Genomic DNA, 144,179 nt, shown 5'->3' on the forward strand with positions numbered 1-144,179 from the left:
AGACCTTTCTTTTACTTGCTGCTCTAAGTTATATAGTTCAACTAGCCTTTTTGAGATTGAAATGATGAGATATTTTGCTTCAATTTTTGTTGTATATCCTTTTTCTTTTATATGTATACAGATTGCCCTGACTTAAATACTGGTATATCATTTTTACTCATAAGCCTACATGCGTTAATTGATGCTGTGCATACTAAAGCAACTTATATAATTATCAGTAGCTAATCTCTTTAACTATTCATACTAGTATCTGGGTATACCACTTCATATTGGAGTATCCCTCCTTTACATTTGAACTATATAGTGATGATCTCTTCTTATACAATAGACATGTACTATTTCTCTAAAAGCAGCATGAAATTATATGCATATCTCAATTAAATAACTATTAATGATCCTGTATGTGCTATAACTAAACCCAGTGTAATTTATCAGTTCTACATTCCATTATCTGCTAGCTCTACTATAAATATGTTGTTACGATATATCTCACTCCAACAGAGACCTCCCTTTTTCACTATTCACTATCCACTATCTCCCAACCAATGCCTTAATATATACTTACTAGTCCTAAAGCCTGTTCACACTGGCCATTTTTTGCAGTACAGCGGTCCCACCCCTTGCGCTCTCTCCCTTCCCCTCTCTTTTGCTCTCTCTCTCTCCCCCCTCTCTTTTGCTCTATCTCTCTCCCCCCTCTCTTTTGAGCTCTCCTTCTCTCCCCCTCTCTTTTGTGCTCTCTCTCCCCATCTCTTTTGCGCTCTCTCTCTCCCCCATCTCTTTTGCGCTCTCTCCCCCTCTCTTTTGCGCTCTCTCTCCCCCCTCTCTTTTGCGCTCTCTCTCCCCCTTTCTCTTTTGCGCTCTCTCTCCCCCTTTCTCTTTTGCGCTCTCTCTCCCCCTTTCTCTTTTGCGCTCTCTCTCCACCCTCTCTTTTGCGCTCTCTCTCTCTCCCCCCTCTTTTGCGCTCTCTCTTTCGCCCCTCTCTTTTGCTCTCTCTCTCCCCCCTCTCTTTTGCTCTCTCTCTCCCTCCCCCCTTTCTTCTGCGTGCTCTCTCTCTCCCCTCCCTCTTTTGCGCTCTCCCTCCCCCCTCTCTTTTGCTCTCTCTCCCCTCTCTTTTGCATTCTCTCTCTCCCCCATCTCTTTTGCGCTCTCTCTCCCCCATCTCTTTTGCGCTCTCCTCCCCCCATCTCTTTTGCGCTCTCTCTCCCCCTCTCTTTTGAGCTCTGTCTCCCCCATCTCTTTTGCGCTCTCTCTCCCCCTCTATCTCTCTCCCCCTCTCTTTTGAGCTCTCTCCCCCCTCTCTCTCCCCTCCTCTCTCTCTCTCTCCCCCTCTCTCTCTCTCACCTCTCTCTCCCCCCTCTCTTTTGTGCTCTCTCCCCCTCTTTTGCTCTCTCTCCCCCTTTCTTATGCGCTCTCTCTCTCCCCCTCTCTTTTGCGCTCTCCCCCCCTCTCTTTTGCTCTCTCTCTCACCCCTCTCTTTTGTGCTCACTCTCTCCCCCCTCTCTTTTGCGCTCTCTCCCCCTCTCTTTGCGCTTTCTCCCCCCTTTTTTTTTGCTCTCTCTCTCCCCCCTCTCTTTTGCGCTCTCTCCCCCCTCTCTTTTGAGCTTTCTCCCCCCTTTCTTTTGAGCTTTCTCCCCCTCTCTCTCTCCCCCATCTCTTTTGCGCTCTCTCTCCCCCTCTCTTTTGAGCTCTCTCTCCCCCCTCCTCTCTCTCCCCCCTCCTCTCTCTCTCTCTCCCCTCCTCTCTCTCTCCCCCCTCCTCTCTCTCTCCCCCATCCTCTCTCTCCCCCCCTCCTCTCTCTCTCCCCCCTCTCTCTCTCTCTCTCTCTCTCTCTCCCCCCTCCTCTCTCTCTCTCTCCCCTCCTCTCCCCTCTCTCTCTCTCCCCCCCCTCTATTTTGTGCTCTCTCTCTCCCCCTCTTTTGCTCTCTCTCTCCCCCCTATCTTTTGTGCTCTCTCTCTCCCCCTCTCTTTTGCACTCTCTCCCCCCTCTCTTTTCCTCTCTCTCTCTATCTCGTGACTGCGCAGGCCACGCCCCATTCACGCCTGGCCACGCCCCCTTAACGGACATTCACGCACCTTCATGCCAGCCACACCCACTTCTGCCGCAGTAGGACTCAAAGTCCAGGTGTGTTTGTTCTCGTGCTGTCTCTACTGCGCATGACAGCTTCGGACAAACACACTTGGCCTTTGATATAATAGGATAGTTAAGTAAGTAGCCTGTTCTTCAACAAAGTGAAAAAATACCAATTGACGAATTGGTAATAGCATGCGCCTAGTGCGTTTCTGGTGTAAAAATAAATGTGAAAAAAATGATATGAGGGATGTATGTGAAAAAATAATGGATGTGGTATGAAAATGAATTAAATACTCATATTAATTGTGAAAAAACATTATAAAGTGATGTAGATGAAGTTTGCTAGAACAATAATAATATGTGATGTGCAAAAGAATATAGGAGAAGATACCAATGTGATACGTGTATATTATTATTATTTTACCTGATGAAACGGCCAGGAGCTTGTGGCCGAGAAACGCGTCCTAAGCTCTCATAATAAAGTGTTTTTAACTTTATTCACTACAGCATTATTTGCTTTTTTATTTTGCCTGCCAAGTTTTACCTGTCATTTTTAGACGATTATTTGGAGGACTGCTCTTTCAAACACTCCTGTCTCCAGTGTTTATTATACGCAGAGACCAACCGCTTGCTGTTTGCCTATACAGCACAACATTAGAGGATCCTGCTTTCACTCACGAAGGGGAAGTCCACAGCGGCCCATCCAGGAAACTTGATTCCATTCGGCTCCAGCATACTGACTGCTGATTTAAATGTCAGTCTGTTTATTTGCACCTCTTTCAACAAAGGTGCCAATATCTTTGTGAGTATATTACCACTTGTTATTTTCTCACTGTGACCCATTACTGTTGGAACCCACTTGCACTATGAGGCGCTGTCTTTCTTTTTACTTGCTCTTCAACAAAATGGATAGTGCAAATAGAAAGTAAAATATAGGCATTGAAATACTCACACTCCATGTAAGACTACGCAACAACATTTTAATTGAACTCAACTAAATTATAGCATGTTAAACGTATATAATTTTAGGTATAACTAAAAAACCCTGAATTTCCCAGGTGTGGTTCTCCTGTTATTATTTTATCTCTTTTAACATTAAGCTACTATTCTACCTGAAACTTGTTCTTCTTAACGTTATCATAAGGCCCAAGAGTGGCCAACTATGAGACTACCATATGCATCCTATCTCCATAACTATAAGGCCCACAAGTGGCCGGCTCACTAGTTTCCCCAATAAGATAATGCTTACACAAAATAGAGGTTTCAGAAGCTCACGCCATGTTACTTACCATGTCACCCCCCAATGTTGATGTACTATTGTAAAATATCTTTATCTTATTGTTTGTGTAAGGCTGTTCTTCTTGTAACATGTCAGTTACTGCATGATATATTTTTGCAAATCCTCAATAAAAGATTATTAAACAAGACAAAAAAATTAAACTGTCATGATTCAGATAAATGATTATGGGGGGAAAAAAGGAAGACAGCAAAATATTGGCACCAAGCATGGGCTTACCTCAGTGGGTAAAGGGCTGTTTGATATATTCAAAAGTATTGATCTAGGCCCATTTTGGTATATTTCATGCCACCATTTCACCTCCAAGTGCGATCAAATACAAAAAAGTTTTTTCACAATCACTGAAATTATTTACAAACAGTTTGTGCAATTATGGCACAAATGGCTGTAAATGCTTCTCTGGGATCCCCTTTGTTCAGAAATAGCAGACATATATGGCTTTGGCGTTGCTTTTTGGTAATTAGAATGCCGCTAAATGCCGCTGCGCACCACACGTGTATTATGCCCAGCAGTGCAGGGGTTAATTAGGGAGCTTGTAGGGTTAATTTTAGCTTTAGTGTAGTGTAGTAGACAACCCAAAGTATTGATCTAGGCCCATTTTGGTATATTTAATGCCACCATTTCACCGCCAAATGTGATCAAATAAAAAATATTGTTCCCTTTTTCACAAACTTTAGGTTTCTCACTGAAATGATTTACAAACAGAAATAGCAGACATATATGGCTTTGGCGTTGCTTTTTGGTAATTAGAAGGCCGCTAAATTCCGCTGCGCATTACACGTGGCTAGCAGTGGAGGGGTTAATTAGGTAGCTTGTAGGGAGCTTGCAGGGTTAATTTTAGCTTTAGTGTAGAGATCAGCCTTCAACCTGAAACATCAGACCCCCTGATCCCTCCCAAACAGCTCTCTTCCCTCCCCCACATCACAATTGTCCCTGCTATCTTAATTACTGGCAGAAAGTCTGGCAGTACTCAAATAAATGGTATATTTGGGGTTTTTTGCTGCTGCTGTGTAAGATCCCCCCTCAGCCCCCAATCTCACTGATCCCCCACCAAACAGCTCTCTAACCCTCACCCTCTACCTTAATTGGCGCCAAATGCAATACCCAGTTTAGAAAAAAATTGTGCTTTTTTTTTATTTTTTTCCTTTTCTATAGTGTAGCTTCCTCCCAAAAAGACCAATCCCCCACCCTTCCAAGATCCCTTAGATTGTTTTTATATCATAAATACCCCCTTTCTCCCACTTATATTATTGTTTTTTTTCTGTAATGTAGCAGTTCCCACCTGCTCCAGCCCCGTGCACGCACGCAGCTCAGCATGCACGCCCACGCGCATCCGTGCTCGCCCCGTCGACTTCCAGCTGCTTTCCAGACCAACGATGTGCAAGGTACGTCCACGGTCGTTAACTGTATTTTTTTAGAGGATGTACCCTGCACGGGCCCCATCCGATATGCAGCGTCGCCCGCAAAAGCCGGCAACGCCGGTTTTTGCGCGTGTTTGGTATCCTATATAAAGTGGCGCATATAAATGCGGCACGTATATTTCACCTGTCGGACGTAGTTTTTTTTACCCATAGACTAACATATAAAAGACGCGCAATTTGGTATCCAATATCCAGCGCAAGGCCTTACGTGGCGAAAATGGAGAAATCTTACTCCATTTTCACCTCGCCATAAAATGCAGCCGTAGCAAGCCTTGCACTGAGTATGGGAGCACCTTAACTCCCTAAAATGCCTTTAAAAAAAAACTAACACCTAACGCATGCGCAATGTCTACCTGTCAACCGCAATTCCCCACTGCAATAACTAATAAAGTGTATTAACCCCTAAACCGCCGCTCCCGGAGCCCACCGCCACCTACATTATATGTATTAACCCCTAAACCGCCGCTCCCGGACCCCGCCTCACCTAAATAAAGTGTTTAACCCCTAAACCACTGCTCCCGGACCCCGCCACCACCTACATTAAATTTTTTAACCCCTAATCTGCCCCCCCTACACCGCCGCCACTTACATTAAATTTATTAACCCCTAATCTGACCCCCCTACACCGCCGCCACCTACATTAAATGTATTACCCCCTAAACCTAAGTCTAACCCTAACCCTAGCACCCCCTAACTTAATTATTATTTAAATAAATATAAATAATATTACTATTATTAACTAAATTATTCCTATTTAAAACTAAATACTTACCTTTATTTATCTTTATTTTACAGGCAACTTTGTATTTATTTTAACTAGGTACAATAGCTATTAAATAGTTAATAACTATTTAATAGCTACCTAGTTAAAATAATTACAAAATTACCTGTAAAATAAATCCTAACCTAAGTTACAAATACACCTAACACTACACTATCAATAAATTAATTAAATAAATTAACTACAATTATCTAAAATAAAATACAATTAAATAAACTAAATTACAAAAAATAAAAAAAATTACAAGAAGTTTAAACTAATTACACCTAATCTAAGCCCCCTAATAAAATAAAAAAGCCCCCAAAAATAATAAAATGCCCTACCCTAAACTAAATTACAAATAGCCCTTAAAAGGGCCTTTTGCGGGGCATTGCCCCAAAGTAATCAGCGCTTTTACCTGTAAAAAAAAGAACAATCCCCCCAACATTACAACCCACCACCCACACACCCCTACTCTAAAACCCACCCGATCTCCCCTTAAAAAAAACTAACACTACCCCATTGAAGATCACCCTACCTTGAGCCGTCTTCTCCATCTTGAAGATATCCGACGCGGAGCATACTTCCTGCACGACAACTACCCGACGAATGGCTGGTCCTTTAAATGACGTCATCCAAGATGGCATCCCTCGAATTCCGATTGGCTAATAGGATTCTATCAGCCAATCGGAATTAAGGTAGGAAAAATCCGATTGGTTGATTTAATCAGTCAATCAGATTGAAGTTCAATCCGATTGGCTGATTGGATCAGCCAATAGAATGCAAGGTCAATTCTATTGACTGATCCAATCAGCCAATCGGATTGAACTTCAATCCGATTGGCTGATTAAATCAACCAATCTGATTTTTCCTACCTTAATTCCGATTGGCTGATAGAATCCTATCAGCCAATCTGAATTCAAGGGACGCCACCTTGGATGACATCATTTAAAGGACCAGCCATTCGTCGGGAAGTCGACGTGCAGGAAGGATGCTCCGCGTCGGGTGTCTTCAAGATGGAGCCACTACTCGCCGGAAGGATGAAGATATAAGATGCCGCTTGGATGAAGATTTCTGCTGGATGGAGGACCTTTTCTGCCCCGATCAGATGGAGACTTCTGCCCGGCTGGAGGACCACTTGTGCCCAGATCGGATGAAGACTTCGGCCCGGCTGGGCTAAGACGGCTCAAGGTAGGGTGATCTTCAATGGGGTAGTGTTGTTTTTTTAAGGGGGAATCAGGTGGGTTTTAGAGTAGGGGTGTGTGGGTGGTGGGTTGTAATGTTGGGGGGGGATTGTTCTTTTTTTTTACAGGTAAAAGAGCTGATTACTTTGGGGCAATGCCCCGCAAAAGGCTCTTTTAAGAGCTATTTGTAATTTAGTTTAGGGTAGGGCATTTTATTATTTTGGAGGGCTTTTTTTATTTTATTAGGGGGCTTAGATTAGGTGTAATTAGTTTAAACTTCTTGTAATATTTTTGTAATTTAGTGTTTGTTTTTTTGTACTATAGTTTAGTTTATTTAATTGTATTTTATTTTAGATAATTGTAGTTAATTTATTTAATTAATTTATTGATAGTGTAGTGTTAGGTGTATTTGTAACTTAGGTTAGGATTTATCTTACAGGTAATTTTGTAATTATTTTAACTAGGTAGCTATTAAATAGTTATTAACTATTTAATAGCTATTGTACCTAGTTAAAATAAATACAAAGTTGCCTGTAAAATAAAGATAAATCCTAAAATAGCTACAATGTAATTATTAATTATATTGTAGCTATATTAGGGTTTATTTTATAGGTAAGTATTTAGTTTTAAATAGGAATAATTTAGTTAATAATAGTAATATTATTTATTTTTATTTAAATAATAATTAAGTTAGGGGGGTGTTAGGGTTACACTTAGGTTTAGGGGGTAATACATTTAATGTAGGTGGCGGCAGTGTAGGGGGGTCAGATTAGGGGTTAATAAATTTAATGTAAGTGGCGGCGGTGTAGGGGGGTCAGATTAGGGGTTAATAAATTTAATGTAGGTGGCGGTGGGGTCCAGGAGCGGCGGTTTAGGGGTTAAACACTTTATTTTGGTGCGGCAGGGTCTGGGAGCGGCAGTTTAGGGGTTAATACATATAATGTAGGTGGCGGTGGGCTCCGGGAGCGGCGGTTTAGGGGTTAATACTAGGATAGGTTTATTGCGGTGTGGGCTATGGTGGTTTAGGGGTTAATAATTAGGCTTATTGCATTGTGGGGGGTTGTCGATCTAGGGGTTAATACATTTATTATTAGGAGTGAGAGGGGGGATTGCGGATATACGTATCGGGCTTATTTTTGGGAGGCAGGTTAGACAGTTACGGGAGATTTAAACATTTTTTTTACTTTTCTTAGGCGCCGGCAGTTTCTAAAGTGCCGTAAGTCACTAGCGACCCCAGAAATTTGTACTTAGGCTCATTTCTGGACATCGCTAGTTTATCCGACTTACGGCACTTTAGGAACTGCCGGCGGGGTATATGTAATACCCTGATGTGCAAGGTGAAACTACCGGCAGCGCGGGTTCCCTTGCTTGCGCCGAAAACTACGCCGTATATCGGATCGCACTCCACGTCGTCGGTCATTAAGGGGTTAAATAACTCCTTGGGTGTGAGCGCAATGTTATCTATATGGCCCACATGAACTAGCAGTCTCCTGTTGTGAAAAGCAAATAAAAAAGCAGGGGATAAGAGGCTGACTTTTAGTGGCTTAGAAACAGGCAGAAATTTAGAGGTTTAAATGTTATAAAGTATATTAATATATCAATGTTGGTTGTGCAATGTTGGGGAATTGGTAGTAAAGGTGTTATCTATCTTTTAAAACAGTAACCATTTTAGAATATAAATGTCTATATATGTATAAATATACACATACACACACACATATATATATATATATATATATATATATATTTATATATATATATACACCCTGTTCCAAATTATTATGGCCTAGATTTGGAGTTTTGTCGGTAACGACCCGAAAAACTAACGCCGGCTTTTTTCTGGCCGCACCATAAAAATAACTCTGGTATTGAGAGTCCACATAAAGGCTGCGTTAGGCTCCAAAAAAGGAGCGTAGAGCATTTTTAACGCAGCTTCAACTCTCGATACCAGAGTTGCTTACGGACGCGGCCAGCCTCAAAAACGTGCTCATGCACGATTCCCCCATAGGAAACAATGGGGCTGTTTGAGCTGAAAAAAAAACCAAACACCTGCAAAAAAGCTGCGTTCAGCTCCTAACGCAGCCCCATTGTTTGCTATGCGGTAACCCTTCCTACGTCTGCACTTAACACTCTAACATGTACCCCGAGTCTAAACACCCCTAACCTTACACTTATTAACCCCTAATATGCCGCCCCGCTATCGCTGACCCCTGCATATTATTATTAACCCCTAATCTGCCGCTCCGTAAACCGCCGCTACTTACATTATCCCTATGTACCCCTAATCTGCTGCCCCTAACACCGCCGACCCCTATATTATATTTATTAACCCCTAATCTGCCCCCACAACGTCGCCTCCACCTGCCTACACTTATTAACCCCTAATCTGCCGACCGGACCTGAGCGCTACTATAATAAAGTTATTAACCCCTAACCCGCCTCACTAACCCTATCATAAATAGTATTAACCCCTAATCTGCCCTCCCTAATATCGCCGACACCTAACTTCAATTATTAACCCCTAATCTGCCGACCGAATCTCGCCGCTATTCTAATAAATGTATTAACCCCTAAAGCTAAGTCTAACCCTAATACTAACACCCCCCTAAGTTAAATATAATTTGAATCTAACGAAATTAATTAACTCTTATTAAATAAATTATTCCTATTTAAAGCTAAATACTTACCTGTAAAATAAATCCTAATATAGCTACAATATAAATTATAATTATATTAGAGCTATTTTAGGATTTATATTTATTTTACAGGTAACTTTGTATTTATTTTAACCAGGTACAATAGCTATTAAATAGTTAAGAACTATTTAATAGCTAAAATAGTTAAAATAATTACAAATTTACCTGTAAAAGAAATCCTAACCTAAGTTACAAATAAACCTAACACTAGACTATCAATAAATTAATTAAATAAACTACCTACAATTACCTACAATTAACCTAACACTACACTATCAATAAATTAATTAAATACAATTGCTACAAATAAATACAATTAAATAAACTAGCTAAAGTACAAAAAATAAAAAAGAACTAAGTTACAAAAAATAAAAAAATATTTACAAACATAAGAAAAATATTACAACAATTTTAAACTAATTACACCTACTCTAAGCCCCCTAATAAAATAATAAAGCCCCCCAAAATAAAAAAAATGCCCTACCCTATTCTAAATTACTAAAGTTCAAAGCTCTTTTACCTTACCAGCCCTGAACAGGGCCCTTTGCGGGGCATGCCCCAAGAAATTCAGCTCTTTTGCCTGTAAATAAAAACATACAATACCCCCCCCCCAACATTACAACCCACCACCCACATACCCCTAATCTAACCCAAACCCCCCTTAAATAAACCTAACACTAAGCCCCTGAAGATCATCCTACCTTGTCTTCACCATACCAGGTTCACCGATCGGTCCAGAAGAGCTCCTCCGATGTCCTGATCCAAGCCCAAGCGGGGGGCTGAAGAGGTCCATGATCCGGCTGAAGTCTTCATCCAAGCGGGCCAGAAGAGGTCTTCCATCCGATTGAAGTCTTCATCCAAGCGGCATCCATCCGGAGCGAAGCGGCAGCATTCTGAAGACCTCCACCGCGGAACATCCATCCTGGCCGACGACTGAACGACGAATGACGGTTCCTTTAAATGACGTCATCCAAGATGGCGTCCCTCGAATTCCGATTGGCTGATAGGATTCTATCAGCCAATCGGAATTAAGGTAGGAATATTCTGATTGGCTGATGGAATCAAGTTCAATCCGATTGGCTGATCCGATCAGCCAATCAGATTGAGCTCGCATTCTATTGGCTGTTCCGATCAGCCAATAGAATGCAAGCTCAATCTGATTGGCTGATTGGATCAGCCAATCGGATTGAACTTGATTCTGATTGGCTGATTCCATCAGCCAATCAGAATATTCCTACCTTAATTCCGATTGGCTGATAGAATCCTATCAGCCAATCGGAATTCGAGGGACGCCATCTTGGATGACGTCATTTAAAGGAACCGTCATTCGTCGTTCAGTCGTCGGCCAGGATGGATGTTCCGCGGTGGAGGTCTTCAGGATGCTGCCGCTTCGCTCCGAATGGATGCCGCTTGGATGAAGACTTCAATCGGATGGAAGACCTCTTCTGGCCTGCTTGGATGAAGACTTCAGCCGGATCATGGACCTCTTCAGCCCCCCGCTTGGGCTTGGATCAGGACATCGGAGGAGCTCTTCTGGACCGATCGGTGAACCTGGTATGGTGAAGACAAGGTAGGATGATCTTCAGGGGCTTAGTGTTAGGTTTATTTAAGGGGGTTTGGGTTAGATTAGGGGTATGTGGGTGGTGGGTTGTAATGTTGGGGGGGGTATTGTATGTTTTTTTTTACAGGCAAAAGAGCTGAATTTCTTGGGGCATGCCCCGCAAAGGGCCCTGTTCAGGGCTGGTAAGGTAAAAGAGCTTTGAACTTTAGTAATTTAGAATAGGGTAGGGCATTTTTTTATTTTGGGGGGCTTTGTTATTTTATTAGGGGGCTTAGAGTAGGTGTAATTAGTTTAAAATTGTTGTAATATTTTTCTTATGTTTGTAAATATTTTTTTATTTTTTGTAACTTAGTTCTTTTTTATTTTTTGTACTTTAGCTAGTTTATTTAATTGTATTTATTTGTAGCAATTGTATTTAATTAATTTATTGATAGTGTAGTGTTAGGTTAATTGTAGGTAATTGTAGGTAGTTTATTTAATTAATTTATTGATAGTCTAGTGTTAGGTTTATTTGTAACTTAGGTTAGGATTTCTTTTACAGGTAAATTTGTAATTATTTTAACTATTTTAGCTATTAAATAGTTCTTAACTATTTAATAGCTATTGTACCTGGTTAAAATAAATACAAAGTTACCTGTAAAATAAATATAAATCCTAAAATAGCTCTAATATAATTATAATTTATATTGTAGCTATATTAGGATTTATTTTACAGGTAAGTATTTAGCTTTAAATAGGAATAATTTATATAATAAGAGTTAATTAATTTCGTTAGATTTAAATTATATTTAACTTAGGGGGGTGTTAGTGTTAGGGTTAGACTTAGCTTTATGGGTTAATACATTTATTAGAATAGCGGCGAGATTCGGTCGGCAGATTAGGGGTTAATAATTGAAGTTAGGTGTCGGCGATATTAGGGAGGGCAGATTAGGGGTTAATACTATTTATTATAGGGTTAGTGAGGCGGATTAGGGGTTAATAACTTTATTATAGTAGCGCTCAGGTCTGGTTGGCAGATTAGGGGTTAATAAGTGTAGGCAGGTGGAGGCGACGTTGTGGGGGGCAGATTAGGGGTTAATAAATATAATATAGGGGTCGGCGGTGTTAGGGGCAGCAGATTAGGGGTACATAAGGATAACGTAGGTGGCGGCGCTTTGCGGTCGGCAGATTAGGGGTTAATAAGTGTAGGCAGGTGGAGGCGACGTTGAGGGGGGCAGATTAGGGGTTAATAAATATAATACAGGGGTCAGCGGTGTTAGGGGCAGCAGATTAGGGGTACATAAGGATAACGTAGGTGGCGGTCGGCAGATTAGGGGTTAAAAAATTTTTTTCGAGTGTCGGCGATGTGGGGGGACCTCGGTTTAGGGGTACATAGGTAGTTTATGGGTGTTAGTGTACTTTAGAGTACAGTAGTTAAGAGCTTTATAAACCGGCGTTAGCCCAGAAAGCTCTTAACTACTGACTTTTTTCCTGCGGCTGGAGTTTTGTCGTTAGATGTCTAACGCTCACTTCAGAAACGACTCTAAATACCGGAGTTAGAGAAATCCCATTGAAAAGATAGGATACGCAATTGACGTAATGGGATCTGCGGTATGGAAAAGTCGCGGCTGAAAAGTGAGCGTTAGACCCTATTTTGAGTGACTCCAATTACCAGCGGTAGCCTAAAACCAGCGTTAGGAGCCTCTAACGCTGGTTTTCACGGCTAACGCCAAACTCTAAATCTAGGCCTATGCAAATTCTATTTCAGTGTCACAAAGATTACATTTTTTTTTTTCAGTTTAATTCATGGATGGCATTGTGTCTCAGGGCTCTTTTGATCACTGAAAACAATAAAACAATCTCGGACACCTGTGATAATTAGATTGCCAGGTGAGCCCAATTAAAGGAAAAACTACTAAAGGATTATTAAGCAGAGCACCATTTTCAAGCAATATGGGGAAGAAAAAGGATCTCTCTGCTGCTGAAAAGAGTGAAATTGTTCAATGCCTTGGACGAGGTATGAAAACAACTTAAAGGGACACTAAACACAAATGTTTCCTTTTGTGATTCAGATAGAGCATGCAATTTTAAGCAACTTTCTCATTTACTCCTATTATCAAATTTTCTTCATTCTCTTGGTATCTTTATTTGAAATGCAAGAATGTAAGTTTAAAGGACCAGTCAACACAGTAGATTTGCATAATCAACAAATGCAAGATAACAAGACAATGCAATAGCACTTAGTCTGAACTTCAAATGAGCAGTAGATTTTTTTCTGACAATTTTAAAAGTTATGTCTTTTTCCACTCCCCCTGTACCATGTGACAGCCATCAGCCAATCACAAATCATACACACTTATTCTTGCACATGCTCAGTAGGAGCTGGGGACTGAAAAAGTTTAAATATATAAAGACTGTGAACATTTAGTTAATGGAAGTAAATTGGAAAGTTGTTTAAAATGGCATGCTCTATCTGAATAATGAAAGTTTAATTTTGATTGAGTGCCCCTTTTAGATGCCGGACCATTTTTGGTGAATAACCTGGATTATTCTCGCTGATTGGTGGATAAATTCATCCACCAATAAAAAGTGATGTCCAGAGTTCTGAACCAAAAAAGAAGCTTAGGTGCCCTTTTCAAATAAAGATAGCAAGTGAACGAAGAAAAATTGATAATAGGAGTAAATGAAAAAGTTGCATAAAATTGCATGCTCTATCTGAATCACGAAAGAAAAAATTTGGGTTCAGTGTCCCTTTAAGCGTAATCATCGCACTATTAAGAGATTTGTGACTGATTCAGAGCACAGACGGGTTCATGCAGATAAAGGCACATTGAGGAAGATTTCTACCAGATCCATGCATCGGATCAAGAGAGCAGCTGCTAAAATACCATTACATAGCAGCAAACAGATATTTGAAGCTGCTGTTGCCTCTGGAGTCCCACGGACATCAAGGTGTAGAGTCCTACAGAGTCTTGCAACTGTGCATAAACCTTCCATTCGGCCACCACTAACCAATACTTACAAGCAGAAACGGCTGCCTTTGGCAGAAAAATACATGAAGACTAATTTTCAGTCCTGTTCACTGATGAGTGCCGTGAAACCCTGGATGGTCCAGATGGATGGAGTAGTGGATGGTTGGTGGACGGCCACCCTGTTCCAACAAGGCTGTGATGTCAGCAAGGCGGTGGTGGAGTCATGTTTTGGGCCGGAATCATGGGAAGAGAGCTGGTCGGGCCCTTTAGGGTCCCCGAAGGTGTAAAGATGACCTCTGCAAAGTATGTGGAGTTCCTGACTGACCACTTCCTTCCCTGGTTCAGAAGGAAGAACTATGCTTTCCGTAATAAAATCATCTTCATGCATGACAATGCACCATCTCATGCAGCAAAGAATACATCTGCATCAATGGCTGCTATGGGAATAAAAGGAGAGAAAGTCATGGTGTGGCCTCCATCCTCCCCTGACCTCAATCCTATTGAGAACCTTTGGAGCATCCTCAAGCAAAAGATCTATGAGGGTGGGAGGCAGTTTACATCCAAACAGCATCTCTGTGAGGCTATTCTGACATCTTGCAAACAAATTCAAGCAGAAACTGTCCGAAAACTCACAAGTTCAATGGATGTAAGACTTGTGAAGCTGCTATCAAATAAGGGGTCCTATGTTAAAATGTAACGTGACCTGTTAAAATGTTTAAAAAGTTAAAATGTTGTTCAAAGTTTGATTGAAATAGCTTTTGATTTCAGTAAATATGCTGCAAACACAATGTCAGGGTACAGGTAAATCACATTTATATTATATATATATATATATATATATATATATATATATATATGTATGTGTGTACTAACATATATATATGAGGGGAATGTGTTTATGTATGAAACCATATTTTTATCAGATATTATTAAAATAGGGTTGCAATTCTGATGTCAGGATTTGATTCAAAACCCCCATGATTTGAATACACATCTCAAGACTTAAATACAGGCAGGATGTCTAAAGAAATTTCAAAAGGCAACATTTGCTCCTTAATTGGAAGTGCAAACTTCAGAACACTCTTTACCCCATACAGTGAGTGAAGACGAAGTGTCTGGGATATGTCTTTAAGACCTAATGAGATGGAAATTAGCATGCTGGAATCTCAAAGGTACATGCCCATATATGGGTTTCCTACCCAAAATGTAGCCGCTATGTCTAGGTAAAAGACTTGAAAACACAAACATTATCAGGGACTATAATCTTGACAGCCATGTGTAAATTATCTCCCATGGAGTTTCCCATGTACCAACAAAACAGCAGAAAGTATGTTGTATTGTAACTTTGAAATTCACTGAAAATATAACTGGTATAATTTTGTTTCTTATAGAACAATGATTTATCTGCTGTATTTGGTATGAATATTTATATATATTTACATACAGGGAGTGCAGAATTATTAGGCAAGTTGTATTTTTGAGGATTAATTTTATTATTGAACAACAACCATGTTCTCAATGAACCCAAAAAACTCATTAATATCAAAGCTGAATAGTTTTGGAAGTAGTTTTTAGTTTGTTTTTAGTTATAGCTATTTTAGGGGGATATCTGTGTGTGCAGGTGACTATTACTGTGCATAATTATTAGGCAACTTAACAAAAAACAAATATATACCCATTTCAATTATTTATTTTTACCAGTGAAACCAATATAACATCTCAACATTCACAAATATACATTTCTGACATTCAAAAACAAAACAAAAACAAATCAGTGACCAATATAGCCACCTTTCTTTGCAAGGACACTCAAAAGCCTGCCATCCATGGATTCTGTCAGTCTTTTGATCTGTTCACCATCAACATTGCGTGCAGCAGCAACCACAGCCTCCCAGACACTGTTCAGAGAGGTGTACTGTTTTCCCTCCTTGTAAATCTCACATTTGATGATGGACCACAGGTTCTCAATGGGGTTCAGATCAGGTGAACAAGGAGGCCATGTCATTAGATTTTCTTCTTTTATACCCTTTCTTGCCAGCCACGCTGTGGAGTACTTGGACGCGTGTGATGGAGCATTGTCCTGCATGAAAATCATGTTTTTCTTGAAGGATGCAGACTTCTTCCTGTACCACTGCTTGAAGAAGGTGTCTTCCAGAAACTGGCAGTAGGACTGAGAGTTGAGCTTGACTCCATCCTCAACCCGAAAAGGCCCCACAAGCTCATCTTTGATGATACCAGCCCAAACCAGTACTCCACCTCCACCTTGCTGGCGTCTGAGTCAGACTGGAGCTCTCTGCCCTTTACCAATCCAGCCACGGGCCCATCCATCTGGCCCATCAAGTCTCACTCTCATTTCATCAGTCCATAAAACCTTAGAAAATCAGTCTTGAGATATTTCTTGGCCCAGTCTTGACGTTTCAGCTTGTGTGTCTTGTTCAGTGGTGGTCGTCTTTCAGCCTTTCTTACCTTGGCCATGTCTCTGAGTATTGCACACCTTGTGCTTTTGGGCACTCCAGGGATGTTGCAGCTCTGAAATATGGCCAAACTGGTGGCAAGTGGCATCTTGGCAGCTGCACGCTTGACTTTTCTCAGTTCATGGGCAGTTATTTTGCGCCTTGGTTTTTCCACACGCTTCTTGCGACCCTGTTGACTATTTTGAATGAAACGCTTGATTGTTCGATGATCACACTTCAGAAGCTTTGCAATTTTAAGAGTGCTGCATCCCTCTGCAAGATATCTCACTATTTTTGACTTTTCTGAGCCTGTCAAGTCCTACTTTTGACCCATTTTGCCAAAGGAAAGGAAGTTGCCTAATAATTATGCACACCTGATATAGGGTGTTGATGTCATTAGACCACACCCTTCTCATTACAGAGATGCACATCACCTAATATGCTTAATTGGTAGTAGGCTTTTGAGCCTATACAGCTTGGAGTAAGACAACATGCATAAAGAGGATGATGTGGTCAAAATACTCATTTGCCTAATAATTCTGCACTCCCTGTATATTCAGACAACATATTAAATATGCCTCAGATTGTATTACATATACCTATGGACATTGGAAATACAATTCAGAATTGTAATAGATTAAATAACAATTTTAATAATCCTATGTATGAAATATATATATATAACATGTTTTTCTGTTTTTCCAGATGGAGCTAAAAGATGATACATACAGGATTGCCTACATGGGATGAACTAAGTCATATCATATGATTATGCACTAATAAAATTCTAAATACATCTCTTGATATATAGTGAGATGGATATATGGAAGTCACTTTGATGTGATATGACTATAAAATATTGATGTTTTATATCAAATTGTAAATTTTCTGTTATGCTAAATTAAATATAAATGCTAACAAGAGAAATGTATTAATGCAATAATTTAAAGTATGTTAAATAACCATTATTTAGGGAGATATTGGGATTAACAGTATAATTCTTTTTATATAAAATAATATTAAAAACATAAGGTATCTAGTATTGGAATAATCAGAAAATTGACATGAGGCTATACTGCTTGGAATTCGGATTGTAAGTAATTCATGTAAGAAATTATGATGATTCTAAATAATCAGTATAATGGATATTTAAAATTTAGCAAACATAAATGTTAGAAATGGTTGAGTAAATCTGTTTGTCTTGTCTGCTGCCCCCTGATGGCTGGAATCCAGTATTGCAGACAGGAGATTGGCTGTTAAGGGATGCATTTTCCCTAGCAACCATATATCCCAGGTTGTGCAATCAGAAGGGACAAGGGTCCGAAGGGCCACCCATATTTCTCACCTATGATTAAACAATATAAGTGGTAGGCAGGATAGGAGTTGCTAAGGATTTTTGCTAAACTGACTAAAAACTGTTGTGTGGGAGACAGTCAAACTATAAGCAAAGTGGGGCTCTCGGTGGGAGGGGGCTTCCGGTGGGAGGAGTTGGCTAGGAACAGAGCACGCCGAGCTTCGGCGTGGTGCATCGTCAACCGAGAACCATTCTGTCTCCCCTACTGTCTCTCTCCCGTTGCTGGTGCGGATCTGCATCCTAGGGAGGTGGGCGAACTACATCAAGTGCCCAAGTTGGAAGCCTGTGAGAGCTAAGTTCAGGCTCCGTTGCTAGAGCCGCAAGCGGCGCTGCCGCAAGAGACCATCCAGTATTGGGCCAGCCTTCTACACTAACTGACGGTGATAGAGGTCTGCATCTCTCCACCTTTTGCCGACTGGTCCCTAAACAGCGATTTACATCGTAACCCTGGAGTCCCGCATGTGTGGGAAAAGAAACATCTAAACGGCCTGGTACCGGATTCGCTGTGGGATGGGTACTGTCCCCTAGGGTCTGACACTCCTCCAGTCTACCTATTAGCAGAAGCGGCAGGTTGATCTACCTGGACCGATAAATCAGGGGCAGTACGACGTCAGAAGTTTCAATGCCCAGTTCAACTGATCTGGAAACGCTGTTTGGGTAAAGTCACTATTATCCTGCTACACTACCTTGATTCCTGCTATTGTAAGCCTGTAAGTGATAGCTGATCCAGTATCCGGTAAGGATTAGAGGCGATTTTATTTCTGCTGACACTCTGCTTGGGGCTGATTGAGCTCATATCGGCTGAGGTTCCTACAAGCCAGGAAAGTAAAAGCGCAAGTATAGTGCTCCCGCAAAGCAAGTATAGTGCTCCCGCAAAGGGACTGGTTATATGACTATCTGCAATCCTCCTCTTTCTATCTAAGAGAACTATATCTATATTATCAATGCCTGTCTGGTAATCTGAACTTAACCCACCTCGGAGCAATTGATACAATCTGTGGAATATGTATATAATATCTGCCCTTGTATTATTGTTTCATGCAGTCTAACTAGTATATTGTCTGTAAATAATCTATGTACTTGCTCAAAGTCTTAATGGAATAAGTTGTACAAACAGGGGCAAAAAGGGCAACTTAATATCAAGATAATCAGAGCTAAAAGGCTGGAAGGATTAACTGTTTGTGTTTGGTATGCAGTGAACTTAAATAAGCGCTGCTCAGGCAGTAAAGACTCAAAAGAACTGTCCTACTACTAGTCAGTTTACAAGCACAGTCATGTTGTTTTTTTCTGTGTGTTTTACCTGGTAACTAGTTAAGTCTGAGGGTATACTTCAAGCTGTGTGTATACTTCAAGCAAATCTAAACAAGAGCTGCTTAGGCAGTAAAAATTTAAAAGTTTTTACCTTATTACTAGCCAGTTTCTAAGCACAGTTATGTCGTTTTTTTTTTTTCTTTTTTCTTTTTTTTCTTCCTCATGCTTCTGCTGGTAACTAGTTAAACCTGTGTGTACACTTCAAGATAAGTTTATCTGATAACATTAAGTTGTGTGGGAACTATACACTGGGCTATAAACTATTTTAAAGAATTATGGAAATTATGATAATAACTTTACAGTAAATTCACTCTTACTTGAAGAAGTCTACTCTATAGGCCATCCTACATTTGTATTGCATAGTGGTCCTTGTCTCAGAATATAGATATCTGAAGCACTATTATCTTAAGTGCGGCGGTGCTGCATTATAGTTTTTGTAACACCATAGGTAACCTACACTCTAAAAAAGTGTATCTTTAAAAACTGTCTCCCCCCCCCCTTAATCACACTCATAATATCTCCACTGAATTAATTTGTTCACTTTCTTTGTATGTGTATGTATATATATATATATATATATATATATATATATATATATTTATATATATATATATATATATATATATATATATATATATATATATATGTATATATATATATATATATATATATATATATGTCTCCGTGTGTGTTGGCACAACACTTTAAGCATTGTTTAAGTCACACCCTTCATTTTTTTATTATGCCAATCTAGAAACTTAGCTGTATTAGCTAATCTCTCACTTATACACTTCACTACTTTAGTAAAAAAGGTTTTCCCTTTTTTTTTCTCACCTGGTAGTGCACTCTCTATTCAGTAGAGTAAACACTAATGGGGAAAAAGCCAGTGCGATATATGGACAGATATATTACGACCTCTAAGTTTACATCCCCAAACATGCCAGTCAAACAAAAAGATAGGAAGAACCGTATATCAGATATTTTACCTGAACCAGTAAAACAGACGTTAGCACCTAAAAATGACATTCAGCCACTAGTAAATCAATTGTCAGAAATTTTTCTACCTCAATTTGAGCTGTTACAGTCTCAGATGGCTGGTCTCACGGCCGAGATTAGGCAATTCTCAAACAGACTTAATGAGGTGGAAAATAGAGTGTCTGAAACAGAGGATGCTATAAATGACTAAGCAAGTCAACTATCTAGCCACACTAAAGATATTAAAACTATACAAGATCGCTTAACAGATCTTGAAGACCGGTCCCGTCACAATAATCTAAAGATAGTGGGACTACCAGAATCTAGTGAGTTTATTGATCTTCTACACTTTGCATCTATATCTCTCCCTCAAATACTAGACTTGCAACAACAAAATACACCTCTATTGGTTGAAAGAGCCCACAGAATAGGCCCTCAGAGGAGATCAACTAAGGGGACAATTCAAAATAGACCGGTTTTGATTAAATTCCAAAATTATCAAGACAAAATGACACTCTTACGACTCTACAGGAAAAATGGCCCAGTGCATATAGGGGATGCCAAAATCCTGATTTTTCAGGATTATTCCAGTGAAACCTCCCAGAGAAGGAAAGTTATGGCCCCCTACTGCACTAACCTAATTGACGCAGGACATAAGGCTAGGTTAATTTACCCAGCCAAAATAATAATAGAAGACAAGGATACTACGCATACCTTGACAAACGAACAAGAAGCAAGACAGTTCTGTAGTGACCTAAAAGTTAGGCTATAAATAAGAAACTGGCTAAAATTTGTAAATAGATTATGGGGTCTCTTGCGATGCCGTCACTTGACAGGTTATTCTTTTTAATTTTCCCTTTTTTTCCCCCTCTCCCTCCCCTCCTTTCCATCCCCTTCTTTCCCCCTTGCTCCCCCCCAGGTGTCTTCCCCCATCTGATCTGATAGAAAATAGGAGACATCCTTAAGTGTGTTTCATGGAACATTGGGGGAATAACTTCCCCTATTAAGAGGAAGTTGATTATCAAACAATTAGGTAAACACAAACCTGATCTTGCCTTCTTGCAAGAAACCCATCTTAAAGGTTCAGAAGTAAATAAGTTAAAATCCAAATGGGTTGGCCATTTAATTGCTTCACCATGTAATAAAAGGAAAAGAGGAGTGGCCATCCTGTTTAACAAGAATTTGACATATAAGGTGTTAAAACAAATTTTAAATAAAGAAGACAGATGGCTCGTGGCTGAGATTGAGATAGAACCAGGTCGATACGGATTTTTGAAACAAACTTACAATGCAATTATCTCAGTATATTGGGCAAAACCTGATTCTTGTAGGAGACTTTAATTTAATCCCAACTCCATTATTAGATAGATGTACTACAAATACGGCTCATTTTCCTAATGCAAAGGCTAAAATATTTTGTCAGATCTGCAGAAATCTAAAAGTTCATGATATTTGGCGTATTAAATATCCAGATACGCAAAGATTTTCTTGCGAATCTAAATCTTATAGAGCACTATCTAGAATAGATTTTTTTCTGATTTCAAGTCCAATGTTAGCAATGAATACAGATGCTCAAATAGCCAATATAGTTATTACAGATCATGCTATTATTTCTTTAAATATATATACTAATAACTTAATTGTTAATCCAGTAAACAATTTTTATTTTCCTAATTATTTATCCCAAGATAAGATGTTTGCTGACTGGCTTGCCCAAAAATGGCAAGAGTATCAAGGTTTCAATAAAGAATATCTTGAAAAAACTGAGATTTATTGGGAAGCTGCGAAAGCGTATCTGAAAGGCGTAATTAAGGCATATATGGTTAAAAAGAAAAAACAAGCTAATGCACGTGAAGTACAATTGGCTAATCAACTTAGTAACACCTACAAGAAATATATTAAGAATCCTGTTAGATCGCTCGGGAATAAATATCAGGTGGCCAAACAGGAACGGGATCTCTTTTTTAAAGAAAAAAATGATACGAGAAGATATAAGAATTAATGCAAAGTACAAGGGACAATTTGTTAGATCAGCCAAATTTTTGGCTAGATTGAACAAGACAAGGAAAAAAAATAATATAATCGAAGCTATCAGGCATGGTCAAGTAAATTATGCAGATCCATCAGACATCAAATAAGTTTTTTATAAGTACTATCAAAATATCTACGCAGCGGCTGAAATAAATACTGAAAATAAAAATAGCTTTTGGAGTAGAGTTAAAGTTCTCCAAATTACACCATCCTTTTTGGAGACTCTAAATAGCCCCATTACTACTAAAGAAGTGGCAGAGGCTATAGATCAGGCTAAGAACAACAAAGCACCTGGCCCAGACCAACTGCCAGCAGAATTTTATAAGATTATTCTAAACGATTTGCTCCCTACTTTAGTTAAATTGTTTAATGATTATTTTCTATTAGGGAATCTTATGTCTGAGTATTTCTCGGAGTCGGCTGTTACATTAATACTCAAGAAAGATAAAGACCCTCTTAACCCTGCCTCGTATAGACCTATATCACTTTTAAATGTAGACTATAAACTACTCACGTCTTTAATGGCTAATTGTCAGGGTTTTGTTAGGACTTAGTACTGTTCCTTTAAGTCTCAATTAATTTGCCCCTATTTAAGGCTCCTCCTCACTCTAATCTATGCTTAGTAATTTGTTGCACTTGTTCACCTCAAGAGCCTGTGAAGACACCTAGCCTATCCCTGCTGCTCTGCTCGGATCCTAGTTTACCTTACTCACTAGGTTGTGAGTTCTCCTGTCAAAAGTCCCTGTTCGCTCATCTAGGTATTTGGGAAATACCTTCTCTACCCTCCTTGAAAGATTGAAGCTGTTTCTTTTTGCCAGTTCCTCTGCTGATCCGTTCAGCGTGTGACGTCAGACCCGGCATCCGACCCTGCAGATTCAGCGTGTGCTCCTCTCTCATCGCAAGCTGTGTTTCCCTGTCGCAGCACCATAACTTACTCTGCTAAACTTACCTGGTATTTCTCCGGATCCTGGTCTGTATCTGTTACTTATTTACTATCAGAATTATACTTGCCTATGTACTTGTACTACGGACTGCTATATTCACATACTAAATACTGCCTACAGGTGATATCCAGACTTCCTCCCAAGAGACATGCTTATAGCGCTTAAGGCAAATATTCTCAATATTGATTTCTGAGTCACTCTCCAGCTCAATTCATCTGCTGCCAAACTGTTTAGTTGTGTATCACCAAATTGAGATATAAACCTCTCCTCATTGTTTGATCAGTATCATATTAAGCACTATTTTCATACGCTACCTAAGTTTACCAAGTATTCATATACATATCAAACCAGAGCATTGTGTCATTCATCCTGCAACATATATATCTATATCATGTGTGATTGCGGGTGTGTATGAATATTGTATATATTTTATCCTGTATGAGATGTGTGTATGAAATTCCTTATGCCAAAGGATTTAATACACTTCAAACTACAAACTACCTTTGCCTATTTGTGTACACTGCTTACATAACTTCTAAGTTGCGTGAAGGCTCTGTATCTCTCTGTATCCCTACAGAAGAGACCCTTAGTACGATGAGCATAACAGAATTCTAATAAGTTAAGTCTTACAGAATTCGAGGTATGGTGTGAGGCTGAGTGGTCCTCCTAGAATAAGGATACTAGATCACCCATTCAAAGTTATATCATTGCAGTGTTTCACATCCTGACATACTTCCTCACATATCTTGATATAATCTTGACATATTACCAAGCCTTAAAAAGATAGTGTACTGGTATTCAGCAATGACATATATGGATATAAGTGTGTTAGCAAACAGGGTTGGATCCCTAGCCCAGAGCATGAATAACATGATCCAGGGGTTGAGAGAGATACAACTGGAGAATCAAAATATCAGAAAGTTTATAAATGATCATCTTGCTAACAAACCACCTGTTGCTGAAAGTACATCAGAGCCTGTGGTCAGTCCTCCTGACAAATTCTATGGGGATAGATCTATGTACAGAGACTTCAGAAATTCATGCACTTTATTGTTTACTTTAAGGCCTAAATCCTACCCCACAGACAGAATTAGAGTCCTAACTGTCATCTCTTTTTTAAGAGGTGAGGCTAGATCTTGGGCTAATGCCTTTTATGAGAATGATGATCCTATCTTAAATTCTCTGGATACTTTTTTTAGTGCTATGTCCCTTTTGTATGAAGACCACAATAAACAGAGTACAGCAGAAACAAAGTTAAGATCCCTACGCCAAGGGAAAAGAATTGTTGAAGAATATATAACGGATTTTAAAAGATGGGCACCCGATACCTTGTGGAATAACCCAGCACTGAGGAACCAGTTCCGTCATGGCCTCTGTGATGCATTAAAAGATGAGTTAGCAAGAGGTATCATTCCTGATGACTTGGAAACCCTAATGACTCTCTGCATAGGAATTGATAGAAGACTTAGAGAAAGAAAGTCTGAAAAATCTACTGTCGACTCTAGTACTAAGAAGCATTCTACATACCATTTCTACCCTTCCACTTTTCCATCTAGGTCCACAGATGAACCCATGGATGTAGCTGTTATTCGAGGTCCATTAAAACCAGAAGAGAAAGCCAGACGTAAATTACTCAATTTGTGTCTCTACTGCGCAGAAAAAGACCACACTGTCAGGGACTGTCCTGCACTCCTTCGACAGAAAAAGGGTAAGACACCACTGAGTCAACATGCTCTCAATATGGTTAATAAAGTAACATCACACTTATCACTGCCTCTCTCTTTACAGTGGCATCACTTGAAGATAAACGTTCAGGCCGTAATTGACTCTGGAGCTTCTGGGAATTTCGTGGATACTGCTTTTGTCATAAATAATAATATCCCACTAATAAAAAAGAGTGTTGCACTGGCTATCCGTTTGGTTGATGGCTCTTTCTTTAGTTCCGGTCCTATTACACACCACACTATCCCCATTACTGTTATATCAGGTTCCGGTCATACAGAGTTGATTTCTTTTGATGTGCTCCCTACTTCGGTATACCCCATGATACTTGGTTTAAAATGGTTAATTAAACATAACCCTTCTATATCTTGGAAGGATGCTTCTGTTACCTTTACATCACAGTTTTGCAAGCAGTTTTGTTTTGCTTCACATACCCTCTGTCACATAACTGAGCAGACTCTACCTAAATGTTATGATGAGTATGCGGATGTATTCGACAAGGTTGAGGCACAGTCATTGCCGCCCCATAGACCTTATGACTGCCCTATAGATCTTATACCTGGTAGTACCATTCCATTTGGGCACATATACCCTTTGTCACAACCTGAGTTGGCTCATTTAAAAGAGTATTTGGATGAGAACCTGAAAAAAGGGTTTATTAGGCCCTCTACTTCTTCAGCAGGGGCAGCCATGTTTTTTGTAAAAAACAAAGATGGTAGTCTTCGCCCCATTATTGACTATAGACAGTTTAATAAATGTACAAAGAAGAACAGATACCCCCTGCCTCTCATTCCTGAACTAATTGAACGTTTACAGGGTGCCACCATCTATACCAAACTTGATCTTAGAGGTGCTTACAATTTGATCAGGATGAGGGCAGGGGATGAATGGTTAACAGCCTTCCGTACACGGTACAGACTTTATGAATACACGGTTATGCCGTTTGGCTTATGCAATGCCCCAGCGACATTTCAGTGTTTTATAAACAATGTTTTTCACGACCTATTAGATGTTTGCATTGTCATATATTTAGATGACATTCTTGTTTATTCTGACACTTTTGAGAACCATTTGTCACATGTAAAACAAGTTTTAGATCGTTTAAGGGCTCATCGTTTATATGCAAAGTTAGAAAAATGTATTTTTAACACTAACACTATTTCCTTCTTGGGTTATTGCATTTCCCCTAATGGCATCTCTATGGAGTCTAGTAAAGTTGAAGCCATCACCAACTGGCCTACTCCAACTAGTAAGAAGGAGATCCAAAGATTCCTTGGGTTTGCGAATTTTTATAGGAGATTTATTAAGAACTTCTCCCATATTGTTAAACCTCTAACTACTTTAACACGGAAAGATGTTAAATTTCTATGGAATCAGAAAGCTGAGGATTCCTTTACCACTCTCAAAAGCAAGTTCATTTCAGCCCCTATTCTACAATTCCCAGATGTCATTATACGCTTGAGGTTGACGCTTCAGAGTATGCTATAGGGGCTGTTCTCTCTCAGAGACCCTCTCAAAGCGAACCCATGCATCCGGTGTCATACTACTCCCGAGTCATGAGTTCCGCTGAAATCAATTATGGCCTCGGAGATAAAGAGCTTCTTGCCATTAAATCAGATCTGGAATTCTGGAGGCACCTTCTTGAAGGTACAACCCATCCCATCACCATATTTACAGACCATCATAACCTAGAGTATCTGAAGTCCAATAAAACTCTGACTTCACGACAGGTACGGTGGAGTCTGTTTCTTTCGCGTTTTGATTATGTGATTACCTACCGACCAGGGTCAAAAAATCTTAAGGCCGACTCCTTATCCAGAAAAGACCCTAGACCACCTAACTTGGAAGTTCCACAGTCTATTATACCTCAAGACAGATTCATATGTCTAACAAAGAACTTCAAATCTACTTTAAAAGAACAACAAAGTCTGGATCCTACTCTAAATCAACTTGATGTAAGTAAACATAATGATGATCTGTTTTATCATGGCAACCGATTATATATTCCACCAGCTCTCAGAGATGAGGTGATTGCCACTGCTCACGACTCACCCCTGGCAGGTCATCCTGGAGTCCACAGAACTGTGCATCTGCTTATGAGGACTTATTGGTGGCCTAAGATGACTGACACTGTAACTCAGTTTGTTCAAACCTGCCTAGTCTGTACTACTAGGAAACATCACCATATCCGTCCGTATGGATACCTTCTATCTTTACCTATACCTGAGAGACCATGGGTCGAGATTGCAATGGATTTTATTGTTGATCTACCACCATCCCAAAATTACAATACCATTTTAGTGGTGGTAGATCTATTCTCTAAAATGGCTCACTTTCTACCTCATAGAGGTCTTCCAACAGCTTCAGAAACTGCAGCATTATTCCTAAACAATATAGTAAAACTACATGGTCTACCTGATACAATCACCACGGATAGAGGTACACAGTTTACCTCTAGATTCTGGAATCAGCTATCTCGTTCTCTTAACATCACTAAAAGACTAAGCACTGCATACCATCCACAGACAAATGGGCAGACAGAAAGGACTAATCAATCATTAGAACAATATCTCCGCTGTTACTGCACATTAGAACAGGACAATTGGCATGCTTTGTTGGCAACAGCCGAGTTCGCCCATAATAATTCACTTAATTCATCTACCAAAACAACACCATTCTTTGTGAATTATGGTTTCCATCCAACATATAACCCTGTTTCCTTGAGTGACTCCCCTATGCCTGTTGTCACTGATTTCGTGAATACCATTGCTAAAGGATTTGCCTCTTTGAAATTGGTTTTACAGGAGGCTCAAGCTTCGCAGAAATACTATTACGATCTACGTCGTTCAAGACCCCCTGACTACAAAGTTGGTGATAAGGTTTGATTAAGCACAAAGAACCTCAGGTTACGAATTCCAACCAAGAAATTGGCTGCACTTTATTTGGGGCCCTATGAAATTACGAAAGTAATCAATGCTAATGCAGTGACTCTACTCTTGCCCACTTCTTTAAGGGTCCACCCAACGTTCCATGTCTCCCTCTTGAAACCTTATGGCATGGTCAGGGGTGAACAGCAGTTTTCATCGCCACCTCCGCAGGGGGGGGATGATATGGAGTATGAAATTGAATCCATCCTGGACTCCCGAATCCTTCGCAATCAACTTCAGTACCTGGTTAGTTGGAAGGGGTTTGGTCCTGAAGAGGACTCCTGGGAACCCTGTGCCAATGTGTCTGCTCCACGTCTTCTGTCGTTGTTTCACCGAAGGAACCCCGACCGTCCTGGTCCTTGATCCTCTGAGCGGCTCCTTGAGGGGGGTGTCCTGTCAGGGTTTTGTTAGGACTTAGTACTGTTCCTTTAAGTCTCAATTACTTTACCCCTATTTAAGGCTCCTCCTCACTCTAATCTATGCTTGGTAATTTGTTGCACTTGTTCACCTCAAGAGCCTGTGAAGACACCTAGCCTATCCCTGCTGCTCTGCTCGGATCCTAGTTTACCTTACTCACTAGGTTGTGAGTTCTCCTGTCAAAAGTCCCTGTTCGTTCATCTAGGTATTTGGGAAATACCTTCTCTACCCTCCTTGAAAGATTGAAGCTGTTTCTTTTTGCCGGTTCCTCTGCTGATCCGTTCAGCGTGTGACGTCAGACCTGGCATCCGGCCCTGCAGATTCAGCATGTGCTCCTCTCTCATCGCAAGCTGTGTTTCCCTGTCGCAGCACCATAACTTACTCTGCTAAACTTACCTGGTATTTCTCCGGATCCTGGTCTGTATCTGTTACTTATTTACTATCAGAATTATACTTGCCTATGTACTTGTACTACGGACTGCTATATTCACATACTAAATACTGCCTACAGGTGATATCCAGACTTCCTCCCAAGAGACATGCTTATAGCGCTTAAGGCAAATATTCTCAATATTGATTTCTGAGTCACTCTCCAGCTCAATTCATCTGCTGCCAAACTGTTTAGTTGTGTATCACCAAATTGAGATATAAACCTCTCCTCATTGTTTGATCAGTATCATATTAAGCACTATTTTCATACGCTACCTAAGTTTACCAAGTATTCATATACATATCAAACCAGAGCATTGTGTCATTCATCCTGCAACATATATATCTATATCATGTGTGATTGCGGGTGTGTATGAATATTGTATATATTTTATCCTGTATGAGATGTGTGTATGAAATTCCTTATGCCAAAGGATTTAATACACTTCAAACTACAAACTACCTTTGCCTATTTGTGTACACTGCTTACATAACTTCTAAGTTGCGTGAAGGCTCCGTATCTCTCTGTATCCCTACAGAAGAGACCCTCAGTACGATGAGCATAACAGAATTCTAATAAGTTAAGTCTTACAGAATTCGAGGTATGGTGTGAGGCTGAGTGGTCCTCCTAGAATAAGGATACTAGATCACCCATTCAAAGTTATATCATTGCAGTGTTTCACATCCTGACATACTTCCTCACATATCTTGATATAATCTTGACACTAATAGACTTAAGGCAGGAATAGATCAAATAATACATGAGGATCAATCTGGGTTTCTGGGAGATCTTCTATTAGAAATCTGTGACGTGTTACTACCATTATAGAATATTTCTGGGTTAATAACCCAAAAAAACCAGAGAACAAGATCAGGTAATATTAACAGCCGACACCGAGAAGGCTTTTGATTCAGTAATATGGGACCATCTATATACTGCCTTGGACAGGTTTGGCTTCAGGGGGGAATTTCTATCAGTGATTAAGTCTATCTACAATTCACCCACATACATCTTAGTTAATGGTACACCAACCACCAGATTTTAGATCCATAAAGGGACAAGACAGGGATGCCCCCTGTCGCCCCTTTTATTTAACATTGCCATAGAACCCCTTGCAATCTTACTAACAAATACCTTAGAGGGCATTGAAATTGGTGACCAAAGAATTATTTTATCGCTTTATGCGGATGATTTGTTATTATTTTTGCAAAATACTAAATTTAGTATTCCCTTGGTCCTTGAAATTTTTAGACAATTTAGTTCCTTCTCTGGTTATAAACTGAACCTTAGCAAATCTGAAATTTTATGGATAAATCAAAATACAGATAGCTATAAAGATCATCCATTTCAGGATGTAGAAACTATAAAATATTTGGGCATCAATTTAAATAGAAACCCTAACTATTGGTACAACAATAATTTCTCGATGTTTTTTGCCAATGCAGAGGAGAAATTAAGAAGGTGGACACTGTTCCCTATCTCGCTCTCAGCCAGAGTCATGCTGATAAAATCTGTTCTTCTTCCGCAATTAATATATCTTTTTCAAAATCTTCCTCTTTATGTATCAAACAAAGATCTAAGGCGCTTTAATAAAAACTGCGCTTCTTTCCTATGGAATAAAAAAAGACATTGTCTCTCTCGAGCTAAATTATATTACCTAACAAAATTTGGAGGATTTGCTCTTCCTGACATAAAATGGTATAATAACTGTATTCTGGCATGTTTTGCTTTAGATTGGATTACAGAAACTAGTTATTTTTTAAATCTCTTAATAGAAAGACAGCTGGTCGTTCCTCTCTCCCTTAAGGCTATAATTCATTGCCCAGTCACTCAATTACCAAAAGATATTAAAACATTGTTAGTAATACGTAATGTGATCTCAGCATGGCAAAAGCTTTGCGTTGCCCTCGATGTAGATTATCGAATATCTGCACATTTATTCCCCCCCTGGCTTGTCATCTGATATATTTATAAAGTGGGAAGAGAAAGGGCTAATCTATGTTTCACAACTATTAGACAATGACTCCAAAGTAAGAACATTTGAATCTATTTTTCATGAATATAATATACCGAACAAAATTTTTTATGCGTATTTACAACTTAGGCATTTTATAAATGGATCCCACAATATGAGACAAGGCTATAAAGATTTTGGTGTACTTAAAGATTATATCACCTTACATAAAAATAGTATCCATACCATTTCACTAACCTATAATATTCTGATGTCGAAACAAGGGCAGCTAGGTTTAGAAATATTAACTGATGTCTGGAGGCCTTATTTTCAAGAAATAACATTATAAAAGATTAAATCAAGTATTAAGCGAGTAAAAGAGGCCAAAATTCCTATATCTTGGAATGAATCCCATATAAAACTAATTAACAAGGTGTATATTACACCATTACAGGCAGTAATACAGGAGAGTGTTTTAAATGTAAGCAGGCTGATGCTGACCTCCTGCATTGTCTATGGCTCTGCCCTAAAATTAGGCAATTTTGGCTTAAGGTATTTTACTGGTGGTCCAAAATTTCCCAGGAGAATTTTGCAATAGATGTATTTCAAGTTTTCTTTTTAACTAAGGAAACTACAACAAAATTTTCTAAGACGATTGATACATTAATTTTATTAGGTCGTAATTTAATTTTTCGAAGTTGGAAAAATAAGAATGTCCCTTCATTTAATTTATTTAAACAAGAAGTTCATTCGCAAATCATGTTTGAACAATTAAACAGTGATTCTCTATCCTCAAATCAGATCCAATGTTTTTTTGATAAATGGCTTATTGTAATTCTGGACCAACCATATAATTTACAGTATTCATTAACAAAACGCTTCCATAAATCAGATTATTTCGGCACATTGATTCTCAGGAACATATTCCCAATAGACTGGTACTAATAAATTATCTATGTTTAGATATTTGATATGATGTGGAGATGGAGATTTAGGAGCTCCCTTCCCCTCTGCCTTTTTTTTTTTTTTTTTGTATGTTTGTTATTTTTATTGCTATTTTTATTTTTTAGGTAAATAAGAAATAATCGCACAACAGTATGACAATGGAAGTTCATGATTGGAGAATTTAATATTAAGTTGAGAATGTCATGATATTTTATGTAGTCACTATACAGTAATTATGATTAGAGCAGGATTTAATTATCATTTTTGTCTCCCCTAGTATGGAGAGGAGGTTTTGTTAAACATTACAAATAAGACATAAATGGAAAACATGTTTTTTGGTTTTGTGTTACCTGCGTTGTCCACAAAGAATTTTGTGTAATTGTGACAAATATTTGTTACTGAAATGTATTTTGTGCTTGAGGATAAATAAAAGATATAAAAAATAAAAATAAAAAAAAAATAAGCAAAGTGGGCCATACTTTTTCCTATCAATTGCAATTACACTTATTTTTATATGAGTTGAGATTATTCCTATTAAGAAATACTGGATATCGATTGGTGTTCATCTTGGTAATGTATTAAAAGATTGCTGTAGTAAATAAATTTAAAGAGCAGTTTATATTTTAGCTCATATTCATAGTCTATGTATTGTTAAACATATATCCTTAATGCTAAATGGTTTCATCTGTACAAATATAGAGTTATAATTCAGAGTTTGGCTATTGGCACAAATAATATATACAATTTCTGATGTTTTAATAGAAGTGTATATTGTACTATTGTTTAACTTAGCACTGTTAAATGTATTGCTGAATGTGAGTAGCTGCTATCTTAAGTCTCATTGTGATATTTTAAATACAACTGAATGAAATTCTATTGTGAGTAAGGCTAATTTTAGGTAAACTTTTATGAATTTTATATAGCATATTTTAATAGTTTTTAAACGCGTATAATATTGACTCATATTCTGGTTCCCATAAATATATTTCAATATGTTCATAGATATTAACTAATATTAACTAATAATAAAGAATTAAGGTATTTATATTAATTTTATTGTCTTAGTATATGCATATTTGATTGTGGGCTTAGTTTAAAGAAAGATTGTTAAATATATTAAGTTATAACCCTGCCATATACTCACATATTATTTGGAGAGTACTGCTAAGATTCTTATAAATATACTGACAACAACAAATTACAATTTTCAGTTCTTTACAACCTATAAAATGTTTTGAAACTTACTGTGCGTAATAATTTGGAACAGTGCATTGTAAGTTTTTTATTTTTTTTAAAAATACTCTTATCATTAGGAGGTTTGTTCAATAAAATTTGAATTGTACTCTTAATAGTTGATACCATGAGAATTATGCTGACTGTTGTTTACATCAATTATTTAGGTAAATGAGAAAGATATCATTGGCATAATAATCTGGAACAGGGTGTATATATATATATATATATATATATATATAAGGGGCTTATGGTCAAGCACTCCATCCTATTGAATACTTTTATGACCTGGGTGCAATCCTTGAAAAGTTTATAAACATATTATCGTAGTAGAAGGGCACTGACAGGATTTAAAATGAATAATTTTATTTTTATGAAGATAGAAATCAGAAGTCGATGTTTCGGCTCTACATTAAGACAACATGTTCTGCTACAAATATGAAAAGAACATTGTACGGCAGCATACAGGCCGCTCTCCTAGACAGTGGCGCCATAAAAATAAAGATTATTGATTTTAAATCCTGTGAGTGCCCTTCTACTACGATTATATATATATATATATATATATATATATATATATATATATATATATATATATATATATATATATATATATAAATAACAAAAGACAGTGGCTTGCACTCGCTGGTCTTTTAAAAAAAAAAACATGCCTTTAATGTAACGTTTCGTGGACCGTATCCCTAGTGTGAGGAAGGGGATACGGTCCCTGAAACGTTACATTAAGGGCACGTTTTTTTTTTTTTTTAAAAGACCAGCGAGTGCAAGCCATTGTCTTTTGTCTCCCGTTTGCACCCTGGCAAGTTGGTTTTGAAGTGAGAGTGCTCTCCATTTGCTAAACTATATATATATATATATATATATATATATATATATAAATAAAGGTAGCCCTCGGTTTACGACGGGCTTAGGTTCCAGAAGGAATGGTTGTAAATCGAAACCGTTGTAAATTGAAACCCAGTTTAAAATGTAAGTCAATGGGAAGTGAGGGGTTATGTCAATTTTGAGAGGGGCCTGGAACCTAAGTAACCTATAATACATTATTTTTAAAGCTTTGAAATGAAGACTATAAATGCTAAACAGCATTATAAACAGTATCAGATATTCACACAACACAGAATATATAATCAAACTAATTTTAATGAACAAAAACATTTTTTTCTACTTGCATTTTTCTGCAAACAAATCAGTAATGTCTCTGCATTGAAACTATAGTATACACTAGGCCAGATTACGAGTTTTGCGTTAGGAGCTATGCGGTGCTAACGAGCAGTTTTTTCTCACCGCTCAGTTACCTACAGAGCTGGTATTACGGGTTTTTACAAACCCGGCGTTCAATGGCAAGAAGTGAGCGTAGAGCAGTGTTAGTGTAGTGTTAGATGTTAGTGTAACTTAGGTTAGGTTTTTTTTACAGGTAAATTTGTATTTATTTCAGCTAGGTAGCTATTAAATAGTTAACAACTATTTAATAACTATTCTACCAAGTTAAAATAAATACAAACTTGCATGTAAAATAAAAATAAACCCTAAGCTAGCTACAATGTACCTATTAGTTATATTGTAGCTAGCTTAGGGTTTATTTTATAGGTAAGTATTTAGTTTTAAATAGGAATAATGTAGTTAATGATAGTAATGTTTTTTTAAGATTTATTTAAATTATATTTAAGTTAGGGGGTGTTAGGGTTAGGCTTAGGTTTAGGGGTTAATACATTTAATATAGTGATGGCGACTTTGGGGGCGGCAAATTAGGGGTTAATAAGTATAATGTAGGTGGCGGCGATGTCCCGAGCGGCAGATTAGGGGTCAAAAATTTTATTATAGTGTTTGCGATATGGGAGGGCCTCGGTTTAGGGGTTAATAGGTAGTTTATGGGTGTTAGTATACTTTTTAGAACTTTAGTTATGAGTTTTATGCTACGGCGTTGTACCATAAGACTCTTAACTACTGACTTTAGAATGCGTTAGGAATCTTGGAGGTAGAAGGTGTACCGCTCACTTTTTGGCCTCCCAGGACAGACTCGTAATACCGGCGCTATGGAAGTCCCATAGAAAAAAGACTTTACAAAATTTACGTAAGTCGGTTTGCGTTAAGGCCAAAAAAGTGTGCGGTGCCCCTAAACCTGCAAGACTCTTAATAGCAGCGGTAGTGAAAAAGCAGCGTTAGGACCTGTTAACGCTGCTTTTTCAGCTCACCGCAAAGCTCGTAATCTAGCCGAAAGTTAGCTAATATCCAGTCTGCAGATATTCTATGCATTCCATGGACTGGACTGATTATTTTAGGCACCCTGACCTTCAAGCAGCTGGGCAGGAAGATGTAAAGTTTCCCTCATGGCTGCTAGATCTTATTCCTTTGAGAGCTCGATAGGTCTGGTCTGGTCTGTGTACACTGATTCATTTTAGACCTGTTAAGTTTGCAAATCTTTGCTGTAACACAAGCGGACAGCTCCACCTACTGGCCTGTCCTTATTTTAATCAATGCACTCTGCTTCTCAGTGCTTTTCAATAGCAGTCACATGACTGTAAAAAATGGGGTTATTCTGAAACGGCGCAAATTGAACCGGTGCAAACTTAGGGCCACCTGTATATATATACAACACACAGAGAAAGTCCAGCACTCACTTACAAGCTCTCAGCTAAGATTTAAAAGCAAAAATGGAAAGGTTAGTTACCGCATCTGGCCAAATGGGACAAGCCCAGGTACCACTTATATATATATATATATACACACAGAGAAAAGTACACTCACAGGAATGAACAACTGGCTCAATAACATTGTTAGCCTGTTCTATGGCGATTTACCACCTGGGTGCAACTTTTTAGCCCATTAATGCTTTTCACAGAGTAGAACTTTCCTGTAGTATATCAGTCTGATCCTGCCTATTACGGTCAGTCCAGCGCCGAAATATCAGGCAATTCCTCTCTGAACAAGGAACACAGCAATCCCAGACGATCGTTTCGAAAGCATTACTGGGCTAAAAGAGGCTGCACCCAGGTGGTAAAATGCCATAGAACAGGCTAACAATAGTATTGAGCCAGTTGTTCATTCCTGTGAGTGTGCTTTTCTCTGTGTGTATATATATAAGTGGTACCTGGGCTTGTCCCATTTGGCCAGATGCGGTAACTAACCTTTCCATTTTTGCTTTTAAATCTTAGCTGAGAGCTTGTAAGTGAGTGCTGGACTTTCTCTGTGTGTTGTATTAATTTGTTTTGTAATTTTCCCTATGGTTCTTGCACCCAGACTTGTCTGTGGTTAACTGCCTGTGACTCTGGGGACAGCACAGCTTCCGTTGAGTGCCCGTGAGCACCCAGGGCTGAGCATGTTGCAGTGTTATGGGATGTGTACCCGGTCCGGTATGAGAGTGCAGTCCCCTTCCGTGTTTTGTATATATATATATATATATATATATATATATATATATATATATATATATATATATATATACATATCCATCTTTATACAAGTATATGTATGTTTTTCAATGTTAAAGCCCTTTGCCTGCCTTTTTTTTCTAACACGTGAGATCTCATATCTTTGAACCCTTATAACTTTTGTGTGCAATATTTTGTTTTTTAAATAATTTTTATTAGAAAGTGTTATTGAAAGTGTAACTGTACTTTTAAATGCATTTTTGATGTGTTTTGTGCTTTTTTTACTTGCGTAACAGTTGAACAGAGCTCTGAAGATGCGCTAGACTGATGTTCTTTAAATTGAATTCAAGAGAACGTGTTTACTTTCAACTAGTAATACGTGCGCTACTTCTGACATGCACAAAGAGCCACGATAAATCCTTTTCGCTCGCGCACAACAGTTAGTGAGCCAGTCATAATATAGCCTTATTGATTCAAAGCAAGTAATTAAAAAAATAACAACTTTTGTTTACTTCCATTTTTTTTAATCTATTTGACATCCGATGCTGAAAAGTATCTTACATATTTATATGAGTTAGTGTTTGGCTGATGGCTGTCACATGATAGAGGGGAAAGGGAAATTAAAGGAAAATAAATTTGTCAAAAAAATGTACTACTCATAAGAAAATCAAAGTAAGCAGTATTGCATATTCTTTTAATTATGCATTTGTTGATAATGCAATGCTGTTGGTCCTTTAATTAAAAAAGAATCTAACAGATTTGGGTGTATCAGCTCTTTAACACAGCATAGTATAGAAAGCACTATTTCAGTGAATAGGCTGTGCCAAATGTAGGAATCTATGCCAGTCAGTACAAGGTTGTGCCTGCCAAACAGCTCCTTGCACAAATTATTGGCACATAAGCAAATGTTAAACATAGTAAAATATGTGGCCTCATTTCCAACCTGAATTGTCACGTGAGAACATTTTATGGCAGCTCATGTTATCTGTAATAGGTTTTTTTTAAGCCATTTAAAAAAAAATGAAATAAAAACAAACACTTGAGTCAAAACAATTAGATAATAGTAAAACCTGTTAAACTGAAGGAAAAAGCAAACACAAAAAAATAAGATTAAGAAATGTATTGCAGGCATTTTCAAGGGATCTTTTCAAGGATTTGTACAGAGCTTTACAAAAGCAAAATATGTGACCAAAGCCAAAGTGAAATAATATCAATTAATTCAATAATGATGATAACGGCCTAATCTGTCTGCTTTAAATGAAAGATAGGACATTAATCGACTGGGCACAACTACAATACCCTGGTTACTACTCAACATGATATAGTTTTTCCTCCTGTGCCTACAGCTCATTTCAAAGCTGTTCTTATATTTTAAGCCCTTAGAAGATCCGGTTGGTAAAACTCTGCATCTTCACACTGGGTGCCGCCATTTTGAAGCACATTGAAGCAGAGTATTGTTGCTCCCAGTTGTTGTGCACATTCACAGATCAGTGATGTTGTTTTCTTGACAAGTCAAAATAACATGATTCACTTTACAGAATAGAGGGCAGGGGCTGTACATTTTTGCAGTGGCTAGAATGTTCCTTTGTACTTTTTATATTTGTTGTGTAACTAAGGTGACCACTAGGGACAGTCCCGCATTTTGGATGTCTGACCCGGGTCCTGGGCATTCTGGGACAATGTCCTGGGTCATTCTGGGACAATGCAGTGTCCCGGAATGGAAAACCGCCCACCAGTGCCATGCCATCTGTCTGACTCCGCTGGGGATGGACGCGGCAACGCCAGTATGGAGGGAAGCGGGCTGCGGCAGGATGACGTATGTCTGTACTGTCTGCCATCCCCTAGTAGGAGGGTTGACTACTGAATAGCTGATCGTGATTGGGAGGCCCATTCAGTGTTTTCTTGTATTTATGATTTCTGCACTGCTACTGATTCCCCTGCTGCCTATTACGCTTGTCTGTGAGTATAGATGGGACCACAGCATTGGATATGAGGGATCAAGATGACAAACTGCTGATGTATATAACGTTCAAAAGGGATGCTTAAAATAACTGTCTTTAAATATCTTATTATAGCTATAGTATATGCACTGCAAAGTATTAAACCAGAAGTATGTCTCTATTGCCAATTAGCCATACCTCATTGATGTCTGTCCTAAACCTTGTGTTATTGCTGTGCTGTTACCTGTATCTGTGTATAAGTCTTATTGATTAAAATATATTTAATGCTGCATAATTCATATTTTGTACAGCTGAATATAAAAGATTTACCTTATAAAAATGACTGCAGATTTTATGGTCTATATACTAATGTTTTTATAGCAATACACAGAGTGGTGTCAAATTATGGCACAATATGTCTCCATTACTATTTCTTTACTGTCAGCAGTAGGGTAGGGCACTATGCCCACTGTTGTATCTGTGGGTGAGGATTAGCAGATGCCTTCACTCTAGAGCTTGCCAGTAGCTGTGCATATGAATATAACAAAGCCTGTAGAAAATACAGTTGGTATTCACTATCATCCCAATTATTATTTTTTTTGAGGGGTGGTGTCTCTGAATGGCAGTTTGGAAATGTGGTCACCCTATATGTAACTTTTAAACTGTGTAAAATGAATATAAATCATCCACTTTCTATTGTGTGAACATAACTGAAGTGCAACATATAGCTGTCAACAAAAATCATACGGAGTATTAACCCAAATACATTGTGAAAAGTATACGTTTACATAGAGATGGAGCTGCAATTTGTCATGATGACTGCTTCATTGTAATATATTAGATCAAACAAATATTTCAGTTGTTTTAAACAGGAGACAATGCATTTTTTTAAAGAATGTAATATTATTACTTCCGATTTTCTTTATAAAACTGACAGGAAAAAAATGTAGCTGTTGATAATTTAGCCAGTATAGCTTCTATTGTTTGGAGAAGATTTGTTTTTCATCTTGAGATACAGTACTACCAGCCTACATGATTGTGGTCTAAATGTGGTTTTCAGGACATGTCATAGGTACATCCCTTTCCTGTAACCTGCAAAAGCTTTTGGAGCCAGAATGTTTACAGCCAATGGCAGAAATGCTCAGCTGACTCTGACAACCACTTCCTGCTTTAAATGAATTCAGTTTTAAACCTGTATTCTCATTTCCTTTTCTATTCATTCCCCTTAAAATATTTATTTTGTGTTTCTACGAAGTTTCATTAAAGTGAAAAAGCAATTTTACAAGCTATGTCTGGTTTTTTATCTCTTTTTATGTATGTATGAATGTAAGAAAGTGTTCTCTTTGATGCAATTGTGTTTTATCCCTTTGCACTAGACTTATGCAGCCATACTACTGTACTTACATTCTTGCATTTCAAATAAAGATACCAAGAGAATGAAGACAATTTGATAATAGGAGTAAATTAGAAAGTTGCTTAAAATTTCATGCTCAATCTGAATCACGAAAGAAAAATTTTGGGTACAGTGTCCCTTTAAACATACTGTAAATGTATAGATATATTCTATTGAGTATTTTAGAATATTTTACAGTTTGTTTAATAATTTTAATACATTTTTAAAATATTTATATGTAATATTTCAAGAACGCGCCTTAAGATTACTGTGTTTTCATGTGTGCTAACCCGACCTCATTAAAATCTAAATAGCGAAACACAATGCACAAAACACATATTTTACATTCATATGTTGTTCACATAGAAAAGAATGAAATTTTTATTATTAAATATATATATATATGATACTTTTCATGTAAAATATATATATATATATATATATATATATATATATATATTTATATTCTGCTATGTGAAAAACATTGGAATGTTGAACATTATTATTTCATACGTAAAAAAAGGTTTATTTGGACTGTGTAATCTCTACACCAGATCTAGCCACCCTTACTGATGGAGTCTCTCACAAATGACTCCAAAAAATCATAGACAATGAAATGGGGGTTGCGTAGGGGGCGCCACAGGCGGTCTGGTTGATTCGACAATAAGTCTGCAAATTGCTAATTAGGAGTTTTAATCAATATCACTATATCTTTTTATATTTAATCTATACAACTTTGTATTCCAATTTACGCTATTAGTGCATTCGTGAATTTTCTTCTCTTATATAACTGATTCTGTGTAGGTTAGATGTGATACTAGTTAAGTTGTGATTTATGTGAAACAACGGATAAAGAGGTGTTTAAAATAAATATAATAATAAACAAATTCGAGTGAACAAATGTAAGTTTAAGTAACCAAATACTTAAGTCCAAATAAAAAATAAAAAAATATATATATTGCTAGACTGTGGAAACAAAAGACAATCCCAAGCTGTGGCGACGTAGTTAAAATTATGAATTACTTTGAGCATATGGAGTGCCCTATCTTCACTCAGCTGAACAAGGTTACCTTGCATTTTCAAATCTGGGATACTTGGACACAAAATAAATAAAACTTTGAGGGAAGCCCCTGAGAGTAATGGGCGTAGGCATGAGTAGCGTGTAGCCCCACCATATCAGTGTGATAGTCCCTCTCTCTCCTGCCCTTTTTTTTTTTCTCTCTATTTATCCTACTTTCTCCTTTCCCCTCTTCTCCCTACCCATCCTCCTTTGCCTTCTATTCGTTATCGATTCACTCTTTTCCTCTCATGGGTCACCCGCACAGACGATTTATATACAATATAAAAATGCTCTATTCTCTAATCTGTCTATTTCTCACTACTGTACTGAGCTTTACTGTATTATTAGAAAAAACTGAGGTTGTTTGTTTAATCAATGTCAACAAGTTGTATGTTCATCCGTATACTGAAAATAATGTTATACTACCCACTATGAAAAATTTTGTTATATACAAGTACTGGTTTGGACCTGGATGTATAAGCATTACCTTGATATTATCTGTAATTCTCGACCTCAATAAAATATTTAATAAAAATATATATATATAATCAGTTGTATAGTGAATGTTTGATCTGTGTATTTGAGGAGGACAATCATGGTGGCAATTAAATATACAGGTGGTCCTCGATTTACGCCGATTCAATTTGCGCCGTTATAGGATAACAAGCTTTTTTTCAGTCATGTGACTGCTATTGAAAAGCATTGAGAAGCATTGCATTGATTAAAATAGCCAGTAGGTGGAGCTGTCCATTTGTGTTGCAGCAAATATATGCAAAGCCAAGCACAGAAACAGGCTGGAATTAATTAGTCTAGCTAGACATTAGCTATCGAGCAGCTTTCATAGGAACAAGATCTTCCTGTCTATAAATCAGTCCAGATTGGAATGCATAGAAAGAACTGTTTGCAGAAAAATGCAAGAAAAGTCTGTGTTGTGTGATTATTTCATAAGGTTTATAACGCAGTTTAGCAAATGTTTTTTTGTTAATTTAACTTAGTTTAATTATATATTCTGTGTTGTGTGATTATTTGATACTGTTTATAATGTTGTTTAGCATTTAAAGTCTTCATTTCAAAGCTTTAAAAATAATGTATTAGGTGTTACTTATGATATTTTTGAGAGGGGTTTGGAACTTAACTCCCTCACTTCCCATTGACTTACATTATAAACTGGGTTTCAATTTACAATGGTTTTGATTTACAACCATTCCTTCTGGAACCTAACCCCGGCGTAAACTGAGGGCTACCTGTATATCTGTATCTATTAGATACTATATAGTAAGACAATCTGTGGAGATTTTTAATAACTATATGTGAATTGGATAATAACCAGAGTGTGTGTATAAAAAAATATATATAAGATCAATGTCATAATCAATATTTAAGATGGACTGGCGTATTAGTAGTGATTCTATATATTTCTTAATAGATACTATACTTTTCTAATTTTCTTAGTGATGTTTATATGATTAAAAAACCTTCTGTATTAATTGGTGTGATCTTCCATAAGAAGAAACCTCTTCTGATTTTTTCTAAATGTGTGTTTTGTAAATTTCTGAACTTTCGACACATTCAATAGTAATATAACATTTATTGATGCAATAATAATAATGGAAAACAGGGATCGATATATTGTACGCATTATTAAAATGTAAAAACTTCTAAAAAATAAAATAAAATCAGATAGCCTGCAGATTATCATACATATTAAATGTTATAAGATTTTGGCCTGGCACAACATACAATAGTGGTACAATATATATGTATATATATTACTGTTCAATCTCTATGCACATATCATAAACCGTAATTTTGTAGACAGTATAATAAATCCAAACGCCAGATATGTTGCAAATATGAATGTCACGTTTGTAGCAACTTTAATCAATTTCATTCACTTCTATGGCAATTTAAAGGTTTCAGTGATTTTTCTTTCACTTTGTGTGATATCCTGTGTGACACTGTACCTTACTACATAGTAGGAGAAAAGTCCATGGAGGTTCTCTTTTTTGTTGTGGCGTCCTTAGCCGTTGAAACTTTGTGTCCAAAAACCAGGTTTTTGGTCATGTGGAAGTCCCGGACCAATAGGGCCTTAGCTGGTGGTGAGTTTGTGCACTTCTTGAAATTTGAAAAGTATTTATTTTGTTCTTTCGTGTTTTGCTCCTACTGCTATTCCACCAAAGTCCCTCCGTATATGCTATATAATACGGCAGGTGTTATGGTTGCAGCGGTCCTGGGAGCTAGACGTAATAGTCTTATAGTTGGAGCTATTAGGCTGTATCCACGCATATCGGCTCTTCAAAGCCTTTATAAATATATAGAATCACTACTAATACGCCAGTCCATCTTAAATATTGATTATGACATTCATCTTATATATATTTTAAGTATTTTATACACACACTCTGGTTATTATCCAATTCACATATAGTTATTAAAAATCTCCACAGATTGTCTTACTACTATATAGTATCTAATAGATACAGATATATATTTAATTGCCACCACGTTTGTCCTCCTCAAATACACAGATCAAACATTCACTATACAACTGATTATATATATATATTTTTTTTTATTTGTTATTTGGACTTAAGTATTTGGTCACTTAAACTTGAAGTCACAGTATTTTTTACAAACTTTTTACTTTCAACTTGTAATACGAGCGCAACCTGATGAAGCCTCTATCTAGCGCAGTTTACACTCGAGTGGCAGCATTAAATTGTGCTCCACTCGTAATGTAGCCCTAAATGTTTTATGGGAATTACTTTTTTGAGTTTAAAGTCTCTTTAAAGGGATATAGAAGACTCATCACCCTGACTCTCAGATAAATTGTGTCCCTATAGGACAATTTTTAAGATTAAAGAGATGTTGTTCCTCAATTGATTCTTTTGAGGAACAGGCTAAACAAATGGCTGAAAGATTTCAACTAAGGGGATATTCCAATAGACAAATAAAAAAGGCCTGGGTGAGAGCTTGTCAAACCCATAGAAATGACATTTTATGCAGTAAAAAAACAGTGTCTAATGGTGAAAACCATGCAAGACTAATTGCAAAATATAACTCGCACTGGAAGAAATTACGAGGGATACTTAACATACACTGGAACATTTTGACTAATGATGTTTCCCTCTCAGGGTGTATATCAAATTATCCGTTACTCACAGCCAAACGAGCACCTAGTATTAAAGATAAACTTGTGCATAGTGAATTCAAAAGGGAGCACAAATCCAATTGGTTGACCACTGCATGTAATCAAGTTGGCAGTGTACCATGTGGACATTGTGTATACTGTGTCTATATCAAAAGATCCACCACCTTCTATACACCGACTAGAAGCAGGCCACATTATGTTAAAGACAGGATATCATGTACCTCTGAAAATGTAATATACCTCCTAAATTGCCCATGCCCCAAATATTATGTTGGTAAAACGACGAGGGAACTGGAAAATAGAGTATGTGAGCATAGAGATGATATTAAAAATGAGGGCAAAGATAGTCCTGTAGCAAGACACTTTAAATCCTGCCACAATTCAGATCATAGCAAGCTTCAAATAATGGGCATTGAATTATTGAGACCCAGTAGATGTGGTGGAAACCTTGATAAAATAATATTGCAACATGAATCAAGATGGATCTATAGACTAAATACTTTGAGCCCCATTGGTTTAAATTAAAAAATAGAATACTCATGTTTCTATAAAGATAAAGAAAAAGTCATGTTAGATCATTAATGTATATTGATAAGTTTATATGGAGTTAATATGGTAATTTTTTCTTTCTCTATATAACTATATACATGTAACCTCTCTCTTGTATTGTGATTGAATTTGTATGTAAAGACATTTAAACTTAATATTTAATTGGTGAATGGAAATGTTTGACTCTTAGATCGCTACTTACCAATGTGTAATACACATTTTGTTTCCAATGTTTAATTACAACAGTTAAGATTTGTAACATTTGAGCAGTTAGTTTCATGTGAGAACCGTGTACATAGTAACTGAATTCTGGCATTAGTAGCTGTGATGTAAAGTGCTGATGATTCAGCAAAAGTAGGCGGAAAACTTTATTGGAGACTCCTTTAAATAGGAATTACGCCCATTACAGACACATCTGATGAAGCCCCGTGTTCAGCCCTATGTGGGAGGGGCGAAATGCGTCATTGTGGAATAATCAATGACAAACTAACAGCTACGTCAGACAACAGCTGTTTGCAGACTCATGCTACACTGGAGAAGTAGGGGTTCACTTGCAAGTGAAGACGCCGACAAAACCATGCTGATTATCCATAGGAATAACAAGGTACAAAAAGTACTTCCTATAGTGATGGCTATAGCGTGTTGAATGAATGAAAAAGGTTTTTGATGTGGCCAAGTCCAGTCTTGCAACCCCTAACAGTGTTTTGTATGGAGACTTTTGCGGGACTTTACTATACATTTGTGTAACAGAGTTTAAGAGAGCACAGAGTTTACGCCTTAAAGACCCGACAAGCTGATTTTCATGTGGGAATCCAAGTGGTTATTGCAATAGTAATCTAAACTGAGTCTATGAGCAATTACCATAGCGTGTTTTTTAACACTTGAGTGCCTGGTTTCAACAAAAATACTTGGACTCTGATATCGTCAGTCGATCTATACAATTTGCAAACATTTGGGGCCCCATTAGTACCTTGAGAAACACATGTATTTGCACCGGACTTTATATACACTAATTTCAATATACAGCTGTTCATCACAGTTTAATATTTTGTTTTAAGTGTATAGTTATATCTGGCGCTAGATATGTTTTATTTTCAGGGCTTATGTAAGATATTTCAGCATATTCACACAGCTTGTTGTTCTGTGTTTGTATTTTAATTATGTGTGGGTGTGTTCATCATGTGAAATATGGGTGGTGGACAGACGTCCTATTTGTGTTTATCTGACCCTACTAAGAATAGTAATGAATGCAGCTAAACTCCTGTGCAGCCTATGGTCCTTCTTTGACAGATTCCTATAATAGTCTATGTTCTTTTCTTCTATAAATTTATTTTCATAGTATTTTGGAACTACTAGCACTTTAGGTAGCGCTCTAGGTAGAACTTGCGCACCTCCATTTTTAGATTTTTATGTGGACATAAAAGTCTGTTTCATTGTTGTAATAAAAAAGCAGCACTAAGCAGTGGGTTATACCTAATAGAAATCATTTCAATGTGTATCATATATTTTATAGAGTAACATGAGCTGGCTTAGGGCTAGATTACAAGTGGAGCGCAAATGTGCCCAAGTGAAAAGGGCTTTATCACGAGGGTTTGTGCTCATCGGACTTACCTCTGGTATTATGAGTTGAAAGTAAACTTGATCACTTGAGCGCAAACACAATTTACGCTAGAATGATTACTGCAACTTCAGAGCTCTGGATAACTGTTTTGTGAAACATAAAAGTGTCACAATACACATCAAAAATACATTCAAAAGTACTGTTACACTCATAATAACACAATCTAATAAACATTATTCAATAATAATATTGCATAGAAAAGTTATAAAGGCTCAAAGATAGGAGGTCTCAGGTGGTAGGGAAAAAAAGATAGGCAAAGGGTTTTAATATAGAAATACATATATATATATATATATATATATATATATATACATGTCTAGGACTGACCTTACTTGGCGGGATCAGACTGATATACTTCAGGAAAGTTTTCCTCTGTGAAAAGCACACTGGTCTAAAAGAGGCTGCTCCTGGGTGGTGAATCACCATAGAACTAGCTGATGAGCTGTTGTTCGTTCCTGGTAGTGCGCTTCTCTCTTCGTATGCAAATTAATATGACCCTGGGGAAGTCTCCCTATGGGTGATGGGGAAACCAGACGTGGACTCCTTGCCCAGTGTTTTTAGAGGAATGTGGCTGCACCTTACTGACGAGGCCCATAGGAGGCCGAAACGATCGTCTGGGGTTGTCATGTTCCTTGTTCAGAGGAGAATTGCCTGGTATTTCGGGGCTGGACTGACCTTACTTGGCGGGATCAGACTGATATACTTCAGGAAAGTTTTCCTCTGTGAAAAGCACACTGGTCTAAAAGAGGCTGCTTCCGGGTGGTAAATCGCCATAGAAATAGCTGATGAGCTGTTGTTCGTTCCTTGTAGAGCGTTTCTCTCTTCGTATGCAAATTAATATGACCCTGGGGAAGTCTCCCTATGGGTGATGGGGGAAACCAGATGTGGACTCCTTGCCCAGTGTGTGTAGAGGAATGTGGCTGCACCTTACTGACGAGGCCCATAGGAGGCCGAAACGATCGTCTGGGGTTGTCATGTTCCTTGTTCAGAGGAGAATTGTCTGGTATTTTGGGTCTGGACTGACCTTACTTGGCGGAATCAGACTGATATACGTCAGGAAAGTTTTCCTCTGTGAAAAGCACACTGGTCTTAAAAAGGATGCTTCCGGGTGGTAAATCGCCATAGAACTAGCGGATGAGCTGTTGTTCGTTCCTGGTAGAGTGCTTCTCTCTTCGTATGCAAATGTATTTACAGACATATATATACACATATAAACACATAAATACATATGTAAACAAATATATGAGTCCATTGGATCCCTTTGCTGTAAAGTAGATGAAAACAGGTAAAAGCATATTTATGCAATATTCATATTTAATAAAGGTTTTAATTATGTTTGTACTGTAAATATTTCCCATTCCAGTTTTCTGCACATAGCGGAACATGTTCTATGTATTTTGTAAATAGATATCCTATATATAATCATGTATATGTGTGTGTGTATATATATATATATATATATATATTATCTATATATATATATACAAACAAAAAGGCAGTAGATAGCGCATTCCCACTCGCCAAATTCTTAAACACCAGGGTGCAAATGCAGTTTAATAGAAAGATTCAATATTTGCACTCTCTGGATTTACAACACAGCAATCTTTAATTTGTTGTGACGTTTCGGGGGAATTAACCCCTTCCTCAGAAAATCAAAAAGTGATACAAACACTGTTTAAATATGTGATAGGCCCCTCCCCAACACAATCTAACGAATCAAGTAGGAATACATCATTAGTAATCTCAGTTGTAAGTTGTCATAGCAACTCATTTCAAGATACAAACACAGTATAATATGCATTCAAACAAATGTTTATGGTTATCAGACAATATAAAAATGTGAAATCATATGTGAAATGTTAATAAATAGTGTCACCATCAAACATCTATGTGTTTCAAAATGTTAGATTATGGATACTCATATATACATCAGACACTATCTTAATGGATATTGAATCAGACTATGTTAGTATAGTCATCATAGTATAGTCATCATTATCACCAGGTAACACATATCCAGCTACCCCCCTTGGTTATAAAATTAGTGAAGGGATTTATTGTACATAGGTTTGATTTTTATAAACCCGGATAACTAATAGAGACCCTATGGATATATATGAGTATTGACAGATGAACAGGATCCTGTAACACAGGATGGTGATTTTTAAAAGATACTTCTTGATGACACCTGATGCCATGCCCTAGATATAGTTTTTTGTATATATAGCTATATTAGAGTAACTTTCTCTATCTCCCCCCCCCTTTTTTTTATTTAAAATACACAATGACTTTGGACCAACTAATAAACACCATAGGGGTATATAGTAATATAGATAGGTGAATATAATCCTTGATTATATGATGGTGGTTTAGATAGATATATCCAGTTGACAACACACATCCCAATTAATAGACAAGAAACATACGGCTAGATTTAGAGTTTTGTCGGTAAGGACCCGCGTAGCTAACGCTGGCTTTTTTCTGGCCGCACCTTTAAAATAACTCTGGTATTGAGAGTCCACAGAATGGCTGCGTTAGGCTCCAAAAAAGGAGCGTAGAGCATATTTAACGCCACTGCAACTCTCGATACCAGAGTTGCTTACGGACGCGGCCAGCCTCAAAAACGTGCTCGTGCACGATTCCCCCATAGGAAACAATGGGGCTGTTTGAGCTGAAAAAAAACCTAACACCTGCAAAAAAGCCGCGTTCAGCTCCTAACGCAGCCCCATTGTTTGCTATGGGGAAACACTTCCTACGTCTGCACCTAACACTCTAACATGAACCCCGAGTCTAAACACCCCTAACCTTACACTTATTAACCCCTAATCTGCTGCCCCCGATATCGCTGACCCTTGCATATTATTATTAACCCCTAATCTGCCGCTCCGTAAACCGCCGCTACTTACATTATCCCTATGTACCCCTAATCTGCTGCCCCCTAACACCGCCGACCCCTATATTATATTTATTAACCCCTAATCTGCCTCCACCTGCCTACACTTATTAACCCCTAATCTGCCGACTGGACCTGAGCGCTACTATAATAAAGTTATTAACCCCTAATCCGCCCTCCCTAACATCGCCGACACCTAACTTCAATTATTAACCCCTAATCTGCCGACTGGAGCTCACCGCTATTCTAATAAATGTATTAACCCCTAAAGCTAAGTCTAACCCTAACACTAACACCCCCCTAAGTTAAATATAATTTTAATCTAACGAAATTAATTATCTCTTATTAAATAAATTATTCCTATTTAAAGCTAAATACTTACCTGTAAAATAAATCCTAATATAGCTACACTATAAATTATAATTATATTATAGCTATTTTAGGATTAATATTTATTTTACAGGTAACTTTGTAATTATTTTAACCAGGTACAATAGCTATTAAATAGTTAATAACTATTTAATAGTTACCTAGTTAAAATAATAACAAAATTACCTGTAAAATAAATCCTAACCTAAGTTACAATTAAACCTAACACTACACTATCATTAAATTAATTAAATAAAATATCTACAATTACCTACAATTAAACCTAACACTACACTATCAATACATTAATTAAATACAATATCTACAAATAACTACAATGAAATAAACTAACTAAAGTACAAAAAATAAAAAAGAACTAAGTTACAAAAAATAAAAAAATATTTACAAACATAAGGAAAATCTTACAACAATTTTAAACTAATTACACCTACTCTAAGCCCCCTAATAAAATAACAAAGCCCCCCAAAATAAAAAATGCCCTACCCTATTCTAAATTACTAAAGTTCAAAGCTCTTTTACCTTACCAGCCCTGAACAGGGCCCTTTGCGGGGCATGCCCCAAAGAATTCAGCTCTTTTGCCTGTAAAAAAAAACATACAATACCCCCCCCCCAACATTACAACCCACCACCCACATACCCCTAATCTAACCCAAACCCCCCTTAAATAAACCTAACACTAAGCCCCTGAAGATCATCCTACCTTGTCTTCACCATACCAGGTTCACCGATCGGTCCTGGCTCCAAAATCTTCATCCAACCCAAGCGGGGGCTGGCGATCCATCATCCGACGGCTGAAGAGGTCCAGAAGAGGCTCCAAAGTCTTCATCCTATCCGGGAAGAAGAGTAGATCCGGACCGGCAACCATCATCTTCCAAGCGGCATCTTCTATCTTCATCCGATGAGGACCGGCTCCATCCTGAAGACCTCCACCGCGGACCCATCTTCATCCGGCGACGTCCAACTGAAGAATGACGGTTCCTTTAAGGGACGTCATCCAAGATGGCGTCCCTCGAATTCCGATTGGCTAATAGGATTCTATCAGCCAATCGGAATTAAGGTAGGAATATTCTGATTGGCTGATAGAATCAGCCAATCAGAATCAAGTTCAATCCGATTGTTCCGATCAGCCAATATAATGCAAGCTCAATCTGATTGGCTGATTGGATCAGCCAATCGGATTGATCTTGATTCTGATTGGCTGATTCCATCAGCCAATCAGAATATTCCTACCTTAATTCCGATTGGCTGATAGAATCCTATCAGCCAATTGGAATTCGAGGGACGCCATCTTGGATGACGTCCCTTAAAGGAACCGTCATTCTTCAGTTGGACGTCGTCTGATGAAGATGGGTCCACGGTGGAGGTCTTCAGGATGGAGCCGGTCCTCATCAGATGAAGATAGAAGATGCCGCTTGGAAGATGATGGTTGCCGGTCCGGATCTACTCTTCTTCCCGGATAGGATGAAGACTTTGGAGCCTCTTCTGGACCTCTTCAGCCACCGGATGATGGATCGCCAGCCCCCGCTTGGGTTGGATGAAGATTTTGGAGCCAGGACCGATCGGTGAACCTGGTATGGTGAAGACAAGGTAGGATGATCTTCGGGGGCTTAGTGTTAGGTTTATTTAAGGGGGGTTTGGGTTAGATTAGGGGTATGTGGGTGGTGGGTTGTAATGTTGGAGGGGGGGGATTGTATGTTTTTTTTTTACAGGCAAAAGAGCTGAATTCTTAGGGGCATGCCCAGCAAAGGGCCCTGTTCAGGGCTGGTAAGGTAAAAGAGCTTTGAACTTTAGTAATTTCGAATAGGGTATGGCATTTTTTATTTTTGGGGGCTTTGTTATTTTATTAGGGGGCTTAGAGTAGGTGTAATTAGTTTAAAATTGTTGTAAGATTTTTCTTATGTTTGTAAATATTTTTTTATTTTTTGTAACTTAGTTCTTTTTTATTTTTTGTACTTTAGTTAGTTTATTTCATTGCAGTTATTTGTAGGTATTGTATTTAATTAATGTATTGATAGTGTAGTGTTAGGTTTAATTGTAACTTAGGTAAGGATTTATTTTACAGGTAATTTTGTAATTATTTTAACTATTTTAGCTATTAAATAGTTCTTAACTATTTAATAGCTATTGTACCTGGTTAAAATAAATACAAAGTTACCTGTAAAATAAATATTAATCCTAAAATAGCTATAATATAATTATAATTTATATTGTAGCTATATTAGGATTTATTTTACAGGTAAGTATTTAGCTTTAAATAGGAATAATTTATTTAATAAGTGTTAATTTATTTCGTTAGATTTAAATTATATTTAAGTTAGGGGGGTGTTAGTGTTAGGGTTAGACTTAGCTTTAGGGGTTAATACATTTATTAGAATAGTGGTGAGCTCCAGTTGGCAGATTAGGGGTTAATGTTTGAAGTTAGGTGTCGGCGATGTTAGGGAGGGCAGATTAGGGTTAATACTATTTATTATAGGGTTAGTGAGGCGGATTAGGGGTTAATAACTTTATTATGATAGCGGTGCGGTCCGCTCGGCAGATTAGGGGTTAATAAGCGTAGGCAGGTGGAGGCGACGTTGTGGGGGGCAGATTAGGGGTTAATAAATATAATATAGGGGTCGGCGGTGTTAGGGGCAGCAGATTAGGGGTACATAAGGATAACGTAGGTGGCGGTCGGCAGATTAGGGGTTAAAAAAATTAAATCGAGTGGCGGCGATGTGGGGGGGCCTCGGTTTAGGGGTACATAGGTAGTTTATGGGTGTTAGTGTACTTTAGAGTACAGTAGTTAAGAGCTTTATGAACCGGCGTTAGCCCAGAAAGCTCTTAACTACTGACTTTTTTCTGCGGCTGGAGTTTTGTCGTTAGATTTCTAACGCTCACTTCAGCCACGACTCTAAATACCGGAGTTAGAAAAATCCCATTGAAAAGATAGGATACGCAATTGACGTAAGGGGATCTGCGGTATGGAAACGTTGCGGCTGAAAAGTGAGCGTTAGACCCTTTTTTGAGTGACTCCAAATACCAGAGGTAGCCTAAAACCAGCGTTAGGAGCCTCTAACGCTGGTTTTCACGGCTACCGCCAAACTCCAAATCTAGGCCATAGAAACATAGATATTGATGGCATATAAGAGCCATAGGCCCAGCAAGTCTGCCGATATTACCTAACAGTATAAACTTATCTAGTTCGTAGGATAGCCTTATGCTTGTCCCAGGCAGTTTTAAAGTCCCTGACAGTGTTTATCATTACTACCTCTTGAGGAAGTTTATTCCATAAATCAATCACTCTTTCTGTAAAGAAGTGCTTCCTCAAATTACTCCTGAATCTACTACCCTTCAGCTTGAGCTCATGACTCTTGAAGAAGAGAAGTTTTATTGAGGTAGTGAGATCTGGATGACTTTACATAGTTATCTCTATTCCCTATCCCCTATATGAGTAGATTGATATACAGTCCTCCGCTCAGTTATATTATAGGTGACTCGCAATAGGAGAGGTTTCCATAGTAATATATAATGCTCTATGCTGATTGGAATTAAACCATGAGTCATGATATGACACTGTAGTTACGCCCCCATCCCTCATATGCGAGGATCAGATAAGCTTACTAAAGGGCGACCGCAATAACATATTAAGCAAAACAGCTTGGTGCATAATAGCAGGTAATGTTTTATATAATTTGTCATGAATATTCTAAAGGCTAGCATAGTGACACATAGTGGTCACAGCTCTCCGCCCAGCCACATTATAGATGACTCGCAATAGGTTTCCATAGTAGAATGCAATACTTCATGTTGATTGGAGTAATAGTATGGGTCATGACGTGACGCTGCTGCCATGCCCACACTCCTTGTGTGTGAGGATCAGTGGAGTCTGCTAATGGCGACCACAATAACGTAGTAAGTGAAACATCTTGTTGCTTAATAGCTGATAATGATGTATATAATTGGTCTTAAATACATTCGGCTAGATTTAGAGTTCTACGTTAGCCGTCAAAAGCAGCGTTAAGGGGTCCTAACGCTGCTTTTGGCCGCCGGCTGGTATTTAGAGTCAGGCAGGAAAGGGTCTAACACTCACTTTCAAGCCGCGACTTTTCCATACCGCAGATCCCCTTACGCCAATTGCGTATCCTATCTTTTCAATGGGATCTTCCTAACGCCGGTATTTATAGTCTTGGCTGAAGTGAGCGGTAGACCCTCTACCGACAAGACTCCAGCCGCAGAAAAAAGTCAGTAGTTAAGAGCTTTCTGGGCTAACGCCGGTTTATAAAGCTCTTAACTACTGTGCTCTAAAGTACACTAACACCCATAAACTACCTATGTACCCCTAAACCGAGGCCCCCCCCCACATTGCCGCCACTATAATAAATATTTTTAACCCCTAATCTGCCGAACGCACATCGCCGCCACCTACATTATCCCTATGAACCCCTAATCTGCTGCCCCTAACATCGCCGACACCTACATAATATTTATTAACCCCTAATCTGCCCCCCAACGTCGCCGCTACCTTACCTACACTTATTAACCCCTAATCTGCCGACCGGACCTCGCCGCTACTCTAATAAATGTATTAACCCCTAAAGCTAAGTCTAACCCTAACCCTAACACCCCCCTAAGTTAAATATAATTTTAATCTAACAAAATAAATTAACTCTTATTAACTAAAGTATTCCTATTTTAAACTAAATACTTACCTGTAAAATAAACCCTAATATAGCTACAATATAACAAATAATTATATTGTAGCTATTTTAGGATTTATATTTATTTTACAGGCAACTTTATATTTATTTTAACTAGGTACAATAGGTATTAAATAGTTATTAACTATTTAATAGCTACCTAGTTAAAATAATTACAAAATTACCTGTAAAATAAATCCTAACCTAAGTTACAATTAAACCTAACACTACAATATCAATAAATGAATTAAATAAATTACCTACAATTACATACAATTAAATAAACTAAACTAAATTACAAAAACAAACAAACACTAAATTACAAAAAATAAAAAAAGATTACAAGAATATTAGGCTAATTACACCTACTCTAATCCCCCTAATAAAATTAAAAAGCCCCCCAAAATAATAAAGGTCCCTACCCTATTCTAAATTAAAAAGTAACCAGCTCTTTTACCAGCCCTTAAAAGGGCTTTTTGCGGGGCATGCCCCTAAGTAATCAGCTCTTTTGCCTGTAAAAAAAAATACAACCCCCCCAACATTAAAACCCACCACCCACATACCCCTACTCTAACCCAAACCCCCCTTAAATAAACCTAACACTACTCCCCTGAAGATCTCCCTACCTTGAGTCGTGTTCACCCAGCCGGGCACCGATGGACCAAAAGAGGACATCCGGAGCGGCAGAAGTCATCATCCTATCCGGGCAGAAGAGGACATCCGGACCGGCAGACATCTTCATCCAAGCGGCATCTTCTATCTTCATCCATCCGGAGTGGAGCGGAGCCATCTTCTTCCAGCCGACGCGGATCCATCCTCTTCAACCGACGCCTACTCGCCGAATGAAGGTTCCTTTAAATGACGTCATCCAAGATGGCGTCCCTCGAATTCCGATTGGCTGATAGGATTCTATCAGCCAATCGGAATTAAGGTAGAAAAAATCTGATTGGCTGATCCAATCAGCCAATCAGATTGAGCTTGCATTCTATTGGCTGTTCTGATCAGCCAATAGAATGCAAGCTCAATCTGATTGGCTGATTGGATCAGCCATTCGGATTGAATTTGAATCTGATTGGCTGATTTAATCAGCCAATCAGATTTTTCCTACCTTAATTCTGATTGGCTGATAGAATCCTTCCAGCCAATCGGAATTTGAGGGATGCCATCTTGGATGACGTCATTTAAAGGAACCTTCATTCGGCGAGTAGGCATCGGTTGAAGAGGATGGATCCACGTCGGCTGGAAGAAGATGGCTCCGCTCCGCTCCGCTCCGGATGGATGAAGATAGAAGATGCTGCTTGGATGAAGATGTCTGCCGGTCCGGATGTCCTCTTCTGCCCGGATAGGATGATGACTTCTGCCGCACGACTCAAGGTAGGGAGATCTTCAGGGGGATAGTGTTAGGTTTATTTAAGGGGGGTTTGGGTTAGAGTAGGGGTATGTGGGTGGTGGGTTTTAATGTTGGGGGGGTTGTATTTTTTTTTACAGGCAAAATAGCTGATTACTTAGGGGCATGCCCCGCAAAAAGCCATTTTAAGGGCTGATAAAAGAGCTGGTTACTTTTTAATTTAGAATAGGTTAGGGACCTTTATTATTTTGGGTGGCTTTTTTATTTTATTAGGGGGCTTAGAGTAGGTGTAATTAGCCTAATATTTTTGTAATCTTTTTTTATTTTCTGTAATTTAGTGTTTTGTTTTTTTTGTAATTTAGTTTATTTAATTGTATGTAATTGTAGGTAATTTATTTAATTAATTTATTGATAGTGTAGTGTTAGGTTTAATTGTAACTTAGGTTAGGATTTATTTTACAGGTAATTTTGTTATTATTTTAACTAGGTAGCTATTAAATAGTAAATAACTATTTAATAGCTATTGTACCTAGTTAAAATAAATACAAAGTTGCCTGTAAAACAAATATAAATCCTAAAATAGCTACAATATAATTATTCGTTATATTGTAGCTATGTTAGGGTTTATTTTACAGGTAAGTATTTAGTTTAAAATAGGAATACTTTAGTTAATAAGAGTTAATTTATTTCGTTAGATTAAAATTATATTTAACTTAGGGGGGTGTTAGGGTTAGGGTTAGACTTAGCTTTAGGGGTTAATACATTTATTAGAGTTGCAGCGAGGTCCGGACGGCAGATTTGGGGTTAATAAGTGTAGGTAAGGTAGCAGCGACGTTGGGGGGGCATATTAGTGGTTAATAAATATAATATAGGGGTCGGCGATGTTAGGGGCAGCCGATTAGGGGTACATAGGTATAATGTAGGTTGCGGCGGTGTACGGTGCGGCAGATTAGGGGTTAATAAGTGTAAGGTTAGGGGTGTTTAGACTCAGGGTTCTGTTAGGGTGTTAGGTGCAGACTTAGAAAGTGTTTCCCCATAGGAAACAATGGGGCTGCGATGGGAGCTGAACGCTGCTTTTTTGCAGGTGTTAGGTTTTTTTTCTTCCCAAACTGCCCCATTGTTTCCTATGGGGGAATCGTGCACAAGCACGTTTTAGCTGCTTACCGCTACCGTAAGCAACGATGGTATTGAGGGTTGAAGTGGCGGTACATTAGGCTCAACGCACCCTTTTTGGAGCCTAACGCAGCCCTTCAGACAACTCTAAATACCAGCGTTGTCTTAAGGGTGCGTTGAGAAAAAAAGCAGCGTTAGCTACGTTGGTCTTTACCAACAAAATTCTAAATCTAGCCGATTGAATGCTTTTGTGGTGATAATGATGACTATACAGGGAGTGCAGAATTATTAGGCAAGTTGTATTTTTGAGGATTAATTTTATTATTGAACAACAACCATGTTCTCAATGAACCCAAAAAACTCATTAATATCAAAGCTGAATAGTTTTGGAAGTAGTTTTTAGTTTGTTTTTAGTTATAGCTATTTTAGGGGGATATCTGTGTGTGCAGGTGACTATTACTGTGCATAATTATTAGGCAACTTAACAAAAAACAAATATATACCCATTTCAATTATTTATTTTTACCAGTGAAACCAATATAACATCTCAACATTCACAAATATACATTTCTGACATTCAAAAACAAAACAAAAACAAATCAGTGACCAATATAGCCACCTTTCTTTGCAAGGACACTCAAAAGCCTGCCATCCATGGATTCTGTCAGTCTTTTGATCTGTTCACCATCAACATTGCGTGCAGCAGCAACCACAGCCTCCCAGACACTGTTCAGAGAGGTGTACTGTTTTCCCTCCTTGTAAATCTCACATTTAATGATGGACCACAGGTTCTCAATGGGGTTCAGATCAGGTGAACAAGGAGGCCATGTCATTAGATTTTCTTCTTTTATACCCTTTCTTGACAGCCACGCTGTGGAGTACTTGGACACGTGTGATGGAGCATTGTCCTGCATGAAAATCATGTTTTTCTTGAAGGATGCAGACTTCTTCCTGTACCACTGCTTGAAGAAGGTGTCTTCCAGAAACTGGCAGTAGGACTGGGAGTTGAGCTTGACTCCATCCTCAACCCAAAAAGGCCCCACAAGCTCATCTTTGATGATACCAGCCCAAACCAGTACTCCACCTCCACCTTGCTGGAGTCTGAGTCAGACTGGAGCTCTCTGCCCTTTACCAATCCAGCCACGGGCCCATCCATCTGGCCCATCAAGACTCACTCTCATTTTATCAGTCCATAAAACCTTAGAAAATCAGTCTTGAGATATTTCTTGGCCCAGTCTTGACGTTTCAGCTTCTGTGTCTTGTTCAGTGGTGGTCATCTTTCAGCCTTTCTTACCTTGGCCATGTCTCTGAGTATTGCACACATTGTGCTTTTGGGCACTCCAGTGATGTTGCAGCTCTGAAATATGGCCAAACTGGTGGCAAGTGGCATCTTGGCAGCTGCACGCTTGACTTTTCTCAGTTCATGGGCAGTTATTTTGCGCCTTGGTTTTTCCACACGCTTCTTGCGACCCTGTTGACTATTTTGAATGAAACGCTTGATTGTTCGATGATCACGCTTCAGAATCTTTGCAATTTTAAGAGTGCTGCATCCCTCTGCAAGATATCTCACTATTTTTGACTTTTCTGAGCCTGTCAAGTCCTTCTTTTGACCCATTTTGCCAAAGGAAAGGAAGTTGCCTAATAATTATGCACACCTGATATAGGGTGTTGATGTCATTAGACCACACCCCTTCTCATTACAGAGATACACATCACCTAATATGCTTAATTGGTAGTAGGCTTTCGAGCCTATACAGCTTGGAGTAAGACAACATGCATAAAGAGGATGATGTGGTCAAAATACTCATTTGCCTAATAATTCTGCACTCCCTGTACTATGATGACTATACTAACATAGTCTGTTTGATTCAATATTCATTAAGATGGTGTCTGGTGGATATATGAGTATCCATAATCTAACATTTTGAAACACATAAATGTTTGATAGTGACACTATTTATTAACATTTCACATATGATTTCACATGTTTATATTGTCTGATGACCATAAACATTTGTTTGAATGCATATTATACTGTGTTTGTATCTTGAAATGAGTTGCTATGACAACTTACACGTGAGATCACTAATGATGTATTCTTACTTCATTCGCTAGATTGTGTTGAGGAGGGGCCTATCACATATTTAAACACTGTTTGTATCACTTTTTGATTGTCTGAGGCCTTCCTTCTCTTCAGCGACACTGCACGAGGATTCACAAGGGTGACACTATATATTTAGTGTGGATTATGGAGACACCACTTCTCACTAACTCTTCACAAGGCCCTGCATTTACTGTACCCCCTGATGTAGAGGGGGCTGAAACGCTTACCCTGACTGATGTGGATGCAGCAAGGATCTTGTTTGATCATGAAGAGATTACATCTGATACAGAATCAGCACAATCCCTCTACTTGAACCTGCTGAAACTTAAGAAAAGGGAAGTAGATCTACATTTACATGGGGTCTGTCTTTCTAAATATTATAAAAAGAGGATGATTCCAGAGGATGATTCCCAAAGGTTTTCGAGTTCATAATGCGCCCACCATTGGGAGAAACAACAGTGAATTCTGTAAAAAATGGTGTGCAGTGTTCAATAAATGTTCACTTGATATATTACTTCTAGTGGTGGAAGAGGTTAGAGCCCTATTGAATAAAGTCAAGAATGAGATAGTGACATTTGATACAACAAAGAGCACGATTCTACAACAAGATACAACTGAAGACTTAACAAACTTTCACAACAAGTGAAGGAGTACAAAGATGCATTGGAGGCTTAAATAAAAAATGACAACAAGTAGTGGAGGACTACAGAGAAAAACAAGTGTACAAATGGATCCTAAGCCCTGAAGAAAGACAGACTTTCAAACCACGGAGGCCACGTGATCAGAGGATGTATACTCAGAGACAATTAAACACAGTGGACACTAGTTCAGGCTCTGATTCAGATACCATGTATGTATGTATGTATTGGGTACTTGTAAAGTGCGGCTAATCACCCATAAGGGTCTCAAGGTGCTGCTCATTTTATCAACCTCGGAAGGATGAAAGGCTGAGTGGACCTCGCCGGGGATCGAACCTGCAACCCTTAGGTTGCTACAGAGCTCAGCCACAATGCATGCAGAGCTATCTGTCCAGTTGAGATATGAGCATACAAGACCTTCAACCTCTGAGTCACAACATTTTTTAGAGGTTACAACAAGATCAGGCCACCAAAAAAAGGAAGAAGACTACATCCAAGAAGGGGTGGGTCTCACTGGAAGACCTCCACTACCTGGACGAATGAGGAAAACATAGTTCTGAATCTATTTGATCGACCCCTGACTGTGACTGAACAAAGACTGCGTAATAGAGGAGTCACCTTTATACCCACCAAGAAACCAACTGAATTTGATACATGGTTGGACATTCAAAGATTCCAAAGGAACTTGAAATTGAAAGACCACTTTCCACAGGTCGAACAACATGAGAGAGACACTGTCTTTAAAAAGAAAAGCACTTTTGATCCCACACAGACTTCAGCAAGCATCAAAACTTACACTAGACTGGTCCTACAAGACACAAAGATGATGCCAGAGAAGAAGTTTAGACACAATATCATTAAAGAAGAACACATGGCAATCACTGATTTGTCTAAAGACCCAAATATAGTGATTCAAAAAGTGAACAAGTGTGGGGCTATAGTGGTTCTCAACTATTCGGACTATAGGGAAGAAATCCTCTCACAATTAGAGGATCAATTGGTGTATCGACCATTGCCTGGAGACCCTGTTAGACAATTTCAAGCTAGCATTTCTGAAAAATTAGAAGAGGGTCTTGAACAGTGATGGATCACTAAAGACACTCATGATTGGCTACAAGTACAACATCCTATATGCACCATTATGTACACTTTGCCTAAAGTGCATAAAAGTTACAAAGACTTCCCGGTTGCCCGATTGTGTCCACAAGGGGATGCCTATTGAGTCTTTTAGCACAATGGGTAGATTTCTTCCTTCAACCTCTGGTGAAACACATGAGTTAATACATTCACGACTCCACTGAGGTCCTAAATTTAATATCAACACTCCAGGATGTGATATTGGAAGATTACCTGGATATGATGGATGTTACCAGTTTGTACACCATCATTCCCCATTAAGGAGGGATGGAGGCAGTCAGAGAAGCTTTGCAGAGATACCCTTATATTGGACCAGACAGTGAGTATGATTCTGCAACTTTGTCTGACCTATAACTACTTTAGATTCGAATCTAAGTATTTTCAACAAATAACAGGGACAGCGATGGGGTCAAATATAACCCCCTCATATGCTTATCTGTATATGGAAGCCTACGAGACCAAAATAATGAAAGTATATGAACACCCTGACATCATCAGTTACAAGAGATATATTGATGATGTTCTACTGATCTGGCGGGGGGCAGAGGAGGACCTCATCCTGTGGATGAAATCTTTGAATGATCTACCATACCCTGTGACATTTAAGATGGGGTATAATAACATGGAAATTGACTTCTTGGACCTGTATCTTGAAATAAGTTGCTATGTCAACTTACACGTGAGATCACTAATGATGTATTCCTACTTGATTCACTAAATTGTGTTAGGGAGGGGCCTATCACATATTTAAACGCTGTTTGTATCACTTTTTGATTGTCTGAGGAAAGGGTGAATGCCCCGAAATGTCACAACAAATTAAAGATTGCTGTGTTGTAAATCCAGAGAGTGCAAATATTGAATATTTCTATATATAGATAGATAGATAGATAGATAGATAGATATTGTACCAAAAAACATCAGATATATTTAGAAATATTTATTTATTTATGAATAAATAGAACATATTCTGTTATGTGCCGAACATTGGAATGTGAAATATTCATATTTTCATGTTGGGTTAGTGCAAATAAGAATATGTGATCGTGTTTGAGCAATGTCTATTGACATCTATCAGGGAATATTCTAACATTGGATTTTTGCGCTTGTCTGGTTATCGCAAGAACAAAATCAGTTTACTTTCAACTCATAATATGAGCACAACCCAACAAGTGCAAAAATCTTACTTCTAGTGCAATTAACGCTCAAGCGGGAGCGTGAATTTACACTCCACTCGTAATCTGGCCCTTAGTGTTTAGTTAATGCAAGATAAAAAGGAAGTCTGTTTTACCCATGCTCAGAAGAGGCAGAAAGCAACTTAAGTTATCAATATGTCTGTTCCCTAATTTCCCTGAGGACAATGGCTACTTCGAAGTGCTCATTTTGCAGGAAAGCAAGGATATTATTTTTTTAATTTTATGTTAAATTTTATTTAAAATTATTTATTAGCATTTTGCATGAGGAGACAAGAAAAAGAGACACTGGTCATAGTATCCTGAGCTTCTCAAATGTCCTCTCAGCAAACCAACAGAGACAGCTTTGGTATGTACCAATACCCTAGCAATAAAGGAAATACCCGTAGGCTCCATCACTAAGTTGTATCATCAGAACCTTGAGCAGAAGGCACACAAATTTAGTTGCAGAGTAAAAGTAGAAATATAAAGGCAAGGTAGAAAATAAGTGCAAGAACGGATCCAAAGGTCAGGAAATGGAAGGTTCTGTATGTGTAAATAGTCATTAAAATGAAGCAGGTAACAAAAGAAGCAATATCCAAAAAGGTTGCAATACACAAAAAAGCCAAACAGCTAAAAAGAACCAGAAGACAACAAAATATCAAAACCACACTAGATGGTGCCCAGGATACAAACTGCATGAGTTAGTGTCAAGATAAAATATCATATATTATTTAATAGAAGAAGGTAATATATGTGAATGGTAGAGTGGGCACTGGGTAATGGAAAATCTATGCATGTGTACTCAAATGCCTACTCTACCATTCACACCATCCATATGCTGTACTGCACGTAATAAATGTGTAATGGTTAAAGGTAATGCTAATTCCCCATATACACTCTCACAGTGGAATACATTTATTAAACCTGCTACATTTTTATTTTGTGTTGTAGTATGTCAGACAATTAGTTTGTTAGTAAGTACATAATGGTTGTAGTAACCTTTTTTTTAAAGTTAAACTTTCCAGATTTAGATAAAGCCTGCAATTAAATAGAAATAATTTAGTTTACTTCTGTTACCAAATATACGTGTTTTTTTTTTTTGTTTTTTTTTATTGGTGCTAAGACCTTCCAACTGTCCCTATTTGAGAGGGACAGTCCCTAATCCTGAGATCTATCCCTGTGAGGCAGCCATATGTCCCTGTTTGCAGAATTTCTCTTAGATCTGCCCATAGTCTGCTCAGATAGGCCCACAAACTGCCCAAACATGTCCACTGAATGCCCAGGCATGGCCATAATACCTCTCAACCTCCCATGTCCCTAATACCTAACCACAGATATAGGGTTATATAACAACACCATTCAATGTTATATCGATATAGGCACAGAAGTGTGCACATCTCTTGAGCACTATATATAACATTGTTACAGACATTGTTGTAATCACATTATTGCTTCTGAGCCTACCTTAGTATGCTTTTACGAAAATTAGCTAAGTTTAAACAGAATACCAAGAGAAAGATGCACATTTGAAACTATAAGTATATTAGAAAGTGTTTCAGAAATGTATACTCTGTCTAAATTATAAAAGTTAAATCTTTATCATCTCCCTTTGAATGAATACCTCACATAGGGCCAGATCACGAGTGGAGCGCTATTTAGCATTTACGCTAGAGTGCTAATTGCGCTAGAAGTAAACTTTTTGCGTGCGTCAGCTTACTTCTAGCGCAATTAGAATATTGCACGCGTGATAACCTTTTCCCCCATAGATAGCATATTCTCAAGTGCGCTAACCCGATCGCATATTCTCTTCTCAACTGTGCTAACCCGATTGCATGTTCTCAACTGTGCTAATCCGACATGAAAATATGAATATTTCACATTCAAATTCACATAGAAGAATATGTTCTATTTATTTATAAATACATATTTCTATATATATCTGAAGGTATTTTGGTATAATATATAGCTATACCTATATATATATATATATATATATATATATATATATATATTTATACATTTGTTCGTTCAAATCGAATTTCGAATGTTTATATAACATTCTAACATTCTATTTTCGAATTTTCGTTTTCAAATTTTTTAATAAAATTTGAAAATATTTGTTAGAATAATAGAATGTTTAGCTATGTATTCATTCATTCAATTTCGAAATGTAATATTCGAATTCAAATGTGACATTCAAATTCGAAATAGTATTTATAGTCTACAACTGTGTTTAATAAATGTAATATTCGAATTTGAATGCTACATAAATAGTATTTATAGTCTAATACTGTGTTTTTTAAATTTAATATTCAAATTCGAAATAGTATTTCTAGTCTACAACTGTGTTTAATAAATGTGATATTCGATTTGAATTTGACATTCGATTCAAATGTGACATTCGAATTCGAAATAGTATTTTTAGTCTAATACTGTGTTTTATAAATGTAATATTCAAATGTGATATTTGATTTGAATGGGATATTCGATTCGAATGTGACATTCGAATTTGAAAGTGTTTCTAGTCTACATTTGTGTTTTAATAAATGTAATAGAATTTGAAAGTGACATTCGAATTCGAAAGTGACATTCGAATTCGAAAGTGACATTCAAATTCGAATGTGACATTCGAAAACTGTAAATAACATTCGAAAATCGAATTTTTAAGAATATTCGTTCTTATCAACATTCTATTTTGTAAATCGAATTTCTACAATAACATTCGTTCTAACATTCGAATTCGAATATAAACACATTCGCCCAACCCTAGTGTACATATGTATACATGTGTTTAAATGTGTATATATCTGTAAATAGATATTTACACATAAATACATAAATACATCTGTATACGTATGTAGACATATAAATACATATTTAGACATGTACAGTATATGTATGTATCTCTACGTTAAAGCCCTTTGCCTGACTTTTTTTTCTAACTCCTGAGACCTCATATCTTTGAGCCCTTATAACTTTTGCGTGAAAGTTTTGTATTTAATATTTTTTATTAGATGGTTTTATTATGAAAGTAACTGTACTTTGTAATGTATATTTGATGTGTTTTGTGCAACTTTCTATTTTTGCGAAACAGTTAACCAGAGCTCTGAAGTTGCGGTAATCATTCTAGTGTAAATCGCAATTGTGCTCCAGTGATCACGTTTACTTTCAACTCTTAATACGATCCCAATTTAACCTGCGCGCAAACAATGGCGAAAAACCCAATTTGTTTGCGCTCCACTCAGAATCTGTCCCATACACTTTTTTACTTATCATCGTGCAACATGCACATCTTGGAAAACTTTAATAAAATTCCACTTCCTGATTCGGCTTCATAGTGTGTTGTAGTGTGCTGTGGTAATGCTTTCAAACCTTTCTGTTTTGTTGCTTTTAAGCCCATATAGTACAAGGGTACTCTGTATATTAATTACCCTGACCTGTTGGCTTCTTTACTATGGGAAAAAAGTGACTTGTGCTAGACTTTCTAAAATCACACTTTCTACCAACATGAAACTAGAATGGGATTGGAACAGCTCATTTGACAAGTGAAGGATACTATTGAAATATCAACAATGCAGTCCCTGTTGGATAAAAAACGTGCTTTCAAAACACTATATACTGTTATTTGAATAATAAAATTTATTTCAGTGAAATCATTTATAGGCGTCAGGAATGTTTTTTTCCAGCAGGAAAGAGGGGAGCAAATAAATTAAAATATCTAAAAATTATTTTAATTACTGGCAGTAATTCATTTTTAGTGTTTATCACTTTATTATTTTGTTAATATACAAAAAAATAACTTGGTGTGTACCAAATGAAAAAAGTGTATAGGAAACATAACATGCATTTGTTCATGTTGCCATTATTAATTAATAATAAAAATAAAAATAATCAAAATAATAGAAATGCACTTGTGTACTGTAATGCACTAAGTTTCCTGTAAGCAATTGTAGATTTAGGATTTTATTCATATATTTACAATGGTTAGTCAAAATGATTATGGGGTGTATTTTGCATATACTATACCGTTTGTACATAGTGCTTTAATAAACTTAAATGTATAGTATCATGACATCATCTTGGTTGTACCAATCAGACTCTTAGGAGCCCTTTAAATAGTCTATTTAATTTAGTACATTTTTGAGGGCTCTGATTACAGCTTCTCAGCTGAAACTCATCTGCCTTGTCCCAGGTGACGCATAGTTTGTACCTCTTTTTACTGTTTAATGGATTATAAATAAAAGCTACATTTTATTTACTGAGGAGCTCTACCAGTCTTATGTTTTTGCACATCAAGGCAAACCCATAGTGTGTCCTACTGTGTTACATTTCAATATTCCAATATGTAATGCATTTAAAATCAATTATACTGACTGTGCACGCTTACCATTGTTATCTCTATGTCTATATAGAACTTTTGTAATGAGAGCAGGGTAGGCCTCACTTAAAGGGCCATAATACCCAAATGTTTAAACACTTGAAAGTGATGCAGTATAGCTGTAAAAAGCTGACTATAAAATATCACCTGAACATCTCTGTAAAAAAGAAAGATATTTTACCTCAGTTCCTCAGTAGCCACCTCCCATTGTAAAGGATTTTTAAGCAGCATATTAGTATGTCTGTCCTGGGACAGCTTAGGGGTAGTGATGTCGCGAACCTAAAATTTTGCGTTCGCGAACGGCGAATGCGAACTTTGTCAAATGTCCGCGAACCGGGCGAACCGCCATTGACTTCAATGGGCAGGCGAATTTTAAAACCCACAGGGACTCTTTCTGGCCACAACAGTGATGGAAAACTTGTTTCAAGGGTACTAACACCTGGACTGTGGCATGCTGGAGGGGGATCCATGGCAAAACTCCCACGTAAAATTGCATAGTTGATGCAGAGTCTGGTTTTAATCCATAAAGGGCATAAATTACCTAACATTCCTAAATTGTTTGGAATAACGTGCTTTAAAACATCAGGTATGATGTTGTATCGATCAGGTAGTGTAAGGGTTACGCCCACTTCACAGTGACAGACCAAACTCCCCGTTTAATGCACCACAAAAAACCGCAAACAGTCCATTTGCACAACCATAAGATCAATAGATTTGATAGATAGATCCATAGATTACATAGATCAATAGATGCAATATACATTTGATAGATACCAATTACATAGATCAAAAGATGCAATATACATTTCATAGATATGAATTACATAGATCAAAATATGCAATTTACATTTGATAGTTAGATGCGAATTACATAGATCAAAAGATGCAATATACATTTGATAGATACGAATGACATGGATCAAAAGATGCAATATACATTTGATAGATACGAATTACATCAATAGATGCAATATACATTTGCTAGATACGAATTACATAGATGAAAAGATGCAATATACATTTGATAGATATTAATTACATAGATCAATCGATGCAATATACATTTGATAGATACGAATTCCATAGATCAATAGATGCAATATACATTTGATAGATACGAATTGCATAGATCAATAGATGCAATATACATTTGATAGATACCAATTACATAGATCAAAAGATGCAATATACATTTGATAGATACGAATTACATAGATCAAAAGATGCAATTTACATTTGATAGATACGAATTACATAGATCAAAAGATGCAATATACATTTGATAGATACGAATTACATGGATCAAAAGATGCAATATACATTTGATAGATACGAATTACATGGATCAAAAGATGCAATATACATTTGATAGATACGATTTACATCAATAGATGCAATATACATTTGATAGATACGAATTACATAGATCAAAAGATGCAATATACATTTGATAGATATGAATTACATCAATAGATGCAATATACATTTGCTAGATACGAATTACATATATCAAAAGATTCAATATACATTTGATAGATATTAATTACATAGATCAATCGATGCAATATACATTTGATAGATACAAATTCCATCGATCAATAGATGCAATATACATTTGATAGATACGAATTGCATAGATCAATAGATGCAATATACATTTGATAGATACCAATTACATAGATCAAAAGATGCAATATACATTTGATAGTTACCAATTACATAGATCAAAAGATGCAATTTACATTTGATAGATACGAATTACATAGATCAAAAGATGCAATATACATTTGATAGATACGAATTACATGGATCAAAAGATGCAATATACATTTGATAGATACGAATTACATGGATCAAAAGATGCAATATACATTTGATAGATACGAATTGCATAGATCAATAGATGCAATATACATTTGATAGATACGACTAGATCGATTTGATAGATAAATAGCTAATTTGAAAGATATATAATTTCACAGACTGCGAATTACAAAGACGTGCGGTCTGGCACCCATGGTAAGGTTACTTCCTTTTGCACAATCGAGTATACCAGTTGCAGAGGTTCTGACCCTGCATTCTGGCTGCACCTCTCCCTGCAAGAGAGATCTGTTACAGAGTCTGTGGGCCTGTATGCAAAGAGCTGGCTTGCCTGAAAGGATCAGCAAGGTAGATCAAAAGATGCAATATACATTTGATAGATAAGAAATACAGAGATCGATAGATGCAATATATATTTGATAAATACGATTGATAGTTATATACAGGGAGTGCAGAATTATTAGGCAAGTTGTATTTTTGTGGATTAATTTTATTATTGAACAACAACCATGTTCTCAATGAACCCAAAAAACTCATTAATATCAAAGCTGAGTAGTTTTTAGTTTGTTTTTAGTTTTAGCTATTTTAGGGGGATATCTGTGTGTGCAGGTGACTAATACTGTGCATAATTATTAGGCAACTTAACAAAAAACAAATATATACCCATTTCAATTATTTATTTTTACCAGTGAAACCAATATAACATCTCAACATTCACAAATATACATTTCTGACATTCAAAAACAAAACAAAAACAAATCAGTGACCAATATAGCCACCTTTCTTTGCAAGGACACTCAAAAGCCTGCCATCCATGGATTCTGTCAGTGTTTTGATCTGTTCGCCATCAACATTGCGTGCAGCAGCAACCACAGCCTCCCAGACACTGTTCAGAGAGGTGTACTGTTTTCCCTCCTTGTAAATCTCACATTTGATGATGGACCACAGGTTCTCAATGGGGTTCAGAGCAGGTGAACAAGGAGGCCATGTCATTAGATTTTCTTCTTTTATACCCTTTCTTGCCAGCCACGCTGTGGAGTACTTGGATGCGTGTGATGGAGCATTGTCCTGCATGAAAATCATGTTTTTCTTGAAGGATGCAGACTTCTTCCTGTACCACTGCTTGAAGAAGGTGTCTTCCAGAAACTGGCAGTAGGACTGGGAGTTGAGCTTGACTCCATCCTAAACCCGAAAAGGCCCCACAAGCTCATCTTTGATGATACCAGCCCAAACCAGTACTCCACCTCCACCTTGCTGGCGTCTGAGTCAGACTGGAGCTCTCTGCCCTTTACCAATCCAGCCACGGGCCCATCCATCTGGCCCATCAAGACTCACTCTCATTTCATCAGTCCATAAAACCTTAGAAAAATCAGTCTTGAGATATTTCTTGGCCCAGTCTTGACGTTTCAGCTTGTGTGTCTTGTTCAGTGGTGGTCGTCTTTCAGCCTTTCTTACCTTGGCCATGTCTCTGAGTATTTCACACCTTGTGCTTTTGGGCACTCCAGTGATGTTGCAGCTCTGAAATATGGCCAAACTGGTGGCAAGTAGCATCTTGGCAGCTGCACGCTTGACTTTTCTCAGTTCATGGGCAGTTATTTTATTATTATTGCGACCCTGTTGACTATTTTGAATGAAACGCTTGATTGTTCGATGATCACGCTTCAGAAGCTTTGCAATTTTAAGAGTGCTGCATCCCTCTGCAAGATATCTCACTATTTTTGACTTTTCTGAGCCTGTCAAGTCCTTCTTTTGACCCATTTTGCCAAAGGAAAGGAAGTTGCCTAATAATTATGCACACCTGATATAGGGTGTTGATGTCATTAGACCACACCCCTTCTCATTACAGAGATGCACATCACCTAATATGCTTAATTGGTAGTAGGCTTTCGAGCCTATACAGCTTGGAGTAAGACAACATGCATAAAGAGGATGATGTGGTCAAAATACTCATTTGCCTAATAATTCTGCACTCCCTGTAGATTAGATAGATTGATAGATTAGATAAATAGATAGATTTGATAGATATATAATTTCAATGACAGAGTATTACAAGACGTGCGGTCAGGGAACCATGGTAAGGTTACTTCCTTTTGCACAATCAAGTATACCAGTTGCAGAGGTTCTGACCCTGCATTATGGCTGCACCTTTCCCTAAAAGAGGGATCTGTTACAGAGTCTGTGGGCCTGTATGCAAAGAGCTGGCCTGCCTGAAAGGAGCAGCAAGGCAGATCAAAAGATGCAATATACATTTGATAGATAAGAAATACAGAGATCGATAGATGTAACATAGATAGATAGATTAGATAGATAGATTAGATAGATAAATAGATAGATAGATTTGATAGATATATCATTTCAATGACAGAGTATAACAATAAGACATGCGGTCTGAGACCCATGGTAAGGTTACTTCCTTTTGCATAATCGAGTACAGGTTGGGGTCTGGGATTGCCTTTTTGTGCTGTTTGATTCTTTCAGGTATACCATTTGCCGAGGTTCTGACCCTGCACTCTGGCTGCACCTCTCCCTGCAAGAGAGATCTTTTACAGAGTCTGTGGGCCTGTATGCAAAGAGCTGGCCTGCCTGAAAGGAGCAGCAAGGCAGAGGGATCGATTCATGCCTATAAGAAACCAGAGGGCACGATACCTGCTGGAAGTGTGCAGTGAGGCAGAGGGATCTATTCCTGCCTAGAAGCAGACAGGCAGAGGGGACGCTACCTGCCTGTGAGCCCACTGAGACCAGCCCAGCTGGGGGAGATACAGCCGCTGGCTTGACCCCGGTCTCATCCACGATAGACCTGGTCCCACTATTTGGAGGAAGAGGGATCAATTCCTGCAAAGAAGCAGCCTGGCAGGGGGATTTATTCCTGCCTAGAAGCAGACAGGCAGAGGGGACGATACCTGCCAAGAAAGAGCTGCAGTGCAGAGAGGATGCTACCTGACTTGGAGTCCACTGAGACCAGCCCAACTGCGGGAGATACACCCGCTGGCTTGACCCCGGTCTCAGCAACTATATCTCTGGTCCCACTATACAGTGGCCACCCCTGGGTTTGGACAGAGGAAGGGAGACCCCCTAGTGGAGTAACGCTACATCCGGGAGATGCAAAAAGATGTTTGGACACCCAGTACAGGTCGTTCTCCAGCCTTTTTATACGAGGGTCCCGACCCTCAACAGGCGCAACAGCATGAAACACCACATATGCCATCCTTTTGCACAGTAGAGTACCGGTATGGCATTGATTTTAGGAACCCGGAGATAATTTTTAAGAACCGGGAGATGGAAAAAGATGCTTTGACACCCAGTGCAGGTCGTTGTCCTTCAGCCTTCTTATACGAGGGCCCCCGACCCTCAACAGGCACAACAGCATGAAACACCACATATGCCATCCTTTTGCACAATAGAGTACAGGGATGGCATCTATTTTAGAAACCTGGAGATAATTTTTAGGAACCGGGAGATGGAAAAAGATGCTTGGACACCCAGTACAGGTCGTTCTCTTTCAGCCTTTTTATACGGGTGTCCCTGACTCTCAACCGGCACAACAGCATGAAACACCACATATGCCATCCTTTTGCACAATAGAGTACTGGTATGGGATTGATTTTAGGAACCCGGAGATAATTTTTAGGAACCTGGAGAAGGAAAAAAATGCTTTGACACCCAGTACAGGTCGTTCTCCTTCAGCCTTTTTAGACAAGGGTCCCCGACCCTCAACAGAAACAACAGCATGAAACACCACATATGCCATCCTTTTGCACAATAGAGTACAGGGATGGCATCGATTTTAGGAACCCAGAGATAATTTTTAGGAACCGGGAGATGGAAAAAGATGCTTGGACACCCAGTGCAGGTCGTTCTCCTTCAGCCTTTTTAGACGAGGGTCCCCGACCCTCAACAGAAACAACAGCATGAAACACCACATATGCCATCCTTTTGAACAATCCAGTACAGGTATGGCATCGATTTTAGGAACCCAGAGATAATTTTTAGGAACCGGGAGATGGAAAAAGATGCTTGGACACCCAGTACAGGTCGTTATCCTTCAGCCTTTTTATACGAGGGTCCAGGACCCTCAAAAGAAACAACAGCATGAAACACCACATATGCCATCCTTTTTTTTTTTTTATTGAGGTTTCAAGAATATAAATAAGTCAGAAAAACAACAACTCAATTCCAAAGGTCAATAGTGCTATAGAGCAAGACAAGAAATAATATCTCCATTAGCAAACAGTGATGAGCAAAGACATAATTAGCATATTGGTATACAGACACATAAGGATTTAGGTTTCAGTCTCTACTCCAAGATTTATCTGGCTGATAGGTTATGTTCTATGAAAATGTTTTAATAAGGAGACTATAAAAAGCATGTTTCATAAACAGTGATGAGCAAAGACATAATTAGCATATTGGTATACAGACACATAAGGATTTAGGTTTCAGTCACTACTCGAAGATTAATCTGGCTGATAGGTTATGATCTATGAAAATGTTTTAATAAGGAGACTATGAAAAGCATGCTTCATAAATTGAGTTGAAGTAAAGATGACCTCAGTTTTTGAAATAGTTTAGCTTATGGTAATAGAGGCTCAGGTTTACAATGAGCCCAGTTAGTGCGTAAGTTAAAGAGTGAGGGGGTACAGCAGGCAAGAGCCGCTCAAGGAGGGGTGGGGGAGAATTCCTATTATATAAACCGGCTGTATAGGATATGTTATTAAGGATAGGGGTTGCATCCAAAGGTTATTAATGGGGAGAGATGTGTGAATGAAATCTGCCATCCAAAGGGAAAGGGGCTTAAAAGAAGTACATGAAAAAGGCTATGTATTGGGCAAAGGTTGCGACTCATCAAGGGTAGGGCAACTAAAGGGATCTGTGACAAGTACTAAATCATATGGGGTTAGAGAAGGGAGAGGGGCCGTGATATAAAAGGTAAAGTTAAGAGGATAGTTCCTCTATGTTTAAGGGAGGGGGTGGGACCTAGGAGGCTTAAGAAGTCAAATGGGAACTATAGATAATGTTTAGCTGTATAGGATAAAATATTTAAGAATGGCCAATCATAACATGCTACAATATCAACTCTAACCTCATAGAAATGGATAACTGGGGAAATCTCATGATTATCACTAATCTAAGGCTGTATGCGCTTTTGTAAATGTAAATTATAAAAGGGATCAGCCTGTGGTCACAAACCTGCAAAAAGCTTCATATTGTCAGAAGAATAAAGATTTGACAGGTGCTGAAAATTATTGCATGGATCGTAGGCAAGGAAACACACAGGGATATATGTGTGGGATTTGAGGGCAGGAAATAAACATAAAATGTTTACAGAAAAAAAAAGAAAAAAAAAAGAATGTACTCTGCCAGGTTCGTTTCTCATAGGTTACCTAATCCGCTTGTCCCACCTTTCCTAAGCCCACACTGTTAAATAACAGGCAATCTGTGCCATACTCAATCTGTGGCTTATACATATAATATATCAGAGTTTATAGATAGGTCATAGTGTGAAATTATTTCCTTAAATACAGTCTAGTGTTAGATACACAAAATACCCCATTTGGGACTCATATGTGGGTTAACTTACCGTAGAAGGACTTAGTCCATCCTAAACATATGATAAATAAAGTTAGAAGGGAACCATTGATTTAAACAAAATAAGGAGGGCCACAGGCTAACTGTGCGACTGAATACTACTAAGTATATAAAAAAAAAACCATCTTTCAGTAACTAAACAAGTCCCAACAAAATTAACAGCATCTATGAGACTGCGGGGGGGTAGATAAATGTGAGTGGAAGAGAAAAGATTTAGCATAGAATAGATTCTTGACTGCCTGTATGAGTCTTTGGCACCATAAGTAACTGCATCTTCATCCTATGCTCATCTGTATGTAAAGACAGGATCGTGGGTAGCTATGCCACCGAAATCTCCTTTCAGAATGTGCACAGTTCCAGCAATAGAACCCCATAGCTGACAATTAGGTATCCCGTAATCTTGGTGACCTGCTCGTTGGTAAGTTCGTAGCATCACACAACAAACCTCTGACAAAGTGCTTCAGATTGAGGCCTAAACGGAACCCCCTTTCGAACGGCCGCATCTCCAGCGGGTCCGGTGTCGGCTTAGGATCATCGGGTGTTGTGTTAGAGCGTAGGTATGTAGGAAACAGATCGGCTGACAATGAAAAGCAAGGTATAGACTCTTTAATCTGTCCGGGAAGATTAGACATGCAGTCGTCCACATCTGGGGACAAAGGGCAGTCGCTGCAGCTGAGCTCTGTTATTTCAATCTGTATGGTAAGTAGGCTGAGGTCTGGAGAAGAACTCATGTCTTCACTATTGTTGTCGTTCTCAGATCGCATAGCCTTCTTGAGGGATAGATAATGTCCGTCCATCTTGCGTACCAGGAGTTGGAGCAAAGCTGTCATCATAGGTTCCATCGTGGGGGAATATACTTTGTTTGTTTGTCAAGATTAGTAAATAATGTTGTTTACTTTTTAAACAAAAAACCTCTCCGGGTTTGGATGCAACCGTTCTATCCAGCTTGACTTGAGGCCGGGGGGGATAGGTGGTAGAAAAGTAACATGAGCCACAGCCAGAGGTCTCCGTTGTTTAGAATCGTCTGTGCGTTGCTAATGAAGTGAGAGTGAAATCATTGACGATCAATCCTCTTCTCCAGCAGGGATCAAGCTGATTCTTTGGAATTAGTGCTCTTTATGTGGAGAATAAATGTCCAAATGTTCGAGACAATGCCGGAGCTGTTAGGAAGCACGTCTGGACATGGCTGCAGCTTAGACACGCCCCCCACATATGCCATCCTTTTGAACAATAGAGTACAGGTATGGCATCGATTTTAGAAACCCGGAGATAATTTTTAGGAACCGGGAAATTGAACAAAAAACATGCTTGGATACCCAGTACACTTCTTTCTCCTTCAGCCTTTTTATACGAGGGTCCCGGACCCTCAACAGAAACAACAGCATGAAACACCACATATATCATCCTTTTGAACAATCCAGTACAGGTATGGTCCCATTATTTGGAGGAAGAGGGATCAATTCCTGCAAAGAAGCAGCCTGGCAGGGGGATTTATTACTGCCTAGAAGCAGACAGGCAGAGGGGACGATACCTGCCAAGAAAGAGCTGCAGTGCAGAGAGGATGCTACCTGACTGGGAGACAACTGAGACCAGCCCAGCTGCGGGAGATACACCCGCTGGCTTGACCCCGGTCTCAGCAACTATATCTCTGGTCCCACTATATGGTTGCCACCCCTGGGTTTGGACAGAGGAAGGGAGACCCCCTAGTGGAGTAACGCTACATCCGGGAGATGCAAAAAGATGTTTGGACTCCCAGTACAGGTCGTTCTCCTTCAGCCTTTTTATACGAGGGTCCCGACCCTCAACAGGCACAACAGCATGAAATACCACATATGCCATCCTTTTGCACAATAGAGTACAGGTATGGCATTGATTTTAGGAAGCCGGAGATAATTTTTCGGAACCGGGAGATGGAAAAAGATGCTTGGACACCCAGTACAGGTCGTTCTCTTTCAGCCTTTTTATACGGGTGTCCCCGACCCTCAACAGGCACAACAGCATGAAACACCACATATGCCATCCTTTTGCACAATAGAGTACCGGTATGGCATTGATTTTAGGAACCCAGAGACAATTTTTAAGAACCGGGAGATGGAAAAAGATGCTTTGACACCCAGTGCAGGTCGTTGTCCTTCAGCCTTCTTATACGAGGGTCCCCGACCCTCAACAGAAACAACAGCATGAAACACCACATATACCATCCTTTTGAACAATCCAGTACAGGTATGGTCCCACTATTTGGAGGAAGAGGGATCAATTCCTGCAAAGAAGCAGCCTGGCAGGGGGATTTATTCCTGCCTAGAAGCAGACAGGCAGAGGGGACGTAAGTTAAAGAGTGAGGGGGTACAGCGGGCAAGAGCCGCTCAAGGAGGGGTGGGGGAGAATTCCTATTATATAAACCGGCTGTATAGGATATGTTATTAAGGATAGGGGTTGCATCCAAAGGTTATTAATGGGGAGGGATGTGTGAATGAAATCTGCCATCCAAAGGGAAAGCGGCTTAAAAGAAGTACATGAAAAAGGCTATGTATTGGGCAAAGGTTGCGACTCATCAAGGGTAGGGCAACTAAAGGGATCTGTGACAAGTACTAAATCATATGGGGTTAGAGAAGGGAGAGGGGCTGTGATATAAAAGGTAAAGTTAAGAGGATAGTTCCTCTATGTTTAAGGGAGGGGGTGGGACCTAGGAGGCTTAAGAAGTCAAATGGGAACTATAGATAATGTTTAGCTGTATAGGATAAAATATTTAAGAATGGCCAATCATAACATGCTACAATATCAACTCTAACCTCATAGAAATGGATAACTGGGGAAATCTCATGATTATCACTAATCTAAGGCTGTATGCGCTTTTGTAAATGTAAATTATAAAAGGGATCAGCCTGTGGTCACAAACCTGCAAAAAGCTTCATATTGTCATAAGAATAAAGATTTGACAAGTGCTGAAAATTATTGCATGGATCGTAGGCACGGAAACACACAGGGATATATGTGTGGGATTTGAGGGCAGGAAATAAACATAAAATGTTTACAGAAAAAAAAAGAAAAAAAAAAGAATGTACTCTGCCAGGTTCGTTTCTCATAGGTTACCTAATCCGCTTGTCCCACCTTTCCTAAGCCCACACTGTTAAATAACAGGCAATCTGTGCAATACTCAATCTGTGGCTTATACATATAATATATCAGAGTTTATAGATAGGTCATAGTGTGAAATTATTTCCTTAAATACAGTCTAGTGTTAGATACACAAAATACTCCATTTGGGACTCATATGTGGGTTAACTTACCGTAGAAGGACTTAGTCCATCCTAAACACATGATAAATAAAGTTAGAAGGGAACCATTGATTTAAACAAAATAAGGAGGGCCACAGGCTAACTGTGCGACTGAATACTACTAAGTATATATAAAAAAAAAAACATATTTCAGTAACTAAACAAGTCCCAACAAAATTAACAGCATCTATGAGACTGCGGGGGGGGGGGGGGTAGATAAATGTGAGTGGGAGATAAAAGATTTAGCATAGAATAGATTCTTGGCTGCCTGTATGAGTCTTTGGCGCCATAAGTAACTGCATCTTCATCCTATGCTCATCTGTATGTAAAGACAGGATCGTGGGTAGCTATGCCACCGAAATCTCCTTTCAGAATGAGCACAGTTCCAGCGATAGAGCCCCATAGCTGACAAATAGGTATCCCGTAATCTTGGTGACCTGCTCGTTGGTAAGTTCGTAGCATCACACAACAAACCTCTGACAAAGTGCTTCAGATTGAGGCCTAAACGGAACCCCCTTTCGACCGGCCGCATCTCCAGCGGGTCCGGTGTCGGCTTAGGATCATCGGGTGTTGTGTTAGAGCGTAGGTATGTAGGAAACAGATCGGCTGACAATGAAAAGCAAGGTATAGACTCTTTAATCTCTCCGGGAAGATTAGACATGCAGTCGTCCACATCTGGGGACAAAGGGCAGTCGCTGCAGTTGAGCTCTGTTATTTCAATCTGTATGGTAAGTAGGCTGAGGTCTGGAGAAGAACTCATGTCTTCACTATTGTCGTCGTTCTCAGATTGCATAGCCTTCTTGAGGGATAGATAATGTCCGTCCATCTTGTGTACCAGGAGTTGGAGCAAAGCTTTCATCATAGGTTCCATCGTGGGGGAATATACTTTGTTTGTTTGTCAAGATTAGTAAATAATGTTGTTTACTTTTTAAACAAAAAACCTCTCCGGGTTTGGATGCAACCGTTCTATCAAGCTTGACTTGAGGCCGGGGGGGATAGCTGGTAGAAAAGTAACATGAGCCGCAGCCAGAGGTCTCCGTTGTTTAGAATCGTCTGTGCGTTGCTAATGAAGTGAGAGTGAAATCATTGACGATCAATCCTCTTCTCCAGCAGGGATCAAGCTGATTCTTTGGAATTAGTGGAGAATAAATGTCCAAAAGTTCGAGACAATGCCGGAGCTGTTAGGAAGCACGTCTGGACATGGCTGCGGCTTAGACACGCCCCCCCACATATGCCATCCTTTTGAACAATAGAGTACAGGTATGGCATCGATTTTAGAAACCCGGAGATAATTTTTAGGAACCGGGAAATTGAACAAAAAACATGCTTGGACACCCAGTACACTTCTTTCTCCTTCAGCCTTTTTATACGAGGGTCCCGGACCCTCAACAGAAACAACAGCATGAAACACCACATATACCATCCTTTTGAACAATCCAGTACAGGTATGGCATCGATTTTAGAAACCCCTAGATAATTTTTAGGAATCAGGAAATTGAACAAAAAACATGCTTGGACACCCAGTACACTTCTTTCTCCTTCAGCCTTTTTATACGAGGGTCCCAGACCCTCAACAGAAACAACAGCATGAAACACCACATATGCCATCCTTTTGAATAATCCAGTACAGGTATGGCATCGATTTTAGGAACCCGGAGATAATTTTTAGGAACCGGGAGATGGAAAAAGATGCTTGGACAACCAGTAGACTTCGTTCTCCTTCAGCCTTTTTATACGAGGGTCCAGGACCCTCAACAGAAGCAACAGCATGAAACACCACATATGCCATCCTTTTGAACAATCCAGTACAGGTATGGTCCCATTATTTGGAGGAAGAGGGATCAATTCCTGCAAAGAAGCAGCCTGGCAGGGGGATTTATTCCTGCCTAGAAGCAGACAGGCAGAGGGGACGATACCTGCCAAGAAAGAGCTGCAGTGCAGAGAGGATGCTACCTGACTGGGAGTCCACTGAGACCAGCCCAGCTGCGGGAGATACACCCGCTGGCTTCACCCCGGTCTCAGCAACTATATCTCTGGTCCCACTATACGGTTGCCACCCCTGGGTTTGGACAGAGGAAGGGAGTCCCCCTAGTGGAGTAACGCTACATCCGGGAGATGCAAAAAGATGTTTGGACACCCAGTACAGGTCGTTCTCCTTCAGCCTTTTTATACGAGGGTCCCGACCCTCAACAGGCACAACAGCATGAAATACCACATATCCCATCCTTTTGCACAATAGAGTACAGGTATGGCATTGATTTTAGGAAGCCGGAGATAATTTTTCGGAACCGGGAGATGGAAAAAGATGCTTGGACACCCAGTACAGGTCGTTCTCTTTCAGCCTTTTTATACGGGTGTCCCCGACCCTCAACAGGCACAACAGCATGAAACACCACATATGCCATCCTTTTGCACAATAGAGTACCGGTATGGCATTGATTTTAGGAACCCAGAGACAATTTTTAAGAACCGGGAGATGGAAAAAGATGCTTTGACACCCAGTGCAGGTCGTTGTCCTTCAGCCTTCTTATACGAGGGTCCCCGACCCTCAACAGAAACAACAGCATGAAACACCACATATACCATCCTTTTGAACAATCCAGTACAGGTATGGTCCCACTATTTGGAGGAAGAGGGATCAATTCCTGCAAAGAAGCAGCCTGGCAGGGGGATTTATTCCTGCCTAGAAGCAGACAGGCAGAGGGGACGTAAGTTAAAGAGTGAGGGGGTACAGCGGGCAAGAGCCGCTCAAGGAGGGGTGGGGGAGAATTCCTATTATATAAACCGGCTGTATAGGATATGTTATTAAGGATAGGGGTTGCATCCAAAGGTTATTAATGGGGAGGGATGTGTGAATGAAATCTGCCATCCAAAGGGAAAGCGGCTTAAAAGAAGTACATGAAAAAGGCTATGTATTGGGCAAAGGTTGCGACTCATCAAGGGTAGGGCAACTAAAGGGATCTGTGACAAGTACTAAATCATATGGGGTTAGAGAAGGGAGAGGGGCTGTGATATAAAAGGTAAAGTTAAGAGGATAGTTCCTCTATGTTTAAGGGAGGGGGTGGGACCTAGGAGGCTTAAGAAGTCAAATGGGAACTATAGATAATGTTTAGCTGTATAGGATAAAATATTTAAGAATGGCCAATCATAACATGCTACAATATCAACTCTAACCTCATAGAAATGGATAACTGGGGAAATCTCATGATTATCACTAATCTAAGGCTGTATGCGCTTTTGTAAATGTAAATTATAAAAGGGATCAGCCTGTGGTCACAAACCTGCAAAAAGCTTCATATTGTCATAAGAATAAAGATTTGACAAGTGCTGAAAATTATTGCATGGATCGTAGGCACGGAAACACACAGGGATATATGTGTGGGATTTGAGGGCAGGAAATAAACATAAAATGTTTACAGAAAAAAAAAGAAAAAAAAAAGAATGTACTCTGCCAGGTTCGTTTCTCATAGGTTACCTAATCCGCTTGTCCCACCTTTCCTAAGCCCACACTGTTAAATAACAGGCAATCTGTGCAATACTCAATCTGTGGCTTATACATATAATATATCAGAGTTTATAGATAGGTCATAGTGTGAAATTATTTCCTTAAATACAGTCTAGTGTTAGATACACAAAATACTCCATTTGGGACTCATATGTGGGTTAACTTACCGTAGAAGGACTTAGTCCATCCTAAACATATGATAAATAAAGTTAGAAGGGAACCATTGATTTAAACAAAATAAGGAGGGCCACAGGCTAACTGTGCGACTGAATACTACTAAGTATATATAAAAAAAAAAACATATTTCAGTAACTAAACAAGTCCCAACAAAATTAACAGCATCTATGAGACTGCGGGAGGGGGGGGGGTAGATAAATGTGAGTGGGAGAGAAAAGATTTAGCATAGAATAGATTCTTGGCTGCCTGTATGAGTCTTTGGCGCCATAAGTAACTGCATCTTCATCCTATGCTCATCTGTATGTAAAGACAGGATCGTGGGTAGCTATGCCACCGAAATCTCCTTTCAGAATGAGCACAGTTCCAGCGATAGAGCCCCATAGCTGACAAATAGGTATCCCGTAATCTTGGTGACCTGCTCATTGGTAAGTTCGTAGCATCACACAACAAACCTCTGACAAAGTGCTTCAGATTGAGGCCTAAACGGAACCCCCTTTCGACCGGCCGCATCTCCAGCGGGTCCGGTGTCGGCTTAGGATCATCGGGTGTTGTGTTAGAGCGTAGGTATGTAGGAAACAGATCGGCTGACAATGAAAAGCAAGGTATAGACTCTTTAATCTCTCCGGGAAGATTAGACATGCAGTCGTCCACATCTGGGGACAAAGGGCAGTCGCTGCAGTTGAGCTCTGTTATTTCAATCTGTATGGTAAGTAGGCTGAGGTCTGGAGAAGAACTCATGTCTTCACGATTGTCGTCGTTCTCAGATTGCATAGCCTTCTTGAGGGATAGATAATGTCCGTCCATCTTGTGTACCAGGAGTTGGAGCAAAGCTGTCATCATAGGTTCCATCGTGGGGGAATGTACTTTGTTTGTTTGTCAAGATTAGTAAATAATGTTGTTTACTTTTTAAACAAAAAACCTCTCCGGGTTTGGATGCAACCGTTCTATCAAGCTTGACTTGAGGCCGGGGGGGATAGCTGGTAGAAAAGTAACATGAGCCGCAGCCAGAGGTCTCCGTTGTTTAGAATCGTCTGTGCGTTGCTAATGAAGTGAGAGTGAAATCATTGACGATCAATCCTTTTCTCCAGCAGGGATCAAGCTGATTCTTTGGAATTAGTGGAGAATAAATGTCCAAAAGTTCGAGACAATGCCGGAGCTGTTAGGAAGCACGTCTGGACATGGCTGCGGCTTAGACACGCCCCCCACATATGCCATCCTTTTGAACAATAGAGTACAGGTATGGCATCGATTTTAGAAACCCGGAGATCATTTTTAGGAACCGGGAAATTGAACAAAAAACATGCTTGGACACCCAGTACACTTCTTTCTCCTTCAGCCTTTTTATACGAGGGTCCCGGACCCTCAACAGAAACAACAGCATGAAACACCACATATACCATCCTTTTGAACAATCCAGTACAGGTATGGCATCGATTTTAGAAACCCCTAGATAATTTTTAGGAATCAGGAAATTGAACAAAAAACATGCTTGGACACCCAGTACACTTCGTTCTCCTTCAGCCTTTTTATACGAGGGTCCCAGACCCTCAACAGAAACAACAGCATGAAACACCACATATGCCATCCTTTTGAATAATCCAGTACAGGTATGGCATCGATTTTAGGAACCCGGAGATAATTTTTAGGAACCGGGAGATGGAAAAAGATGCTTGGACAACCAGTAGACTTCGTTCTCCTTCAGCCTTTTTATACGAGGGTCCAGGACCCTCAACAGAAGCAACAGCATGAAACACCACATATGCCATCCTTTTGAATAATCCAGTACAGGTATGGCATCGATTTTAGGAACCCGGAGATAATTTTTAGGAACCGGGAAATTGAACAAAAAACATGCTTGGGCACCCAGTGCACTTCGTTCTCCTTCAGCCTTTTTATACGAGGGTCCCGGACCCTCAACAGAAACAACAGCATGAAACACCACATATGCCATCCTTTGAATAATCCAGTACAGGTATGGCATCGATTTTAGGAACCCTGAGATAATTTTTAGGAACCGGGAGATGGAAAAAAAAGCTTGGACAACCAGTAGACTTCGTTCTCCTTCAGCCTTTTTATACGAGGGTCCCGAACCCTCAACAGAAACAACAGCATGAAACACCACATATGCCATCCTTTTGAATAATCCAGTACAGGTATGGCATCGATTTTAGGAACCCGGAGATAATTTTTAGGAACCAGGAGATGGAAAAGATGCTTGGACAACCAGTAGACTTCGTTCTCCTTCAGCCTTTTTATACGAGGGTCCAGGACCCTCAACAGAAACAACAGCATGAAACACCACTAATGCCATCCTTTTGAACAATCCAGTACAGGTATGGCATCAATTTTAGGAACCCGGAGATAATTTTTAGGAACCGGGAGATGGAAAAAGATGCTTGGACACCCAGTACAGGTCGTTCTCCTTCAGCCTTTTTATACAAGGGTCCAGGACCCTCAACAGAAACAACAGCATGAAACAGCACATATGCCATCCTTTTGAACAATCAAGTACAGGTATGGCATCGATTTTAGGAACCCGGGGATAATTTTTAGGAACCGGGAGAATGAAATTGATGCTTGGACACCCAGTACAGGTCATTCTCCTTCAGCCTTTTTATACGAGGGTCCAGGAGGACCCTCAACAGAAACAACAGCATTAAACACCACATATGCTATCCTTTTGAACAATAGAGTACAGGTATGGCATCCATTTTAGGAACCCGGAGATAATTTTTAGGAACCGGGAAATTGAACAAAAAACATGCTTGGACACCCAGTACAGGTCGTTCTCCTTCACCCTTTTTATACGATGGTCCACGACCCTCAACAGGCACAACAGCATGAAACACCACATATGCCATCCTTTTGCACAATAGAGTACAGGTATGGCATCGATTTTAGGAACCCGGAGATAATTTTTAGGAACCGGGAAATTGAACAAAAAACATGCTTGGACACCCAGTACAGGTCGTTCTCCTTCAGCCTTTTTATACGATGGTCTACGACCCTCAACAGGCACAACAGCATGAAACACCAAATATGCCATCCTTTTGCACAATAGATTACAGATATGGCATTGATTTTAGGAACCCTGAGATAATTTTTAGGAACCGGGAAATTGAACAAAAAACATGCTTGGACACCCAGTACAGGTCGTTCTCCTTCAGCCTTTTTATACGATGGTCCACAATCCTCAACAGGCACAACAGCATGAAACACCACATATGACATCCTTTTGCACAATCGAGTACAGGTATGGCATCGTTTCTAGGAACCCATAGATAATTTTTCAGAACCGTGAGATGGAAAAAGATGCTTGCTCGGTCCTCCTACTTCAAATTTGGGGCACTGTGAGTGCAATCTACTGTGCCACCAGATATGAGTGGTGTGTTAATGAGTACTATTCTTAAGAGTTTCTTCACTGTTATGTGCCTTTTTTTGGTTTGGGTTTTGTAGCCACAGTGCAGCACCAGAGGCCAGAAAAATTAGGCATGTCCAAATGTCTGAAAAATTAGGTATCGTTGCAGCCGCTGCTATTGCAGCGGCCAGAAAAATTGATGTTTGTAAAACAGTTAGAAAGTGCCCTAAAACATTGCAGCTTGAACACTAGTTGTTGGCGGATAAGTCACGCAAGTCATCCTGCATTCTAAGAAAAAATACGGCAGCGTGTGTACCATTGTAGCCCAAGGCAGCTCATCTCATCATCAGGCCTTTTTTACTCAAATGTATCACCCAATGTCAGTCCCTTCGGGATCCATCCCTCATTCATTTTAATAAAGGTGAGATAATCAAGACTTTTTTGACCTAGGCAACTTCTCTTCTCAGTGACAAAACCTCCTGCTGCACTGAAGGTCCTTTCTGACAGGATACTTGAAGCGGGGCAGGCCAGAAGTTCGATTGCAAATTGGGATAGCTCAGGCCACAGGTCAAGCCTACACACCCAGTAGTCAAGGGGTCCATCGCTCCTCAGAGTGTCGAGATACGCAGTTAATGCTAGGTAGTCTGCTACCTGTCGGTTGAGTCTTTCTCTAAGGCTGGATCCCGAAAGGCTCTGGCGATGCATAGGAGTTAAAAAGGTCCGCATGTCCTCCATCAACAACACGTCAGGAAAGCGTCCTGTCCTTGCCGCCGTGGTCGTGGGAGGAGGAGGAGGAGGATTACTTTCATCTCTTCCCCTGTTAGATTCCTGTTGTGCTGTGACATCACCCTTATACGCTGTGTAAAGCATAGTTTTTAATTTATTTTGGAACTGCTCCATCCTTTCCGACTTGCGGGAATTTGGTAACATTTCAGTCACTTTATGCTTATACCGGGGGTCTAGTAGCGTGGACACCCAGTACAGGTCGTTCTCCTTCAGCTTTTTTATACGAGGGTCCCTCAACAGGCACGACAGCATGAAAGACCCCATTTCCACAAGGTTGGATGCCGAGCTAATCATGTCCCGTTCCTCGTCCTCACTGATGTCACTGAAGGTATCTTCTTCCCCCCAGCCACGTACAACACCACGGGTACCAGATAGGTGACAACAACGAGCACCCTGGGATGTCTGTTGTGCTTGGTCTTCCTCCTCCTCCTCAAAGCCACATTCCTCCTCTGACTCCTCTTCCTCACAATCCTCTTCCTGCGTTGCCGCAGGTCCAGCAAGCGATGCTGATAAGGCTTTTTCTGGTGGTGATGGACACCACAACTCTTCCTCTTCACGCTCATCTATGGCCTGATCCAGCACTCTTCGCAGGGCACGCTCCAGGAAGAAAACAAATGGTATGATGTCGCTGATGGTGCCTTCGGTGCGACTGACAAGGTTTGTCACCTCCTCAAAAGGACGCATGAGCCTACAGGCATTGCGCATGAGTGTCCAGTAATTTGGAAAAAAAATCCCCAGCTCCCCAGAGGCTGTCCTAGCACCCCGGTCATACAAATACTCGTTAACAGCTTTTTCTTGTTGGAGCAGGCGGTCGAACATTAGGAGTGTTGAATTCCAACGTGTCGGGCTGTCGCAAATCAAGCGCCTCACTGGCAGGTTGTTTCGATGCTGGATATCGGACAAGTGCGCCATGGCCGCGTAGGAACGCCTGAAATGGCCACACACCTTCCTGGCCTGCTTCAGGACGTCCTGTAAGCCTGGGTACTTATGCACAAAGCGTTGTACAATCAGATTACACACATGTGCCATGCACAGCACATGTGTCAACTTGCCCAATTTCAATGCCACCACCAAATTACTTCAATTGTCAGAAACAACCTTGCCAATCTCCAGTTGGTGCGGAGTCAGCCACTGATCCACCTGTGCGTTCAGGAGTGCTGGTGCGGTATGACTCTTGGCTTTCAGGCAAGTCAACCCCAAGACGGCGTGACACTGCCATATCCGGGATGTTGAATAGTACCTGGGGAGCTGGGGGGGTGCCATTGATGTGGAGCAAGATGCAGCAGCAGAAGAGGACTCAGCCGAGAAAGAGGTTATGGAAGAGGATGGAGTAGGAGGAGTAGAGGAGGTAGCAGCAGGCCTGCCTGCAAGTCGTGGCGGTGTCACCAACTCCTCTGCAGAGCCACGCATTCAATGCTTGTCAGCCGTCAGCAGGTTTACCCACAGTGTAGGTGATATACCTGCCCTGACCATGCTTTGCAGACCAGCTATCAGTGGTCATATGGACCCTTGCCCCAACGCTGTGTGCCAGACATGCCATTACTTCCTTTCGCACAATCGAGTACAGGTTTGGGATTGCCTTTTGTGAAAAGAAATTTCGGCCAGGTACCTTCCACTGCGGTGTCCCAATAGATACAATTTTTTTGAAAGCCTCAGACTCCACCAGCTTGTATGGTAAAAGCTGGCGGGCTAAGAGTTCAGACAAGCTAGCTGTCAGACGTCGGGCAAGGGGGTGACTTTGGGAAATTGGCTTCTTACGCTCACACATGTCCTTGACAGACACCTGACTGTAGGCAGATGACCAGGAACTGCTACGTAAGAGAGACTGAGTGAAGGATGGTTGAGAGGGGGCAAGGAGGACAGCAGTGGTTGACGTGGCTGAAGATGCTGGACCAGGAGGAGGAGGGCGGCTTTGAGTTTGTGTGCTGTTTCTACTCATGTGTTCTTCCCATCAGCGTTTGTGATGTGAGACCATGTGCCTTCGCAAAGCAGTTGTACCTAGGTGGGTGTTGGACTTCCCACAACTCGGTTTATTTTGGCACAGGTTGCAAATGGCATCGCTGTTGTCAGAGGCAGACACACAAAAAAATGCCACACTGCTGAGCTCTACGATGACGGCATTCTGGTGGTGTCAACAGCATGCGTTGATTGGCGTGCTGTCTGGCTGACCCCGGGTGATGATGCATGCTGTCTGACTGTGCCACTAGCTCCTTGCGACGACCTCCCCCTGCTTCCAACTCGTCTCCTCCTCCTCCTCTCTGTCTCCCCATCTGAACTTTCCCCCTCTTCTTCTTCTCTTCTAGCGGGCACCCACGTGACATCCACTGACACATCATCATCAACCGCTTCACTTGTATCTGACACATCAACAAAGGAAGCAGCAGCAGGTACAACATCATCATCATCACACCGTACGTCCATGTCTGTAATGCTGCCTGACTGAGACATATCACTGTTATCTACATCCTCTGTCAATGATGGTTGCGCATCACTCATTTCTTCCAACTGATTTGTCAATAACTCCTCTGACAGATCAAGTGAAGCGGCTGTGGTGCTAGTGTTGGTGGTGGCGACAGGCGAGCGAGTGGCACTGGTCACTTGAGAGGTGCCCAAAGCACAGCTGGAGGTGGATTGTGCGTCAAGGTTAGGACTAGGAGCGGAAGTTGTAGAAGATTGGGTGTCCTGTGTTAGCCATTCAACTAGGTCCTCCTTAGAACTTTTCGCGTCCCTGGCACCTGGCCTCTGAACACTGTGCATATTTGTAGGGTCTAAGGGAATCACAGCACCACGACCACGATGGCACCTGCGGGGTGGCCTGCCTCTGCCTGTCATTTTTTTTAAAATGTACACTTACAATACTATTAAACAAATTATGAGTGGTGGCACTGGGCAAGTGGGCACAGTATACGCTGTGAGCCAGACACAAAAAAGCAGACTGATGTTTCAAAGTCAAAAATGTTTATTTTTTAAATATTAAAAGTACTGTGACAACAAATATGAGTGGTGCCACTAACTTGGCAAGTGGCCCTGGCACACACACTGGCAGGCAGGCAACTTCAATTAGATTACTATAGTAGACTGATGTTTCACAGTCAAAAAAGTTTTTTTAATTAAATATTTAAAATACTGTTATAACAAATATGAGTGGTGGCACTAGTTGGCAAGTGGGCCTGGCACACACGCTGGCAAGCAGGCAACTGCAATTCAATTGCACTAGCAGACTGATGATTCACAGTCAAAAAAGTTTTTATTTTAAATATTTTCAAAACTTTTATAACAAATATGATTGGTGGCAATAGTTGGCAAGTGAGCCTGGCACACACGCTGGCAGGCAGGCAACTTCAATTAAATTACACTAGCAGACTGATGTTTCACAGTCAAAAAATATATTTTTTAAAATATTTACACTACTGTTATAACAAATATGATTGGTGGCACTAGTTGGCAAGTGGGCCTGGCACACACGCTGGGAGGAAGGCAACTGCAATTAGATTACACTAGCTGACTGATGTTTCACAGTCAAAAAAGTTTTTATTTTAAATATTTACACTACTTTTATAACAAATATGATTGGTGGTACTAGTTGGCAAGTGGGCCTGGCACACACGCTGGCAGGCAGGCAGGCAACTGCCATTCAATTGCACTAGTAGACTGATGATTCACTGTCAAAAATGTTTTTATTTTAAATATTTTCAAAACTGTTATAACAAATATGATTGGTGGCAATAGTTGGCAAGTGGGCCTGGCACACCCGCTGGCAGGCAGGCAACTTCAATTAGATTACACAAGCAGACTGATGTTTCACAGTCAAAAAAGTTTTTTTTTTAAATATTTACACTACTGTTATAACAAATATGATTGGTGGCACTAGTTGGCAAGTGGGCCTGGCACACATGCTGGGAGGAAGGCAACTGCAATTAGATTACACTAGCTGACTGCTGTTTCACAGTCAAAAAAGTTTTTATTTGAAATATTTACAATACTGTTATAACAAATATGATTGGTGGCACTAGTTGGCAAGTGGGCCTGGCACACACGCTGGCAGGCAGGAAACTGCAATTCAATTGCACAAGCAGACTGATGATTCACAGTCAAAAAAGTTGTTATTTTAAATATTTACAATACTCTTATAACAAATATGATTGGTGGCACTAGTTGGCAAGTGGGCCTGACACACACGCTGGCAGACAGGCAACTGCAATTCAATTGCACTAGCAGACTGATGATTCACAATCAAATAAGTTTTTATTTTAAATATTTACAATACTGTTATAACAAATATGATTGGTGGTACTAGTTGGCAAGTGGGCCTGGCACACACGCTGGCAGGCAGGCAACTGCAATTCAATTGCACTAGCAGACTGATGATTCACAGTCAAAACAAGTTTTTATTTTAAATATTTTCAAAACTGTTATAACAAATATGATTGGTGGCAATAGTTGGCAAGTGGGCCTGGCACACACGCTGGCAGGCAGGCAACTTCAATTAGATTACACTAGCAGACTGATCTTTCACAGTCAAAAATATTTTTTTTTTAATATTTACACTACTGTTATAACAAATATGATTGGTGGCACTAGTTGGCAAGTGGGCCTGGCACACACGCTGGGAGGAAGGCAACTGCAATTAGATTACACTAGATGACTGATGTTTCACAGTCAAAAAAGTTTTTATTTTAAATATTTACAATACTGTTATAACAAATATGATTGGTGGCACTAGTTGGCAAGTGGGCCTGGCACACACGCTGGCAGGCAGGCAACTGCAATTCAATTGCACTAGCAGACTGATGATTCACAGTGAAAAAAGTTTTTTTTAAAATATTTACACTACTGTTATAACAAATATGATTGGTGGCACTAGTTGGCAAGTGGGCCTGGCACACATGCTGGGAGGAAGGCAACTGCAATTAGATTACACTAGCTGACTGCTGTTTCACAGTCATAAAAGTTTTTTTAAAAATATTTACACTACTGTTATAAAAAATATGATTGGTGGCACTAGTTGGAAAGTGGGTCTGACACACACGCTGGCAGGCAGGCAACTGCAATTCAATTGCACTAGCAGACTGATGATTCACAGTCAAAAAAGTTTTTATTTTAAATATTTACAATACTGTTATAACAAATATGATTGGTGGTACTAGTTGGCAAGTGGGCCTGGCACACACGCTGGCAAGCAGGCAACTGCAATTCAATTGCACTAGCAGACTGATGATTCACAGTCAAAACAAGTTTTTATTTTAAATATTTTCAAAACTGTTATAACAAATATGATTGGTGGCAATAGTTGGTAAGTGGGCCTGGCACACACGCTGGCAGGCAGGCAACTTCAATTAAATTACACTAGCAGACTGATGTTTCACAGTCAAAAAATATATTTTTTAAAATATTTACACTACTGTTATAACAAATATGATTGGTGGCACTAGTTGGCAAGTGGGCCTGGCACACACGCTGGGAGGAAGGCAACTGCAATTAGATTACACTAGCTGACTGATGTTTCACAGTCAAAAAAGTTTTTATTTTAAATATTTACACTACTTTTATAACAAATATGATTGGTGGTACTAGTTGGCAAGTGGGCCTGGCACACACGCTGGCAGGCAGGCAGGCAACTGCCATTCAATTGCACTAGTAGACTGATGATTCACTGTCAAAAATGTTTTTATTTTAAATATTTTCAAAACTGTTATAACAAATATGATTGGTGGCAATAGTTGGCAAGTGGGCCTGGCACACCCGCTGGCAGGCAGGCAACTTCAATTAGATTACACAAGCAGACTGATGTTTCACAGTCAAAAAAGTTTTTTTTTTAAATATTTACACTACTGTTATAACAAATATGATTGGTGGCACTAGTTGGCAAGTGGGCCTGGCACACATGCTGGGAGGAAGGCAACTGCAATTAGATTACACTAGCTGACTGCTGTTTCACAGTCAAAAAAGTTTTTATTTGAAATATTTACAATACTGTTATAACAAATATGATTGGTGGCACTAGTTGGCAAGTGGGCCTGGCACACACGCTGGCAGGCAGGAAACTGCAATTCAATTGCACAAGCAGACTGATGATTCACAGTCAAAAAAGTTGTTATTTTAAATATTTACAATACTCTTATAACAAATATGATTGGTGGCACTAGTTGGCAAGTGGGCCTGACACACACGCTGGCAGACAGGCAACTGCAATTCAATTGCACTAGCAGACTGATGATTCACAATCAAATAAGTTTTTATTTTAAATATTTACAATACTGTTATAACAAATATGATTGGTGGTACTAGTTGGCAAGTGGGCCTGGCACACACGCTGGCAGGCAGGCAACTGCAATTCAATTGCACTAGCAGACTGATGATTCACAGTCAAAACAAGTTTTTATTTTAAATATTTTCAAAACTGTTATAACAAATATGATTGGTGGCAATAGTTGGCAAGTGGGCCTGGCACACACGCTGGCGGGCAGGCAACTTCAATTAGATTACACTAGCAGACTGATCTTTCACAGTCAAAAATATTTTTTTTTTAATATTTACACTACTGTTATAACAAATATGATTGGTGGCACTAGTTGGCAAGTGGGCCTGGCACACACGCTGGGAGGAAGGCAACTGCAATTAGATTACACTAGATGACTGATGTTTCACAGTCAAAAAAGTTTTTATTTTAAATATTTACAATACTGTTATAACAAATATGATTGGTGGCACTAGTTGGCAAGTGGGCCTGGCACACACGCTGGCAGGCAGGCAACTGCAATTCAATTGCACTAGCAGACTGATGATTCACAGTGAAAAAAGTTTTTTTTTAAATATTTACACTACTGTTATAACAAATATGATTGGTGGCACTAGTTGGCAAGTGGGCCTGGCACACATGCTGGGAGGAAGGCAACTGCAATTAGATTACACTAGCTGACTGCTGTTTCACAGTCATAAAAGTTTTTTTAAAAATATTTACACTACTGTTATAAAAAATATGATTGGTGGCACTAGTTGGAAAGTGGGTCTGACACACACGCTGGCAGGCAGGCAACTGCAATTCAATTGCACTAGCAGACTGATGATTCACAGTCAAAAAAGTTTTTATTTTAAATATTTACAATACTGTTATAACAAATATGATTGGTGGTACTAGTTGGCAAGTGGGCCTGGCACACACGCTGGCAAGCAGGCAACTGCAATTCAATTGCACTAGCAGACTGATGATTCACAGTCAAAACAAGTTTTTATTTTAAATATTTTCAAAACTGTTATAACAAATATGATTGGTGGCAATAGTTGGTAAGTGGGCCTGGCACACACGCTGGCAGGCAGGCAACTTCAATTAGATTACACTAGCAGACTGATGTTTCACAGTCAAAAATATTTTTTTTTTAAATATTTACACTACTGTTATAACAAATATTATTGGTGGCACTAGTTGGCAAGTGGGCCTGGCACACACGCTGGGAGGAAGGCAACTGCAATTAGATTACACTAGATGACTGATGTTTCACAGTCAAAAAAGTTTTTATTTTAAATATTTACAATACTGTTATAACAAATATGATTGGTGGCACTAGTTGGCAAGTGGGCCTGGCACACACGCTGGCAGGCAGGCAACTGCAATTAGATTACACTAGCTGACTGAAGTTTCACAGTCAAAAAGTTTTTATTTTAAATATTTATACTACTGTTATAACAAATATGATTGGTGGCACTAGTTGGCAAGTGGGCCTGGCACACACGCTGGCAGGCAGGCAACTGCAATTCAATTGCACTAGCAGACTGATGATTCACAGTCAAAAAAGTTTTTATTTTAAATATTTTCAAAACTGTTATAACAAATATGATTGGTGGCACTAGTTGGCAAGTGGGCCTGGCACACACGCTGGGAGGAACTCAACTGCAATTAAATTACACTAGCTGACTGATGTTTCACAGTCAAAAATGTTTTTATTTTAAATATTTACACTACTGTCATAACAAATATGATTGGTGGCACTACTGTAGTTGGCAAGTGGGCCTGGCACACACGCTGGCAGGCAGGCAACTGCAATTCAATTGCACTAGCAGACTGATGATTCACAGTCAAAAAAGTTTTTATTTTAAATATTTTCAAAACTTTTATAACAAATATGATTGGTGGCAATAGTTGGCAAGTGAGCCTGGCACACACGCTGGCAGGCAGGCAACTTCAATTAAATTACACTAGCAGACTGATGTTTCACAGTCAAAAAATATATTTTTTAAAATATTTACACTACTGTTATAACAAATATGATTGGTGGCACTAGTTGGCAAGTGGGCCTGGCACACACGCTGGGAGGAAGGCAACTGCAATTAGATTACACTAGCTGACTGATGTTTCACAGTCAAAAAAGTTTTTATTTTAAATATTTACACTACTGTTATAACAAATATGATTGGTGGCACTAGTTGGCAAGTGGGCCTGGCACACACGCTGGCAGGCAGGCAGGCAACTGCCATTCAATTGCACTAGTAGACTGATGATTCACTGTCAAAAATGTTTTTATTTTAAATATTTTCAAAACTGTTATAACAAATATGATTGGTGGCAATAGTTGGCAAGTGGGCCTGGCACACACGCTGGCAGACAGGCAACTTCAATTAGATTACACAAGCAGACTGATGTTTCACAGTCAAAAAAGTTTTTTTTTTAAATATTTACACTACTGTTATAACAAATATGATTGGTGGCACTAGTTGGCAAGTGGGCCTGGCACAGATGCTGGGAGGAAGGCAACTGCAATTAGATTACACTAGCTGACTGCTGTTTCACAGTCAAAAAAGTTTTTATTTGAAATATTTACAATACTGTTATAACAAATATGATTGGTGGCACTAGTTGGCAAGTGGGCCTGGCACACACGCTGGCAGGCAGGAAACTGCAATTCAATTGCACTAGCAGACTGATGATTCACAGTCAAAAAAGTTGTTATTTTAAATATTTACAATACTCTTATAACAAATATGATTGGTGGCACTAGTTGGCAAGTGGGCCTGACACACACCCTGGCAGACAGGCAACTGCAATTCAATTGCACTAGCAGACTGATGATTCACAGTCAAAAAAGTTTTTATTTTAAATATTTACAATACTGTTATAACAAATATGATTGGTGGTACTAGTTGGCAAGTGGGCCTGGCACCCACGCTGGCAGGCAGGCAACTTCAATTAGATTACACTAGCAGACTGATCTTTCACAGTCAAAAATATTTTTTTTTTAATATTTACACTACTGTTATAACAAATATGATTGGTGGCACTAGTTGGCAAGTGGGCCTGGCACACACGCTGGGAGGAAGGCAACTGCAATTAGATTACACTAGATGACTGATGTTTCACAGTCAAAAAAGTTTTTATTTTAAATATTTACAATACTGTTATAACAAATATGATTGGTGGCACTAGTTGGCAAGTGGGCCTGGCACACACGCTGGCAGGCAGGCAACTGCAATTCAATTGCACTAGCAGACTGATGATTCACAGTGAAATTTTTTTTTTTTTAAATATTTACACTACTGTTATTACAAATATGATTGGTGGCACTAGTTGGCAAGTGGGCCTGGCACACATGCTGGGAGGAAGGCAACTGCAATTAGATTACACTAGCAGACTGATGTTTCACAGTCATAAAAGTTTTTTTTAAAATATTTACACTACTGTTATAACAAATATGATTGGTGGCACTAGTTGGCAAGTGGGTCTGACACACACGCTGGCAGGCAGGCAACTGCAATTCAATTGCACTAGCAGACTGATGATTCCCAGTCAAAAAAGTTTTTATTTTAAATATTTACAATACTGTTATAACAAATATGATTGGTGGTACTAGTTGGCAAGTGGGCCTGGCACACACGCTGGCAAGCAGGCAACTGCAATTCAATTGCACTAGCAGACTGATGATTCACAGTCAAAACAAGTTTTTATTTTAAATATTTTCAAAACTGTTATAACAAATATGATTGGTGGCAATAGTTGGTAAGTGGGCCTGGCACACATGCTGGCAGGCAGGCAACTTCAATTAGATTACACTAGCAGACTGATGTTTCACAGTCAAAAATATTTTTTTTTTAAATATTTACACTACTGTTATAACAAATATTATTGGTGGCACTAGTTGGCAAGTGGGCCTGGCACACACGCTGGGAGGAAGGCAACTGCAATTAGATTACACTAGATGACTGATGTTTCACAGTCAAAAAAGTTTTTATTTTAAATATTTACAATACTGTTATAACAAATATGATTGGTGGCACTAGTTGGCAAGTGGGCCTGGCACACACGCTGGCAGGCAGGCAACTGCAATTAGATTACACTAGCTGACTGAAGTTTCACAGTCAAAAAGTTTTTATTTTAAATATTTATACTACTGTTATAACAAATATGATTGGTGGCACTAGTTGGCAAGTGGGCCTGGCACACACGCTGGCAGGCAGGCAACTGCAATTCAATTGCACTAGCAGACTGATGATTCACAGTCAAAAAAGTTTTTATTTTAAATATTTTCAAAACTGTTATAACAAATATGAATGGTGGCACTAGTTGGCAAGTGGGCCTGGCACAAATGCTGGGAGGAACTCAACTGCAATTAAATTACACTAGCTGACTGATGTTTCACAGTCAAAAAAGTTTTTATTTTAAATATTTACACTACTGTCATAACAAATATGATTGGTGGCACTACTGTAGTTGGCAAGTGGGCCTGGCACACACGCTGGCAGGCAGGCAACTGCAATTCAATTGCACTAGCAGACTGATGATTCACAGTCAAAAAAGTTTTTATTTTAAATATTTTCAAAACTTTTATAACAAATATGATTAGTGGCAATAGTTGGCAAGTGAGCCTGACACACACGCTGGCAGGCAGGCAACTTCAATTAAATTACACTAGCAGACTGATGTTTCACAGTCAAAAAATATATATTTTTAAAATATTTACACTACTGTTATAACAAATATGATTGGTGGCACTAGTTGGCAAGTGGGCCTGGCACACACGCTGGCAGGCAGGCAGGCAACTGCCATTCAATTGCACTAGTAGACTGATGATTCACTGTCAAAAATATTTTTATTTTAAATATTTTCAAAACTGTTATAACAAATATGATTGGTGGCAATAGTTGGCAAGTGGGCCTGGCACACACGCTGGCAGGCAGGCAACTTCAATTAGATTACACAAGCAGACTGATGTTTCACAGTCAAAAAAGTTTTTTTTTTAAATATTTACACTACTGTTATAACAAATATGATTGGTGGCACTAGTTGGCAAGTGGGCCTGGCACACATGCTGGGAGGAAGGCAACTGCAATTAGATTACACTAGCTGACTGCTGTTTCACAGTCAAAAAAGTTTTTATTTGAAATATTTACAATACTGTTATAACAAATATGATTGGTGGCACTAGTTGGCAAGTGGGCCTGGCACACACGCTGGCAGGCAGGAAACTGCAATTCAATTGCACTAGCAGACTGATGATTCACAGTCAAAAAAGTTGTTATTTTAAATATTTACAATACTCTTATAACAAATATGATTGGTGGCACTAGTTGGCAAGTGGGCCTGACATACACGCTGGCAGACAGGCAACTGCAATTCAATTGCACTAGCAGACTGATGATTCACAGTCAAAAAAGTTTTTATTTTAAATATTTACAATACTGTTATAACAAATATGATTGGTGGTACTAGTTGGCAAGTGGGCCTGGCACACACGCTGGCAGGCAGGCAACTGCAATTCAATTGCACTAGCAGACTGATGATTCACAGTCAAAACAAGTTTTTATTTTAAATATTTTCAAAACTGTTATAACAAATATGATTGGTGGCAATAGTTGGCAAGTGGGCCTGGCACACACACTGGCAGGCAGGCAACTTCAATTAGATTACACTAGCAGACTGATCTTTCACAGTCAAAAATATTTTTTTTTTAATATTTACACTACTGTTATAACAAATATGATTGGTGGCACTAGTTTGCAAGTGGCCCTGGCACACACGCTGGGAGGAAGGCAACTGCAATTAGATTACACTAGATGACTGATGTTTCACAGTCAAAAAAGTTTTTTTTTTAAATATTTACACTACTGTTATAACAAATATGATTGGTGGCACTAGTTGGCAAGTGGGCCTGGCACACATGCTGGGAGGAAGGCAACTGCAATTAGATTACACTAGCTGACTGCTGTTTCACAGTCATAAAAGTTTTTTTTAAAATATTTACACTACTGTTATAACAAATATGATTGGTGGCACTAGTTGGCAAGTGGGTCTGACACACACGCTGGCAGGCAGGCAACTGCAATTCAATTGCACTAGCAGACTGATGATTCACAGTCAAAAAAGTTTTTATTTTAAATATTTACAATACTGTTATAACAAATATGATTGGTGGTACTCGTTGGCAAGTGGGCCTAGCACACACGCTGGCAAGCAGGCAACTGCAATTCAATTGCACTAGCAGACTGATGATTCACAGTCAAAACAAGTTTTTATTTTAAATATTTTCAAAACTGTTATAACAAATATGATTGGTGGCAATAGTTGGTAAGTGGGCCTGGCACACACGCTGGCAGGCAGGCAACTTCAATTAGATTACACTAGCAGACTGATGTTTCACAGTCAAAAATATTTTTTTTTAAATATTTACACTACTGTTATAACAAATATGATTGGTGGCACTAGTTGGCAAGTGGGCCTGGCACACACGCTGGGAGGAAGGCAACTGCAATTAGATTACACTAGATGACTGATGTTTCACAGTCAAAAAAGTTTTTATTTTAAATATTTACAATACTGTTATAACAAATATGATTGGTGGCACTAGTTGGCAAGTGGGCCTGGCACACACGCTGGCAGGCAGGCAACTGCAATTCAATTGCACTAGCAGACTGATGATTCACAGTCAAAAAAGTTTTTATTTTAAATATTTTCAAAACTGTTATAACAAATATGATTGGTGGCACTAGTTGGCAAGTGGGCCTGGCACACACGCTGGGAGGAAGGCAACTGCAATTAGATTACACTAGCTGACTGATGTTTCACAGTCAAAAAAGTTTTTATTTTAAATATTTACACTACTGTCATAACAAATATGATTGGTGGCACTACTGTAGTTGGCAAGTGGGCCTGGCACACACGCTGGCAGGCAGGCAACTGCAATTCAATTGCACTAGCAGACTGATGATTCACAGTCAAAAAAGTTTTTATTTTAAATATTTTCAAAACTTTTATAACAAATATGATTGGTGGCAATAGTTGGCAAGTGAGCCTGGCACACACGCTGGCAGGCAGGCAACTTCAATTAAATTACACTAGCAGACTGATGTTTCACAGTCAAAAAATATATTTTTTAAAATATTTACACTACTGTTATAACAAATATGATTGGTGGCACTAGTTGGCAAGTGGGCCTGGCACACACGCTGGGAGGAAGGCAACTGCAATTAGATTACACTAGCTGACTGATGTTTCACAGTCAAAAAAGTTTTTATTTTAAATATTTACACTACTGTTATAACAAATATGATTGGTGGCACTAGTTGGCAAGTGGGCCTGGCACACACGCTGGCAGGCAGGCAGGCAACTGCCATTCAATTGCACTAGTAGACTGATGATTCACTGTCAAAAATGTTTTTATTTTAAATATTTACACTACTGTTATAACAAATATGATTGGTGGCACTAGTTGGCAAGTGGGCCTGGCACACATGCTGGGAGGAAGGCAACTGCAATTAGATTACACTAGCTGACTGCTGTTACACAGTCAAAAAAGTTTTTATTTGAAATATTTACAATACTGTTATAACAAATATGATTGGTGGCACTAGTTGGCAAGTGGGCCTGGCACACACGCTGGCAGGCAGGAAACTGCAATTCAATTGCACTAGCAGACTGATGATTCACAGTCAAAAAAGTTGTTATTTTAAATATTTACAATACTCTTATAACAAATATGATTGGTGGCACTAGTTGGCAAGTGGGCCTGACACACACGCTGGCAGGCAGGCAACTGCAATTCAATTGCACTAGCAGACTGATGATTCACAGTCAAAAAAGTTTTTATTTTAAATATTTACAATACTGTTATAACAAATATGATTGGTGGTACTAGTTGGCAAGTGGGCCTGGCACACACGCTGGCAGGCAGGCAACAGCAATTCAATTGCACTAGCAGACTGATGATTCACAGTCAAAACAAGTTTTTATTTTAAATATTTTCAAAACTGTTATAACAAATATAATTGGTGGCAATAGTTGGCAAGTGGGCCTGGCACACACGCTGGCAGGCAGGTAACTTCAATTAGATTACACTAGCAGACTGATCTTTCACAGTCAAAACATTTTTTTTTTAATATTTACACTACTGTTATAACAAATATGATTGGTGGCACTAGTTGGCAAGTGGGCCTTGCACACACGCTGGGAGGAAGGCAACTGAAATTAGATTACACTAGATGACTGATGTTTCACAGTCAAAAAAGTTTTTATTTTAAATATTTACAATACTGTTATAACAAATATGATTGGTGGCACTAGTTGGCAAGTGGGCCTGGCACACACGCTGGCAGGCAGGCAACTGCAATTCAATTGCACTAGCAGACTGATGATTCACAGTGAAAAAAAATTTTTTTTAAAATATTTACACTACTGTTATTACAAATATGATTGGTGGCACTAGTTGGCAAGTGGGCCTGGCACACATGCTGGGAGGAAGGCAACTGCAATTAGATTACACTAGCTGACTGCTGTTTCACAGTCATAAAAGTTTTTTTTTAAATATTTACACTGCTGTTATAACAAATATGATTGGTGGCACTAGTTGGCAAGTGGGTCTGACACACACGCTGGCAGGCAGGCAACTGCAATTCAATTGCACTAGCAGACTGATGATTCACAGTCAAAAAAGTTTTTATTTTAAATATTTACAATACTGTTATAACAAATATGATTGGTGGTACTAGTTGGCAAGTGGGCCTGGCACACACGCTGGCAAGCAGGCAACTGCAATTCAATTGCACTAGCAGACTGATGATTCACAGTCAAAACAAGTTTTTATTTTAAATATTTTCAAAACTGTTATAACAAATATGATTGGTGGCAATAGTTGGTAAGTGGGCCTGGCACACACGCTGGCAGGCAGGCAACTTCAATTAGATTACACTAGCAGACTGATGTTTCACAGTCAAAAATATATTTTTTTTAAATATTTACACTACTGTTATAACAAATATTATTGGTGGCACTAGTTGGCAAGTGGGCCTGGCACACACGCTGGGAGGAAGGCAACTGCAATTAGATTACACTAGATGACTGATGTTTCACAGTCAAAAAAGTTTTTATTTTAAATATTTACAATACTGTTATAACAAATATGATTGGTGGCACTAGTTGGCAAGTGGGCCTGGCACACACGCTGGCAGGCAGGCAACTGCAATTCAATTGCACTAGCAGACTGATGATTCACAGTCAAAAAAGTTTTTATTTTAAATATTTACACTACTGTTATAACAAATATGATTCGTGGCACTAGTTGGAAAGTGGGCCTGGCACACACGCTGGCAGACAGGCAACTGCAATTAAATAACACTAGCAGACTGATGTAAAAGTTGCACTAGCAGACTGATGATTCACAGTCAAAAAGTTTTTATTTTAAATATTTACAATACTGTTATAACAAATATGATTGGTGGCACTAGTTGGCAAGTGGGCCTGGCACACATGCTGGCAGGCAGGCAACTGCAATTCAATTGCACTAGCAGACTGATGATTCACAGTCAAAACAAGTTTTTATTTTAAATATTTTCAAAACTGTTATAACAAATATGATTGGTGGCAATAGTTGGCAAGTGGGCCTGGCACACACGCTGGCAGGCAGGCAACTTCAATTAGATTACACTAGATGACTGATGTTTCACAGTCAAAAAAGTTTTTATTTTAAATATTTACAATACTGTTATAACAAATATGATTGGTGGCACTATTTGGCAAGTGGGCCTGGCACACACGCTGGCAGGCAGGCAACTGCAATTCAATTGCACTAGCAGACTGATGATTCACAGTCAAAAAAGTTTTTATTTTAAATATTTACACTACTGTTACATTTTTTTAAAATATTTACACTACTGTTATAACAAATATGATTGGTGGCACTAGTTGGCAAGTGGGCCTGGCACACACGCTGGGAGGAAGGCAACTGCAATTAGATTACACTAGATGACTAATGTTTCACAGTCAAAAAAGTTTTTATTTTAAATATTTACAATACTGTTATAACAAATATGATTGGTGGCACTAGTTGGCAAGTGGGCCTGGCACACACGCTGGCAGGCAGGCAACTGCAATTCAATTGCACTAGCAGACTGATGATTCACAGTCAAAAAAGTTTTTATTTTAAATATTTACACTACTGTTATAACAAATATGATTCGTGGCACTAGTTGGAAAGTGGGCCTGGCACACACGCTGGCAGACAGGCAACTGCAATTAAATAACACTAGCAGACTAATGTAAAAGTTGCACTAGCAGACTGATGATTCACAGTCAAAAAAGTTTTTATTTTAAATATTTTCAAAACTGTTATAACAAATATGATTGGTGGCAATAGTTGGCAAGTGGGCCTGGCACACACGCTGGCAGGCAGGCAACTTCAATTAGATTACACTAGCAGACTGATGTTTCACAGTCAAAAAATATATTTTTTAAAATATTTACACTACTGTTATAACAAATATGATTGGTGGCACTAGTTGGCAAGTGGGCCTGGCACACACGCTGGGAGGAAGGCAACTGCAATTAGATTACACTAGCTGACTGATGTTTCACAGTCAAAAAAGTTTTTATTTTAAATATTTACACTACTGTTATAACAAATATGATTGGTGGCACTAGTTGGCAAGTGGGCCTGGCACACACGCTGGCAGGCAGGCAACTGCAATTCAATTGCACTAGCAGACTGATGATTCACAGTCAAAAAAGTTTTTATTTTAAATATTTTCAAAACTGTTATAACAAATATGATTGGTGGCAATAGTTGGCAAGTGGGCCTGGCACACACGCTGGCAGGCAAGCAACTTCAATTAGATTACACTAGTAGCAGACTGATGTTTCACAGTCAAAAAAGTTTTTTTTTTTAAATATTTACACTACTGTTATAACAAATATGATTGGTGGCACTAGTTGGCAAGTGGGCCTGGCACACACGCTGGGAGGAAGGCAACTGCAATTAGATTACACTAGCTGACTGCTGTTTCACAGTCAAAAAAGTTTTTATTTTAAATATTTACAATACTGTTATAACAAATATGATTGGTGGCACTAGTTGGCTAGTGGGCCTGGCACACACGCTGGCAGGCAGAAAACTGCAATTCAATTGCATTAGCAGACTGATGATTCACAGTCAAAAAAGTTTTTATTTTAAATATTTCCAATACTGTTATAACAAATATGATTGGTGGCACTAGTTGGCAAGTGGGCCTGGCACACACGCTGGCAGGCAGGCAACTGCAATTCAATTGCACTAGCAGACTGATGATTCACAGTCAAAACAAGTTTTTATTTTAAATATTTTCAAAACTGTTATAACAAATATGATTGGTGGCAATAGTTGGCAAGTGGGCCTGGCACACACGCTGGCAGGCAGGCAACTTCAATTAGCTTACACTAGCAGACTGATGTTTCACAGTCAAAAATATTTATTTTTTTAAATATTTACACTACTGTTATAACAAATATGATTGGTGGCACTAGTTGGCAAGTGGGCCTGGCACACACGCTGGCAGGCAGGCAACTGCAATTCAATTGCACTAGCAGACTGATGATTCACAGTCAAAAAGTTTTTATTTTAAATATTTACAATACTGTTATAACAAATATGATTGGTGGCACTAGTTGGCAAGTGGGCCTGGCACACGTGCTGACAGGCAGGCAACTGCAATTCAATTGCACTAGCAGACTGATGATTCACAGTCAAAACAAGTTTTTATTTTAAATATTTTCAAAACTGTTATAACAAATATGATTGGTGGCAATAGTTGGCAAGTGGGCCTGGCACACATGCTGGCAGGCAGGCAACTTCAATTAGATTACACTAGCAGACTGATGTAAAAGTTTTTTTTAAAAAAAAGTTACACTAATGTTACAACAGATAGGAGTGGTGGCACTGAGGATAGAAGTAGGCACAGTATGTGCTGGCAGCCTGACACACAGGCTGGCACTAGTGGCAGGCTGGCCTGGCAACTAAAATTAAATAACACTAGAAGACTGATGTAAAAGTTTTTTTTTTTTACAAAATTTAAACTAATGTTACACCAGATAGGAGTGGTGGCACTGAGGATTGAAGTAGGCACAGTATATGCTGGCAGCCTGACACACAGGCTGGCACTAGTGGCAGCCAGGCTGGGCTGGCAACTAATATTAAATAACACTAGAAGAGGACTGATGTAAAAGGTTTTTTTTTACAAAAATTTACACTAATGTTACACCAGATATAAGTGGTGGAAAACAGAGCTATTAATCACAGTATATGATGTGGGCCTGACACACAGGCCTGATGGAAAATGAAATTAGATTACACTAGCAAAATGATGTAAAAGTTTTTTTTTTTTTAATTTAAAATAATGTTAACCAGATATCAGTGGTGGCACTGAAGAATTAATCACAGTATATGATGTGAGCCTGACACACAGGCCTGATAGAAAATGAAATTAGATTACACTAGCAAAATGATGTAAAAGTTTTTTTTTTTTTAAATTTACACTAATGTTAAGCAGATATCAGTGGTGGCACTGAAGAATTAATCACAGTATATGATGTGGGCCTGACACACAGGCCTGATGGAAAATGAAATTAGATTACACTAGCAAAATGATGTAAAAGTTTTTTTTTTTTTAATTTAAAATAATGTTAACCAGATATCAGTGGTGGCACTGAAGAATTAATCACAGTATATGCTGTGAGCCTCACACACAGGCCTGATAGAAAATGAAATTAGATTACACTAGCAAAATTATTTAAAAGGGTTTTTTTTAACCCCATTAACGACTGAGGACGTGCAGGGTACGTCTTCAGAAAAAAGGCAGTTAATGCCTGAGAACGTACCCTGCACGTCCTCAGTGTGGAAAGCAGCTGGAAGCGATCCTGCTCGCTTCCAGATGCTTTCCGGTTATTGCAGTGATGCCTCGATATGGAGGCATCCTGCAATAACCTTTTTAAGTCATCCGGTGCAGAGAGAGCCACTCTGTGGCCCTCTCTGCACCGGAGATTGGTGGCTCCCTGCGTTGGTGGGTGGGAGCCGGACCGGGAGGCTGTTGATGTGAAGGGGGGCGGGATCGTGGGCGGGGGTGGCTGGGGGCGCGCACGGGCGCGTGCACGGGAGGGTGGGGGCGGGCGCGTGCACGGGGAGGGAGCGGGTGGGAACCGCTACACTACAGAAAATGTGGAAATAAAAAATATAAAAAAAATGTCAAAATAAAAAAAAAAAACGATCAGCAAGGTGGTGGGGGTTTGTCTGTGTGTGTGTGTGGGGGGGGGGGGGAAGCTACACTACAGAAAAAAAAAACCAAACAAAAAAAAAGCACTTTTTATTGTAAACTGGGTACTGGCAGACAGCTGCCAGTACCCAAGATGGCCCCCAATAAGGCAGAGGGGAGGGTTAGAGAGCGGTTTTGGGGGGGATCAGGGAGGTTGGGGGCTAAGGGGGGGATCCTACACAGTAGCATATGTAAATATGCTATAAAAAAAAAATTCATTTTTTTTTTAAAACCCTTTTATTTTAGTACTGGCAGACTTTCTGCCAGTACTTAAGATGGCGGGGACAATTGTGGGGTGGGGGAGGGAAGGGAGCTGTTTGGGAGGGATCAGGGGGTGGGATGTGTCAGATGGGAGGCTGATCTCTACACTAAAGCTAAAATTAACCCTGCAAGCTCACTACAAACTCCCTAATTAACCCTTTCACTGCTAGCCATAATATACGTGTGAGGCGCAACAGGATTTAGTGGCCTTCTAATTACCAGAAAGCAACGCCAAAGTCATATATGTCTGCTATTTCTGAACAAAGGGGATCCCAGAGAAGCATTTACAACCATTTGTGCCATAATTGCACAAGCTGTTTGTAAATGATTTCAGTGAGAAACCTAAAATTGTGAAAAATTTTACGTTTTTTTTTAATTTGATCGCATTTGGCGGTGAAATGGTGGCATGAAATATACCAAAATGTGCCTAGATCAATACTTGGGGTTGTCTACTACACTACACTAAAGCTAAAATTAACCCTACAAGCTCCCTAATTAACCCCTTAACTGCTGGGCATGATACACTTGTGGTGCGCAGTGGCATTTAGCGGCCTTCTAATTACCAAAAAGCAATGCCAAAGCCATATATGTGTGCTATTTCTGAACAAAGGGGATCCCAGAGAAGAATTTACAACCATTTATGCCATAATTGCACAAGTTGTTTGTAAATAATTTCAGTGAGAAATCGAAAGTTTGTGAAAAAATTTGTGAAAAAGTGAACGATTTTGGCGGTGAAATGGTGGTATGAAATATACCAAAATTGGCCTAGATCAATACTTTGGGATGTCTACTAAAAAAAATATATACATGTCAAGTGATATTCAGGGATTCCTGAAAGATATCAGTGTTCTAATGTAACTAGCGCTAATTTTGGAAAAAAATGGTTTGGAAATAGCAAAGTGCTACTTGTATTTATGGCCCTATAACTTGCAAAAAAAGCAAAGAACATGTAAACATTGGGTATTTCTAAACTCAGGACAAAATTTAGAAACTATTTAGCATGAGTGTTTTTTTGGTGGTTTTAGATATGTAACAGATTTTGGGGGTCAAAGTTAGAAAAAGTGTGTTTTTTTTCCATTTTTCCTCATATTTTATCATTTTTTTTATAGTAAATTATAAGATATGATGAAAATAATGGTATCTTTAGAAAGTCCATTTAATGGCGAGAAAAACGGTATATAATATGTGTGGGTACAGTAAATGAGTAAGAAGAAAATTACAGCTAAACACAAACACCGCAAAAATGTAAAAATAGCCTTGGTCCCAAACGGACAGAAAATGGAAAAGTGCTGTGGTCATTAAGGGGTTAAATTTACACTAATGTTAAACAGATATCAGTGGTGGCACAGAGCAATTAACCACAGTATATGCTGTGTGAGCCTGACACACAGGCCTGATAGAAAATGAAATTAGATTACACTAGCAAAATGATTTAAAAGTTTTTTTAAAAAATTTACACTAATGTTAAGCAGATATCAGTGGTGGTACTAATCACAGTATATGCTGTGAGTCTCACACACAGGCTGACAGCCAGGCAAATGCAAATAAAATTACAAATAATAATTAAAAAAAACGACTGAATTTCTAGCCCTAAAAAGGGCTTTTTGGGCTGAAGTTCTAGCCCTAAAAAGGGCTTTTTGGGGTGCTGTCCTTACAGCAGAGATTAGATGAGTCCTTCAGGACTGTAGTGGACACTAAATACACTAGCCTAGCTATCTATTTCCCTATATATCAGCAGCAGCAGCACTAAACCTCCTCTCACTAACAATGCAAGATCGTAATGAATCTAAAATGGCTGCTGCCCAGGAGCTGGGAGGGTCTGTGAGGAAGTGTCTGCTGCTGATTGGCTCAAATGTGGCTGCAGGCTGTGAGATACAGGGTCAAAGTTTCCTCAATGATGACGAATAGGGGGCGGATCGAACATCGCATATGTTCGCCCGCCGGGGCGAACGCGAACAAGCTAAGATCGCCGGGAACTGTTCTCCGGCGAACTGTTCGCAACATCACTACTTAGGGGATGAGCCTTGTGAACTCTCATATTATTTCACCAATCAGGTAAAGGAAGCTTACTATGAAATCTCATGAGAGTTAAGTCAAATCTCATGAGATCACAGTAAGAGTTCATGACCTCAGCACTGCTGATACTGATTGGCTGCTGTTCATTTCTTCATTTTTTTTTATTTTATTACCTGCAGCTGGGAGCAGCTGAGTATAACTTTTTACACAGAACTTACTCTGGTGAGCTGAGGAGATTGTGAGGTAAAATATCTTCCTTTTTTACATAGAGATGCTCAGGTGATATTTTCCTGTCAGCTTTTTACAGTTATACTGCATCAGTTTCAAGTGATTTAACATATGAGTATTATGTCCCTTTAAGAACCACTTAAAGGGACAGTCTACTCCAAATATGTTATTGTTTAAAAAAAATAGATAATCCCTTTATTGCCCATTCCCCAGTTTTGCACAGCTAACATGGTTATTTTAATATACTTTTAACCTATGTGATTACCTTGCAGCTAAGCCTCTTTTGACAGCCCTCTGATTACATGGCTATTTATTTATTATCTATTGACTTGCATTTTAGGCAATTACTCATAAATAACTCCACGGGTGTGAGCACAATGTTATCTATATGGCCCACATGAACTAGCAGTCTCTTGTTGTGAAAAACAAATAAAAAAGCATGTTGTCTGTAGTGGCTGAAAAACAGGCAGAAATTTAGAGGTTTAAATGTTATAAAGTATATTAAAATAACAAAGTTGGTTGTGCAAAGCTGGGGAATGGGTAGTACAGGCATTATCTTTTTAAACAATAACAATTTTGGTGTTGACTGTCTCTTTAATAAGCCCTTTCAGAGACATAGTAGTGGGAAGCGAGATATTGCAACGAAAAAGAAGACATCACAGCACAATATTTTTTTATGTCCCTTTAAATATCTGGGCAAAACTATCAGTGTTTTTTTTTGTATTGTCACACCATTATGATATAAGCAAGAAAACCACTAATGTTGTTGTCTGCTTCCCCCACCCGTGAACTTCCTGTTGTGCTGTCTACATTTCCTTTTTTACTGTCTACCATATATATGGTGTGGGAACCTCAGTATTTTCTGAGAAATGGTAATACAGTCTTACACCTGGTTTATTTTAACATCTAACAACAAATATTTTTAATATATAATGGTTAAAATGTAAGGAACCTTAAGAATGTGAGTTAGAATGAAAACAAAAAAAGAGATTTGATGATCTGCAGAGTCACCTGTCCTGTAGATAAGTAAACACATACAACAGGAACGTTGATTAGGAAGTGGTGTATGCAAATTGTCTCTCAAACGGAAAAACAAACCCTTGCAGCATGGTGCAAGTCTGCTGATTTATAGAAAGACAGTGATCTTCATGTGTAATAGTGAAACCGCTATATTCGGTGCCTCATAGAGGTCATGATGCTAGCAATGCTAACATAAATCTTGTGTCTCACGCCAGTTAGAATTTCCTTCCTCCTGGATCTAAATAGTTCTCTTACCAAATCCAATCAATTTAGGGCTAGATCTCAACCTTTTTACACCTATTTGGGTCACGACCAGTGCATACTGGTAGCCCTGTGACAAACATTTGTGACTTGAAGAAGATCAAATTTCTGGAGCAAAAATAGTTACCCAGAATCCCCATACTGACAAGTTTCAAGCAACTATTTGTCCCATTATGTTTAAAGGGACAGTAAGCACCTTGAGATTTTTAAATAAAATATTAAAGGGACAGTCTAGTATAAATTAAACTTTCCTTATTCCGATAGGACTTTTAATTTTAATCAACTTTCCAATTTACTTTTATCATCAAATTTGCTTTTTTTCTATTGGTATTCTTAGTTTAAACTAAACATAGGTAGGGTCATATGGTAATTTCTAAACCTTTGAGGGCTGCCTCTTATCACATGCTTTTTAAATCTCTTTTCAACACAAAGAGACAGAAAGTACACGTGGGCCATATAGATAACACTGTGTTCAGGCACAGGGGGTTATTTAAGATTTAGCACAAAACAATGCTAAATTTAAGACAATAGATAATAAACAGTCACAGTCATGTGATCAGGGGGCTGGAAGAAGGTTCCTAGATACAAGGTAATCACAGAGGTAAAAAGTGTATTAATATAACTGTGTTGGTTATGCAAAACTGGGGAATGGGTAATAAAGGGATTATCTATCTTTTAAAACAATAACAATTCTATGGTAGACTGTCCCTTTAAGTTATGCATAACAACTTTGTAATATATTTTTATTATATTTACCCCCCCTTGTATATTTTAGCCTGATTGGCTCCTCCTAATAAGCACAATGGTGGGTAAAGTTGGGGTATTGATAAATAATTGCAGTAGAAAGAATGTTAATTTGTTTTAAAACATTAAGACTTGATATGCTGTTCTATAGCAACACCACAGCTATGTTACATGTTAATTACAAGGTGTTTACTGTCCATTTAACTGGAAACACAAAAGGCTTTTATTGTATTTGCATCACAATTCGGTAACATTTTTATAAATTTAGCACTGTCAGTCCATACTACTTATTCTACAACATCATTGAGCAGCTCATACAGAGCAAGAAGAACTTGACTGGGTCACCCAATAACTTTCCACTATTTCCACATTCCTCAGCGCCTGAAGCATATCCCTTTAAGCAGCTAAAGCCACCCAATATCCTTCAGCCCCAGTTACTGGCACAACCCTCCTACCACTCTATCTCACACTGGCAGAGCCTCTGTCACAGGCTGACACTCATACTCTCCTTGTCACTGGTCATGCCTTTATAGGAGGCCCAACAACCACTGTCACTGTGCCTTTCTTACTTGACCTCTTGACCTCTTGCTGGGCCAACGCCTCTCACAGGCTGTGACCCCACAAAATGGTCCAGAGTAGCAGCATTTATCTCAGAATTCAGTGACCTGATCATGTGATTGGTGTTTTTTTAGTGTTCTAAGTACCAGAATTGCTGAATATTGTGCAGTTAACACATTCAGCATCATAATGTAATATTCGTTTATCTTACTTTCTTCTAATGTAGTTAATGTGTTTGGATGGTTGATATTTTATGTGTTTTCTATGCTTGGTTTTCATTTAATGATCAACCAGGAAGTGTATGTTTTAAAGATGACTTGGGATGCAGAAACACATAAAAGCAAAAACAGTATAACAGTTTAATGATTTAGATACAGCATGCAATTTTAATAGACTTTTTAATTTACTTACATTATCAAATGTGTGTCTTTTTCTGAGGCACCAGCTATCACTAAGGATGTGCTAAAGTTCACAGTTATACATTTATGAGTCTGTGATTGGCTGATGGCTGTCACATGATACAGGGTCAGGAAAATTGAAGCAAATGCTGCAATTTGTCAGAAAAAGTGCTATTGCGTTTTCTTTTTTTCTTTCCAATTGTTTATTATGCCATTCTACTGTATGTAATGGTTCTTTAAAAATTAGTAAAAAGCCGCAATTTATGCTTCTATATAGTTGTACTGGGTATGGGCAAAATCTCTAATACTGACTTCTATACAAATGAACAAGATATGGTATTCTTAAAGGGACAGTCTACACCAGAATTGTTATTGTTTTAAAAGATAGATAATCCCTTTATTACCCATTCCCCAGTTTTTCATAACCAACACAGTTATAATAACATACTTTTAACCTCTGTGATTATCTTGTATATAAGCCTCTGCAAACTGCCCCTTTTTTCAGTTCTTTTGACAGACTTGCGGTCTAGCCAATCAGTGCCTGCTCCCAGATAACTTCATGTGCACGAGCACAGTGTTATCTATATGAAATACATGAACTAACACCCTCTAGTGGTGAAAATCTGTTAAAATGCAATCTGAAAGAGGTGGGCTTCAAGGTCTAAGAAATTAGCATATGAACCGCCTAGGTAAATTGGTGATAAAAGTAAATTGGAAAATTGTTTAAAATTACATGCTCTATCTGAATCATGAAAGTTTATTTTGGCCTAGACTGTCCCTTTAAGAGATCTAAATACAATTTCAGGGTGCTAAGGCTATTTAAAATTAAGTGGCCAAATACCTTGTGAAAGTCTGCTTGCTCACAAAGGAAAAAACTGTGAAAAGGCACTGAGATAAGAGGCGGCCTTCTAAGGCTTAGAAATTAGCATATTAACCTACCTAAATTTAGAATACCAAGAGAACAAAGCAAATTTGATGATAAAAGTAAATTTGAAAGTTGTTTAAAATTACATTTCCTATCGGAATCATGAAAGTTTAATTTTGACTAGGCTGTGCCTTTAACACTAGTTGAGGGGATAAGGTCAGTTTAGTGTTACTTGCAGGGGGTGAGGTCGGTATCTAATAGCTGGGGGCAGGTTACTAAAATGGAAATGCTATCAGAAAACAGTTTTTTAGACTTTTCATAGTAGCTTCATTATAGTAAACTTCACAGGATCTGTATGTTTGCATGTAAACTTGCCCTGAGGTACATATATGTCATTTTAAGGGCAATATAAAATATGCTGTTAAAGGGACAGTCTACACCAGAATTGTTATTGTTTTAAAATATAGATAATCCCTTTTTTACCCATTCCCCAGTTTTGCATAACCAACACAGTTATATTTATATATTTTTTACCTCTGTGATTATCTTGTATCTAATCCTCTGCAATATGCCCCTTTATTTCAGTTCTTTTGACAGACTTGCGGTTTAGCCAATCAGTGATCGCTCCCAGGTAACTTCACGTGCATGAGCACAGTGTTATCTATATGAAAAACATGAACTAACACCCTCTAGTGGTTAAAACCCTGTTAAAATGCATTCTTAAGAGGCGGCCTTCAAGGTCTAAGAAATTAGCATATGAACCTCCTAGATTAAGCTTTCAACTAAGAATACCAAGCAAACAAAGAAAAATTGGTGATAAAAGTAAATTGGAAAATTGTTTAAAATTACATGCCCTATCTGATTCATGAAAGTTTTTTTGGACTAGACTGTCCCTTTAAAACACCCCTTTGTAACACAGCATTAAAATAATATAGCTGTTTATTGTCAGTTTTATTAAAATATTAGGTACAAGACTTGTGTGGGTAATTTAATATGCAAAGTAGAGAGAACTAAAACAGCAGATAGAAAAACTGTATCAATAGTTTCATGGAGATGAAAATTGTGCAAATTATTTATAATTATACAGGATATTTACTTATAGCATATACTGGCAGAGTCTGAAGGTGTGGCCATGTTTCTTTATCACTGTAATGAATAAGCACATGACTTCTGATCACTCCTAATCTGTTTCTCTAAATCCATCTGAGTTACAGAAAGCTGGTACATACATTCATACAGCAGTTTGTGTGCCACCTAGTGGTAATATTATAAAACTAATTTTGAGATCTCAGGACTGCTTGTTTTGGGATTTTAACAAACCAATACACTAAAGTTATCTGTTGTTGGATATTTACTTTGAGCATATACTGTCTGAGTCTGAAGGTGTGGTCATGTTTCTTTATCACTGTTATGAATAAGCATATGACTTCTGATCATTGCAAATCTGTTTTTCTAAATCCATCTGAGTTACAGAAAGCTGGTATATGCATTCATATAGAAGTTTGTGTGCCACCTAATGGTTATATTATAAAGCTAATTTTTGAGATCTCAGGACTGCTTGGCTTGGGAATTTAACATATCGACACACTAACGTTATCTGTTGTTGGAGATGCAAAGGTGCATTACATTATGGATAATAGATCATTATACACACAAAAAGTGCAACAAACAATTTGTTAGATTGCATAATGATTATAAAGGATTATAAATATTGTTATAATCAATAATTATTTCTAAAAACACAAATGCTTTGGCCATACTATCTGTAAATTACTTTATTTCTGATACATGTATAAGAGATACAACAGACATATCGCATGCAGTAATATTTGCAGTTATATTATTAATATAATTTAAATGTATGTGGTCATTTTCACTCTAAATATTAAATCAGCTCTATAAAATGTTTCAGCACTATACAAATAATTGATGATGATAATAATAATAACAAATAAAACATTCTATGACTATGTATCTTATCATATTTCGAAATATTTCATCAAGAAGCAGTAAGGATTAGGTATAAGATTTGTCAAGAAGGCTGCAAAATGTATCTTTTCCTGGGTTGACATAAATTCTTGCACTAGCCCTGGTGCTTAAATCTTTTAGGCTGCACCCCCCCCCCCCCCATAGTGTGAAGGTGTTTGTTTGGCAAAAATTGTGCCTTTCTCTGCTGTCCCTTCCTACCTAGTTTAGCCCTGACTGTCTATCTACACTCCTGGACAACTTATTCAACCCATTAAGGGCTCAGCCATGTCAGCCCATGCAACACCTACAATAAATATAAGTGCTGTAGCGGGGTAAACGCATGAGAAGTATGTTACATTAACATATATGTATAGGGGGTCATTATCTTTATCTAAAAAGCACTTTGCTTAGTAAACAAATGTCCCTGATCAGTCCGGGAGTCCGCTTGTGTACAGTTGGAGACTTTCCTGTGTCTGTTAAGAAGATGTCATCTCCATTGTTGCCTAAGCAAACAATGGAGATGACAACTTCTTAACAGACACAGGAAAGTATGAAAGGAGTACCGAGGTAGAACGACCCCACTCTCCAACTGTGCACAAGTGGACTCCCGGACTGATCAGAGAGACATTTGTTTACAAGGCACACACGGTATATTACCAAGGACTTCTATATAGCATTTGATGAGCAATGTACACTTATTTTTTAAGTAAGTGCATTTGTTTTAGCAGGTTTGTTCCATGTAATAAATTACTATGTGAATCAGAGTTGCACTGCTTCCTTTTTTTTCTTAGATTGCTTTTACCTACAGGAGAGAAAACGCTCCTATTTTAGGATTAGCAGCATTGGATTCACACTAGAACAAGGGAAAGTGTATGGACAATACCCTGACTTTAATCTCTAAGTGGTGACTTTTTCACAATCTGATTTATGAAGTTTCCAAATATATTGATAACGTTATATTTCTCCCTGCCTTATTGGTTTTGTTGAAAATGTGTTACAGCTCACATTAAGTATATGTTTGGTTGTGTATCACTATTATAAGCCTGACACCCATCCTTATCCATGCTATTTGACCACATTTGGCATATACAGTATATCAGCATGTTTTCTGTTTCATTTTGTGCTGACAATTATTGTTGTTTTTCATTAGCACTTAACTTATTTTTGTGGAAGAGAATTGCTTCACGAAACATAAAAATTAAGTTGAAGTAATAAAAAAATAGAGTATACCAAGAGTATACCAAGAGTATACCAAGAGTATACCAAGAATACAAATACCAAGATTAATTAAATATGGCTAACTGAGCATTTGACAACCCTGATAATTCCAACCATAGTGACACAGCTATCACACTGGCCCTACAACAGTTACCAAGTTATAACATTAGCTATTAGTTTCTTAAGGAGCTGCTAGAACATAATAGAGTCCTTTATCTTTTGTTCTTTTGCGCAGCAGCCCACAATATTCCCAATCAATGACCCATTTTTTACAGCAATTGTACTACTGCTTTGAGGGAGACATAACTCAGTGCAGAAGGTCATATAAATATTATCCTTAACACTGCAAATATAGAAAAAGGCTGAGCTGCTTTTCCTCACTACTATACTGTGAGTACCAATTTCAACCCCCCTTAATGTAAGTAACTCCTACATGATCGCACAGATTACAACCACCCTCCACTAAACATAACTTCCCTTTCTGATACCAATACCTTACCGCCCTCACAACAATTAACTCCCTAAAGTTAAAAAAAACCTATATATATATATATATATATATATATATATATATATATATATATATATATATATATATATATATACATATATATATATACACACATACAGAAAGAGAAGTGCTCTACCATTAGAAAACAACTGCTTAGTAGCTTGTTCAGACAATCGTTTCGGCCTTCTTTGGGACTCTTCAGTGAGGTGCAGCCATATTCCTCTAAACACATTGGTCAAAGAGTCGCCGTCTGGTTTCCCCCATCACCCTTAGGTAGACTACCACAGGGTCATAATTCAAATGCATACAGAAATAGAAACCTCTACCAGGATAAACAACAGCTCAGTAGCTTGTTCTATGTAGATAAACCACATAGAAGCAGCCTCTTTTAGCCCAGTTGTGCTTTTCACAGAGGAGAACTTGCCTGAAGTATATATCAGTCAGCCCTCTGGTAAAGAGATCTAATATTGATATTGTCTTTTAATTCATTTATAGGTTTATGTTGAGGGTGCAAGTTTAGGTTTCAGAGTGGGGTTGCGTTAGTGGACTAATAAAGTGAAATTCGATTTAGTGGTGGGACATACAATTGGAGGGGATTGTTTTAGGAGTTTACTGATGGGTAAAGCAATAGTAAACAATGCATTATGAAACAGTATGCAAATGTAAAGTAGCATATTGTTTTAATGAATTAACACATTTTTTTAATTTTCAAGTTTTTATTCCTACGGTAAATTAGATGAAAATATTCCCTTTACATTAATGCAATGTAGTCATCTTAGGTTGTGCTGTTAACTTCCTATACATTTTTCACCCCTATCACTTCCTATTCTATCATATCCTATTGCTTACATGATTGCTGTCTGCCCAGTCTCTCCAAGTGGGTGGCAGTGCACATGTACAGGATCTCTGCTGAATTAAAATGACTTAGACAAGCAAGCTATATGTGTTGGATGCACAATGCTTTAAACAATTAATATAAACTGCCCCTTTAAGGTGTGTTTGCAATGGAGGGTCATAGATAGGACTGTATTAGTGAAGCAAGCCATATGCTTATTTATATTATAGAGGAGCTCACAGTAAGTTATTACTGTGTATATGAATGGGTCACCAACAGGGTTAACACTGTGAGGGGTTGGGTCAGCATTGGTTAGAGTTGACATTACAGGTCAGCATCAGTTAATACTATTTGCTGTGGAGGGTTGGGATTTATGGTTGACTGAGCCCCAGTTAGAGATATAATTAGTTGAGACAGCAGCAGTTAGCATAACTTGGTGCAGATGAGGTCACTATAACTAATCAGGTCATGTTAATTCAGGTTTGTAAAATAAAGCTGCTGTTGTTTTTTTAACTGCATATAATCTATATGCTTGTGAATAGACTGGCTTACTATTGCTCTAAGGGAAATATATGTAATTTGAAACTATGTTGGGTTAAATTCAAATCATATAATTGTTTTTTTTGTCAGATTTAATAACCATTAACATAGTAGTAGGTACAAGACATTTACTAGCTGAGTCTAGCACCTGCTATTCTGCCCCTTTCCATTGTCTGAACACCTAAGTCAATGCTAGGATTTTCATTGTTGTGTGGTCAAGTAACTTTGCAACATAGTCTAGCATTAGACAGTAAAACTGTATTAGTTTTATAGATGGGGAGGTTGTGCACAATTAAATAAACATAATAAATGTTTACTTTGATTTGAATAAACAGTACCTGTTATGAGCTGTTATAAGCTGTTATAAGCAAATACTGTCTACATAATAGCGTGGTCATAATTCCTTGTTATATAAGCACATGACTTATGATCAGTGCAAAACTAAATTAACCTGATTTACTAAAAACCAAAACCAGCATTTCAGTCATAGCTAGATTTTGTTCGCCACCTAGTGGTTATATTATAAAAGTTATTTTACTGATTTAACAATAGTGAAGGGATATGAAGCCCAAAATTGTTCTTTCATGATGCAGATAGAGCATACAATTTTAAACAACTTTCTAATTTAATACTATTATCTAATTTTCTTCATTCTCTTGGTATCCTTCACTGAAAAGAATACATAGGTTGGCTCAGAAGCTAGCACCTGATTGGTGGCTGCAAATATATGCCTCTTGTCATTTGGCTTACAGATGTGTTCAGCTAGCTCCCAGTAGTACATTGCTGCTCCTTCAACAAAGGATACCAAGAGAAATGAAGCAGAATTGATAATAAAAGTACTTTGAAAAGTTGTTTAAAATTGTTTGTTCTATCTGACTCATAAAAGAAAAACATTGGGTTTTGTGTCATTTTAACTAACACCAACAAATTATCTGTTACTGAAAAAGAGATACAAAGGTACATTCGACACAAAAAGTGCTTGAGATTTTCTTTAAATCTTTAAAATTATTATCTTCATTAGCATCTATTAAGGTTTTTATAGCTATATGCTTATATTCCATTCATCCCCTACCTTGTAAAACCCATAATAAAATAACGTTAATATGAACATTGCACCCAAAATATGCACATTGCATCTGAATAAAGGATTAAGGGCTCAATGTAGCTTGAAACAGCGCTATGTATGAATATTGCAGACTTTTGTTCTTTTAAAAGGACCTGAAACCCAAAATGTTTAATTTGTGATTCAGACAGATCATGCCATTTAAAGGGACAGCCTTGTCAAAATTAAACTATCACTCACAATTCAGATAGGGCATGCAATTTTAAACAACTTTCCAATTTACTTTTATCATCAAATTTGCTTTGTTCTCTTGGTATTCTTAGTTGAAAGCTAAACCTAGGTAGGCTCATATGCTAATTTCTAAGCCTTTAAAGCAAGGGTGTCAAACTCATTTTAGTCAAGGGGCATTTTCCATACAAATTCAACTCAGACGGGTCGCATACAACCTACATATCTTGACATTGCTAACCAAAACAGTGGCAGAACTTCAAATTTCTGCAAATCCCTCTGAAATATATATATAATAATAAAATAAACAGCAGAATGAATACTTAAAAGCACAAAATCATGTTACATAAGAAGGCCCCTTTATTACTAACTGAAGATGCAGCAAAATGTTAAATAAACAGTGCATCACTGTCACAGCAGACAGAGAAAGGAAGACAGATAGATGGAGACAGACAGAGAGAGAGGGGGAGACAGAAAGAGGGAGAGATACCAATGAAGGGGGGATGTTCAGTGAAGGGAGAGGGAGAGACACCACTGAAGAGGGGGGGGGAGAGAGACCACTGATAAGGGGGAGAGACACCACTGAAGGTGGGGAGAGACACCTCTGAAGGGGGGAGACACCACTGAAAGGGGGGAGACACTACTGAAGGGTCGAGGAGACACCACTAAAGGGGGGAGAGAGATCACTGAAGGGGGGAGAGAGATCACTGAAGGGGAGTAGATCACTGAAGGGGAGAGAGGGATCACTGAAGGGGGAGAGATCACTGAAGGGGAGTAGAGAAAGATCACTGAAGGGGTGGAAGAGATCACTGAAGGGGTGGGAGAGATCACTGAAGGGGTGGGAGAGATCACTGAAGTGGGGGGGAGATGACTACTGAAGTGGGGAGAGACACCACTGAAGGGGGGAGAATGTTCACTGAGGGGTGAGAGAGATCACTGAATGGGTGGGAAAGGCACCACTGAAGGGGGAGAGAGACACCACTGAAGGAGGGAGGAGATCACTGAAGGGGGGAGAGAGACCACTGAAGGGGGGGAGATCACTGAAGGGGAGAGATCACTGAAGGGGGGGACAGAGATCACTGAAGGGGGAGAGAGGGATCACTGAAGGGGGAGAGAGGGATCACTGAAGGAGGAGAGAGAGATCACTGAAAGGGTGGAAGAGATCACTTAAGGGGTGGAAGAGATCAATGAAGTGAGGGGGGGAGATCACTCCTGAAGGGGGAGAGACACCACTGAAGGAGGAGAGATTACTGAAGGGGGAGAATGATCATTGAAGGTGTGCAAAAAATCACCAAAGGGGTGGGAAAGAGCACTGCAAGGGGGGGAATCACAACTTATTGGGGAGAGACACAACTAAAGTGGGGGAGACACCACTGAAGGGGGGAGAGAAACCCCTGAAGGGGTGGGAGAAATCACTGAAGAGGTGGGAGATCATTACTGAGGGGATGGAAGATCACTACTGAGGGGGTGAAAGATCACTATTGAAGAGGGGAGAGACACCACTGAAGGGAGGGAGGGATCACTGAAGGGGGGAATGTTCATTGAAGGGGGGGAGAGATCACTGAAGAGGTGAGAGAGATCACTGAAGGGGGGAAGAGACAATTCCGCAGGCTCCTTACCTTGTGAGCTATGGCCCAGTACACAGGTGGGAGAGATCACTGAAGTGGGGGCATCACTCCTGAAGGGGGAGAGACACCACTGAAGGAGGAGAGATTACTGAAGGGGGAGAATGATCACTGAAGGGGTGGAAGAAATCACCGAAGGGGTGGGAGAGAGCACTGCAAGGGGGGGGGGAGATCACAACTGAAGGGGGGAGAGACACCACTGAAGGGGGGAGACATCACTGAAGGGGGGAGAGACACCCCTGAAGGGGTGGAAGAAATCACTGAAGGGGTGGGAGATCACTACTGAGGGGGGTGGAAGATCACTACTGAGGGGGTGGAAGATCACTTCAGAAGAGGGGAGAGACACCACTGAAGGGGTGAGAAAGATCACTGAAGGGGGGAATGTTCATTCAAGGGGGGGGGAGATCACTGAAGAGGTGAGAGAGATCACTGAAGGGGGAAGAGACAATTCAGCAGGCTCCTTACCTTGTGAGCTATGGCCCAGTACTCAGGTAGTCTCAGATGGTACTCCTGCAGGCTGCACTCCTCTCAGTAATGGCAGTGAGCAGTCTGGCTGCAATGGTGCCTTTTTTCTCTCCCAGCCACTAGTCTGTTCTAGTGCATACTTTGCGATACACCCCCCCCTCCCCCCAGCCTTGACCCTCCGTTAGGGCACATTACATGCGCTATGCTACAGTCACTAACAACTCCCCCAGCCTCTAGTCTGGACTGTAGACTGGACATTAGCACAACCCTGTATTCCTGTGGAGGTGGTGCAGGCCACAAAAAATTAAGTCGCAGGCCGCCAGTTTGACACCCCTGCTTTAAAGGCTGCCTCTTATTTATTTTAATTTTTTTGCATTTTGACAGCTAGACAGCACTATTTCATGTGTGCCATATATATTGGCTAAAATGCAAGTCAATAGATAATAAATAGCCATGTGATCAGTGGGCTGTCAAAAGAGGCTTAGATACAAGGTAATTACAGAGGTTAAAAGTGTATTAATATATCTATGTTGACTGTTCAAAACTATTGAATGGGTAATAAAGGGATTACCTATATTTTTAAACAAAACAATTTTTGTAGTAGACTGTCCCTTTAATGCAGTTTTCTTGAAGACCAGAACTATGAGTAAAGATGGTTCCTTTTCTCAGTATATTTTCCCACTTCCAAAGAAAAGTCTGTGTTTAAGCCTGTCTCCCATTTATTCATTATGCCATTATGACACTTTGTCTTATTACCACCACCTAGGTTAAATATAGAATATAACTCTACTACAGCCCCTTACTCTCAGGGGAAGGCTTATTAGTAACCAGTTACTCTCTGACTCCCAACTTAAATTGGATATAATGGAGCCAATTAGAACAATCAGATGAACTCAAGTCAGTGTACTGTTCAAGGTATAGGCCCCTATTTATCAAAGGTCTTGCGGACCTGATCCCCATTGTTGGTCCGCAAGACCACGCTAAATGTGGAGAGCAATACGCTCTCCGCATTTAACATTGCACCAGCAGCTCACAAGAGCTGCTGGTGCAATGCCGCCCTCTGCTGACTCACGGCCAATCGGCCGCCAGCAGGGAGGTGTCAATCAACCCGATCGTATTCGATCGGGTTGATTTCCGGCGATTCCTGTCCGCCTGCTCAGAGCAGGCAGACAGGGTTATGGAGCAGCGGTCTCTCTTCATAACTTGTGTTTCTGGCGAGTCTGAAGACTCGCCAGAAACACGGCCCTTCAAGCTCCGTACGGAGCTTGATAAATATGGGCCATAGAGTGGTTTCTAAAAGCATCTGCAATTCAGTATATTTTTTGTTATCAGATTTTCTGGATGTTATGATCCAGCTTCCTGGAGAGAGCAGCCAATGAAGTAGCAGGTGATAAGTGAACATTTTAATGTAAATGTGTCCCACAAAGACTGTAAAATGCAATTATCCTAAAGAATTTCAACAATAAAAACATATGGAATAGTTTAAAATTGAACATTTCATTCAACAATGCAACCCACTAATGTTATCTTTGGAGTTGTGCAAAAACTGTGCTTGCTCTATTCTGGCAGATTAAAAATATGAAAATAAATCTGTCATGCCTTGCCCACCTCCAGATCTATGAGAAACCAAATTTATGTTATTAATTCTCCAGGGGTCCCTGCGCCTCACAGTGAGGAGGAGCTCATTCACAAATAAATATAGAAGTCTAGGAGAACATAGATGTCATTTTATGGGCATTCTTAAACTATGCTGTGTTAAAATAATATTTATCACAACATTAAAATCATAGAGATGTTAATTGTCAGTTTTAATATTCGCTAATATAGTTGTATTTACAAGACTTTTACTATCTCAGTCTGACACATTCTATTCTGAACCTAATCTAATTGTTCACTGTTTTGTGACAAGTAACTATGCAACATAGTCTAGCAGCAAATGGCAAAATTGTTTTAAAGAAGTTAAGAATTGCACAATTTGCATGAAGGTGTGGTTGTGTTTCATTATGCTGTTATTATTAATCACATGACTTCTTATCAGAGCAAATCTTTCACTAAATTTGCTTCATTTACTGAAAACAATTGTGTGCTTATACCTACAACTATAGCTAGATTTTGTAATAAAACTCATAAAACTCATTTATCAGTAAATGATTGGTAATAAAACTCATTAATCAGATCTTGATAAGAGAACACCAATAAACGCTCTATTACTGAAAGAGGGACACAAGGATAGGTTAAACTTTGGATAATATATAATTAGACACAAAGTACATTGTATAAATCATTTTGATTAATATTTTGATTAACCCCTTAATGACCGGACCATTTTTCAGTTTTCTTACCCTTAATGACAAGGGCTATTTTTACATTTCTGCAGTGTTAGTGTTTAGCTGTAATTTTACTCTTACTCATTTACTGTACCCACACATATTATATACCGTTTTTCTCGCCATTAAATGGACTTTCTAAAGATATCATTTTTTTCATCATATCTTATAATTTAATTTAAAAAAATATAAAATATGAGGAAAAAATGGAAAAAAACACACTTTTTCTAACTTTGACCTCCAAAATCTGTTACACATCTACGACCACCAAAAAACACCCATGCTAAATAATTTCTAAATTTTGTCCTGAGTTTAGAAATACCCAATGGTTACATGTTGTTTGCTTTTTTTGCAAGTTATAGGGCAATAAGTACAAGTAGCACTTTGCTATTTCCAAACCACTTTTTTTCAAAATTAGCGCTAGTTACATTGGAACACTGATATCTGTCCGGAATCTCTGAATATCCCTTGACATGTATATATTTTTTTTAGAAGACAACCCAAAGTATTGATTTATGCCCATTTTGGTATATTTCATGCCACCATTTCACTGCCAAATGTGAGCAAATAAAAAAAATCGTTCACTTTTTCACAAATTTTGTCACAAACTTTAGGTTTCTCGCTGAAATTATTTACAAACAGTTTGTGCAATTATAGCACACATGATTGTAAATGCTTCTCTGGGATCCCCTTTTTTCAGAAATAGTAGACATATATGGCTTTGGCATTGTTTTTTGGTAATTAGAAGGCCACTAAATGCCGCTGTGCACCACACATGCATTATGCCCAGCAGTGAAGGGGTTAATTAGGGATCTTGTAGGGACCTTGAAGGGTTAATTTTAGCTTTAGTGTAGTGTAGTAGACAACCCAAAGTATTGATCTAGGCCCATTTTGGTATATTTCATGCCACCATTTCACCGCCAAATGCGATCAAATTAAAAAAAAAAGTGAAATTTTTCACAATTTTAGGTTTCTCACTGAAATTATTTACAAACAGCTTGTGCAATTATGGCACAAATGGTTGTAAATGCTTCTCTGGGATCTTCTTTGTTCAGAAATAGCAGACATATATGGCTTTGGCGTTGCTTTTTGGCAATTAGGAGGCCGCTAAATGCTGCTGCGCACCACACTTGTATTATGCCCAGCAGTGAAGGGGTTAATTAGGTAGCTTGTAGAGAGCTTGCAGGGTTAATTTTAGCTTAAGTGTAGAGATTAGCCTCCCACCTGACACATCCCACCCCCTGATCCCTCCCAAACAGCTCTCTTCCCTCCCCCACCCCACAATTGTCCCCGCCATCTTAAGTACTGGCAGAAAGTCTGCCAGTACTAAAATAAAAGGTGTTTTTTTTGTTTTTTGTTTTTTTAAATTATTCAGCTGTGATGGACCCCTGCCTTAACCCCCAACATCCCTGATCCCCCCCCCAAACAGCTCTCTAACCCTCCCCACCTACCTATTTGCCACCATCTTGGGTACTGGCAGCTGTCTGCCAGTACCCAGTTTTCCCCAAACAATAAAGTGTGTTTTTTTTTATTTTTGGCCTTTTTTCCGTTTTTTCTGTAGTGTAGCTGCCCCCCCCCCAGTACCCCCACCCCCCTAACCCTACCAGATCCTATTATTTTTTTAAAAAAACAAAAGTTTGCTGCCCCCCCTCCCTCTTAATAGAAATCATTGGTGGCAGTGTTTGCTGCGCCCCCTCTGCACGCTCCCGGCATCCGGTGTGCACAATGCACTTGTAGGAACCGGATGCCGGGTAGCGATGGGCCGCCCACCCTCCTCCCTTGTAAGCTCCCACCCACCAACGAACGGCCCCATCGCTTCCGGTGCAGAGAGGGCCACAGAGTGGCTCTCTCTGCATCGGATGCTTGTTAAAGGGTATTGCAGGATGCCTCAATATCGAGGCATCACTGCAATACCCTGAGAGCTGCTGGAAGCGATTGCGATCGCTTCCAGCACTCTCTTAAACAACTGACGTACCAGGTACGTCCATTGTCACTAACTGCTAGTTTTTGCAGGACGTACCTGGTACGTCAGTTGTCATTAAGGGGTTAAGGGACACTGAACCCAAATTGTTTCTTTCATGATTCAGATAGAGCATGCAATTTTTTTTTTTAATTTCTTTTTATTATTAATTTTCAACATACAGTACATAATTTAACCATAAACATTATTGTATCTACAATTGTTGATATTATTAATTCCACTAAAACTACAATCTCTAGATCTAGTACAGAAAAAAAAGAAAAGAAGAAAAAACATCTGCCTGTAGGGATTGAAAATTTAAAAATTAATACTTTTAGAGAGCCAAAAACATAATCCATCCCCATACTTAGGCATCATGTTAGAGATTCCAGGGTTAATTGCCACTTACCAACCAGTAGCCAACCCACACTCCATTTATATTTATATTTATAATCAATTAGCCTAGTTGGTTACGACTTTAATTTATATATTATGCCTGTACTAGTGGATTAAATCCTTCACTAGCCTACCTCCTAATTTCCTTCCACTTTCCTTTCTCTTTCCTTTTTTCCTCCCTCTTCTCCCTCTTCCCACCATCACAGTTGAATCAATTGGCTACTATCCATTTCTCATGAAGCATAAAAAAAAAAAAAAAGGGGAGACCCCCGAAAGGAGAGCAAGGGATAGAGAAAAGGGCGGGAGCAAGGATCGCTTCTCTTCCCTACTTTATTTACCATATCCCCAAAAGCACTAGTTCTGAATTCTGGAAAGGGAGAATTATCTGGTCAATTTCTGGGGCTGGAAGTGCTTTAATAAATGCTGCCCACTTGTTAAAAAATAATCTAATATCAGCATCCTTATCAATATTGGTATCTCGCTGTTCTAAAATACATTGTTTCTTAAGGAAATTTTTAATCTCCATTATTGTTGGTAACTCTCTTAATTTCCATTTTTTAAATATCAAATATCTGGCTGATAGAATAACTGAAATAACTAATTTTTCATTAGGCTGAGGAGCTTCCTGATTCTTTAAACAAAATACCGCCTGTGTCAGTGACAGATCCAGAGGGGAGATCTTAAGTGATGTCTTCATCCAGAATTCTATTCTGCGCCAGAGCTGCCTAATCAAAGAGCAGTACCACACCATATGAATCAAGTCTGCAGCTATCAGAGAGCATTTGGGACATTTATTAAAATTCAAATTCCGGAGTTTATATCCTTTTTCAGGGGTATAATAGTACTTATGTAGGAGTTTGAGATGCGCCTCTCTCCATGTAGCTGAAATCGTAGCTTGAGACACTTTATGTATAGAGGATTGTATAAATTTGCTATCAACATTGTCCTGTGGTAACATTATATTCCAGTCGTTGACCACTTTTTCAAGAACATGTGTCCCTTTGCTCGTTCCCAGCAGTTGATAGCATGGGGAGATGGACATTATCCCTTTTTTCACTAGGGAAAGCCAGCCCTCTAAGTTGCCTAGATCCCAGCACCACTTAGCTGTCCTCATTAAATCGATAATATAGTGTCTTATCTGCAAATACGCAAAGAACTCTTTATTAGAAAGATTAAACTCATTTTTGAGCTCTTCAAAAGGTTTTATATATTTTTTCTTTTGGTCCACAAAATATACAATCTTGTCTAGACCTGATGAATGCCAGTCTCTAAAAACCTGTGAATCCAGGCCCGCCTGGAATTTTGGGTTGCCTCTTAGAGGCAGATATTGTGAAACCTGACAGTTTATTCCTAGTAGTTTTCCTATCTTCCACCAGGCCTTTAGTGGGTTAGATAACATTTTTAACTCTCTAATGCTAATTGGCCATTCTTTTGGCTCACAATGAATCAAAGCCCTAGGTAAGTATGGGTCACAAATTTTTTCTTCAAGTTCATTGTTCACCACATAGTCCTTAAGAAAGATCCAGTCAGCTACTGTTCGTGCTAGAGAAGCGAGATTGTACAATCTCACATCTGGCAAAGCAAAACCTCCATAGGTTTTTGAAGAAGATAATTTACTCAACGAGATCCTAGGTTTTCTGCTCTGCCAGATACATTTTTGAAGCATGCTATTTATTACCCGAACATCTCTCTCTAGAAGCATTATTGCTGTATTCTGTAAAACATATAACAATTAAGGGAAGAGAACCATTTTAAACAGCGCTATTCTTCCAGATATAGAGAGTGGTAGATTTTCCCATGTTCTGAGTTTTTCTTTAAAATTTAATAAGACTGGAGGGATGTTAAGGCTATACAAGTCTTTTGGGTTACTTGGGATATTAATACCAAGATATTTAAATGAGTTTTTGACCACACGAAAAGGAATATTTCTCAAGGAGTTATTGTTTCTTCTTAGCCATTGTAATTCTGATTTTGTGGTATTTATTCTATAACCTGAAAATGAGCTAAATTGATCAATGATTCGTAATAGCTTAGGTATATTAGATTTAGTATCTGATAGATAGATAAGTATATCATCATTTTAGTTCATAGTTACCTATTTTGATACCTTCTAGATGTTGTCTAATCATGGTTGCTAATGATCGATGCAGAGGTTAAAGAGGAGGGGGGAGAGGGGACAGCCCTGGCGGGTTCCCCTGCCCAAGGTAACCTGCGCAGAAAGAATATTATTAACAATTATTTTTGTATGAGGTTGGTCATACAAATTTTTAATAAAGTTGAGAGAGCGTCCTCTGAAACCAAACTTTTCCAGAGAAAGGAAGAGGTGGTCATGTTGAACTGAGTCAAATGCCTTCTCTGCATTGACTGAGATTACCGCTAGGTCAGGGACATTCCCCTCTCCCCCCCCCCTCCACCACCCCCGCTCTAAAAAAGAATTCTGATACCACCAGGACCTCTCTGATTTTAGCTGAAGAGTTACGGGCATTTAGGAATCCAGCTTGATCCTTATGAATAATGTTAACTAATATTTTTTGCAATCTTTGGGCAAGAATAGAAGTAAAAGTCTTATAATCAGAATTTAATAAGGCAATAGGCCTATATGACTCCTTCTGGGATGGATCCTTCCCTCCCTTAAGAATTAAAGCTGTGTAGGAGGCTGAAAAGGATTTTGCTACTGTCCCTCCCTCAATATACATGTAATTATATAATTTGCAGAGATGTGGTATAATCTCAAAAGATAGAATTTTATAAAATTCATTAGGTAACCCATCAGGTCCAGAGGCTTTGTTCGGGGCCAGATTAGTGATAACTTTCTTAATTTCTGCTTCTGTAATTGGGGCGTTGAGAATCTCCTCTGATTCGTCAGACAATTTGGGAAAAGAAATTTTGTCCCAGAAATCCTCTGCCTGGGCCAGATCTGAGTTTCTAGAGGCATAAATGTTTTGGTAGTATTTTACCATTTCTTCCGCTATTTCCTCATGTTTAGAAACATGTTTCCCCCCTATCAGAAGCTTTTCAATCAGCAATGTTTTTTTTTCACTTTTAACCAAATTGACAAGCAATTTCCCAGATTTGTTTCCAAATCTATATAGTTTTGACTGTAATTTTAACTCTTTCTGGGTTTCTCGAAATAACGCAAAGGTGTCTTTGTTGCTCTTAGCTTCAGTATATTTGGCCCAATTAGCCGAGTTTTGGTCAAGAAGGAGTCGGTTATATGCATTGATGACTGCATTTGACAATTATTTCTCTCTCCTTTGAAGTTTCTTATTTAGCATAGCAGTATAGGCAATAATTTCGCCTCTTAGTACTGCTTTGGCTGCCTCCCAGAATAAGACGGGGCGATCTCTGTATTCTGAATTACACTCACTATACTCGTTAAACTTGGTTCTAAGCCACTTTTTAAATTTCAGATCTGATGCTAAAAAAGATGGAAAGAAGAACCGTATAGACTTAGACCTTGAATGTTTAAAATGAAAATCCAGGGTAATTGGCCCATGATCAGACAGAGAAATAGGAAGAATTTTTGCCTTAACCTCAGATGTGCAAAGTCTTTCATCTATCAAGAAGAGATCAATCCTTGATAAAGTTTTATGGGCTTTCGAAAAGCATGTATAGTCCCTATCGTCTAGATTTTGCAATCTCCATATGTCTTTAATGCCTAGATTCTGCATGATTCTAGTAAGTAATTTATTCTCCAGACTATCCCTCTTCTGCTTTGTGTTTTGCCTTAATCTATCAAGGGGGCAGTGTGGAGCCATATTAAAATCTCCCCCAATAATTAGGCAGCCCTCCAACACAGAAAGGATTTTAATTTGTAACTGGCTCCAGAATCCCGGATCAAGAGTGTTAGGTGCATATATATTACAAAACGTATAAATGCGATTGTCAATTTTTATTTTTAAAATTACTGATCTCCCCTCCGGATCCGCCCCGGCATATAATATTTCTGAATTAATTCTTTTTCCTATCAGAACAGCAACCCCTCTCTTTCTCCCTTGCCCTGGCCAAGCAATGACCTCCTTGACCCAAGATGTTTTAAGTTTTAAAGTTTCCTCCAGATTAAGGTGCGTTTCCTGGAGGAAAGCTATGTTTGTATTCATTTCTCTTAACTGAGTGAGAATTGCTTTCCTCTTTATGGGGGTGGTAATACCTCCAATATTCCATGATACCATTTTAAAATTCGCCATGGATGTTATCTAGCGGGGGGGGGAGGGGCAGGGAGAAGAAATGGAAGGAGAGAGAAAGAAAAAAAAAAAAACACACAACAAGTGGGTTTCTAAAATAAAATTTAACCGAAGAATTCTTTTGTGTGAACTCATTATTACTCAGAAGGGTTCAGCTGACTCAGAAGTTTTTCTGCTTCTCATGCATTCTCAAAAAGATATGCCTTTCCCTTAACAAAAACCTTCAATTTCGAAGGGTAGATAATTAAGGCCTGATATCCTTGTTGGATAAATTTAGAGCATGTTGGGGCCAGATTCTTTCTTTTAAAGGCTGTCTCCGCTGAGTAGTCTTGGAAGATAAGAATTCTGTTTTCTTTAAAGATGATAGGTTGGTTTTTGCGAAAGTTTTGCAACAGAGTTACTTTATCATTAAAATTGAGCAATTTAGCAATTACAGGTCTAGGTCTACTATTTCCTTTATTATCTGCTGGTAACTGCCCTATTCTGTGTGCCCTTTCCACCACAATTTGAGGGTAGCTGGGGGGAATTTTAAGGAGCTGCACCAGGGTCTCTGAGATAAATGAGCATAAGTCTTCGGGTTGTTTTCCCTCGGGTACCCCAATAATGCGGATATTATTACGTCTAGCACGGTTTTACAGATCCTCAATCTTACTCTGTATTTTGGTTAAGGAGGCAACCGTGGTTTCTAAACTTGCACTCTGCGCAGTAGTGAGGTCCTCGAGGTCAGATACTCTCTGTTCTACTTCGTTAATTAGTTATTAAATTGTCTCATTTCCTGGGTTAATAAGGCGATATCCTGTTTAATCTCCATCCTAAAGGCGTCAAATTTAGGATTTAAAGCCTCTGCAATATTCGTTACCAGTACTTGCATATTAATACCTTCATTAGTGGTTAATATGATTGAGGGAGATGTCTGTAAATCGGTAATAGGTTCTGCAGTATTTTTGGTTCTTCTCTCTCTTTGTTTAGCCACCATGGCTGGCGAAGGAGTCCGGTTGTGACTGTGGAGGAATTTATCCATATACTGTGATAAGTAATGTGATGGTAGAGAAGAAAAAAAAAATGAATTAAAGTAAATTGGGACGTGCTGCGTGAAGGGAGGGAGTGTTAGTGCTCAAAAAAAAATTAAAAAAAAATTTAAAAAAAAAAAATTTAAGAATTAATTGAGACGTGCCGCGTGAAGGAAGGGATTGATAGTGCGTCGCAGTCTAAAGTAGTGAATAGGGAGGGATCTATAAGAAGGGAGTCCCGAAACCAGCCACGGAGTGGCCAACTATTTGTAGGGATCCAGAAGGATAGAGGAAGGAGAAGGAACCACCCTCTCCTCTCTCCACCCCCTCTCCCCCTACTGTCTTTATCAATACACTAAAATTCACCCTTCCAGGTGAATTTGTACTAGTCCCAATGGGGAGAGAGATAATACTTTCTTCCCTTGCCCTGATACACTCTGCCGTCCCCTTGTCTCCCTCTGTTCAGAGCAAGAGGGAGATATATTTACAAGGGAAAGGAAAAACAAACCCAAGCTTCACAGTGGTACAATATTAAGTATTAATTTTAAAAGAGACCCTGTAACCAAGCGTTACCTATCTGTATTACTTTTTTTTCCCCTTTTCTCCCTTCACTCCCCTTTCCCCCTTTTTTTTTTTCTTTTTAGCTTATGCAGGTACACCAACCAAATAAAAGCTATTAAATCAACTGGGAGCTAGTTAGACAAACAAACAGTAGGATTAAACAACTTAGGTATTTAAACATCAACCAAAATCTGTTGCTTCAACTTCTTACTGAATACAAACAGTTATTCCATACTTCTAAACAAACAAAACGAAGCAAAAAAAAAAGAAAAAAAAAAAAAAAAAAAGAAAAGAAACAGTTTTACTACCACCTTCTCTCCTCCCCTTCCCTCCACCCACTCAAAAATGTGGAGGTTCTGTCTGAGAAATTTTTCACACAGGTACTTAACTCTGAAATAAGCACACTGTGTGCGCAAGATAAGGGCGAAAAAGAAAAGGAGAGAACAAAAGGGAGACAAAGCAAAAGAAGAGAGAAAAAATAATACAAGAAGGTCAGGCAATGGTAGACATTTTTTTTTTCTTTCTCCTTCTTCACACACAATAAGTAGGGCTGTTGTGGCAACAGAGCATTATTTTACACCAAGGATGAAAAAAAGTTAGATAATGTGCCACTTAACCCTGCTGAAAAATTCTTTACGCAGTTCCAGGAGAAGAAAAAAAAAAAAAAAAAAAAAAGTAAAGGGCTAATAGAAAAAAAAAGAATTCCCCTTGCGTGTGGAATGGTTATAGGCAAAGATGTTCCATTATTCCAAATAGGGATTCTCTTCTCCCTCTCACCAATTCCTTCTTCCCAACACTTTCACAGAGAACAAGGGCCTTGACTGTATGATCTTGCAGTATTATGTTAACTGTGGCCTAGATTTGGAGTTTGGCGTTAGCCGTGAAAACCAGCGTTAGAGGCTCCTAACGCTGGTTTTAGGCTAACTCCGGTATTTGGAGTCACTCAAAAAAGGGTCTAACGCTGACTTTTCAGCCGCAACTTTTCCATACCGCAGATCCCCTTACGTCAATTGCGTATCCTATCTTTTCAATGGGATCTTTCTAACTCCGGTATTTAGAGTCGTGTCTGAAGTGAGCGTTAGAAATCTAACGACAAAACTCCAGCCGCAGGAAAAAAGTCAGTAGTTAAGAGCTTTCTGGGCTAACGCCGGTTTATAAAGCTCTTAACTACTGTACTCTAAAGTACACTAACACCCATAAACTACCTATGTACCCCTAAACCGAGGTCCCCCCACATCGCCGCCACTCTATTTTTTTTTTAACCCCTAATCTGCCGACCGCAAAGCGCCGCCACCTACGTTATACTTATGTACCCCTAATCTGCTGCCCCTAACACCGCCGACCCCTATATTATATTTATTAACCCCTAATCTGCCCCCCTCAACGTCGCCTCCACCTGCCTACACTTATTAACCCCTAATCTGCCGAGCGGACCTGAGCGCTACTATAATAAAGTTATTAACCCCTAATCCGCCTCACTAACCCTATAATAAATAGTATTAACCCCTAATCTGCCCTCCCTAACATCGCCGACACCTAACTTCAATTAATAACCCCTAATCTGCCGACCGGAGCTCACCGCTATTCTAATAAATGTATTAACCCCTAAAGCTAAGTCTAACCCTAACACTAACACCCCCCTAAGTTAAATATAATTTTAATCTAACGAAATTAATTAACTCTTATTAAATAAATTATTCCTATTTAAAGCTAAATACGTACCTGTAAAATAAATCCTAATATAGCTACAATATAAATAATAATTACATTGTAGCTATTTTAGGATTAATATTTATTTTACAGGCAACTTTGTAATTATTTTAACCAGGTACAATAGCTATTTAATAGTTAAGAACTATTTAATAGCTAAAATAGTTAAAATAATTACAAATTTACCTGTAAAATAAATCCTAACCTAAATTACAATTAAACCTACCACTACACTATCAATAAATTAATTAAATAAAATACCTATAATTATCTACAATTAAACCTAACACTACACTATCAATAAATAAATTAAATACAATACCTTACAAATAACTACAATGAAATAAACTATCTAAAGTACATAAAATAAAAAAGAACTAAGTTACAAAAAAAAAAATATTTACAAACATAAGAAAAATATTACAACAATTTTAAACTAATTACACCTACTCTAAGCCCCCTAATAAAATAACAAAGCCCCCCAAAATAAAAAATGCCCTACCCTATTCTAAATTACTAAAGTTCAAAGCTCTTTTACCTTACCAGCCCTGAACAGGGCCCTTTGCGGGGCATGCCCCAAGAAGTTCAGCTCTTTTGCCTGTAAAAAAAAACATACAATACCCCCCCAACATTACAACCCACCACCCACATACCCCTAATCTAACCCAAACCCCCCTTAAATAAACCTAACACTAAGCCCCTGAAGATCTTCCTACCTTATCTTCACCATACCAGGTTCACCGATCGATCCAGAAGAGCTCCTCCGATGTCCTGATCCAAGCCCAAGGGGGGGCTGAAGAGGTCCATGATCCGGCTGAAGTCATCATCCAAGCGGGAGCTGAAGAGGTCCATGATCCGGCTGAAGTCTTCATCCAAGCGGGGCAGAAGAGGTCTTCCATCCGATTGAAGTCTTCATCCAAGCGGGATCTTGGTCATCCATCCGGAGCGGAGCGGCAGGATCCTGAAGACCTCCGACGCGGAACATCCATCCTGGCCGACGACTGAACGACGAATGACGGTTCCTTTAAATGACGTCATCCAAGATGGCGTCCCTCGAATTCCAATTGGCTGATAGGATTCTATCAGCCAATCGGAATTAAGGTAGGAATATTCTGATTGGCTGATGGAATCAGCCAATCGGAATTCGAGGGACGCCATCTTGGAAGACGTCATTTAAAGGAACCGTCATTCGGACCTCTTCAGCTCCCGCTTGGATGATGACTTCAGCCGGATCATGGACCTCTTCAGCCCCCCGCTTGGGCTTGGATCAGGACATCGGAGGAGCTCTTCTGGATTGATCGGTGAACCTGGTATAGTGAAGATAAGGTAGGAAGATCTTCAGGGGCTTAGTGTTAGGTTTATTTAAGGGGGGTTTGGGTTAGATTAGGGGTATGTGGGTGGTGGGTTGTAATGTTGGGGGGGGGTATTGTATGTTTTTTTTACAGGCAAAAGAGCTGAACTTCTTGGGGCATGCCCCGCAAAGGGCCCTGTTCAGGGCTGGTAAGGTAAAAGAGCTTTGAACTTTAGTAATTTAGAATAGGGTAGGGCATTTTTTTATTTTGGGGGGCTTTGTTATTTTATTAGGGGGCTTAGAGTAGGTGTAATTAGTTTAAAATTGTTGTAATATTTTTCTTATGTTTGTAAATATTTTTTTTTTTTGTAACTTAGTTCTTTTTTATTTTTTGTACTTTAGATAGTTTATTTCATTGTAGTTATTTGTAGGTATTGTATTTAATTTATTTATTGATAGTGTAGTGTTAGGTTTAATTGTAGATAATTATAGGTATTTTATTTAATTAATTTATTGATAGTGTAGTGGTAGGTTTAATTGTAACTTAGGTTAGGATTTATTTTACAGGTAAATTTGTAATTATTTTAACTATTTTAGCTATTAAATAGTTCTTAACTATTAAATAGCTATTGTACCTGGTTAAAATAATTACAAAGTTGCCTTTAAAATAAATATTAATCCTAAAATAGCTACAATGTAATTATTATTTATATTGTAGCTATATTAGGATTTATTTTACAGGTAAGTATTTAGCTTTAAATAGGAATAATTTATTTAATAAGAGTTAATTAATTTCGTTAGATTAAAATTATATTTAATTTAGGGGGGTGTTAGTGTTAGGGTTAGACTTAGCTTTAGGGGTTAATACATTTATTAGAATAGCGGTGAGCTCCGGTCGGCAGATTAGGGGTTAATAATTGAAGTTAGGTGTCGGCGATGTTAGGGAGGGCAGATTAGGGGTTAATACTATTTATTATAGGGTTAGTGAGGCGGATTAGGGGTTAATAACTTTATTATAGTAGCGCTCAGGTCCGCTCGGCAGATTAGGGGTTAATAAGTGTAGGCAGGTGGAGGCAACGTTGTGGGGGGCAGATTAGGGGTTGATAAATATAATATAGGGGTCGGCGATGTTAGGGCAGCAGATTAGGGGTTAATAATAATATGCAGGGGTCAGCGATAGCGGGGGCGGCAGAATAGGGGTTAATAAGTGTAAGGTTAGGGGTGTTTAGACTCGGGGTACATGTTAGGGTGTTAGTTGCAGACGTAGGAAGTGTTTCCCCATAGCAAACAATGGGGCTGCGTTAGGAGCTGAACGCGGCTTTTTTGCAGGTGTTAGGTTTTTTTTCAGCTCAAACAGCCCCATTGTTTTCTATGGGGGAATCGTGCACGAGCACGTTTTTGAGGCTGGCCGCTTGCGTAAGCAACTCTGGTATCGAGAGTTGAAGCTGCGTTAAAAATGCTCTACGCTCCTTTTTTGGAGCCTAACACAGCCTTTATGTGGACTCTCAATACCAGAGTTATTTTTATGGTGCGGCCAGAAAAAAGCCGGCGTTAGCTACGCGGGTCGTTACCGACAAAACTCCAAATCTAGGCCTGTGTGTCCTGTGCACATTTATTTATCAAAATGTTTTTAGGGCTTACAATTAAATATATCTTAGAGACAAAGTCTTAACCCTCCTAGAGATCTTGGCCCTTGATTTATTTTCACAGGTTGCCTTATAATTATCAACTTCTCAGTCAGGGTCAGTTTTTATATCAAAATACGTTATGCCGTTTTTTTTTTTTCAATATGCCAACCACTTAGTCTTTTTAACCCGGCAGTGTAAGTTCTTAGTAATTAAGGCTTTTATGCTGTGTAAAGTTTTCCTTTCTGTTCAATTAAAGAAAATATTGATTCTTGTGTCTTACCTCCTCTTGTGCTGCCCGCCTGTGTTAGTCGAGGTAATTGCTGAAAAGGTAGTTGCTTGGCCCACGCCGAGGCAAGCTGGTTCTTCTGCTGTCTAAAAAAGTGATCTTTCTTCCTGCTTCGTCAAGCCCACAATCCCTCCCCTCACGCAGTAACAGTGGGAGGGGAGGAGGGCAGATCCAGACAGACCACCTAGGGGGAAAAGCACCTGCCAGAAGCCGGTCCTCCAATCTCCCGTCAAGCACAGCCCGACCCCACCACCTCCCGCGCAGCACCGGTGGGGGAGGGGAGGACAGCCACCGTCGCCGATCAGGAGCGGATTCCTTGGAGAAGCAAAAGGTACCATAGGTAGTTCTGTGTGATGAGATGTTACACTGTTAGAAGTAACAGGCGCGACAGCGACAAAGAGGAGCAGACAATTTCAGGAGATAAACTGCATGCAGGCTTAGGTGTAATCGGGTGAGAGATAGCCGATTTCCAGTTTACCCAACAGTTTCCAGACCTCTTCCTTCTTCTTATAGCCCCCGCAAAGGGGAAGGAGCAACTGCTACCTTGAGCCAGATGTGTAGGGAAAAAGGCCGTTGTTCCGTTAGAGTTAATTTTCAGACCGGGTGAAGGTGCCGGTCTTACTAAGGTTGTTTGTTACCGTCTCAGTGGGATGGCTTTCCACCGATACAGGTTCCAGAGCTGTTCTAGCACACTTAGAACAACCCCAGAATGTGATACGGCGCGAAAATCCACCGCCAAGAGCTACAGGACTGGAGGTCAGAACTCAGCTACACCTGTTTGCTCCTCCTCCACCGGAACCTCAGCCCCTAGAGCATGCAATTTTAAGCAACTTTCTAATTTACTCCTATTATCAATTTTTCTTCGTTCTCTGATATCTTTATTTTAAAAGCAGGAATGTAAAGCTTAGCAGCCAGCCCATTTTAGGTTCAGCACCATGGATAGCGCTTGCTTAGTGGAGGATTACATTGACCGACCAATAAACAAGCATAACCCAGGTTCTCAACCAAAAATGGGCCGGCTCCTATGCATCACATTCCTGCTTTTTAAATAAAGATAGCAAGAGAACGAAGAAAAATTGATAATAGGAGTAAATTAGAAAGTTGCTTAAAAATGCATGCTCTATCTAAATCATGAAAGAAAAAAATTTGGGTTTAGTGTCCCTTTAGTATCTATTAAGGATTTTATAAACTTTTGCTTACATCCCCCCACCTTGTAAAATCCATAATAAAACAGCCAAAATTAACAGCAGGCAAAAGTATTTGTAGTTTTGAAAAGGTCATGGTTTAATCAAATTAAACTCTACCAAGTGGTTTAACCACACCTCACTCATGTGTCTCATGGTTAATGATAAAATAAAGCACTGCAGCCTAGCAAGACCACAAACCACCACGTCAGCTTCATGTATTGTGGTAAAAAAAACACCTTAAGGGGGGCACAAGCGGCCTTATATCAGTGTGATTAAATAGCCACTGCTCCTGTCCATACCTTGCTGCTCAATTACTGCTGTGGGCTCTTATTTTCAGCTGGCATATGCTCATCCTTGGGCAGGAGGAAGGGAAAAACACAAAAGTTAGTTTTCGGCCACTCTCTGTCCACATTGCCCTTTACCACTACCCTCCCTACATACAATCATGCTAAAAAGAAAGTACCCCTTTGAATTCTATGGTTTTATGTATCAGGACATTATTAAAATCATCTGGTCCTTAGCAGGTCTTAAAATGAGGTGAATACAACCTCAGATGAACAACAACATCTATTACACTGTGTCATGATTTATTTAACAAAATTAAAGCCAAAACTAAGAAGCCATATGCAAAAAACTAAGTACACCCTTACTGCTTCCATAGGAATTAGGAGGCTAAGTAGCAGCCAGGTGCTGCTAATCTAATGCCCTTAATTAATTGATCATCAGCAAGTGTAACCACTTCTATAAAAGCCAAAGTTTTAGCAGTTTGCTGGTCTGGAGCATTCAGTACACTTTATGTTTTTCTTTCATGTAATTAGCAAGAGTCCATGAGCTAGTGACGTATGGGATATACATTCCTACCAGGAAGGGCAAAGTTTCCCAAACCTCAAAATGCCTATAAATACACCCCTCACCACACCCACAATTCAGTTTTACAAACTTTGCCTCCTATGGAGGTGGTGAAGTAAGTTTGCGCTAGATTCTACGTTGATATGCGCTCCGCAGCAAGTTGGAGCCCGGTTTTCCTCTCAGCGTGCAGTGAATGTCAGAGGGATGTGAGGAGAGTATTGCCTATTTGAATGCAGTGATCTCCTTCTACGGGGTCTATTTCATAGGTTCTCTGTTATCGGTCGTAGAGATTCATCTCTTACCTCCCTTTTCAGATCGACGATATACTTTTATTTATATACCATTACCTCTGCTGATTTTCGTTTCAGTACTGGTTTGGCTTTCTACAAACATGTAGATGAGTGTCCTGGGGTAAGTAAATCTTATTTTCTGTGACACTCTAAGCTATGGTTGGGCACTTTATTTATAAAGTTCTAAATATATGTATTCAAACATTTATTTGCCTTGACTCAGAATGTTCAACATTCCTTATTTTCAGACAGTCAGTTTCATATTTGGGATAATGCATTTGAATCAATCATTTTTTCTTACCTTAAAAATTTGACTTTTTTTCCCTGTGGGCTGTTAGGCTCGCGGGGGCTGAAAATGCTTCATTTTATTGCGTCATTCTTGGCGCGGACTTTTTTGGCGCAAAAAATCTTTTCTGTTTCCGGCGTCATACGTGTCGCCGGAAGTTGCGTCATTTTTTGACGTCCTTTTGCGCCAAAAATGTCGGCGTTCCGGATGTGGCGTCATTTTTGGCGCCAAAAAGCATTTAGGCGCCAAACAATGTGGGCGTATTATTTGGCGCCAAAAAATATGGGCGTCGCTTTTGTCTCCACATTATTTCAGTCTCATTTTTTCTTTGCTTCTGGTTACTAGAAGCTTGTTTATTGGCATTTTTTCCCATTCCTGAAACTGTCATTTAAGGAATTTGATCAATTTTGCTTTATATGTTGTTTTTTCTCTTACATATTGCAAGATGTCTCACGTTGCATCTGAGTCAGAAGATACTTCAGGAAAATCGCTGTCTAGTGCTGGAACTACCAAAGCTAAGTGTATCTGCTGTAAACTTTTGGTAGCTATTCCTCCGGCTGTTGTTTGTATTAATTGTCATGACAAACTTGTTAAAGCAGATAATATTTCCTTTAGTAATGTACCATTGCCTGTTGCAGTTCCCTCAACATCTAAGGTGCAGAATGTTCCTGATAACATAAGAGATTTTGTTTCTGAATCCATCAAGAAGGCTATGTCTGTTATTTCTCCTTCTAGTAAACATAAAAAATCTTTTAAAACTTCTCTCTCTACAGATGAATTTTTAAATGAACATCATCATTCTGATTCTGATGACTCTTCTGGTTCAGAGGATTCTGTCTCAGAGATTGATGCTGATAAATCTTCATATTTATTTAAAATGGAATTTATTCGTTCTTTACTTAAAGAAGTACTAATTGCTTTAGAAATAGATGATTCTGGTCCTCTTGATACTAATTCTAAACGTTTAGATAAGGTATTTAAATCTCCTGTGGTTATTCCAGAAGTTTTTCCTGTTCCTAATGCTATTTCTGAAGTAATTTCCAGAGAATGGGATAAATTGGGTAATTCATTTACTCCTTCTAAACGTTTTAAGCAATTATATCCTGTGCCGTCTGACAGATTAGAATTTTGGGACAAAATCCCTAAAGTCGATGGGGCTATTTCTACCCTTGCTAAACGTACTACTATTCCTACGTCAGATGGTACTTCGTTTAAAGATCCTTTAGATAGGAAAATTGAATCCTTTCTAAGAAAAGCTTATCTGTGTTCAGGTAATCTTCTTAGACCTGCTATATCTTTGGCTGATGTTGCTGCAGCTTCAACTTTTTGGTTGGAGACTTTAGCACAACAAGTAACAGATCATGATTCTCATAATATTATTATTCTTCTTCAGTATGCTAATAATTTTATCTGTGATGCCATTTTTTTATATTATCAGAGTTGATGTCAGGTTTATGTCTCTAGCTATTTTAGCTAGAAGAGCTTTATGGCTTAAAACTTGGAATGCTGATATGGCTTCTAAATCAACTCTACTTTCCATTTCTTTCCAGGGTAACAAATTATTTGGTTCTCAGTTGGATTCCATTATCTCAACTGTTACTGGTGGGAAAGGAACTTTTTTACCACAGGATAAAAAATCTAAGGGTAAAAACAGGGCTAATAATCGTTTTCGTTCCTTTCGTTTCAACAAAGAACAAAAGCCTGATCCTTCATCCTCAGGAGCAGTTTCAGTTTGGAAACCATCTCCAGTCTGAAATAAATCCAAGCCTTCTAGAAAGGCAAAGCCTGCTTCTAAGTCCACATGAAGGTGCGGCCCTCATTCCAGCTCAGCTGGTAGGGGGCAGGTTACGTTTTTTCAAAGAAATTTGGATCAATTCTGTTCACAATCTTTGGATTCAGAACATTGTTTCAGAAGGGTACAGAAGATTTTTTCTTTCCCGTGTCCCAGTAAATCCAGTGAAAGCTCAAGCATTTCTGAATTGTGTTTCAGATCTAGAGTTGGCTGGAGTAATTATGCCAATTCCAGTTCTGGAACAGGGGATGGGGTTTTATTCAAATCTCTTCATTGTACCAAAGAAGGAGAATTCCTTCAGACCAGTTCTGGATCTAAAAATATTGAATCGTTATGTAAGGATACCAACGTTCAAAATGGTAACTGTAAGGACTATCTTGCCTTTTGTTCAGCAAGGGCATTTTATGTCCACAATAGATTTACAGGATGCATATCTGCATATTCCGATTCATCCAGATCATTATCAGTTCCTGAGATTCTCTTTTCTGGACAAGCATTACCAGTTTGTGGCTCTGCCGTTTGGCCTAGCTACAGCTCCAAGAATTTTTACAAAGGTTCTCGGTGCCCTTCTGTCTGTAATCAGAGAACAGGGTATTGTGGTATTTCCTTATTTGGACGATATCTTGGTACTTGCTCAGTCTTTACATTTAGCAGAATCTCATACGAATCGACTTGTGTTGTTTCTTCAAGATCATGGTTGGAGGATCAATTCACCAAAAAGTTCATTGATTCCTCAGACAAGGGTAACCTTTCTGGGTTTCCAGATAGATTCAGTGTCCATGACTCTGTCTTTAACAGACAAGAGACGTCTAAAATTGATTTCAGCTTGTCGAAACCTTCAGTCACAATCATTCCCTTCGGTAGCCTTATGCATGGAAATTCTAGGTCTTATGACTGCTGCATCGGACGCGATCCCCTTTGCTCGTTTTCACATGCGACCTCTTCAGCTCTGTATGCTGAATCAATGGTGCAAGGATTACACAAAGATATCTCAATTAATATCTTTAAAACCGATTGTACGACACTCTCTAACGTGGTGGACAGATCACCATCGTTTAATTCAGGGGGCTTCTTTTGTGCTTCCGACCTGGACTGTAATTTCAACAGATGCAAGTCTCACAGGTTGGGGAGCTGTGTGGGGATCTCTGACAGCACAAGGAGTTTGGGAATCTCAGGAGGTGAGATTACCGATCAATATTTTGGAACTCCGTGCAATTTTCAGAGCTCTTCAGTCTTGGCCTCTTCTGAAGAGAGAATTGTTCATTTGTTTTCAGACAGACAATGTCACTACTGTGGCATACATCAATCATCAAGGAGGGACTCACAGTCCTCTGGCTATGAAAGAAGTATCTTGAATTCTGGTTTGGGCGGAATCCAGCTCCTGTCTAATCTCTGCGGTTCATATCCCAGGTATAGACAATTGGGAAGCGGATTATCTCAGTCGCCAAACGTTGCATCCGGGCGAATGGTCTCTTCACCCAGAGGTATTTCTTCAGATTGTTCAAATGTGGGAGCTTCCAGAAATAGATCTGATGGCGTCTCATCTAAACAAGAAACTTCCCAGGTATCTGTCCAGATCCCGGGATCCTCAGGCGGAAGCAGTGGATTATCACTTCCTTGGAAGTATCATCCTGCTTATATCTTTCCGCCTCTAGTTCTTCTTCCAAGAGTAATCTCCAAGATTCTGAAGGAATGCTCGTTTGTTCTGCTGGTAGCTCCGGCATGGCCTCACAGGTTTTGGTATGCGGATCTTGTCCGGATGGCCTCTTGCCATCCGTGGACTCTTCCGCTACGACCAGACCTTCTGTCGCAAGGTCCTTTTTTCCATCAGGATCTCAAATCCTTAAATTTAAAGGTATGGAGATTGAACGCTTGATTCTTGGTCAAAGAGGTTTCTCTGACTCTGTGATTAATACTATGTTACAGGCTCGTAAATCTGTATCCAGAGAGATATATTATAGAGTCTGGAAGACTTATATTTCTTGGTGTCTTTCTCATCATTTTTCTTGGCATTCTTTTAGAATTCCGAGAATTTTACAGTTTCTTCAGGATGGTTTAGATAAAGGTTTATCCGCAAGTTCTTTGAAAGGACAAATCTCTGCTCTTTCTGTTCTTTTTCACAGAAAGATTGCTAATCTTCCGGATATTCTTTGTTTTGTACAAGCTTTGGTTCGTATAAAACCTGTCATTAAGTCAATTTCTCCTCCTTGGAGTAAGAATTTGGTTCTGGGGGCTCTTCAAGCTCCTCCGTTTGAACCTATGCATTCATTGGACATTAAATTACTTTCTTGGAAAGTTTTGTTCCTTTTGGCAATCTCTTCTGCCAGAAGAGTTTCTGAATTATCTGCTCTTTCTTGTGAGTCTCCTTTTTCTGATTTTTCATCAGGATAAGGCAGTGTTGCGAACTTCTTTTGAATTTTTACCTAAAGTTGTGAATTCTAACAACATTAGTAGGGAAATTGTGGTTCCTTCATTATGTCCTAATCCTAAGAATTCTAAGGAGAAATCATTGCATTCTTTGGATGTTGTTAGAGCTTTGAAATATTATGTTGAAGCTACTAAGTCTTTCCGAAAGACTTCTAGTTTATTTGTTATCTTTTCTGGTTCTAGAAAAGGCCAGAAAGCTTCTGCCATTTCTTTGGCATCTTGGTTGAAATCTTTAATTCATCTTGCCTATGTTGAGTCGGGTAAATCTCTGCCTCAAAGGATTACAGCTCATTCTACTAGGTCAGTTTCTACTTCCTGGGCGTTTAGGAATGAAGCTTCGATTGATCAGATTTGCAAAGCAGCAACTTGGTCCTCTTTGCATACTTTTACTAAATTCTACCATTTTGATGTATTTTCTTCTTCTGAAGCAGTTTTTGGTAGAAAAGTACTTCAGGCAGTGGTTTCAGTTTGAATCTTCTGCTTATGTTTTTCATTAAACTTTATTTTGGGTGTGGATTATTTTCAGCAGGAATTGGCTGTCTTTATTTTATCCCTCCCTCTCTAGTGACTCTTGCGTGGAAAGATCCACATCTTGGGTAATCATTATCCCATACGTCACTAGCTCATGGACTCTTGCTAATTACATGAAAGAAAACATAATTTATGTAAGAACTTACCTGATAAATTCATTTCTTTCATATTAGCAAGAGTCCATGAGGCCCGCCCTTTTTTTGGGGTGGTTATGATTTTTTGTATAAAGCACAATTATTCCAATTCCTTATTTTATATGCTTTCGCACTTTTTTATCACCCCACTTCTTGGCTATTCGTTAAACTGAATTGTGGGTGTGGTGAGGGGTGTATTTATAGGCATTTTGAGGTTTGGGAAACTTTGCCCCTCCTGGTAGGAATGTATATCCCATACGTCACTAGCTCATGGACTCTTGCTAATATGAAAGAAATTAATTTATCAGGTAAGTTCTTACATAAATTATGTTTTTTCGCTTTTATCTGAGGAAACGACCCAGTTGGGGTTGAGAAACGCGTCATATTAAAGCTTTTTTAATCAAGAAGTTGTCCGTGTTGCGATATCCCATTCATAATACAACAACACGCAAAGTCCATTACTTCATTTGAAACAAACAGGCACTCAGAGGAGCTCGCCTAGTGGGAACCAGGAGAATACTTCAAGGAACACATTCTCCCCAGTGTACTAGCCACTGTTAAGTGCTAGCAAGTTGTTACGCACTGGTCACAGTACAGTGCCATTTGTTCCGGTAAGCATATTACCTGTCTACATCCATATCCACATTACCAGACGTTATTACGCTATTGTGGCGCCCTCTCTTCTTTTTCTCATTTATGATTCATTAACTTGTAGATCCACCTTTAGCAGCAATAACTTGAAGTAATAATTATGTATGACTTTATCAGTCTCTGACATCATTGTGGAGGAATTTTGGCCCACTCTTGTTTACAACATTGCGTCAGTTCATTGAGGTTTGTGGACATTTGTTTATGCATAGCTTTCTTAAGGTCCGGCCACAGCATTTGACTGGGCCATTGCAACACCTTGATTATTTTCTATTTTAGCCATACTGTTGTAGATTTTCTGGTGTTCTTTGGATCACTATCCTGTCGCATGACCCAATTTCAGCTGAGCTTTAGCTGTAAGACAGATGGATTCACATTTGACTCTAGAATACTTTTGGTATACAGAGGAGTTCATGGTCGACTCAGTGACGGCATGGTGCCCTGGTCCTGTGGCTGCAAAACAAGGCTGAATCATCACCCCTCCACCACCGTGCTTGATAGTTGGTATGAGGTGTTTGTTATGATATGCTGTGTTTGGTTTTTGCCAAATGTGGAGCTGTGCATTATTGTCTGTCCAAAGGATATTGTTCCAGAAGTCTTGGGGTTTGTTCAGATGCAACTTTGCAAACCTACGCCATACTGCCATGTTCTTTTAAGATAAAAGAGGCTTTCTCCTGGCAACCCTTCCATGAAAATCATACTTGTTTAGTCTTTTTGTAATTGTACTGTCATGAATTTTAACACTTAACATGCTAACTGAGGCCTGTAGAGTCTGAGATGTAACTCTTGTTTTTTTTGCAATTTCTCTGAGCATTGCACGCTCTGACCTTGTGATGAATTTGCTGGCAAGATTGGCATCTGTCGTGAATGTTTTTCACTTGTGAATAATCTTTCTCACTGTAGAATGATGGACTTTAAATTGTTTGGAAATGTCCTTATAACCCTTCCCAGATTGATGGCAGCAACTATTGCTTCTCTAAGATCATTGCTGATGTCTTTCCTCCTTGGCATTGTGTTAACACACACCTGGATGCTCCAGACCAGCTGCTAAAACTTAGGCTTTTATAGAGATGGTCACACTTGCTGATGATCAATTAATCAAGGGCATTTAATTAGCAGCACCTGGCTGCTACTTAGCCTCTTAATTACTATAGAAGCAGTAAGTGTATACTTAGTTTCCTTCTATTGGCAGAGGCAGAGTCCACAAGAACATTCATAACCTTTGGGAAATACTATTAATGGCCACTAGGAGGAGGCAAAGACACACCAAACAAGGCTATAAATATCCCTCCCACTTCCCCTACTGTCCAGTAGTTATTTGCCTTATATCATGTAGGTAGGCAGAGAGAGGTGATCTGTTAAAACGAAAAGTGTTTATCATGGATGGGCAAAGGAGAGCCGGGGATTATATATCCATATAAATCTCAATAGCATATCGATATATATAATATTGGTTGACATTGGGTTTCTCATGCCTCTTTCCAGTCTAGCTTATCCCTTGTCTTTTCACACGGTGGGTTTTACACTGAATTACAGTCTTATTATAGGTAAGTCGTCCCCTCTTTCATGGCATTTTATCTTATTCCTGAGATTAGGATGCGTTTACTGTGTACTTTCGTATCCTCCTTTTTTTCCAAGTTGTAGCTTGCCCAGCTACTGGGAATACCATGAAGAGCTGGGAGGTGCTTAAGGGTGTTGGTGTGCAGGACGCTGACAAGCATTTTTCCTTCCATGGACTTAATATAACCCAAGTATAGTCACGACTAGGTCATTGTTTGCGGCTACACTAGTTACTGGTTACTGGTCACGTTGGTTATGTCTTACAGACTGCACATTGTGGGATCTTGGGTTATTGCAGTCTGCAGGCTTTGTTCTGATACAGGCCGAAGCGATGGGCGTAGACATTGCATCCTGCTGTAGACAGCACTTTTGCGCTATTTCTGCTCCAGTTCCGCTGCCCAATAGATTGGTGGGAGAGCGATATCAACGTGGCTCGGCCAGTCCTGAGGTGGTAAGATGCCCTAGGTTGGGCTTTCAAGGGGTAGGTTGTGTGTTGTTTGGGACTAGTTATCCTGCTGTGCTGTTCACAATCTCTCTTTATACGGTAGAGTCTGGAGGAACCTTCTTCAGTGGGTTCTGTAATTAATAATAAATATTTACTCTGTAGATCCACCAGCACAACTCTGTCTGCACTGGCTGGCTAACTTATGTCCTGAGATCCTACTTGGGAGGCACAAGCGGCTGACCG

This window comes from Bombina bombina, chromosome 6 (genome assembly GCF_027579735.1).
Source record: "Bombina bombina isolate aBomBom1 chromosome 6, aBomBom1.pri, whole genome shotgun sequence".
Taxonomy (NCBI): domain Eukaryota; kingdom Metazoa; phylum Chordata; class Amphibia; order Anura; family Bombinatoridae; genus Bombina; species Bombina bombina.